This window comes from Chlorocebus sabaeus, chromosome 7 (genome assembly GCF_047675955.1).
Source record: "Chlorocebus sabaeus isolate Y175 chromosome 7, mChlSab1.0.hap1, whole genome shotgun sequence".
NCBI classification, from domain to species: Eukaryota; Metazoa; Chordata; class Mammalia; order Primates; family Cercopithecidae; genus Chlorocebus; species Chlorocebus sabaeus.
Window position 1 is genome coordinate 34617850 of NC_132910.1, and position 144179 is coordinate 34762028.

The 144179-nt window shown below is 41.3% G+C and overlaps 2 protein-coding genes, 1 long non-coding RNA gene and 2 pseudogenes across 5 annotated transcripts; 3 read left to right on the plus strand and 2 right to left on the minus strand.

The window, feature by feature from the left end:
• Nucleotides 1-15572: 15572 nt before the first annotated feature.
• LOC140711999 (uncharacterized) lies at nt 15573-21609 on the plus strand. The gene is made up of 2 exons (XR_012093376.1): nt 15573-15972; nt 20731-21609. It is a non-coding gene; the product is annotated as an uncharacterized lncRNA (long non-coding RNA).
• Nucleotides 21610-35199: 13590 nt separating this feature from the next.
• On the plus strand, nt 35200-39629 carry LOC103235898 (translationally-controlled tumor protein-like; annotated as a pseudogene).
• A 9763-nt stretch (nt 39630-49392) lies between these two features.
• Nucleotides 49393-50399, plus strand: LOC103235899 (aminomethyltransferase, mitochondrial pseudogene; annotated as a pseudogene).
• Nucleotides 50400-64956: 14557 nt separating this feature from the next.
• Nucleotides 64957-86139, minus strand: COQ2 (coenzyme Q2, polyprenyltransferase). Its single transcript, XM_007999104.3, is given in 8 exon segments — nt 64957-65497; nt 68705-68893; nt 70966-71099; nt 73205-73290; nt 74623-74744; nt 79965-80131; nt 85738-86010; nt 86013-86139. Coding segments are annotated over 8 exon segments (1263 nt in total). The 3' UTR covers nt 64957-65332.
• A 12036-nt stretch (nt 86140-98175) lies between these two features.
• Nucleotides 98176-139250, minus strand: HPSE (heparanase). 3 transcript variants are annotated; one of them, XM_007999105.3, is made up of 12 exons: nt 138940-139249; nt 125792-125937; nt 122902-123027; nt 116663-116836; nt 114934-115102; nt 114240-114287; nt 113610-113703; nt 113065-113171; nt 110097-110211; nt 105918-106036; nt 104744-104890; nt 98176-98357 (listed from the first exon to the last, which is right to left on the minus strand). In XM_007999105.3, exons 1-12 carry the CDS (start codon nt 139173-139175, stop codon nt 98198-98200), a joined length of 1641 nt encoding a protein of 546 aa, XP_007997296.3. In that variant the 5' UTR covers nt 139176-139249; the 3' UTR covers nt 98176-98197. The 3 variants fall into 3 exon arrangements, with proteins under 3 accessions (XP_007997296.3, XP_007997297.3, XP_072873563.1); XM_073017462.1 differs by having other exon boundaries at nt 98303-102234; nt 138940-139250; XM_007999106.3 differs by lacking the exon at nt 122902-123027 and having other exon boundaries at nt 138940-139250.
• Nucleotides 139251-144179: the final 4929 nt, after the last annotated feature.

Genomic DNA, 144179 nt, shown 5'->3' on the forward strand with positions numbered 1-144179 from the left:
AAGTTTTTAAAGTTTTTGGCTGAATGCAGGTACTGGGTATCTAAAAGGAAGGCACAATTAACATCTCCAAAAGTTCATACTTAGGACTGATCATAACTCCAAATACCCAAGAAATGCTGCCAGCATGAAAGCAAGCTGTTCAACAAATCACATTTCCTAAAACAAACAGGGACTTACTTTCCTTCCTCGGATTACTGGGATATTTCCGATTATGGGTAGCAAATTTTGCCATTATCCCTAAACCCCTTTATGAACACACAAAAGGAAATCTTGACCAACCACCCACTCCCACTCCAGACCTTTATCATGCTTTCTCTCACCTAAAATGTGCCTTATTACAGGCCCCTGCTGTAGGCCTTCCAAATCCCCTAAGGCCTTTTCATCTATATTTACACAGTTCTCATTATCAGGCCCTTGGACTGATAGCCCAACCCATGGGAGACTCCCTCCAACCAGTGGCATATTTTTCAAAACAACTAGACCCCATTTATAAAAGCTGGCCCTTTTGCTTAAAAATTTTGTCCACAGCCTCCTTAATTATCTCTGAGGCACAAAAACTCACATTCTATGAGCCTCTTCAGGTATTTTCTTCTCACAATCTACAAGATATGCTCAGCCATAAGGCGCTCACCTCCATCTCATCCTCTCACATGCAAGCCCTACATTCAACCCTCCTTCAACCCTCTGTCTCTCTTCATAGATGCTCCCCCTATAATCCCGCCCCTCTTTTACCTTCAACACCAATTTTGGACCCTGAGCAGCACTCATGCTCTGATCTAATTGAAAGTTCTCTCACCATGTTTCACCACCTTGCTTCCACTCACATAAAAGGAGCCCCAGAGTGGTTTATGAATGGCAGTGCATCAAAAATCTATCCCTCCAATTAGGATATGCCATCATTGAAGGATATCATGATGGTACCCACTTTCTCCCACCTAGAAGAGTCATAGAGGCTGCCTCCTTGCCTCTGGACACATCCCCCAACAAGCAGAATTAGTGCTAATAAGAGCACTAACCCTAGCAAAAAACACACAAGTTAAAATATACACTGATTCTAAATACGCCTATAACATCATCCACTGCAATGCCCAAACTTGGAGTGAGCAGGGCTCTCTCACAGCTAAGGGAACTCCGATCATTAACGAAAAACTCATTCATCATCTATTAAAGGCAACTCTACTTCTAGAAAATGTTGCAGTTATTATTGCAAGGGACATCAATCAGACAAAAGCCACATTTCTTTAGGGAACCATGAGGCTGACTACTGAGCAAAACACACCTCAACCAATGACCCAATTCCCCAATACGTATTTCCCCTCATACAATATATCCCCTCCTTTTATTCAGAACACCAAACACAACAACTAATCATGGCGGGGGCACAATTCAAACTCCATATCGGTTCATACAAAACAAATTAGTTCTACCTGACCCTGAAAAAACCACTCTTCTATGGGACATTCACAACCTCGTCCACACTAGCCATTTTCCCCCTCTACAACATTTCTTAAGTTCCCACATACACATAACGCCAGATGTAAAGGAAGAGTTAAAAGCCATTTCCCATCAACGCTCTGTTTGCCAAAAAGATTCACCTCACTCCAACACTAGACCCCCTTCTTTCCCAACACATCAAACCAGGGGACATCTTCCAGGACAGGATTGGCAAATTGATTTTACCCATATGCCCCCAGTAAAAAGGGTTCGATTTCTTTTACTTCTGGTTGATACCTTTTCGAGAGGGGATGAGGCTTTTCCCACAACCCACAGACGAGCTTCTACTGTCACCTCCAAATTAATAACAGAAATCATCCCCAGGTTCAGGGTGCCTCTTTCTTTTCAATCTGATAATGGTCCTGAATTCATTTCTCAAATTACTCAAACACTTGCACAAACCCTATAAATCACCTGGAAGCTACACATCCCCTATCAACCGCAATCTTCAGGAAAGGTTGAAAGAATGGATGGCATTCTAAAGAGCACCCTCACCAGGTACTCACTCCAAACACATAAAGACTTTTGCCTGTAGCCCTTCTAAAAATGTGGGCACCTCCACGTAAACCTTCAATGCTCAGCCCTCTTAAACTCGTATATGGGAGACCACTCACCCTTTTCTCTCCACCTCAGGGTCAAGCCCCACCTCTACCTACCCCTCTCGTTTCCCCTCTTCTACATACCATCTGCCATTTCATTTGGGAATGTGCTGACAAATATCTGCCACAACCTGTTGCTGACTCCTCTAATCCTTTCCTACAGCCAGAAGACTGGGTTCTGGTAAAAGATCCCAGTCCTACCCCCAACTACCCCCTCACACCTAAATGGAAGGGACCTTACCAGATCATCCTTACTACACCCACGGCAGCAAAACTCCAGAGACTCCCCAACCCTTTCATTATACTTCTCTCAAGAAAACAGACTTGCCTTCATCACATACCCAAACAAGCCAATCTAAAACACCTTCAGTCTTCTCTTGTGTCTTCACAGACCCACTTCTCTTTGCCTCACCCAAATCCCAGAGGAAAAGGAGGAGAAATCCACAAAGGCCGCTTATGTCCCTTTCCCAAACTTTCATCGCTTCCTAACCAACCTTGTTACAGACCTTCACTGGTACCCTTACAAAGCTCCCATTATACATCCTGATCAGCTCCTTACCCTTCTATGGGACCTATGGCTTCAAGGAACTTTCCAGGACTTTACTCCTACCCAAATAACTTTTTTCTCTTTTTGCTTGTTTCTTTCAATAGAAATTCCCTGATCACATCAACCTCACCAATACAACCACTCCTCACTGCTCTCAAACTAGAACGCTCTCTAAACCTTACACAATCCCTCTTGCTGCAGGCTAACTCTTCCTTTGCTCCGGAGTGCTGGATGTGCTTATCGCTGTCTTCCTCAGCTTACACAGCCCTTCCTACACCCCTTCATGACCTTTTAACAGGAAACATAACTCTAATTTATAAACTCCAAAAAGCAGCTTTGTTTTTTGAAAGAGCTGACTCCCTGGTTGGCGATTATCCCACTTCCAGTGCCAATCAGGCCAACAAATTATTTCAGACCTATTATAACTCCCTACAATGCCTTAAGCCCAAGGCCATCCCATTGAAGGGCCCATAACTAAACACACCCTCTTTTTTTTTTTCTTTTTTTTTGAGACCGAGTCTCACTCTGTCACTCAGGCTGGAGTGCAGTGGCACGATCTCAGCTCACTGCAACCTCCACCTGCCAGGTTCAAGCAAATCTCCTGCCTCAGCCTCTCAAGTAGCTGGGACTACAGGCACATATCACCACGCCCAGCTAATTTTTTTGTATTTTTACTAGAGATGAGGTTTCACGATGCTGGCCAGGCTGGTCTTGAACTCTTGACTTCATGATCCACTCCACTCGTCCTCCCAAAGTGCTGGGATTAGAGGTGTGAGCCACCGCGCCTGGCCCCACTCCTCTTTTACAACAAGCCTCACTTTGCTTTGCAGCCTCTGAGCGAAATTTCCCTATAGGGTCCTTAACTTCTAATCAATGCAACTGCACTTTCCTTGTTAAACACCCCTCTGACCATTCAGACTAACAGGGTTGACTACCAAGTATCATCTGAAGCAAACAGAGCATTTCTGCCAACGGCTGGTTTTTCAGCCTCTCCCTCAACAGATGCCTCTGGCCTAACTTGTGCTGTCCCTGATGCTCACCTTTTTCCGTGGCTCAATATCAATGGTGCAACATCCAATCACATTAAATGTGTAAAAAAATAACTCTTCCTATATCCCTACCATAGTGGGTGTCTCCCTGGCCTCCTCCTTGTCCACCTGGAGTAATGAACCATTGGAAAGAAACACCCCATCTTTAATTCACTTATTTTCTTTCCACATCTCCACTTGTATTTACGACAAAGGCTTGTTCTTTTTGTGTGGCACCCACATGTATCTTTGTCTGCCCATCAACTGGATCGGAACCTGTACCCTAGTTTATCTTTCTCCCTCCATTGGACTAGTTACTCCTAATCAATCTTTAACCGTTCCATCTGTCCAATATGTTAGAAAAAGGAGGGCCATTCAAGTCATTTCTTCGATGGCTGCCTTAGGTATAACCTCTGGGCTTGGATTGGGAGTAGGCAGATTGGTCACCTTCTTAACGTACTTTAAACCTCTTTCGACAGAACTACAGGGTTCATTAGAAGATAGAGCCTGAAGTCTTATAAGAGTCCAAGACCAACTACACTCCTTGGCTGGAGTAGTCCTCCAAAATACATGGGGATTAGATCTTATAATGGCTGAAAAAGGAGCCTCTGTCTCTCATTGAGTGAGGAACACTGCTGCTATCTCAACCAATCAGGCCTAGTAAGAGACACTGCTGAAAAACTTAAGGAAAGGGCTAAAAAGCTAAGGGAATACCAAAAAAAACAAATAGATTTTTGTTTTAGGAACAAAATCCTAACATGGGTCATCCCATTCCTAGGGCCTTTCCTAATGATACATGTAGGACTAATGTTCTTACCCTGCTTAATTAACCCTTTTCAAAGATTTTTATCTGATAGGATCATGGCCATCTCACAGACAATTACCCAAAAACATCTACAGACAGTCTTACTCCTGTAATCAATCCCAGACCAAAGAACTCTCTGTCTGCCGCCCCTCAGCAGGAAGTAGCCAAAAAGAAAATACCGCCCCTTGTTCTTTTTATAACTACAGGGACTGGATTGACAGAGCAGTAGCGTCGCCATCTTGGACAAACGCCACCATTTTAAGTTCCTCTTGATTTAAAAAAACCACCTAAATCCAGCCCCAAAACATAGCCTAATGGCTAATGTCAGCATAACCAAGAACATTCCAACCCTAAGATAAACCCCCCTCTGACCACAAACATGCCAACTCCAAGATAGCCTCCCCACCAACCAGACATTCCAATCCTGCAATAAACTTTCCTTCACAAAGAAACATTCTGAGCCTGCGATAAGCTCCCCTCTTCCTAAACCCTTAAATACCCTTAGTCTTTAAAAGAGAATGCTCTTGACTGAAATTGGCCAGAAGGCCCTCTCAGGTTTATTCTCCAAAGTAAACCTGTCTTTGACTGTTGAGCCACTTTTCTTGTTTCTTTCCTCTTTCTTTAACTCTTACATATAGTATGATTCCTTTTATGTAAAATTGTAGATAGATATATGAATATATAGTGAGATGCATCAAGGAAATGCCATCAAAATGTTAATATGGTTTATCTCAGGTGGGGAGAATCCAGGTGATCTAAAGTTTTGGGGTGTGGTTGGGGAATCCTATTTTAGGATTGTAGGCAGCTGTTTTCAGTCCACATTTACTCAGGAGAACTGATGGGGTGGGCCTACAAGAATCTATTCTCATGAGGACTCAAAAAGCCCCCTAGGGAATAACTCCTTCCAAGAGAAAAAGAATTAGGGGTCCTATGTTGGGGTCAAGAACAGTGGCTCAGTATGAGAGGGGAGGGAAAATTATGAGTTCATGGTATCTATCTTGCAAATAAATAACCAGTTCAGCCTTAATCAATGTTTGCATTCTAGGGAGAGGACCTCTAAGACGTGGCCAAGTGAAGCCAGAAGTGCAGTTACAAAGTTGCTCATTCAGTCTTTCATTCAGCAAGTATTTACTAAGAGCCTACTAAGTGTCCAGCACTGTTCTAAAAGCTGAGGATACAGTGGTGAATCAAAACAGACAAAACTCGGCGCGGTGGCTCAAGCCTGTAATCCCAGCACTTTGGGAGGCCGAGACGGGCGGATCACGAGGTCAGGAGATCGAGACCATCCTGGCGAACACGGTGAAACCCCGTCTCTACTAAAAATACAAAAAATTAGCCGGGCGAGGTGGCGGGCGCCTGTAGTCCCAGCTACTCGGGAGGCTGAGGCAGGAGAATGGCGTAAACCCGGGAGGCGGAGCTTGCAGTGAGCTGAGATCCGGCCACTGCACTCCAGCCTGGGAGACAGAGCGAGACTCCGTCTCAAAAAAAAAAAACAGACAAAACTCTCTGCCTTCATGGAGCTTATGTTCTGGTTCTTTCTTTCCCCTTCAAGCACAGAAAGCATGTCTTCTTATTATTCCAGTCTTCTTCTTATTCTTATACATCCAGTGCTCCAGAGCAAAGGAAGAATTAGCTTGCAGCAAGAATTGCAGCAGGAATTCCAGAAGAATTCCTGACACACGTCAGGCGCTTAATAAGCGTTTATGTAATGACACAGCATTTTCAACTTTGGATTATGATATCTGGGTGTTTGTGGATGCGTAATCTTCCCTATTGGCTGTAAATTCCTTGAGGGGAAGATGGTATCACAGACAGAGTAAGAGCAACAGATGGTTGCTGCCCAACAGTTGTGAATGACACACTGATGCAGGGAGTAGAAACAGAAATGGAGATGAAATTGGACAGATAGATGGACACGTCTTTGTGAAGGGATCCTCAGTGGATTTGGCGACTCACCCAGGAGCCATGGTGAAATGAGAAAGAGAAGAGAATGAATTCCAGGCTTTGGCCCCAACTGGCTGGCAGAATAATACCGTTAGAACAAATGTAAGAAATTTCAAAAGCAAAACTGGCTTTTGTAGAAGACTAATAGTTTTAGATATTTTATTTAGGTGACATTATTGGAATGTCCAGGTGGAAATATTTAGCAGCTAATATGAAATGTACATCTGAACAGAGAGGGGGAATCTAAGAGTTTTCTGTCGAGGTGAGAGTTGAGGTCATGACGGTGAGTGAAAGAGTCACCAAGAAAGAGATGTGGTACTCCCAGGATTCATGGTCAGTCCAGTGGTGCTACTTACTGAACTCTTGACTCTGGGTATGCTATTTAAGGGCTCTAACCTTGTGTCTTCAATTTTATGAAAGGCTAATAATACCCATCTTTCCTTATTCAGAATATTAGCATGACAAGATATAGGTGGAAGTGATTTGCAAATCAGTAAGCACAATGCAAATTAAGGCTTTTGGTAAAGGATGGAGCCTGCCTAGGGAGTGAACATTGGGATTATGACCTTGCCTTTTCACCTCGTCAATACACACCCATTCATGCTTGAGATCTCAGCCCTAGCAGCCTTCCTTGACCACTCATGGCCCAGTGTCCCCAGCATGGGCAGTCATTGCAAGTTCACTCTTGTTACTGTGATGATTTGATCCACACCTGTCTCTCATTTCTCAGTTGCACCCCCGGGAGCAGGCTTCACATCTATTTTGCTCCCCGCTGAGCATGCCTCACTCCATCAATATTCATTGAATGAATAGAAGAGAAAGAAGCAAGGGATCAAAGGCAGCAAGAAGTATGGAGTCAGAGGAGGAAGAAAACCAGAAAACCACAGCTAAAGACAAAGCTGTAGAGAACTTTTTGAAAAGGAGGCATGATCAGCAGTATTGAACGCTTCAAGAAACAAAAGCAAGTGAGGAATTTGAAAAGCTCTGGATTAACTGTATTTAGAATGTTGCTGCCTAAAACAATGGCTGAAATATGACAAGAGACAAAGCTGTTGGATGAGGCTAGTCTGATTTCTAAAGAAGGTATATGTAGATATTGAAAACCCATTCTACTACCATTAGGCATTGAACCCTAGGTAACCTTGCTTTGTGAAGCAAGAAGACAAAAGGCTTATTACTTCAGCAGAGTAATTTGAATGGAGCTAGAGAACTCTGTGAGCCGAAACCAGGTGTGTATTCACCCCAACAGGTCTGTAGTCATTGCTAGAGAAGCTTCATCATTGCTAGGCCTTTGTTCAAAACCCAAGCGCTGCAATAAATTTCAGTTCAATTACTTTGATTTGTCTCTGGTGAAAAAGCAGAGTTAATTGGGGTTCATGTATTTTGTACAAATATTTAATAACTTCCACACACTATTTTATAGTGTAGACAGTCATTTTGTAAGCTCAGTTTTCATCTTTGCAATGTGAAATATTTGGAAGATATTTTATTCCTATTTGGTCCTACAGACCTGTTCTTATGTTTGCAAGAATTCTGGAGTGAAGGACACCCCAAGTTTTCCATACACAGCCACAAAATAAAATACAGCATCTTTATTTCATGGTGGCTTCCTCAGTGTATTGTAGAGTCTCTGATAGTTACATTTTTAAAATTATGGTAGAAAACACAAAAAATTTACCTTAATCATTTTTAGTGTATAGCTCACTAATATTAAGTAAACTTATACTGTTGTGCTACCAATCTCCAGAACCTTTTCGTCTTGCAAAACTGAAATGCTGTACCCAGAAAACCACAACTCCCCCTTTCCTCCTCCCCCAGGCCGACAACCATCCTGATGGTTACTTTTATTTGTTTATTTATTTATTTATTTACTTACTTGCTTATTTATTTTTTGAGATGGAGTTTCACTCTTGTTGCCCAGGCTGGAGTGCAGTTGCATGATCTTGGCTCATCGCAACCTCTGCCTCCCAGGTTCAAGAGATTCTCCTGCCTCAGCCTCCCGAGTAACTGGGATTACAGGCATGCACCACCACACCCGGATAATTTTGTATTTTTATGGGGTTTCTCCATGTTGGTCAGGCTGGTCTTGAACTACCAGCCTCTGGTGATCTGCCAGCCTCAGCCTCCCAAAGTGTTGGGATTATAGGCGTGAGCCACCGTGCCCGGTCCTACTTTTCTTTTTTTTGGACTGGTCCCTATGTAGCAGGACGAGCCACAGACAAAACCTCTCAGACACTGAGTTGTAGAAGGAAGGGCTTTATTCAGCTGGGAGCGTCGCCAAGCTACTGCCTTAAAATCCGAGCTCCCCGAGTGCACAATTTCTGTCCCTTTTAAGGGCTCACAACACTAAAGATTTCACATGAAACATGACAGGGGTTGCATGCACCGGTGTTCAGAGAGAAACAAAACAGGGCTGGGAGTTTCACTATATTCTTTTATACAATGCCTGGAATCTATGAATAATATCGGTTTCTACGTTATGAGTTGATTTGTAACTACAGGTCCAGGCCAGGCAGGCCCAGGTTTTACTTGCCTGTCTTTGGTTTTACTTCCTTGTTTTTTTCTTAAAACAGGTACTGAGTATTAAACAATATAAAACAGTATGAGAGGGTCTGTCTCTGTCCTCACCTGCCCGGCTGGTGGGTGACCTTACCACATCCCTGGGAAGTCAGAATCCAGAGTCACTTGGTACCCATAGAATTAGGGCAGTCTTTTGGCTAATCCACAGAATCAGTAGCTTCCATAAAACCTTAAACAAAGAGAAAGCAGTATTCAGGGCTGGATTCATAAACATCATAAGACTGTTTGAATCCAGGTAATGCAATTTAATTCCCAGGTATTAGCCAAATGCCTTGTGCTTGAAGGAGTGGGCAGATTAACAGCTGGAGGAAATGTAGAAATGATATAGGTCAGGTGGTCATCCATTTAGTTAATATGTTTCGACTGTGCCTAGGCTGGATTGGCCTCTCGAAAATAAAGTAGGATCTCTGGTACAAGGCACTTGTAGTCTAGAAAATATAAAGCAGACAATAAATACGTGTTTATTTGCGGCCACTTCCACAATTTCCTACATGCTTATGGGTATCCTTTTTTCCCTCAAATTTATTTTAAATGGCAAAGATATAGATGACCATATCCTCAATTTTAAAATCTCATCTTATTTGCCACTATACAGTTATTTTGTAACATTAGTGCTTAACATGTTTGCCATTTAAATGAATCTGTCTTATGACCACTGAATGTCTACTAAGCACTTAGAAGCCAGTCTTATTTACTCCTTAGAAATGCCTCAGAGGAGAATATCATTATCATTTTTGTTTTGCAGATGAAGACATAGAAGCTCAGAGAGGCTGAAGGACTTCCAGAGTCACAAAGCTAGAAGGGGGCAGAGTTTGGATTAAAGGTGGGTGTTCTGGTTAAATATGGAGATCCTCTTTATGTCCCCATACATTTGGCACAGCTAGAAAGTTGTCAGTCACTCATCAATGCGCATGTGTATTGCACACTTACTGAGCAAGGCATTTGAATGCTGCAGTAAGTGCGAAAATACAGTCCCTTACTGAGCTGACACTATAGTGAGGGAAGGCAGATAATCACAATCGAACACACAACTACAGACATGCTAAGTACTGCAAAGGGGTGCTTTGGGAGAATGAAACGCAAGAACCCCACCTAGGCTGAGTTGTGGGTGTGGGTGGGGGTGGTGGAGGGCGTGACAGACAAGAATTTTCCTTCTGAAAACAGTTTCAGGACCCTGTTGACTGCAGCCATTCAAGTTGGTTTTGTTCTGTGGGAGGATGTGGTTCCTGCCCAGGTGGATTAAACTGAATTGTGGGCACACACACCAGCTGAAACCGGCTTTAGTATGTGCACAGTGTGAAACACACCCTCTATGAGGTTTCTGCTTAAATATAGCCAATTTGGTGCAAAAATGAGAATTAACACCTGGGCAAGGAGGCAACACCTGACATATCACTTACTATGTTATGCTACTTTAAGCAAAGGAAAGGACAAGTATGGTCCTGTTTGTGAGGGGAAAAAAAATGCCATTCGACTTGATGTAAATCTTGAGAAAATGATGTCTACTCTGCTCTCTTCCCCTAAATTGACACAATCATCAAAAAAATTGACAGGAAAGCATTAACAAGACACAATTGCAAAAGTTAACAGTAACACAGGCAAGAACTCATTCCTCTATTAAAACCAGGGAGCAGGTTTCTTCAGATATTTGCATGGGGTACCTGGTTGTTAATTAGCTAGTATTAATTTCACTGAACTATATGAACGTTAGCCATCTTCACTAGATGTTCTCAGGCCCAGAACGAACAACATGCTCCGTGGACCACTGGACCAGACACTTAGTTATGAAGACATGGCAAAGACTTTTTCTCTGCTGCTCTTTCTGCAGACTCCAGTCTGAGATACCGGGAACCATGGTTTCCAGACTTTTGAGAACTGTCTCAATTTCAGATATTCCGTTTATGGTCAAACTACAGCTTCTTGGAGACAAGGGACTGCTGTGTCTCATATGTCACTGTGTCTGTCTCCAACAGAATGTTTGCATATTGGACATAATGGATGAAATGCATGTCTGCCAATACAGAAATAATCACCACAGTTATGAGAGACATTTAATAAAGCCAGAGATGTTGGAGTGTCAGTGCAGACTTGCCGTTAATTAATTAACTGATATAATGAATAAACAGTTATTGAACGCCTACCCTGTGTCAGGCACTGTTGTAGATACTGGGGTTACAGAAGCGAATGAAACAGGCAAAAATTCTGCCCTGGTAGAGCTTAAGTGAGGGAAACAGATAAATAGGCATATTAGATGGTAATAGAAAATATGGAGAAAAATACAATAGGGAAGTATTGGAGTGGGGTTGTTTGCAATTTTTTTTTTTTTTCTTTTTGAGATGGAGTCTCCCTCTGTCGCCCAGGCTGGTGTGCAGTGACCAGATCTCAGCTCACTGCAAGCTCCGCCTCCCAGGTTTACGCCATTCTCCTGCCTCAGCCTCCCGAGTAGCTGGGACTACAGGCGCCCGCCAACTTGCCTGGCTAGTTTTTTGTATTTTTTAGTAGAGACGGGGTTTCACCGTGTTAGTCAGGATGATCTCGATCTCCTGACCTTGTGATCTGCCCGTCTCAGCCTCCCAAAGTGCTGGGATTACAGGCTTGAGCCACCGCGCCCGGTCATTTGCAATTTTTGATAGGGTAGTCAGGGAAAGTGACATTTGAGCAGGAATGTGGAGATGTCACCAGCATAGTACTGGTAGTACTAGCCCAAACAATTAGGTAAGAAAAAAAAGTGAGTCAGGCAGAGACCTGGGGAAGAGCCCCCCAGGCAAGGTACTGCATGTGCAAAGGTCCTGAAGTGGGAGCATGCCTGGCACTTTTAAGGAAGAGCAAAGAGGTCAGGATGGCTTAAGTAGAGAAAACACGAGTGAGAGAAACAGGAGATAACTGGGGGCAGAACACGTAGGGCAAGCTTGTCCAACCTGCGGGTACCTACAGGCCTCATGCAGTCCAGGATGGCTTTGAATGCGGCCAACACAAATACGTAAACTTTCTTAAAACTATGAGAATTTTTTTTTCTTTTAGCTCATCAGCTATCATTAGAGTTAGTGTATTTTATGTGTGGCCCAAGACTATTATTCTTCCAATGTGGCCCAGGGAAGCCAAAAGATGGGACACCCCTGATGTTGGGTTTCATAGGCCATTGTAAAGACTTCAGCTTTTATCTGAGTCAGAGTGGAAGGCATTGGAGAGTTTGATCAGAGGATAATAATGATGATAATATAGTCATGCATCGTTTAACAACAGGAATACACTCTGAAAAATGCATTGGTAAGCAATTTCATCCTTGTGTGAACATCATAGAGTGCACTTACACAAACCTAGATGGTATAGCCTACAACACACCTAGGCTATATGATATAGCCTATTTCTCCTAGGTACAAACCTATAGAGCATGTTACTATACTGAATACTCTAGGCAACTATAACACAATGGTATTTGTGTGTTTAAACATAGGAAAAATACAATACAAATACAGTATAAAATATTAAAAATGGTACACCTGTATGGGGTACTTATCGTAAATGGAACTTGCAGGATTGGACATTGCTTTGGGTGAGCGGATCTTAACTCATACCCCAGAATCCCTTCTTGTCTGTACTCCCATAGTGTTTACACCCCGTAGCACTTTTTTCTATCTGTTATAATTACAGATTTGGCATTTATATCCTCTCTTAGCAGTGGTTTCCTTGAATGCAGGTGCCATATCTTGCTTTTCTTTGTAGTTCTCTGAGCTCCTAGCACAGGGAAAGGCACGTAGTAGGCATTTGTTGAATGAATGAGGGAAGTAGCTACAGTGGGAAGAACCTGGGTATTATGTCTGGAGACACTCACTTTGGGGTCCAATCTCCACCGCTTCTAATTGTCCACTTATTTGACACTGGTTGTGCCAGTTGCTTAAACTTTATGAGCCTCACTTCTCTCATCTACAAAATGGGGATAGTAATACTTAGTGAGGCTTCAACGAGATAATGCATGTCAGCACTTGGTACACTGTTCACTCTCTTTCTCCTTGTCTTCAATGAGGGAAGACAGTGATTTCTGAGGAAGCGTCAGATAGAGGAAGTGATAAGCAGACCAGAGGGATACTTGACCACTCAGCACTAGAAAGCTCTGAAACCTGTGAGGTTTTTGGTGGGCCTCTCTCCACACTGTCTCTTCACCCATAGCTGGCTTTTTCTGAGAACAGGTACAGGAGTAGGTACAGGAGCAGGTACAGACTCAGCTGTGTCTCATTCAGTAAATTAGAAATGGAAGGAAATTATCTTGATATGATAAAGGCTATAGCTAATAATCATACTCAGTGGTGAAAAACTGAAGCCTTTCTTTCAAGATCAGAAACAAGACATTCTACATTTCTACTCAGCATACTACTGGTAGTACTAGCCCAAACAATTAGGTAAGAAAAAGAAATAAAAAGCACTCAAATTAGAAAGGAAGAAAAAAATTATGTATCTTTGCAAATAATATAACCTTATATGTAGAAAATCTGAAATATTCCAGAAAAATAAAAAACTGTTAGAACTAATAAATTTAGCGAAAGTTGGAGGATACAAATTCAGCGCACAAAAATCAACTGCATTTTTAAAGACTGACAATGATTAATATGAAAAAAATTAATATAACAATCCCATTTATAATAGCATCAAATAAATAAAATACTTACCTAAGAAAGTGAAAGGCATACAGTAAACTGTAAAACCTTGCTAAATGAAATTAAAGAAGACACAAATAAACAGAAAGACATCTCATGTTCATGGATTGGAAGCATTAAAATATCCATACTACACAAAGCAATATACAGATCCAATGCAATGCTAATCAAAGATTCCAATGTCATTCTTTACAGAAATAGAAAAAAGTACTAAAATCCATATAGAATCTCAAAAATAGCTGAAACATCTTGAGAAAGGAAAACAAGGCTGGAAGCCTCACACTTCCTGATTTTAAAGCATTACAGAGGTAGAGTAATTAAAACAGAATGTCACTGACATAAAGACAGACATATAGACCAATGGGACAGAATAAGGAGTCCAGAAATAAACTCTCATGTATATCATCAAATGATCTTCGACAAGAGTGTCAAGACAGCACAACGGGGAAAGGATAGTTTCTCAACAAATGGAATTGGGAAAACTGGATATCCACCTCCAAAAGAATGAAATTGGACTCTTGAATGTACAAAAATTAACTGAAAATGTATTAAAGACTTACATGTAAGACCTGAAGCTATAAAACTCTTAGAAGAAAATACAGGAGGAAATCTTCATGACACTGGATTTGGCAATGATGTCTAGCGTATGACACAAAAGCACAGGCAACAAAAGCAAAAATAGACAAATGGGACTGCAAAAACTTCTAAACAGGAAGGGAAACAATCAACAGAGTGGAAAGGCAGCCTGCAGAATGGGAGCAAATATCTGTAAACCATAGATCTGATAAGGAGTTAATATCCAGTATATGTAACGAACTTCTCCAGCTCAACCACATAAAAACAAATAATTCAATTAAAAAATAGGCAGGCTGGGTACAGTGGCTCATGCCTGTAATCCCAGCACTTTGGGAGGCAGAGGCAGACGGATCATCTGAGGTCGGGAGTTCAAGACCAGCCTGACTAACATAGAGAAACCCCGTCTCTCCTAACAATACAAAATTAGCTGGGCGTGGTGGTGCATGCCTGTAATCAGCTACTCAGGAGACTGAGGCAGGAGAATCACTTGACCTCAGGAGGCGGGGGTTGCAGTAAGCTGAGATTGTGCCATTGCACTCCAGCCTGGGCAACAAGAGCGAAACTCGGTCTCAAAAAAAAAAAAGTAAAAAAAAAAAAATTCATTGCAGCTTTTGCCATTTTTTTTTTTTTTTTTTTTTTTTAAATATCGAAACCACAATTACTTTTGCAGCGATCTAATGACGTAGTCAAACTCCTAGAAACAGAAAGCGGAATGGTGGTTAACAGGGGCTGGGGAGGGGGAATAGGAAGTTGTTTAATAAGCATTTCAGTAGGGGAAGATGAAAAAGTTCTGGAGATAGGTGGTGGTGATGACAGCACAACATGTGAGTGTACTTACTGCCACTGAATGGTACACTTAAAAATGGTTAAGATGGGTCCTGGGCAGGTGGGCCCACTCCAAGGCCTGGGTGCAGTGGGAGGATCCTGACGTGGTGTCACTAGAGGCCCTCCCTGCCCCTTTCTCCCCCTGAAAGGCTTGTGCCCCCTCTCTGTACCTCGCTGGAAGCCCAGCCACTGGTGCAGCATGTGGCCCTGGCATGCCAGGCTCACGTGCATGTTAGTGAGCCACAAGATGTAGGGATGGAGAAGAAAAGATGCAGGGATGGAGAAGAAAGCCTTCGCCTACCAATAGCTGCCTGCTAGGCACCAGGGGCTGGGCTGATTGCTCCAGAATGAGTCCACATCAGGAATAGCAGTTACAATTGAGGCCACCACGTGATTAAGTTTATAGTTGTCTCTCGTTCTCCAGATCTGCCTGTCTTCTGCAAAGGCCAAATAGGTCAAGTGAGGACACCTTGAAGTGGTGGGCCCCTGCCAGCCGGGAAGAGGACCCTCACCTGACCATGCTGCTGCTCTGATTGCAGACTTCCAGCCTCCAGAACCGTGAGAAAATGAATATTTGTTGCTTAAATCACACACAAAATGGGCTGAGATGGTGAATTTCACGTATATTTTCCCACAGATACACACATACACACAAAATATCCTTGAACACCACCCCCAGGGATCCTGATTAATCTGGGGCTTGGGAAAATGCATTTCAAACATGCAACTGAATTGATTTTGATAGGGGTAAACAAGAAGTGAGAGAAACAGGAACATGAACTGTTACCCACAATGTGAGAAATCTCTGAGGAAGCTGAACCACCCTGTGGGGTTCTGTTGCTGGGAGTGACTTCCTAGTGTCCTGCTGAGCTACTCATTTTTCACTGTGTTGGTTATTGAAGTTGAACTACTTGAATGAAAGGTACGATACTGGGCTCTGAGTGGGGAGAGCAAAATCTATTAATCTCAGGGGAGATGATCAAATACAAGGAAGTGCAGAACAGAAGATCTCAAAGGGACCTTGGTAACTTCTAGCAGGTCAACTCTCCACTTCCTCCTCTGTGCTGTGGGAAAATGAAGCCTAGTTTACATGTTGTTGTGGTAGAGACAAAATGAGATAAAAGGTGTGAAAGTGTTTTTGACTTTTTAATCAATCACTCAGTTTACTCGTAGGGTGAGTGCTTAAATATGGACTCCATAAAGGGTCAGGGCAAAAGTTCTCAACCCCGAGTACATATTAACATCACCTGAGGAGCTTTGAAAGATACCCAGATTGACCTCCTCCCCTCCAAGATTCTCAGTCCACTGGTCTGGGGAGGACGCTGAGTTTGGGCATCTTTTAAAAAGCTCTCAGGTTTTTCTACGGGCAGCCAGGCTTGAGCACTACTCCTCTGTTAGTGGTGAATTCTAAGTGGTAAAACGGGAAAGGCTTAATCAAGAAGGCCTTGTTTGAGCTAGACCTTATGTAAGATTTGAGGAATAATATTTTGGGACTAGGTAATATATATACACACTACAAAATTTAGAAGTCTAAAAGGATTTATCATGAAAAGTGTATCTTCTCTGTCCTTCTCTCTGGAGGGGAGGCAGCAACTCTGACCAGCTCTCTTTATTTTTATTTTTTTGAGACAGGGCCTCACTCTGTCACCCAGACTAGAGTGCAGTAGTGCGATCATAGCTCACTGTAGCCTTGACCTCCTAGGCTCAAGTGATCCTCCTGCCTCAGTCTCCCAAGTCGCTGGGACTATGGGCGCACACCGCCACACTTGGATAATTAAAAAAACATTTTTTTGTAGAGATGGGGTCTTCTTATGTTACCTAGGTTGGTCTTAAACTCCTGGGTACAATTGATCCTCCAGTCTCAGCCTCCCAAAGTTCTGGGATGATAGGCCTGAGCTACTGCGGGTGGCCTTGACCAGCTCTCATTTATAATACCAGAGATACTCTTTACAGTTGCTATTAAGGATCTTGTCAGATTGGTCAGGGGAAAGGAGAGGAAAAGAGCAGGTGTCATTTTCTGTTCCACAACCTTTCACTAGGCACAGAACATCATTTGGATAGGTATAGCTTGATTGAGGAAATTCATTTAAGAAAAAAACGGAAAGTTGATTTTCAGAATAGGGCTTTCTTTCCCTCCTCTTCCTCCTCCATCTTTTCAGTTTCTTTCTTTCTTCCTGTCACAGTAAATTCTGAGCAGCTTGATTTTTTAAAATTAAACTTTTTACTTTGAGGTAATTGTAGATTCACATGCAGTTGGTAAGAAACAGTACCAAGAGATCCCATGTACAATTTGCTTAATTTTAATTCATTTTCATTCCAGTACTAATCAAGAGATTTCAGATGAAACTCTCCAGTACTGTTTTGAAAAACTACAACCCAGAATTGAGAGTGAGGTTGCAGGGGAGGGCGGGGCTGTGGAGGAACAACGTGTTTTCGGTCTTCCCTCATTGTTTCTGGGAAATCACAACTAACATGCAATGTGTCTGTGGCACAGTCTCAGCTGGGGACTAATTAAGTCTCTCTGGCAACAGATGCTGTCCCCTCATTTATATTAATAATGTCCTCCTTTGTGTGCTGGACATGCCAGGGCAAAGGGGGCCAGCTGGGGGAGAGACTCTCTACCAAAGTGGAACCAGCAGTTTCTACCTGTGTCCTGACTCCAAGTCAGAATATGAGAAAACACTGCACTCGCCCATTCCAGATCCCGCCTTTCTGGTCTCCAGACTCAGGGGAACTAACAAATGGAGGCAGCAAGCGATTCCTGACTCTCAGGTGTCCACGCTGACTCTGAATGGTCACTGGATTCCTGGATAGCACAAGCCCTCTGTCAAATGTGATTCATGTGTTACCGATCACATGATAACAGAGTAACCACAGTCCTTGTCTGCCTCTTCCTTCTTGTACTGCATTGGCAGGAAGGAACACCTGGTCAGAAGCAGGTGACTGGAAGAAAGGGGTTTTAATCTTTTCCAGTCCACCTCATCTTCCACGATAGTCACCTGCATACTGTGTAACAGGTGGCCAATGCATTGAAAATGCAAACCATCAGGCCTGAGATTTTGTGGGTGAGAAGGTTGCTGGATTATGCATTTCCCTGCTACGGACGTTTTGGCACAGTATTTGGTTCTTATGCTTATGTCATTTGTGTTAATATCTTAACAAACGTGATGAAACCTAACATGTTTGTATCTGCTCCCTTACCAAAAGCACCACATAGGCTGGGTGTGGTAGCTCACACCTGTAATCCCAGCACTTTGGGAAACCGAAGCAGGCAGATAACTTGAGGTCAGGAGTTGGAGACCAGCCTGGCCAACATGATGAAACCCTGTCTCTACTAAAAATACAAAATTTAGCTGGGCGTGGTGGTGTGTGCCTGTAATCCCAGCTACTCAGGAGACTAAGGCAGGAAAATCACTTGGACCCAGGAGGCAGAGGTTGCAGTGAGCCAAGATCACGCCACTGCACTCCAGCCTGGGCGACAGAGCAACACTCTGTCTCAAACAAAAACAAACAAACAAACAAACAAAAAACAAGAAAAAAACACACAACAAAAAATACCGAGTATTATTATATCCAGATGTATTATATTAACACATGTCAACCTATTAAAATAAAATAAATTTGGGATATATATATATATGGTCTTAGTGAGAAGGCATGTCTGAAATATAGGCAAATTAAAGTTAGATTTTGTATTTTAAGACATATTGGCATGAAGGCTTTGTTCCTTGGCTTGAATAAGAAGATTAGAAAGTGGACGAACTTTATCAAGTGTAATAACCACATTCTCTGGTATCTGTATTTGATATTTGACATCTGGGGCCTTGTGACCCTAGAGAGACTGCCATTCCCAGGGCTAGTCAAAACCTAGAGATAATAAATGACTCACCCACCTGGGAGCATGCGTTTCATATGCAAACCAGCTGGTCTTTTTTTTTTTTTTTTTTTTTTGAGGCAGGGTCTCACTCCGTTGCCTAGGCTGGAGTGCAGTAGAGTGATTTAAGTTCACTGCATGCCTGGCTAATTTCTGTATTTTTAGTAGAGACGGGGCGTTGCCATGTTGCCCAGGCTGGTCTTGAACTCCTGGAGCTCAACTGATCTGGCCACCCCAGCCTCCCAAAGTGCTGGATTACAGGTGTGCGCCACTGTGCCTGGCTTCAATCACCTCCTTTATTACTTTCTTACACTCTAGGCCACTGTCTGCCTGGCCTAATCACCCCAGGGCTTGGTACCTGGCCCCTGACAACTAGAGACAGTCCCTCCACCTTAGAGCCCACTGAAATTATTCAAGCCAGTCAATGCAAGGCCTACTTACCCTGCTGCTCACTCTGTTCCTTCTCAAGGAGACCACAAAAGGCTCTTGCCCATGTATTCCCCTCTCTCTGCCTCCTGACTGACCCCAGTGTTCTACATGTCACATCCCTCAGCCCCCATGGCATGGTGCATCCCCTTCTCTTGGGGTCTGTGAATATAACCAACTGTCGTATCAATGGCAGTCATCTCATGATCTGTTGGTCTTGCCATACCTAAATAATATGAAAACCTACATTTTAAAACAACAACGCAATATGCATGTCATCGTAGGCATTGTCTATTTTATTTTTTGTTTTGATAATTACAAGTGTTAAAAATCTTGTTTTACAAAGGTATTTTGTTGCAAATGAAATGACAGCTTTCATATCTCATTTTTCAAGGCTTCTCTCAAGGAACACCAGAATTATCTAAGACTTTTAAAGTTCAACTCTAATTTTCTTTTTTTTTGTTTTTAGTCTTGCTCTATCACCCAGACTGGTGTGCCGTGGTATGATCTCGGCTCACTGCAACCTCCGCCTCCCGGGTTCAAGAAATTCTCCTATCTCAGCCCTCCTGAATGCCTGGGATCACATGCCTGGCTAATTTTTGTATTTTTAATAGAGATGGGGTTTCACCATGTTGGCCTGGCTAGTCTCAAACCAATACAACTTACGTTAAAAAGGATATGACTGTGAATTCATGGTTCAGTTTTGATGCCATTATGACAGAAATAGTTGTTGAAAGAGTTTTAAGTGTCTCCATATGTACTTAGCTTTCTCTTCTTAAATAAATGGAGAGAACTTTGTAGACATGGAATTACAGAGAAACAATGTATATTTCTGAATGAGCAATATAGAACACGGGAGAAATAGGCTGATAATTGCTCAATAGCATTGACTACAAGAAGACTGTGTACCTATCAGGGGTCAAAAAACTTCAATAATTTTGAAGCAGTAGTGAGTGAAATGATATTTCAAGGCATGTCTAACAGTCGAATTGGCTCTGAAAATATCTGTGATTTCTACTAGTGGAAAGTCATGGGTTTTGTTAAAACTACTGGGGTTTCTTGCCTACACTCATAGTTAAGCAAAATGCTAAATTTTATTTTAAGGTTAGTGAAAACAAAGATGTATTAGTCCCCCATCCAAGGTTCTGGATCCAGTTTGGAAAACTGTTCTAGAGCTTAATTCTCAGCCACTGCCATACTCCCTTTTCCATGGTCAGGAACAAAGGTGGCCGTGAACTCTGAGCTTAGTTCTCATTGTTAGAAGTACCTAAGTATGGTAACCCCAAAGGTAATAGACCACAAGTCTATTCCCAACAAAGGACTACAATTAAGAGAAATATAGGTATGTTCCCAAAATTGTGGCTTTTCTAATGGTTTCAGTGCATGCCAGAGAGTGATCATGCCAGGATGGACCTGAGCTGTTGCCAGCAAGAGGGGGATGCCTGGCAGTGGTGTCAGGACACGCATGGCCCAGAGACCCACTAAGACCAGTAGAAACCTTGAGCACTGAAGAGATGATTTCTCCCTTCTTCTCCAGGTATGTAATTACAAATTAAAACTACAACAACTCATAAAATAAGTATAAGGTGGTCAGACAAAGTTCTTACTTTGCCTAGGCTGACAAATTTTATGCTTTGAGGGAATGTTTAATTATCTCACAAAAAATAATTTTTGGATCCTTCTGCTTTATTACTGGTGTTAAAAATTAAAATGGAGACCAGGCTTGAAGAATTCCTGAGCAAACAAAGCCAGTTAAGCCATGGAGGCAATGCTGACCATGCTTGATTTGAAAGGTAAGTGAAACTTAGCTTGGGGTTATTTGTTTGGTAAATGTCTACATTAAAGTAAAATGAAACTTAAGTTCAGCCAATCAGAAGCCACCATCTAATTTATAGGTAACTGACTAGGAAATTTCCAGTAGGAAAGATCAAAGAAGACAACTGTGTAACTGTAACCAATCAAATATTTCCTTCGCTTTATGCTACAGTTTGAATGTGTTTCCCCAAGAACATTTGTAGGAAACTTAATCCCCAATGCAACGATGTCAAGAGGTGGAATCTTTGGGAGGTGATTAGACTAGGAGGGCTCCACCCTCATGAATGGATTAATGCTTGAGGTTGCAAGCTGGCTTGCTTGCCCTTCCACCCTCTGCCATGGGGTGATGCAGCAAGAAGGCCCTCACCAGATGCTGGCACCTTGATACTGGATTTTCTAGTTTCCAGAACTGTGAGAAATAAATTTCTTTACTTTATAAATTAATTACTCAGTCTGTGGTATTCTGTGAAGTAACACAAAATTAAGACACTTTACCTTCATGTGCACCCTATAAAAGACTTCCTCTTGCATCCCTTTGCCAGAGCCCAAACCAGCTTTGATTTGGTGTTTCCTGATTCACAAATCACTGTTTGCTCAAATAAACTCTTCAAAAGTTTATTGTGCCTTAGTTTACCTTTAACACTGGTCAAATGCATACTTTGTCTGACTGTTGGATAATTCAGCACTGGTTAAAGTATTGTAAGTAAGGGAAATACATTTTCACCTTGGAGCCCAATTAAGCTCCCTTCCCAAAGGGACAGATGACCCCAACGATGGCAGCTTGTTGTAACATGTGTTCCTGGATCAGCCATCTGTTGGGCTGCAAGGACAGGGAAGGTCGACAAAGGAAAAGCATACTTTACAGCAAGGTGTGACTCCTGGATAACAGAGACAACAGGCTGCCTGCATTGCCTAGTGAGTATTGAAGGGAGAAAACTTTGTAAAAAATCAACTAATAAATGATACTTAAGTCAAACATTGAACAAATTTCATTACAAAAGACCAAGAACAATCTGTAAATAATAATAAGGACTAGGAACCAAGAAAGCTAGTGCATTTGACATGAGCCCAGAATAGCTTCACAAACATGTCCCTGAAAAGTGGCAAAGAGGGTTTCAGCACAATTGAAGTAGTTTATATGGGAGCAGGGGCGATTCCTTTAGATACTCTAGAAGTAAGGTTCCCACCAGTGCCTCAGGGAGAAAATACAGATACATACTCTAAAGCCAGCACTTCTCACACTTTCCTATGGCCATCTCCTTAAGGACAGAAAAGTAGAAAAGGACTTCTGGGAGGCTAGGGAAATAGTCCGAAGCAGCCTATTTTAAACTCCCTAAGCTCAAATTTTCTTTGAATTTGCATGCTTCATTTAAAAAATACGTGTGGATTTTACATTTCACTCCATTAATATATCTGCAATTGTCTCAGCATGAAAGTGTTTTTACATTGTGTTAACATCACTACATAAAATCATTCCTGTAAGTTCTGATCTGTCCTGTGCACTTTGCCTAACTCAGCCTTTTAAAGCATATCTCTGGGGATATATTTACCCACATTTGAGAAAAAACACCTTGAATTATGTATAATAAAATGAAGATATTAACATTTACAAAGTCTCAATAAATTCTTTTGCTATTTTTGTAAAGAAAACTAAAGAACTTTTCTAGGATCTATCTATATATCATCTATCTTTCTCTTTCCCGATGGTGACAAAGAATCACTCCACAGATTGTTCACTAATTACAAACAGAAAAGAACTGTTACCATAGGGAGACCTGGCACTCACCATGCTAACCAAGTGCTCAAACAGCATCCTTGACACATAAGGGAGTATTCCAATCTTACGGGGAAAAAAGCGGGGGAACTAAAGAGATATAATAACCAAACGCAAATGTATGATGGGATACTACTCTGGAAAAACACACCTATAAAAGACATTTATGGGATTTGTGAAATTTGAATATAAACTGTAAATTAGAGGATATTATCAAATTACTATTAATTTTTAGTTATAAAAATGGTATTGTTCATGTACAAGACTGTATTTCTAGGATATTAATATATTAATATTTAAAGGTGAAGTGTCTTTTCTTTTTTCTTTTTTTTTTTTGAGATGAGTCTTACTCTGTCACACGGGCTGGAGTTGAGTGGCATGATCTTGACTCACTGCAACTTCTGCCTCCTGGGTTCAAGTGATTCTCCTGCCTCAGCCTCTCAAGTAGCTGGGACTACAGGCGTGCGCCACTACGCCCAGCTAATTTTTGTATTTTTAGTAGAGACAAAGTTTTACCATGTTGGTTGGCCAGGATGGTCTTGATCTCTTGACCTTGTGATCTGCCCACCTCGGCCTCCCAAAGTGCTGGGATTGTAGGCATGAGCCACTGCGCCCGGCAAGTGTCATGATTTCTACAAAGTACTTTCAAAAGGCTCAGCCAAACATAAACAGACAGACGCATAGACACACACACACACACACACACATACGTGCACACACACACACACACACACAGAGACAGAGAGAGAGAGAAAGAAACAGAGAGAGAGAGAAAGAGAGAGACAGAGAGAGAAAGAGAAAGCAAATATGGTCAAATGTTAACAACCACTGAACCTGAGCAAAGGATATATGGGTCTTTATTGTATTTTCTTTCAGCTTTTATTAGAATAAAAAATTTGAAAGAAATAAATTTAATATCTAAAAGAGTTTTGTGATTCTACCAGGAAAGAAGGATATGGAAAAACTGGAAAATTCCGTCTAGCTCATGGTCTCCAGAGCTAGATAAAAGACATTATATTAAAGATTTGCAGAAATATGGACGCCGACCAAGCAGACTGGGTGGGGATGTGGTCCTCTGTAATGAGGCAAAAGTGAGAAGTAGAGGTGTAGACTATGTGGACTCTAAGGGCTACAGGACCACCCCATGAGAGTCACTCGAAGGAGGGCTCGGTATGTTCCATCAAGGTCACCAGCAACATTCAGTCATCCAGAAGGCATTGCCTGGAAAGGCATCTCTCAAATTGTTGGGTTGGCACAACTGTCTCCCTGGTGAATGTTATGGGCTGAATTGTGTCTCCCCCTCCAAATTTATATGCTGGAGCCCAAACTCCGAGTATCTCAGAATGGGACTTTATTTGGAGATAGGGTCTTTATTTATTTTTTATTTATTTTTATTTATTTTGAGACAGAGTCTCACTCTGTTGACCAGGCTGGAGTGTGGTAGTGCAATCTTGGGTCACTGCAACCTCAGCCTCCCGAGTTCAAGTGATCCTCCCACCTCAGCCTCCCAAGTAGCTGGGACTACAGGTACATGCCACCATGCCTGGCTATTTTTGTGTTTTTAGTAGTAGATAGAGGGTTTTACTATGTTGGCCAGGCTGGTCTCGAACTTCTAACCTCAGGTGATCTGCCCACCTCAGCCTCCCAAAACGCTGAAATTTCAGGTGTGAGCCATCATACCTGGCCTGGAGGTAGGGCCTTTAAAGAGGTGACTGATTTAAAATTAGGCCATTAGGGTAGGCCCTAATCCAACCTGACTGGTGTCCTTATAAGAAGAAGAAATTTGGGGTGGGGGTGGTGGCTCGTGTCTGTAATCCCAACACTTTGGAGGCCGAGGTAGGAGGATTGCTTGAGGGCAGGAGTTTGAGACCTGCCTGGGCAACATAGCGAGACCCCATCTCTATAAAAAATACAAAAATTATCTGGACATGGTTGTGTACGCCTGAGGAACCTGAGCGGGAGGAATTGCTTGAGCCCTGGAAGTTGAGGCTGCAGTGAGCTATGATCGCACCACCGCACTGCAGCCTGGGCAGCAGAGCAAGGCCCCAACTCAAAAAAAAAGAAAAAAGAGGAAATTTGGACACAAAAATAGGCACTAGGGATGTACACACAAAGAAGAAAGACCACTTGGGAACACAGTGAGAAGGCTGGTCTCTGCAAGCCAAAAAGAGAGGCCTCAGAAGAAACCAAACCAGCTGACTCCTTGGACTTTCCAGCCTTCAGAACTATGAGAAAATAAATTTCTGTTGTTTAAGCCACTGAGTTTGTGGTATTTTGTTATAGCAGTTCTTGCAAACTAACATGGTGGGTAATCATATTTCAACCTTGCGAAGATTTAGATTTAGGAGTAGAAATGTTTAAGAGGATATTACCTGTGGTATTAATATTTTTGTATTAATGCAGAACCTATACATTACTTAAGAGAATTTGGTCTGTTGAAACTAGAGATCAGTCTTGTGTTTCCTAAACACCAAAGGGAGTAAGTGACTTACATTCTAAGTCAGATTCTTACTAAGATCTCTTAAGTACTTAAAAATCACCATATTTATATGCTTGATCTACTAGATTTGTATGCATTATTTAGGTTCCCAGGAAAGTTTTGACATTAAATTGAATAATTATTGATATTAAGAAAATAAATTATGTTAAATTTATAAATGCACCTTAAGAGGTTTTAAGGAGTTTATCTGATAGCATTTGTTAATGGAACCAAACAATATTTAGGCCCTTCAAGTGGTTTGAAAATTTGCTATATTTGTGAAAGAACAACAAGAATTCTAAGTTGAACTTAAATTTTAAGGTAAACGAATTTTTTTTTTTTTGAGATGGAGTCTTGCTCTGTCACCCAGGCTGCAGTGCAGTGGGGTGATCTTGGCTCACTGCAACTTCTGCCTCCCAGGTTCAAGCAGTTCTTCTGCCTCAGCCTCCTGAGTAGCTGGGATTACAGGTGCATGCCATCACACCCAGCTAATTTTTGTATTCTTAGTAGAGATGGGGTTTCACTGTGTTGGCCAGGCTGGTCTCGAACCCCTGACCTTGTGATCCGCCTGCCTCGGCCTCCCAAAGTGCTGGGATTATAGGCGTGAGCCACCACGCCTGGAGGTAAACGAAGTTTTTAAGTTGTAAATTTAGTAAATTAAATATTAATTTTTAAAGCTAAGTAACCTCTGAATAACCTTTTTCTATGCCTAAAGCCAACCTCAAGGGCATCAAAAGACTCATCTACGTTTATATTTGAACTCTGTAACTTCTGAATAATGTGCAAAGCATGCCCTCTGGGATTCGAGGGACCAGGTGTAATGGGGTTAAGTTGAACTCAAAGGTTGAACATGTAGCCTTCTTGTTTTCTGTAACTACTCTCTTTTGTCCAGAAAGCCCCGTTTCCTCTGATGGGGAGATAGGGTGATGAAGTGAAAGTAGATCACCAAACAGAAACTTTCCAAGTAAAGGTAGCCAGAGTCTACTTCGGGGTTAACCTAATCTCTTTTGGGAACATGCTCAGCATTTTAGGCATTTTCTTCTCTCCCCTTCTGTTAGCCAAGATGGCCTCTGGGAGAGGGAAAGTTTACACACTCACCTGGCATTGGTGGGGTTGTGACTGGTTCACAGTGGGCTTTTGTTTGGCCCAGTGGGCTCTTGTTGGGCTCTGGTTGCAGTGTTTTGTCTCACTGAAACCAGGGCGTTGGTCTCTGATGTCATTGCCTCCTCTTGACCTCCAGTGGCATTGTTGCATTGACTCGGAGCTCTGCAGACTGACTAGGCCTTTTGAACTTTTCAGTTTTATCCAAAGCACACAGGAGGCCCCTACAAAAGAACACTTCCCAGGAAACCTTTGTCTCAGGAAATCTTTCCAAGCTCTGCCTCTGAACTACTCTCTCTGTTCTGTCCTGTACTCCAGACTTTCCCCTTGGGATTAACTTCTTGTCTCCTTGGACTAGGTCCTTTGTATCAGACAGAAAGCTGCCCTTGTGTGGGTGGGGGCTTAAGTCTCTCTTTGGTTCCACCCTCTGATCCTGGGGCAGCCCTTCTCATTCTCAAGCAGAGTCCTGGATCCCGAGACCCTAGCCTAGACCTGTACCCCATCCCCATAATTTGAGTAGGTGAAGCAAATATGATCAAATCTGGCGAGGCATGGTGGCTTATGCCTGTAATCCCAGCACTTTGGGAGGCTGAGGTGGGAGAAGTGCTTGAGCCCAGGAGTCTGAGACCAGCCTAGGCAACATAGTGAGACCCCGTCTCTACAAACAAACAAACAACCCAATCTGTGAATGCCAAGATTGCTTAAGAATTCACAAACAGTATTTGAAAAAGATGTCGTAAGAATTGTTAGGAACATAAAAGTTATAGGATACTAATTCCTTAAAAATAAAAATGCAAAATTTCTTCCTAATTAACTTTTTTCTAACACTTAGTTTTGAGATAATTGGAAGAAAGGTTTACATATAGATTAGCGTCACTATTAGCCAAATAGTGCCTTTATAAAAATTACAGAGAGACCTTTTTCTCTGGTGGTGGGGGGTGGCATACAATCCTAAGCAGGACTCACAGCTTGGCAAGGCAAGAGGAGCACAGACTGGATTTCAGTCCCTACTCACCCCTCAGGTGGTTGCTTTTTGGTAATAAACATCCTGCCCAATCATACGAAGTGACCTGATAGAGATGATATTTATTAACTACGTGACCTTGGGCAAACATCTGTGTCCTTAGAACTTTAGATGCCTCATATAACAAGTGAGAGGGGCTGACTTCTTAGGTCCTTTTTCTCTACAAATACTATGCTCCATGGCATCAGTAATTTTTTTTTTTTTTTTTTTTTTTTTTTTTTTTTTTTTAACTAAATGAGAGTCTTCACAGAAAGTGGAGGAAGTAAGCACCAAATGCTGGCCACAAGAAGGAACTAGTCTGAGAAGTAGAAGTGACAGAAACCCATGGGCAAAAGTGATCAGGTTATTCTAGAGTTCATGACAGGGAGAGTTGGCCATCATTAGAAATATATCTGAGACTTTGGTAAGACACATCTAAAAATTTTTCCTAAATAATAAGGTTCCCTGGATAGAGACTCCCAAAGGGAAGATGTCAAGTGTTTGGGAGAAGTGTTGCAAAATGAAATCTGTGTCTTTCAAACAGGATGATGTGGAACAGGAAAAAAAGGGGGAGAGTTATTTAAAGAGAGACACACTTGGCCAGGCGTACTGGTTCAGGGCACTTTGGGAGGCCGAGACGGGTGGATCACTTGAGGCCAGGAGTTCAAGACCAGCCTGGCCAATATGGTGAAATCCCATCTCTACAAAAAAAAGAAAAAAAAAAAAAAAAAAGCTGGATGTTAATACTCTGAGATGACAGACTTTTGGAACTGCGGATATAAAGCCCACAGACCTTAACATTAGTGTGTTCAGCCTCATGACATTTCATTAGTTTATGGCTTCTGCTCCAGAAACTCCCACCATTTCCCCATTGACAAGGGAGAGGAAGAGGGCAGTAAGAGATCATTTAAAAATAGTTGTGAAACTACCAAGGTCTGTGGCTGAGGGTTGGTTTTCTTTTCTTTTTCTTTTTCTTTTTTTTTTTTGAGACGGAGTCTCTCTCTGTTGCCCAGGCTGGAGTGCAGTGGCACCATCTTGGCTCACTGCAAGCTCCGCCTCCCGGGTTCATGCCATTCTCCTGCCTCAGCCTCCCGAATAGCTGGGGCTACAGGCGCCCGCCACCACTCCTGGCTAATTTTTTGTATTTTTAGTAGAGTTGGGATTTCACCATGTTAGCCAAGATGGTCTCGATCTCCTGACCTCGTGATCTGCCCACCTCGGGCTCCCAAAGTGCTGAGATTACAGGCCTGAGCCACAGCGCCCGGCTGAGGGTTGGTTTTCTAACCAACCTTTGTCTAGTCTAGTCTAACCTTTGACTGCAGTCATCATATAAAGAACATGGTTGCCTCAGATCCAGAAGATATCAGGAAGGGCTGATTTGTTCCACACTATTTGACCAAACTGATTGCAACAAGATGTGGACATGTTTTGCTATGAGTTTGTCCTAAAACATTGGAAAGAAATCCCACATCCTGTCACCCTCCCTGAGGGCAAGGACACTCAGAGTTGAGAAATCTAAGGTTTAACCTGTGCTGGGGATGATGACTGATACGACAAAGGATATAGGACCTCACCTAATGGATTTCAAAGATTGCTGAATGTTGATGTCCTGGTAGTAGAACAGGGGACCCCTCGTGGGTCCTGTCTTTGATCTCGGGAACACAAATCTTACATCATATTTATGACTGTGAAGGCAAAAGAAATCTTCAATGATGAGGTCTGGAAATTCTGAATATTCTCTGCAAAGTATTAGAATTTCACAAGAGAGGACTTTGCTCAGAAGAGAAAAATGAACAGGCACCAAGTGGTAATTCACAGAATTGTCATTCCCATGCTCTTAACTCTCAAGTCTGTTTTGAGATCAGGAAACACGGAATCTTTATTCTCACTGTGTCCCCTGATTTGAAGACTGTGATTAATTAAGGTGTCATTCATGACATGGTGAGCCATCTTGAGATATTTGAATATCCTGCCATCCTGGGAACCCAGACCTACCTCTGGACTAATTATTGGGAGGGGACTGCGGGAAAGAATAATGACTGGAAAATAGAAATCTTTAAGATGTTCTTGAGTAGAACAAACTTCTCCAATAAAGATGTCCATGTGTTTGTATTTGGCATGGATAATACACATATTCTGTAACTCTAATTCTTTAGTATTAGCTCTTTGTGAAAACCTTCTTAGAAACAAGGTGTAGATTTCACTAGATTGTGTTTGGGGGCTATAATTTTATGATCCTATGAAAGATTGTCCCCTACTTTGTTTGCCACTTCTGCCAATAAGACCTCTGTCCTGTCCTTATGTCCTGTCTGCTCTCTCGTTCCTCCAAATAAAGCTGGGATTTCTGTACCATTAACTATCTGCCCAGCATACAAACCTTTAAGTAAGAAAGAAAGCTTCCTCTTAACCTTCATCCAAAAAAAAAAACAACAAACAAACACACAAACAAAAGAAAATCTGAACTAAGAATAGAGAGTTTTCGTACTTCTTAAGTACAATGACTAATAAAATATAAACATACTTGCTGTCTTCAGGGAGTTTATAATTAAAATCATAACATATATTGACATTGTTTATCAGGCTAAAGACTATACTAATTGGCAGGAATAGAATACTCTTTCCTTTTTTTCAAAATTATAAGTACTCAAAAATTTAAGGGGCAATCTCTATGTTCTACTTACTACTTCTAATGAAGACCTGACAATTCTACATTAATTCAATAGTAATTTTAAGCATTAGATATGTTGATTTGTAATTATCAAGAGAGACTGAGATCAAGCATTTATGTTGGTGTCTACATTACTAGAAATGATGCAAAAATAGGGCTTTAATAAAATGAAGAAACTATTTTTTTTGTTTATATGCACCTAACACAAACTGAGATCAATATGTGCAACCTACGTCTCTGCCAGATTTATCTTCCTTCCAGCCCTACCTTGGAGAGGGGTAATCATCTAAAATTAAACTATTTGCAGACAATTTTTCTTGGAAATGTAATACTAATGGAGGCAATTATTTTTCTTTAGGCTATAGAAAAACAAATTATTATTATTATTTTTATTTAAAAAAATAATAGAATGGCAGGGTCTTGCTGTGTCGCCCAGGGCTTGAATTCCTGGGTTCAAGTGATCCTCCCACTTTGGTCTCTCAAAGTGCTGAGATTACAGGCATTACTGGCCTAGAAAAATTCTGAAGAAGTACGATAATACAAACTCCTTGCCAGCAACCAAATTTTAGAAAATATAGTTTTTAATCTCAGGTAACTTGGGATGGCAGAAACAAACTGTCTTACTGTCTATTCTTGAAATATACACTAAGAAACCTATATTCATAAGAAGAAGTCTTTTAAGAGGGATAACATTTCATAGAAACTTTATTATTGACTTACATTTAACATATGAGCTGTAGTATTTTTCTAGAATTTTATATTTGTCTTTATTTTCCTGAGTTTTTTGGTTTTGGTTTTGTTTTGTTTTAGTTTTTGGTTTGTTTGTTTTTTGTTTTCTTGTTTTTTTTTTTTTTTTTTTTTTTTGAGATAGGGTCTCACTCTGTCACCCAGGTTGGAGTGCAGTGGCTCACTGTACCCTCGATCTCCCGGGCACAAGCAATACTCAGCCTCTTGAGTAGCTGGGACTACAGGCACATGCCACCAATCCTGGCTAATTTTTGTATTTTTAGTAAAGATAGGATTTTGCCATGTTGCTCAGGCTGGTCTTAAATTTCTGAGCTCAAATAGTCCTCCTGCCTTGGCCTCCCAAAATGCTGGGATTGCAGGCGTAAGCCGCCATGTCCAGCCTATTTTTTATTTTCTTGAGTATTAAAGGCATTCCATGACTATTGAAGTCAACTAGTTTAAGTTTAATGAAGACCTGATTAAGGTTAAATATTCACCAACATAAAAACAATTATTATTACCAAAATAACACCAATCTTTAAAAATCATTCCAGGCCGGGCGCGGTGGCTCACGCCTGTAATCCCAGCACTTTGGGAGGCCGAGACGGGCGGATCACGAGGTCAGGAGATCAAGACCATCCTGGCTAACCCGGTAAAACCCCGTCTCTACTAAAAAATACAAAAAACTAGCCAGGCGAGGTGGCGGGCACCTGTAGTCCCAGCTACTGGGGAGGCTGAGGCAGGAGAATGGCGTGAACTCAGGAGGCGGAGCTTGCAGTGAGCCGAGATCCGGCCACTGCACTCCAGCCTGGGCGACAGAGCGAGACTCCGTCTCAAAAAAAAAAAAAAAAAAATCATTCCAAAAAATTAAAGTATCCACATAGCATCCCTGCAGGGACTATATTCAGCATGAGAGATGAAGTAGGGAATTTGTCACAGAACATTCAGCAGACAAACTTAAAGAGGGAATTTTAAACTAGCTTTCAGAACCTAGGCTCAGAGGCAGTACTCAGGTGAGGTCCTGCTGCAGATGACAATTGCAAAAGAAAATGAACATTGATTTTCTCCAAGTTAGACTCATTTATTTAGCTGTTACTCATAAAGTAGAAGCCAGGTAAGCAGTAGTGTTGACTCATACATAATTTGCAAAGAGTTGATAAATTTGGACAACAGTAGTGGGACTGCTTTATAGATTCAAAAGGTTCTTAACATCTTCTCTGTTTTGAGTTCATCATCTTCTCTAAGATGAATTATCTTCAGATCAAATGATATAAGCCAATCTGCAATGGAACAAGCTGGAGGAGATTTAGATTCACTAAGAAGTTCTCTAGAGAAAAGTGTTAGTTTGTTTAAAATAAATACTTTAAGCTGAAGGGAATTGATCACGACTAGACCAGTCCTACAAGAAATGTTTGAGAGTCCTTCATCTAGAAGTGAAAATGTCAGGCCTCTGAGCCCAAGCTAAGCCATCATATCCCCTGTGACCTGCACATATACATCCAGATGGCCTGAAGCAACTGAAAATCCACAAAAGAAGTGAAAATGCCCGGTTCCTACCTTAACTGATGACATTCCACCATTGTGATTTGTGCCTGCCCCACCTTAACTGAGCGATTAACCTTGTGAAATTCTTTCTCCTGGCTCAGAACCTCCCCTACTGAGCATCTTGTGACCCCCACCCCTGCTCATAAGAGAAAAATCCCCATTGACTATAATTTTCCACTACTCACCCAAATCCTATAAAACAGTCCTACCCCTATTTCCCTTTGCTGACTCTCTTTTTGGACTTAGCCCGCCTGCACCCAGGTGAAATAAACAGCTTTGTTGCTCACACAAAACCTGTTTGGTGGTCTCTTCACATGGATGCACACGACAGAAAGGATGATGTCTACTATCAAGAAAACACACAAGAGTGTAAAACTCACTGGCATAGCAGATACACAAATGAGAACGAGAAAGGAATCAACTGTTACCACTACAGAAAACCACCAAACCTCAATGATAAATAATGAAAGAGGCAAAAGATCAATGAGACAAAAAGTTGGTTTTTTGCAAAGAAAAACAAAATTGATAAACTGCTAGCTAGATTAACAAAGAAAAGAAGAGATAAGATCCAAATAAACATAATAAGAAATGAAAAAGGAGACATGACAACAGATACCACAGAAACGCAAAAGGTCATCAGAGAGAATTATGAACAACTATGTGCTCAAAAACTAGGAAACCTAGAGGGAATTGATTAAATACCAGGAAACATACTACCTCCTAAGATTGAACCAGGAAGAAACAGAAAACCTGAACATGAAGGGGTGGCCTGCCCCTCCACACCTGTGGGCATTTCTCGTTAGGTGGAACGAGAGACTTGAGAAAAGAAATGAGACACAGAGACAAAGTATAGAGAAAGAAAAAGTGGGCCCAGGGGACCGGTGCTCAGCATACAGAGGATGGCGCTGGCAATGGCCTCTGAGTTCCCTTAATATTTATTGATCATTATCTTTACCATCTTAGAAAAACGAAAGTGGCAGGATAATAGGATCATCGTAGGGAGAAAGTCAGCAGTAAGACATATGAATAAAGATCTCTGTGACATGAATAAATTTAAGGAAAAGTGCTGTGCCTTGATATGCATATGCAAACATCTCCATAAACTTTTTTAGTGCATAAAGAGCAGCATTGCCGCTGGCACGTCCCACCTTCCGCCCTAGGGCGGTTTTCTCCTTTCTCAGCAAGCAGAATATACAATAGGGTTTTACACTAGATGTTCCATTGCCCAGGGACAGGCAGGAGACAGATGCTTTTCTCTATCTCAACTGCCAAGAGGCCTTCTTTCCTCTTATACTAGTCCTCCTCAGCACAGACCCTTCACGGGTGTCAGGCTGGGGGATGATCAGGTCTTTCCCTTCCCACGAGGCCATATTTCAGACTATCACATGGGGAGAAACCTTGGATAATACCTAGCTTTCCTAGGCAGAGGTCCCTGTGACCTTTGACAGTGTATGTGTCCCTGGGTACTTGAGATTAAGAGAATGGTGATGACTTTTCACAAGCATACTGCCTTCAGGCACTTGTTTAACAAAGCACACCCTGCACAGCCCAAAATCCATTAAACCTTGAGTCACCACAGCACATGTCTCTTGCAAGGACAAGGTTGGGGATAGGGTCACGGATTAACAGCATCTCAAATACAGAACAAAATGGAGTCTCTTATGTCTACTTCTTTCTATATAGACACAGTAACAGTCTGATATGTTTCTTTTCCCCACAGAACAGACCAATAATGAGATTACATCAGTAATAAAAAGTCTCCCCACAAAGAAAGGCCCAGAACTGGATCACTTTACTGCTGAATTCTATCAAGCTTATAAAGAACACCAGTTCTTCTCAAATCACTCCAAAAAATTAAAGAGGATGGAAATCTTTCTAATTCTTTCTGTAAGGCCAGCATTATCTGATACTAAAACCAGACAAGGACACACACAAAAAAGATATCTATGAGGGAAAAATATCTCTCAGGAACATAGATGTAAAAATCCTCATCAAAATACTAGCAAACTAAATCTAACAACACATCAAAAATATAATACACTATGATCAAGTAGGATTTATCCCAGGAATGCAAAAAAATGGTTCAACATATGCAAATCAATAAATGTGATACATTAACCAAAGGAAGGACAAAAACCATATGATTATCTCAATAAACACAGAAAAAGCATTTGATAAGATTTAACATTCTTCATGATAAAAACTCTCAACAAGTTAGGCATAAAAGAAACATACCTCAAAATAACAAAGGCCATATATGACAAACCCACAGCTCACATCATACCACCTGGGGAAAAGCTGAAAGCCTTTCCTCCAAGAACTGGAATAAGACAATGATGCTCACCTTTACTATTCTTACTCAACATTGTGCTGGAAGTCCTAGCCCGATCGATTAGGAAAGAGGAAGAAATAAAGGCATAATCCAAGTAGGAAAAGAAGTGAAAGTGTCCCTCTTTACAGATGACATGATCTTATACCTAGAAAAACCTAAAGACTCTACCAAAAAACTCTTACAAATGATAGATAAATCTAGTACAGTTGAAGGATACAAAACCAATACACAAAAATCAGTAGTGTTTCCATACAACAAAGATGAACTAACTAAAAAGAAATCAAGAAAGCAATCCCGCATTTCCACCCACTTCCCCACCCAGTGCCACTCTGGCTACCCTGCACTCACTCTGAGCTCCAGGCTCCTGCTAAGTTAGTGCCCCCATGGTCTCCCTTTAGCCGCTGTCATGATTATCTACCCTGGCGTCATCAGTCACAATAGTTCTCCAACATGTATAAGATTTGGGATATTGCAGACAGGCTTGCCTGGAGGTGGAGGGAAAGATGGTAAGTAGGACAGAAGGTAACACTCATGACTTGTTCACTGGTGGAAATGCCTCTGCTGAAGGCCCCCTAGAGCAAAGGTACCTAAAGCACAATAATCACTGGTGTTAATATTGTCAGGAACCTCACAGGAAACCAGCTTCACAAAAGAAGCCTACAAGAAGCACATCAAAGATTACATGAAATCAATCAAAGGCAAATTTGGAGAATAGAGACCAGAAAGAGTAAAACGTTCTGTGACAGAGGCTACAGAACCAATCAAGCACACCCTTGCTAATTTCAAAAACTCCAGTTCTTTATTGGTGAAAACATGAATCCAGATGGCATGGTTGCCCTACTGAACATGAGAATGGTATGACTTCATATATGATTTTCTTTAAGGATGATTTAGAGATGGAAAAAATGGTAACAAAATTGGCAATTTCTTTGGATCTATCGCCTGTCATCATAACTGGCTGCTGCTTGTCATCCATACAACACCAGTACTTAAGATGGATGGGACTGATGTAATCTTGAGCTCTTCATTTATTTTGACTATGATTTATTTGGAGTGAAGGCAGTTTTTAAGAAAACTATGTCAGGTTGTCTAAAAATAAAATGTATTTAAACTAAAAAAAAAAAAAAAAGCAATTCCATTTATAATAGCTAAAGAAAGAAAGAAATAACACACCTAGGAATAAATTTAACTAAGCAGGTGAAAGACTTCTATAAGGAAAACTGTAAAACACTGATGAAATTGAAGAGAACACAAAAACAGAACAACATACCATGCTCATGGATCAGTAGAGTTAATATTGCTAAAATGACCATACTACCAAAGCAATCTACAGATTCAATGCAATTCCTATTGAAATACCACTGACATTCTTTTCAGAAATAGAAAAAAAAAATCCCTAAAATTGGTATGGCACCACAAAAGACTCTGAATAGCCAAAGCAATACTGAACAAAAGCCAAGCTGGAGGCATCACACTACCTGACTTCAAAACACACTACAAAGCTATGGCAGCCAAAACAACATGCTATTGGTATACACATAGACATATAGAGCAATGGATCAGAATAGAGAACCAGAAATACATTCCATGTACTTACAGCAAACTGATTTTGACAAAGGCACCAAGGACATACACTGGGAAAAGAACACCCTCTTCGATAAATGATACTGAGAAAACTGGATAGTCATATGCATAAGAATGAAACTAGACTCCTATCTTTCACTACTTATAAAAATCAACTCAAAATGCAATAAAGACTTAAGCATAAGATCTGAAACACAAAACTACTAGAACAAAACGTAGGTAGAATGCTTTGGGACATTGGCCTAGGGAAAGATTTTATGGCTAAGACTTTAAAAACACAGGGTACAAAAACAAAAAATAGACAAATGAGACTATATTAAACTAAAAAGCTTCTGCACTGCAAATGAAACAATCAACAGAGTGAAAAGACAGAGTGAAGAGACAATCTGTAGAATGGGAGAAAATATTTGTGAACTATTCATATGACAAGGGACTAATATCCAGAATATATAAGGAACTCAAACAACTCAATAGCAAAAACAAAATAAAACAAAAATACCCTCAATTAATCCCGTTAAAAAGTAGGCATAGGATCTGAATGGACATTTCTCAAAAGGAGACATCCAAACTGGGCACAGTGGCTCACACCTATAATCCCAGCACTTTGGGACACCAACGCAGGAGGACTGCTTGGGCCCAGGAGTTCAAGACCAGCCTGGGCAACATAGTGAGACCCTGTCTCTATCAAAAAAAAAAAAAAAAAAAAAAAAAGGCATGGTGGCATGTGCCTGTGGTCCCAGCTATTTGGGAGGATGAGGTGGGAAGATAACTTGAGGTGGTACATGCCTATAGTCCCAGCTACTTAGGAGGCTAACCCTGGGAGATCAAGCTTGCAGTGAGCTGTGATCATGCCACCTCACTCCAGCCTGGGTGACAGAGTGAGACCCTGTCTCAAAAAAAAGAAGACATACAAATTGTCAACAGGTATTTGAAAAAAAAATGTTGAACATCACTAATCATCAGGGAAACGCAAATCAAAGCCATGAGATAACATCTCACCCCAATTAGAATGGCTATTATAAAAAAGAAAAAAAATTGCTGGTGAGGATGTAGAGAAAAGGAAACTCCTACACTGTTGGTGAGAAGACAATTTGTTACAGCCATTATGTAAAACAGTATGGCGGTTTCTCAAAAAACTAAAACTGGAACTACTATTCGATGCAGCAATCCGAATACTGGGTATCCAAAGGAAAGGAAATGAGTATATACAAGGGATATCTGTACCCTTGTTTTTTTGCATCATTACTCACAATAGCCAAGATATGGAATCAACCTCACTATCCATCAATGGATAAATGGATAAGGAAAATGTGGTGTGTGTATATATATATATACACACATACACACACACACATATATACACAATGAAATACTATTTGGTCATAAAAAAAAAAAAGAAATCCCATCATCCACAGCAAAATGAATAGAACTGAAGGTCATTATGTTAAATAAAATATGCCAAACACAGAAAGACAAATATCACATGTTCTCATTCATATGTGGGAATAAAAATGGTGATCTCATGAAGGTAGAGAGTAGAATGACAGTTACTGAAGGCTGGGGAGGGTAGTGGGTAGGGAGATGAAGAGAAGTTGGTTAATGGGTACAAACATACAGCTAGACAGAAGGAATAAGTTCTAGTATTTGACAGCAGAGTAAAGTTACTATAGTTAACAATAATTTATCGTATATTTCAAAATATCCAGAAGAGAATATTTGAAATATTCCCAACACAAAGAAATGATAAATGTTTGAAGTGATGGATATCCTAATACTCTGATTTGATCATTATACATTGTATGCATGTATCAAAATATCACTCATTTGTATAATTATTATGTATCAATGACAACATTCCTGAAATCCTAAAAAAAAAAAAGTCCTTTAAAGAACCAGTGACGACGGTAAAGGATAAGACCAAGGTCCGGCTCAAGCAACAGAAGATAGTTACAGAATTATTGTGCACATTCTGGAGAAGAAGCCATGTTGTCCCTAAGAGGGAAAAGAGATGGAAAAGGAGGGAAGAGAAAAAGTTGGATAAGAAGAAGAGACGCAAGCAAGAGGATAGAATGCAGGGCCAGTATGGTGGCTATGGTCTGAATGTGTGCCCCAAAATCATACGTTGAAACTTAGTCACCAATATATAATATCAAGGGGTGTGTTCTTCAGGAAGTGATTAAGTCACGAGGGCTCCTTGCATGTGAATGGGATTTATGCCTTATAAAAAAGGCTTCACACGGTGTTTGCCCTTTTTGCCCTTCTGCCTTCCACCATGTGAAGACACAGTCTTCAAGGCTCCATCTTGGAAGCTGAGACTGAACCCTCATTAGACACAGAACCTGCTGGTGCTTTGATCTTGGACTTCTCAGTTTCCAGAGCTGTCAGTATCGAATGCATGTTGTTATAAATTACCCAGTCTCAGGTGTTTTGTTAGCAGCAGGAACAGACTAGGACACAAGCCTCTACTGTTTATGAGTTTTGGCCTGTTCATACTGACTCAAGAGAGCCAATTGGGTCAATTCCACGTTCAATGACATCACGTGGATAGTGTGAAATCACCAATGGGTATTTATATCGTGTAAACTGGCGCATGCTATAAATCAGGGCTCACCAATGCCATCTTTCCTCTGGGAGCCTGTTTCCCTCAACACCTCTAGGTCTGGGGCAAGAAGCCAACATAACATTGGTCTGAATGTTTATTTATTTATTTTGAGACAGAGTCTTGCTTTGTCACCCAGGTTGGAATGCAGTGGCACGATCTTGTCTCACTACGACCTCTGCCTCCTGGGTTCAAGTGATTCTCCTGCCTCAGCCTCCCGAGTAGCTGAGATTATAGGTGCCCACCACCATGCCCAGCTAATTTTTTTTTTTTTTTTTGTATTTTTAGTAGAGACAGGGTTTCACCATGTTGGTCAGGCTGGTCTCCTGACTTTAAGTGACTTGTCTGCCTCGGCCTCCCAAAGTGCTGGGATTACAAGTGTGAGCCACCGTGCCTGGCCAGGTCTAAATATTTGTAACAAGCTGTTAAATAAAATATGTTCTACCCTCACATCTTGACAAATATACTTTTATAATGATCTGGAAGGGCAGGTTCCTATTTAGAATTCTCAGACTCCTTGGGGTCTCCAGATTATGGAGCTAGCTGGCTCCCTGGCTGCCCATCCCTGGTCTGAGGGCAGTTCCTCTGTTATTTCTACCTATGCCCCATCCTACACCATAAAGGGCTTTGTGGACACATGTGTGGACACCTGATGCTGCACAGCTAAGCTCTAACCACACCCACTTCATAAAATGTGTGTCCCCTGGACATCCTTAGCCTCTAGGGTTGTGTACTCCAGCTGTGCAGTCTGCCCTCAGGAGGACTTAATCAGGAAAGAGGCTGTACTGGCCGTGTAAATAGGCTCCAAGTGGTTTGGGCAGATCATTCTGTGGTCTAAGGCACCCAGACGTAGATGAATAGTATTCCATTGTATAGACCACTTTGGGTAATATGGACATTTTCACAACTTTAATCCTTCTAGTCCATGAGCATGAGCTATTTTTCCATTTATTTGTGTCTTCTTCTATTTTTCTAATGATTTTTTAATAGTTTTCAGTGTATTGATTTTTGTGTGTTGATTTTGAATCCTACAACTTTACTATATTTGTTTATCTTAACAGTTTTTTGGGGGAGTCTCTGGGGTTTTCTATATATAAGGACACATTATCTGCAAACACATGTAACTTAACTTCTCCCTTTCCTATTTGGGGGATGTCTTTTATTTCTTTCTCTTGCCTAATTGCTGTAGCTAGGATTTCCAATACTATATGTTGAATATAGGTGGCAAGAATGGACATCTTTGTGTTGTTCTGATCTTAGAAGAAAGGCTTTCCATTTTCACTGTAGCGTAAAATATTAGCTGTGAACGAAGTCCGCATTTTAAAACACCTGTTAGATTCTCACTGGGAGATGCTGAAGACCTCTACATGTAAGAGGTAGGGTAGGGCTTTGTGTTGCTCTTCCCTCCAAACTCACTGAATGTTGGCATGTTACCCTGGTATCCAGCGCTAGGTGGAATTCTGCTACCTCCGTCATCATTAGCAAGCAGGCATCCTCTTCTTACAAGCTCAGCTCAGTCCCTTAGGCACTGTATCAGTTGAGATAAGGAAAAGCTGCTGTAATAATAATACAGTGGTTTAAAGCAAGAGACCGAGGTGAATGTTCCAAGGTGGCAGGTGGTCTGTTTCATGAGCCACTCAGGGGCTCAGGTTCCTTCCAGCATGATTCTGCACTACTGGCTGGGCCTTTTGTTGTCTGCATAGCAAAGTTCTAGCCAACCAAATGGCAGGAAGGGAACAAGAACTCAGAAGAGGCATGTTTATGTTCTTAAGGTGTAGGCCCAGAAATCTAGGTATACATTCTTCTATTCACATGCCATCAGGTGAAACTTAGCCACATGACTACAGCTATCTCTTAGGTGATCTGGGTGGGTCGGGTAGCCAAGTCCATAGGAAGAAGAGGAGAATGGACCATCTGGTAGAAAACCGGTTGTCTCTACCATTGGCACACTGCCAAGTATCCTGCAGGAAAGAATTAATCAAGGCAGATGCAATAATATTCTAGAGGCAAGTTAAGCTCACTTACTATTCAGAATAGGTACCAGAATCTTCAGGTCCAAATCAGAGTCTAAGCCACGAAGATCACTCTGAAAGATATAGATAGGCTGCTGGGCTCATAAATTTTATGCTCTCCTATACATATAAGGACACAAATTCTTCTACACTATTGCTAATTAATCCACATATTTTATTTATTTATTTATTTATTTATTTTTATATGGAGTCTCGCTCTGTCACCCAGGCTGGAGTGCAGTGGTACGATCTCGGCTCACTGCAACCTCTGCCTCCCGGGTTCACTCCATTCTCCTGTCTCAGTCTCTGGAGTAGCTGGGACTACAGGTGCCCGCCACCACGCCCGGCTAATTTTTGGTATTTTTAGTAGAGATGGGGTTTCACCATGTTAGCCAGGATGGTCTCAATCTCCTGACCTCGTGATTCGCTCACCTTGGCCTCCCAAAGTGCTGGGACTACAAGCGTGAGCCACTGTGCCCGGCCTCACACATTTTATTTTTTTAATTTAAGTTTATTTTATTTTTTTAGACATGGGGTCTTGCTATGTTGCCCAGGCAGGATTCAAACTTCTGGGCTTGGCTGGGCATGGTGGTTCATTCCTATAATCCCAGTCTTCTGGGAAGCCAAGGCAGGAGGATTGCTTGAGGCCAGGAGTTTGAGACCAGCCTGGGCAACATAGCAAGACACCATCTCTACAAAAAAAAAACAAAAATAAACAGACAAAAACCTCCTACACTCAAAGAATCCTCCCACTTCAGCCTTCTGAGTAGTATCACACACACACATGCCACTGTGCCTGGCTAATCCACATATTTTAAACACCACACATTTTGCCAACTGAAAACTATTTCTATCATTTAAAAAGTATATTAACAACTAGTACATTGAGATAGCAATAGTCAAACCACTTGTAATAGGTCCTCTGGAATGTGGAGACCTGAGAAAAACATTTCAAGGCCAGGCATGGTGGCTCACGCCTGTAATCCCAGCACTTTGGGAGGCCGAGATGGGCGGATCACGAGGTCAGGAGATCAAGACCATCCTGGCTAACACGGTGAAACCCCGTCTCTACTAAAAAAATACAAAAAACTAGCCAGGCATGGTGGCGGGTGCCTGTAGTCCCAGCTATTTGGGAGGCTGAGGCAGGAGAATGGTGTGAACCTGGGAGGCGGAGCTTGCAGTGAGCCGAGATCACACCACTGCACTCCAGCCTGGGTGACAGAGTGAGACTCCGTCTCAAAAAAAAAAAAAAAAAAAAAAATTTCAAATCTGTCCTGGAGAGTATATTCCTGATTAGGGCACTTCAAATGCTAAATTCCTATTTCTAGATTAAAAGTAACAAACACGCATATATCACATTGTCCAGGCCCTTTATGCATATTGAAAACATACCACACACACACACTCACATACACATGCACACACACAAACACGTGTGTGCACGCGCACACACACACATGCACACAGGAAATACAGAAAACTATGCACCAAAATAGAGATGATTATTACTAGGTAGGGTCTATTTTGTGCAGGTATCAACATGTAAATATTCCCAGAGGAATTTCATAATTCACGATTTCGTGAAGATGACAAAAGAAGTAAAGAATGACTGCATCTATTCTGAACTTTACACAATTCTGAAGTCCTGATGTCAGTCGCTACTTCTTCCTTTCTAAGGCACTGATGGTAACAATTCACTTCTGTGGTCAGGGGACTATTTCCAGGATGGCCTGGATCCTATTTTTGCCATCCCATACTGCTCTCACACCACACTGTTTGAGAGGTCTACTCCTGCATCTGGGCCCTTGTTATAAATGAAAGTAGTTCTTCTTTGCTTTGGTGCTGGATCAAAAGATAGCCCTCAACTACTGAGTCTTTAGCAATTCCTTTGCATCTGATTGCAGATGCAATTGAAAATTGCAATATAACTGCAGTTGCCTTGCCTGTGAAAAGGCAATATAACTGATAGTTGAAAGCAAAGATTCTTTCAGTTCCCTCATCTGAATAATGAGTTGGCAGATGTAGAGTGCTTAGGACAGCACCTGGCATGTAGTAAGTAGCACTCTGTGGGTGCCGGTGGTTATCATTTCCCTATTATCTTTTTCTCCTGACAGACCTTAGATAGTGGGACTTTGAATCTTCTTCACTTTATTTTATTGTTTTAATTAATTAATTAATTAATTATTTTTAAAAGACAGAGTCTCACTCTGTTGTCCAGGTTGGAGTATAATGAAGCAATCATAGCTCACTGTAACCTCAAACACCTGAGCTCAAGTGATCTTCCTGCCTCAGTCTCCCAAGTAGCTAGGACTACAGGCAGGCATCACCTCACCCAGCTAATTTTTAAATTTTTGTAGAGATGAGGTCTTGCCATGTTGTCCAGGTTGGTCTTGAACCCCTGGCCTCAAGGGATCATCCTGCCTTGGCCTCCCAAAGCTCTGGCATTACAGGTGTGAGCCACAGTGCCTGGCCTCCACTTTATTTTAGGAAGGAAACCACAGGTAAATACTCTTACATTTTATCACTCTTGACACTGCCCTTCCATGAGTTAACTGCAGGAACAGGGTCAGATGGCTGCTGGGGTTGTTTTGAAACTTGACATGATTAAGCCTGTGATGCCAGGATAAAAAAAAAAAATTACTTTTCTCTTGGCCTTTATCTGTTGTCTGTCTTTTAGACATTTAACTATCAGTCTTCCTACATGGAGGAATAAATGGGGTTAAAAACAAAAAAAAGAGTTTTTCCCGTTCCAAGATGGCCAAATAGGAATAGCTCTGGTCTGAAGCTCACAGTGTGATTGACACGGAAGACGGGTGATTTCTGCATTTCCAACTGAGCCTCCACTGGTGCTACTCAGGTACACAGGGTCTGGAGTGGACCCCCAGCAAACTCCAACAGACCTGCAGCTGAGGGACCTGACTGTTAGAAGGAAAACTAGCAAACAGAAAGGAATAGCATCAACATGGACAAAAAGGACATCCACACCAAAACCCCATCTGTAGGTCACCAACATCAAAGACCAAAGGTAGATAAAACCACAAAGATGGAAGAAACCAGAGCAGAAAAGCTGAAAATTCTAAAAACCAGAGCACTTCTTCTCCTCCAAAGGATTGCAGCTCCTCACCAATAATGGAACAAAGCAGGACAGAGAATGATTTTGACTAGTTGACAGAAGTAGGCTTCAGAAGGTCAGTAATAACAAACCTCTCCGAGCTAAAGGAGGATGTTTGAACTCATCACAAGGAAGCTAAAAACCTTGAAAAAAGATTAGACGAATGACTAACTAGAATAAACAGTGTAGAGAAGACCTTAAATGACCTGATGGAGCTGAAAACCATGGCACGAGAACTATGTGACACATGCACAAGCTTCAGTAACCAATTCAATCAAGTGGAAGAAAGGGTATCAGTGATTGAAGTTCAAATTAATGAAATAAAGTGACAGAAGTTTAGAGAAAAAAGAGCAAAAAGAAATGAGCAAAGCCTCCAAGAAATATGGGACTATATGAAAAGACCAAAGTAAAGTTTGATTGGTGTACCTAAAAGTGACAGGGAGAATGGAACCAAGCTGGAAAACACTCTTCAGGATACTATTCAGGAGAACTTCCCCAACCTAGCAAGGCAGGCCAACATTCAAATTCAGGAAATACAGAGAACGCCACAAAGATACTCCTCAAGAAGAGCAACCCCAAGACACATAATTGTCAGATTCACCAAAGTTGAAATGAAGGAAAAAATGTTAAGGGCAGCCAGAGAGAAAGGTTGGGTTACCCACAAAGGGAAGCCCATCAGACTAACAGCGGATCTCTTGGTAGAAACTCTACAAGCCAGAAGAGAGTGGGGGCCAATATTCAACATTCTTAAAGAAAAGGATTTTCAACCAAGAATTTCATATCCTGCCAAACTAAGTTTCATAAGTGAAGGAGAAATAAAATCCTTTACAGACAAGCAAACACTGAGAGATTTTGTCACCACCAGGCCTGCCTTACAAGAGCTCCTGAAAGAAGCACTAAACATGGAAAGGAACAACCGGTACCAGCCACTGCAAAAACATGCCAAATTGTAAAGACCATCAATGCTAGGAAGAAACCGCATCAACAAACAGGTAAAATAACCAGCTAACATCAAAATGACAGGATCAAATTCACACATAACAACATTAACCTTAAATGTAAATGGGCTACAGGCCCCAATTAAAAGACACAGACTGGCAAATTGGATGAAGAGTCAAGACCCATCAGTGTGCTGTATTCAGGAGATCCATCTTATGTGCAGAGACACACATAGGCTCAAAATAAAGGGATGGAGGAAGATCTACCAAGCAAATGGAAAGAAAAAAAAAAAAAAAAAAGCAGGGGTTGCAATCCTAGTCTCTGATAAAACAGACTTTAAACCAACAAAGATCAAATGAGACAAAGAAGGCCATTACATAATGGTAAAGGGATCAATTCAAGAAGAAGAGCTAACTTTCCTAAATATATATGCACCCAATACAGGAGTACCCAGATTCATAAAGCAAGTCCTTAGAGACCTCCAAAGAGACTTAGACTCCCACACAATAATAATGGGAGACTTTAACACCCAACTGTCAATATTAGACAGATCCATGAGACAAAACGTTAACAAGCATATCCAGGACTTGAACTCAGCTCTGTACCAAGCAGACCTAATAGACATATACAGAACTCTCCATCCCAAATCAACAGAATATACATTCTTCTCAGCACCACATTGCATGCATTCCAAAATTGATCACATAGTTGGAAGTAAAGCACTCCTCAGCAAAAGAACAGAAATCACAACAAAGTTTCTCTCAGACCACAGTGCAATCAAATTAGAACTCACGATTAAGAAACTCACTCGAAACTACTCAACTACATGGAAACTGTACAACCTGCTCCTTAATGACTACATAACGAAATGAAGGCAGAAATGAAGATGTTCTTTGAAACCAATGAGAACAAAGACACAACATACCAGAATCTCTGGGACACATTTAAAGCAGTGTGTAGAGGGAAATTTATAGCCCTAAAATGCCCACAAGAGAAAGCAGGAAAGATCTAAAATCAACATGCTAACATCACAATTAAAAGAACTAGAGAAGCAAGAGCAAACAAATTCAAAAGCTAGCAGAAGGCAAGAAATAACTAAGATCAGAGCAGAGCTGAATGAGACAGAGACACAAAAACCCTTCAAAAAATCAATGAATCCAGGACCTGTTTTTTAGAAAAGATTAACAAAATTAATAGACCGCTAGCAAGAGTAATAAAGATGAAAAGAGAGAAGAATCAAATAGATGCAATAAAAAATGATAAAGGGGATATCACCACCGATCCCACAGAGATACAAACTACCATCAGAGAATACTATAAACACCTCTATGCAAATAAACTAGAAAATCTAGAAGAAATGGATAAATTCCTGGATGCATACACCCTCCCAAGACTAAACCAGGAAGAAGTTCAATCTCTGAATAGACCAATAACAGGCTCTGAAATTGAGGCAATAATTAATAGCTTACCAATGAAAAAAAGTCCAGGACCAGAAGGATTCACAGCCAAATTCTACCAGAGGTACAAAGAGGGGCTGGTATCATTCCTTCTGAAACTATTCTATTCCAATCAATAGAAAAAGAGGGAATCCTCCTTAATTCATTTTATGAGGCCAGCATCATCCTGATACCAAAGTCTGGCAGAGACACAACAAAAAAGAGAATTTTAGACCAATATTCCTGATGAACATCAGTGAGAAAATCCTCAATAAAAGACTGGCAAACTGAATCCAGCAGGACATCAAAAAGCTTATCCACCACAATCAAGTTGGCTTCATTCCTGGGATGCAAGGTTGGTTCAACATATGCAGATCAATAAATGTAATCCATCACATAAACAGAACCAATGACAAAAACCACATGATTATCTCAATAGATACAGAAAAGCCTTCCACAAAATTCAACAGCCCTTCATGCCAAAAACTCTCAATAAACTAGGTATTGATGGAAGGTATCTCAAAATAATAAGAGCTATTTATGACAAACCCACAGCCAATATCATACTGAATAGGCAAAAACTGGAAGCATTCCCTTTGAAAACTAGCAGAAGACAGGGATGCCCTCTCTCACCACTCCTATTCAACAGTGTTGGAAGTTCTGGCCAGGGCAATAGGCAGGAGAAAGAAATAAAAGGTATTAGGAAAAGAGGAAGTCAAATTGTCCCTGTTTGCAGATGACATGATTGTATATTTAGAATACCCCATTGTCTCAGCCCAAAATCTCCTTAAGCTGATAAGCAACTTCAGCAAAGTCTCAGGATACAAAATCAATGTGCAAAAATCACAAGCATTCCTATACACCAATAACAGACAAACAGAGAGCCAAATAATGAGTGAACTCCCATTCACAATTGCTACGAAGAGAATAATATTCCTAGGAATCCAACTTAAAGGGATGTGAAGCACCTCTTCAAGGAGAATTACAAGCCACTGCTCAATGAAATAAAGGAGGACACAAACAAATGGAAAAACATAACATTCCATGCTCATGGACAGGAAGAATCAATACTGTGAAAATGGCCATACTGCTCAAGGCAATTTATAGATTCAATGCCATCTCCATCAAGCTACCAAGGACTTTCTTCACAGAATTGGAAAAAAAAACTACTTTAAAGTTCATATGGAACCAAAAAAGAGCCTGCATTGCCGAGACAATCCTAAGCAAAAAGAACAAAGCTGGAGGCATCATGCTACCTGACTTCAAACTATACTACAAGGCTGTGGTAACCAAAACAGCGTGGTACTGGTAGCAAAACAGAGATATAGACCAATGGAACAGAACAGAGGCCTCAGAAATAACACCACAAATCTACAACCATCTGATCTTTGAAAAACCTGACAAAAACAAGAAATGGGGAAAGGGTTCCCTGTTTAACAAATGGTGCTGGGAAAACTGGCTAGCCATATGTAGAAAGCTGAAACTGGATCCCTTCCTTACAACTTATACAAAAATTTATTCAAGATGGATTAAAGACTTAAATGTTAGACCTAAAACCATAAAAACCCTAGAAGAAAACCTAGGCAATACCATTCAGGACATGGACATGGGCAAGGACTTCATGACTAAAACACCAAAAACAATGGCAACAAAAGCCAAAACAGACAAATGGGATCTAATTCAACTAAAGAGTTTCTGCACAGCAAAAGAAACTACCATCAGAGTGAACAGGCAACCTACACAATGGGAGAAAATTTTTGCAATCTATCCATCTGACAAAGGGCTAATATCCAGAATCTACAAAGAACTTACACAAATTTACAAGAAAATAAAACAAACAATTCCATCAAAAAGTGGGCAAAGGATAGAACAGACACTTCTCAAATGAAGACATTTATGCAGCCAACAGACACATGAAAAAATGCTCATCATCACTGGCCATCAGAGAAATGCAAATCAAAACCACAATGAGATACCATCTTATACCAGTTAGAATGGCAATCATTAAAAAGTCAGAAACAACAGATGCTGGAAAGGACGTGGAGAAATGGAAACACTTTTACACTGTTGGTGAGACTGTAAACTAGTTCAACCATTGTGGAAGAGAGTGTGGTGATTCCTCAAGGATCTAGAACTAAAAATACCATTTGACCCAGCGATCCCATTACTGGGTATATACCCAAAGGATTATAAATCATGCTAATATAAAGACACATGCACAAGTATGTTTATTGCGGCACTATTCACAATAGCAAAGACTTGGAACCAACCTAAATGTCCATCAACAATAGACTGGATTAAGAAAACATGGCACATATATACCATGGAATACTATGCAGCCATAAAAAAGGATGAGTTCGTGTCCTTTGCAGGGACATGGATAAAGCTGGAAACCATAATTCTGAGCAAACTATCACAAGGACAGAAAACCAAACACCACATGTTCTCACTCATAGGTGGGAACTGAACAATGAGAACACTTGGACACAGGGTGGGGAATATCACACACCAGGGCCTGTCATGGGTTGGGGGCCTAGGGGAGGGATAGCATTAAGAGAAATACCTAGTGTAAATGACCAGTTAATGGGTGCAGTAAATCAACATGGCACATGTATACCTATGTAACAAACCTGCACGTTGTGCACATGTACCCTAGAACTTCAAGTATAATTTAAAAAAAAAAAAAAAAAGAGCAATAATTTTTTTTAAAGAAAAAAGCGCTCCATGGGCAGTGCTCAAAAGAAAGTCTAAAAGAGAGTTCCTCACCTCCTGTGCATTAAGTTTATCTATATACTTACCTGTTCCCTTTAATAACTGTAGTTTTTGCTGGTGTTTAAATATGCTAAGAACTACATCTCCCAGCGTGTGTGGCAGAGTGGTGGCCTCTGTGCACCGTCTGCACCTGTCAGAGGTGACAATGCAGTGGGCTGTGAGCACAGTGGCCCATCGGGGTTTTCTCCTGCAGGCATTCCCTCCTGTCTTGTGTCATCTGCTTAGTTGTGCACAGACCAAGATACATGGTGGCGTCCCGGTGAAGCAGACACAGACTCTAGTGGTTGGAGACATTGCTGAGCTAAGGCCAAACCAGAGGACACTGTTGCTGTTTACCGATGACTTGATTGTGACCAGCACTTCTGAGGGGCATCTATATGTGATGTCCAACACTGGCTGCTGGGAAAAAGACTTGGCCTTTATGCAGGTCAAGGTCAGAGAACTTCAGAGGCAGGGCAGAGATGTGGGCCTGCAGGTGGTGGATACTGCCCTGCTAGCCCTGCAAGGGCCCCCTGTGGCTCAGGTGCTATAGGCCGGCGCGACAGCTGAGCTGGGGAAACTGCCTTCATAACTAGTGCTGTGATGGAGGTGTTTGACATGTCTGGCCGCCAACTTATCCACTGTGGCTGCACAGGAGAGAATGGCATGGACATCTTGGTGCCAGCAGTGGGGGCAGTTCACTCGACATCAGCTCTTCTGGAAAACCCAGAGGCGAAGCTGGCAGTGCTGGCAGCTTGTGCCTGGAGGCGGGCCTCTGGCTGTACGGGAGTGACACTGATGAACACACTACCCCTGTGGAGGGCAGCCTCAGTTGGACATTGGGGAAGTGCCACCGAGCTGCTCTCGACTTCCCTGGAGCCAAGGTCACTGGTCCCCAGCTGAAGGAGAAGTGCAGTGGAGGCGTGTGGGGTTGATGTGTGAGGGGGCCCTGATGCAGGCACACAGTCCCACCTGAGCATTGAGGGTCCATGACTGGTGCTGTGACCAGTGGCTGTCCCTTGCCCAACCTGAAGAAGAATGTGGCAATGGGTTACATGCCCTGCCAGTGGTCAGCCAGGGACAATGCTGTTGGCAGAGGTGTGGCAGAAGCAGCAGATGGGCGCGGTCAGCAAGATGCCCTTTGCACCCACGAACCGCTCTACCCTCAGGTGAGGATGGCTCAGGGCAGGGCCATCCCCTCCAGAAGTCTTGCCCTAGAGGGCATCCTACAAGGGCTTTCGCAGGAAGCTGAGGCAGAACTCACTGGGGGTGGGCAGCTAAGGGAGAGGTTGGTTCTAGTTGTCTGGTTAGGGGGAGCCATACTACCTACTCTCCCTACCCAACCCATGCCACTCCAGCTCCAGGACCCCATTTCTGAGTGACAGACCAGCCCATTCAATGTCTTCTTTCGGTCCATGATCCCACTGACCCACTCTAGCCTGATGGAGGGAAATGAGAAGCTCTGGTTCTGCCATCTCTCCCATTCTGCCAGGTGCCGGCTGTGGAACAACAGCTTGCCTTTGTGGGGAGGACAAAACCTACCCAACCTGCCTCACCTTGGTTATTTGCTTTGCAAGGAGTCATTGCCATGGGCAGTGTGGGCTCAGGCCACCCCCTCCAGTTTGCTTTCCATAAATGCAAATTGTCCCTACTGTGAATGAGGAATGACTCTTGACTCGCAGGCATGCGCCACCACATGAACCGCCACACCCAGCCATAAAGTTATTTTTAACTCAGGTTTATTTACAAAGAAATGGAATCCCAGAGAATCCAGAGAGGCAGAGTCAAAGTGACTGCGTTTAACCACCAAAGACAAGAAGCGTGGGCATATTTACAATACAGGTCAGCAGGAACATATTGCTAACCAGTTGCCTTAGCTCACAAAGGCCTGTGGTGGTAATTGATCACAGTGTTCCTAGGAACAAAATGGATGGGTAGTCAAAAATGTAGCTTGCATCATTATAGTGGAAAGTCACAGCCTTTTACCCAGTTTTTAGACTTAATAACTTTACAGATGCAGAGGGCCTTGATTGAAGAATATCTCTGGTGGTCCACCCTAACCAGAGCCATGCAGGCCGGAGAATTCTGGAACATGTAGTTCAGTCTAGCCAAGTCTAGCCAAGTTGACAATTATAAAGCCACCACTCCTAAGGAAGACGCAGAGCACGGATTTGACCATAGGTGGTCAGGAGTCGCAGGCTCCACTCTTAACTGTTACTCTATTTTACCTCCTTGGGGTACCCAGGTTGGTCTTGAATTCCTGGGCTCAAGTGATCCACTGCCTCTGCTTCTCAAAGTGCTGGGATTATAGGCATGAACCGCTTTGAGAAGCAGAGGCGCCATAAAGTTATTTTTAACTCAGGTTTATTTACAAAGAAAATGTATCACAGACCTTATGTAGTTCTGGGCCACCAGGCTGCCTCAATGAACTTTCCATCTATTGAGCTTATGGTAAATGTTCCACCATCTTCTAATTGGAATCTACACTAATGGCCAAATAATACGTAGACTCGAAAGTACATATGCTTTACAAAAAAAATTACACTTACATTAACATACCTGATTCTATCCTGAAGTGGAGCCAAAAGTCTCTGTAGTTTGTTTAATAGATTCAAAATAGTAGAGAGAAAATTTCAGCAAATCACCGTACTGTTTTGCTGTCCTCCCTCCCAAACAATGCAGCAGCTGAGTGGTGGCTAGACTGCCAGATTCTGGGGGTGCTGGTCTGTCCGGGATTTTCATAGTTTACTGCAGAAACTCCCATGCCCTGGCAAACCAGGAGGTTTGGTCACCCTAGCTGGGGGATAAGCAGGCCTTACATGCCCACCTAGGAAGGTCTGCGTTTATCAGTACGGTAGCATCATGAACAAACAGGTACCAGGTACAGCTTCCCAGAAGCCTCTTTTCTCAAAGAAGAAAAGACAAGATAATAACCCCCCTAAAATGGCAGATTTGCCACTGGATCCAGTTGCCTTGTGCTTTCCTCATCACTCACACTGTGGTGGGTGTGAGCTGGAGTTCCAGGCCCTCCAGACCAGGGTTGAGGGTTTTTTCACCTCAACCTGCAAAAGAGACACCCACAGAGCTTTTCCAGTCTGCAGGTGCCTTAGTGCAGGAAGTTGTCTCCTGGTTCTTTTCCTGGAACATGCTGGAAGGTTGGTGTGCGGGTTGCATATGGTAAATCCAGTGCCACATGCCTATCTCCCTAAGCCTTTGGAGTCTCTCTTCCATATTGTGCCAGGAAAGTTCTCTAGTAAGTGCGCTCATGTGAATGAATTTAGCCTGGTCTAGTGTTCTATTCCATTATTCTCGTTCGAACATCTTTAGGATGCACTTCCACACATGTTCCCCAGGTCTCTGAAGATACACATTAGAAAAGTGTGGCAATTCTTTTGGCGTATAAACTATTTCTTCCTGGGTCATGGTGGGTCCCTGTCCTACTGGAACGTGCTGAGATTTGGCAATAATCATGAGTCTAGTGGCAACACGGGGTGGTTGTGGTAGATTTAGAGCACAATGAGTAACTCCTTTTAAGGCATTTGTCTCCAGATGAGCTTATCACAGATATTTAAGCAGAGGAAGGCTAGTCTTCTACCGAGAGCAAGGTAGTTCCACAGGAGAGGGAAGCTCAAAACTATACATTCAACTATTGTTGTAAGTCAGCAACCCACACTCTTAAATTGTATGTTTAATTTTTTAGCAGTACCAGCCCTCTGGCTGTGAGCAATAAAAGATTCTTTTAGGGCTATCCTCAAAGCTCTGTGGTCCTCTAACGATGACTTAAGCTGAGAGTTAAAGGATTTGGGCTTGTCATTTTTCTTTCTGTTAATATTCAAGTATGCTCAGAAAAGTCCATCTCATAGCACATCCCTTACAGTCATCATGTACTGCCGCAACAGTTAGTTGCAACTGCCATTTGGGCTCCTAAGACTCTTGCTTCAGTTACAACTTCATTACAATTAGCCACAAGTGCTAGCTTGATGTGTGATGTCCTTGCACGCCATGGGTCACTAGCTTCCCATTTCCCATTGCTAAGGAGCTCAGTGCTGTGCTGAACTCCAAGGACAGGGTCAACCCTCAGATCCCGTCTCCGCAGGTCTATCTCCTAGGACTACTCCCAGCACCATTTTGTGGTAGTTGGATTCTGTACTAGTCCAGAATCGGAGTATAATTTGAACAGGGAAAGTTTAATAAATATAATTATTAACTAGAGGAGGGAAATAACTAAAAGGGGTAAGCAGAATGCTAAAGAATACGCTAGAGCTGAGAAAAGTACTTGAGGAAGAAGCAAACTTGGAAGGGATTCCTCTCGTCAAGCTGGAATTCAAGCTCTGCTGGAGAAGGAGTGGCTGCAGTCCACTGGAGGGTGGACAAGTTTGCTGGGTTGACCCAGGCCAGAGCCAGTCTAAGTCACTGGACAGGCAGGTAATATTCTTCTAGGGAGTAGGGGAACGGAAGCTGGCCAGAAAACCACAGTTAGGACTAGCAAGTGGGAAACATGTCTCCGGAATGTACGTGGGAAGGTTGGCAAACCACTCCAAGGTGTAGGAGGGCTGAGGCTGGCAGATGGACCTGTGCAGGGATTGAGGGCATCAAGAACCCCTTTACTGACTGCTTGTCATGAGGCCTGGTGTTAGGAGGGCTGCAGCCAGGTGGTCACAGAGCTGGAGCTGCTGGCTTGCCAAGGGACTGTGCCCTCTCTGTGCACACTGGTGTGTTAGTTTGCTAGGTCTCCCACAACAGAGGACCACAGACTGGGGGGCTTCAATAACAGAATGTATTTCCTCACAATCTGCAGCTAGAAGTCTAAGATCAAGGTGTTGGCGGGGCTGGTTTCTTCTGGGGGCATCTTTCCTTGGCTTGTCTTCCCCCAGTGCCTTCACATGTTTCCTTTTGTGTAAGTCTGTGTCCTCATCTCCTCTTCTTGTAAGGACACGAGGCATATCAAATTAGGGCCCACACTAGTGACCTCATTTAACCTTAATCACCTCTTTAAAGACTCTATCTCCAAACACAGTAGCATTCTGAGGTACTGCAGGTTAGGATGTCAACATGAATTTTGGGGGGCCACAATTTAGCCTGTAATAGTTGGGGAGGAGCATTACTGGATGTCCCTGCCATATGTTGCATACAGCCAGGAGGAGAAGCAAGAAGCCAATGGAAGCACACCTGACCAGGAAGAAGCCCATTCCTCCTGCAGTGTCCCTCTAGCGCCCTCTACTGAAAAAGTCTGACACCCCGCTCACTGCAAAGGAGAAACGTCTACAGGATTCAACTCCACTATCGCAGAGTAGATAATGAAGGACGGATTGAAAGCTAAGAGGTAATAAATTAATAACTAGCACACTGGTTCCTCAGCTTTCCCAGCATTTCTGTGAGTTTTCTAATGTCCTCTAGAGAAAATGTGTGCCTAAACTGAGCGGTTTACAACTGAGAACACTGGCAAATTTGTAGTTTCCCACTTTTTTTTTTGACAGTAGTTGTGCATTACGGTACCTTCAAGCTGTCATTTTGGGAGGAATAAACAAATTTTCCCTGGAATTTTACTATTAAGATAAGTATACATTAAAATTATCTCCATTTAGTGTGGCATGGTAATGGGCTGTGGAAACAAGACCAGAAATCCAGCTTTTCTGTTGTTCCTTGTATCTGTCTGATTCATTCCTGTTTCAAGGCTGATACATTTGCTTTTCCTCCTTCCTGGAACTCTCTTCCGTCAGGTATTCACGTAACTTCCTCCATCACGTCAATTAAACCTCTGTTTAACTGTCACTTGGAAATCCTTCCTTACTACTCTATCAAAAATAGCCTCATTTCCCCAAAACTCTTTCACCAGGCTTTAGTTTTCTTTATAACAACTTACCACCATGTTATATTACTTAAAGTAGCCTATGTACTTATTTACCTACAGAGTTACTCACTTATTATTAAAATGCAAGTTCTAGGAGGGTAGGGATATGTCTTGTTCATTGAGGTATCCTCAGAACCTAGAATAGTGTATGGCATATAATAGGTACTTGATAAATATTGATTAAGTGAAGGACTGTAGGTTTCAGAAAAGAATTGGTTTTTCCAGAACACAACTCCATATGCAGGCATATCTACAGCAATGAAAATTTAGCCCCTAACTTAATTAGGATGGCAACAATATAATTGTGTTTTGATTATTCTCACCCTAACTTGGTAAAAATGACTTTTGTTCACTTTTTAAAAATTGTGGTATGGTTAGCATACAGTAAAATTCACCTTTTGTGTGTAGGTACAATCGTAAGAGTTTTGGCAAATGCCTGTAACTATGTAAAACCATTGCAATCAAGATATAGAACAGTTCCATCATCCTTCAGAATCTCCTCTTTCCCTTTGGTAGTCAGATACTCCTCTGACCTCCAGTCCCTAGCAGCCACTGATCTATTTTCTGTCCTTATAGTTTTTTTTTTTCAGATTATCACACAAATGAAATCATGTAGTATATAGTTTTCTGGGTCTGCCTTCCTTCACCTAGCATAATGCATTTGAGATTCATGCATTTTGCTACATATATCAGCTGTCTGTTCCTCTTTATTGCTGTATAGTATTTCATTATACATACGAAACAAACTATGTACCGTAGTTTGTTTATTCTTTCACCAGTTGAAGGACATTAAAGTTTTATTTTTTTTTCCAATTTGGGATTATAATGAATCAAGCTATTAATAACATCCATAGACAGGTTTTTGTGTAAACATAAGTTTTCTTTTCTCGTACGTAAATACCTAGGAGTGATTTTGCTGAGTCATATACTCAGTGCATAGTCAACAATAAGAAATTGCCAAGCCAGGCGGGGCGCGGTGGCTCACAGCTGTAATCCCAGCACTTTGGGAGGCCGAGGTGGGTGAATCACTTGAGAAGTTCGAGGTGGGTGGTCCCAGCTACTTGGGAGCCTGAGGCAGGAGAATTGCTTGAACCCGGGAGGCAGAGGTTGCAGTGAGCCAAGATCACGCCACGCACTCCAGCCTGGGTGACAGAGCAAGACTCTGTCTTAAAAAAAAAAAAAAAGAAAGAAAGGAAGAAATTGCTGAACTGTTTTCCAAAGTGACAATACCATTTTGCATTTCTACTAGCAATGTATAAGAATTCCAGTTACTCTACATCTTCACCACCATTCGCTGTAATGTGGGATGGCTATGGACTATAGAAACAAGACTAGAAATCTGGCCTTCTTGTTACCTGAATCTGCTTCATTCATCCCTATGTCAAGGCTTATACACTTGCTGTTCCATCTTTTTGGAACACATTCACATATGTGAGTGTAACTTGCATTCACATTTTATTTTAAAGGAGAACCTATCTATGTACACATAAAGACCAGCTAAAAACAGAATGAAGAAAATCAGAAACATAAATACATGAATGAGGAAAAATTATAAAATTGTATGCCTTTCCCTACATTCTTCACCATGTGTCAGAGATCTTAACAATTTTCAATTAGTAATTAATTAATCTGTACTAAAAACTTTTTTATTTGTAACATGTTTTTAAACGGATTTGTTTAAAATATTCAGTGTGTATTTTGGCCAGGCACCGTGGTTTATGCCTGTAATCCCAGCACTTTGGGAGGCCGAGGCAGGCAGGTCACCTGAGGTCAGGAGTTCGAAACCAGCCTGGCCAACATGGTGAAACCCTGTCTCTACTAAAAATACAAAAATTAGCCAGGCATGGTGGTGGGCACCTGTAATACCAGCTACTTGGAAGGCTGAGACACAAGAATCACTTGAATCCTGGAAGCAGAGGTTGCAGTGAGCCAATATCATGCCACTGCAATCCAGCTTGGGACACAGAGTAAGACTCTGTCTCAAAAATAAAATAAAATAAAATATTCAGTGTGTATTTTTAGCAGTATTTAAAAAATACTGACCAGAGCCATAAACTTTCTCCAGGTTCTAAAGTGTGTCTTCAACACTTTCCTCTCTTCAAGGAAATGACGTAAACTGAGAGCAATTTATATTTATGAGGCATTCCTGCAATGGGACATGACCTCTGATCCCAATAATTCTTTCACAGATGCTGTGTTGACATTTCTATTGCTTAAGTATAAAGCAAGTAAAAGCCATGATTATTTCAGTTTGTCACTATGCCAATGCTGCCTAAGAAAAAAATTACTAACTTGAATTTTCAAGATTGTTCAAGAGTTTTAAACTAGGTAAACAAATATAAATCTAGTTAACATTTGCATGCACTACTTTCCATTTCTTTACACTGAATTTATACTTTATTAATGGGGAGGCTATCCCTAGATATATATATTTTTTAATATTTATGTATTTTTTGAGACAGAGTCTTGCTCTGTCCCCTAGGCTGAAGTGCAGTGGCATGATCTCAGCTAACTGCAATCTCTGCCTCCCGGGTTCAAGCGATTCTCCTGCCTCAGCCTCCTGAGTAGCTGGGATTACAGGCATCTGCCATCACACCAGGCTAAGTTTTGTATTTTTAGTAGAAACAGGGTTTCACCATGTTGGCCAGGCTGGTCTTGAACTCCTGACCTCAGGTGATCCACCCTCCTCAGCCTCCCAAAGTACTGGGATTACAGGCCTGAGCCACTGTGCCTGGTCTTGTTTTTCTTATTTTTTGAGACACGTCTGAGTCACTGTTGCTGGTGGGATATCCGTTTTAAAATTCATCTATAATTTTTACAAATTCTCCACTGTTTGTCTCCACCTTTCCCCCACACCCTAAATTGACACCATTTAAGAAACTCAGGCTTAGAAACTGAATGTTAAAATTGTTCTCCTGAAATCGAACCTGAAAAATCAGCTTCCTCTTAAAATAGTTCCTCATAGGTGGTTTCCGGAAAGATAAATCCTCTGGAGAAGAAAAAGAGTGCCAAAAATGGCTGAAGGCAATGAATCACATACTATGCTATCAAAAGCTTTCTATACGTGATTCATTCCACAAATATTTATTGAGAACTTACTATGTACTGGGCAGTATTCCAGACACTGGAAATAAAGTATGATGATTCAAACAGAAAATAGCTGTGCCCTCATGAAGTTAGGTTCCTGTTAGTGAGGACACACACCAAAGAAAATAAGTAAAACAAGTTACAATCATGTGCTGCACAACAATGTTATGGTCAATGATGGGATACATATAGGATAATGGTCCCATAAGATTATATTGTATTTTCACAGTGCCTTTTCTGTGTTTCTCTTTTTTTTTTTTTAAGACAAGGTCTCACTCTGTTGCCCAAACTGGCGTGCAGTGTTGCGATCACTGCAGCCTCTACCTCCTGTGTTCAAGTATTCCTCCCACCTCAGCCTCCCAAGTAGCTGGGACTACAGCCATGTGCCATCACATCCAGTTAATTTTTGTATTGTTTGTAGAGATGGGATTTAGTCATGTTGCCTGGGCTGGTCTTGAACTTCTGGGTTCAAGTGATCCTCCTGCCGTGGCCTCCCAAAGCGGTGGGATTACAGGTGTGAGCCACCACACTCAGCCCTTTTCTGTGTTTAAATATGTTTAGATATACAAATACTTACCATTATGTTACAATTACCTACAGCATGAAGTAGGTATGCTACACAGGTTTGTAGCCTAGGGGCAATAGACTATATACCACGTAGCCTAGGTGTGTAGTAGGCTAGACCATCTAGGTTTGTGTACATGAACTCCGTAACGTTTGCACAGGGATGAAATTGCCTAATGATGCATTTCTCAGAAAGTATCTGCATCTGTAAGTGACACATGACTGCATATCATACGTTTTAATACAGAGAAAAATAAAGCAGTGAGAGAGAAAAAGAAGTTTGTGTAATCGTATGTGTTAAGTTTTAGAAAACGAAGACAACGGTTTCACTGAGTTGGTGACCTTTAGGCAAATACTGAAGGAGGTGAGGAAGTAGCCATGGCAACGTCTGAGAAAGCATTCCAGGAAGACCAACTAGGCCAGAAGGCTGCAGCAGCACTGGCGAGGGAGGGAGTGGAGGAAGAGCCAGGAGGCAGCAGGAGCCAGCTCACTGAGGGTCCTTCAGCCATGCTGAGGGCTTTGGCTTTACACTGGGAGAAACGGGGACGTGTGAAATGGGGAGGTTCTGAGTAGAGGCATGACATATGTTGGCTTTGGTTGTAGCAGGATCAACCTGGCTGCTATGGTGTGGACACATGAAAGGGGGCAAGGGAGAAGGAGGGCGACCGGTTAGGATGCTATTGCATTAATCCAGTGGGAAGAAAATGGGGACTTGGCCAGGGTGGCAGCTGAGGAGGTGGTAGGAAAAGATTAGATTCTGCATGTGTTTTGAAGGTAGAACCAACAGTCTTTTCTAATGTCTTGAATATGGAATGTGGGAAAAAGGCGTTATGGTTGATTCCAAGGTTTTGGTCGGAGCAAAAGGAAAAATAGATACCATTAATGAGATGGCGAGGAGGGTGGGAGGAGGAGGTTTGAGGCTGAGATCAGGAGTTCACAATATATTGAATTGGAGGTGCCTATTTGGCATTCATATTGAAATATCAAGTAGGCAGTTCAATATTCATTTCTGCCAAGTGCAAGTTCAAAAAGGAAGTTAAGGCTAGAGGTGCACATTTGCGAGTAATCAGTGTACAGATAACATTTAAAGTCAGGAGTTTAGATGAGATCATTTGCTCATGCAATTCTTAAAACACTAGCATGAGGTGTTTATTTTAATCCTCATTTTAGATATAAAGAAACAGGCTGGAGAGGTTTAAATAGTTCACTCTAAGTCATTCAGTTAGTAACGGTAGGGACTTCAATGTTCATTCTTATCTCTAAGAGATAGTTTTCAAACTGGGCTCTATGACAATCCTAAAAGAAAGGAAGGCACAGTTTAAGGGGACTGTCTCCGATTTCCATCTGTATGTATTTGTTGGGGTTTTATGTACGATTTTATTTGGGAAAAACAAGTATTTCTGCTGAGTGAGGTGACTCACATCTGTAACCCCAGCACCTTGGGATACTGAGGCAGGAGGACTGCTTGAGCCTAGGAGTTCAAGACCAGCCTGGGCAACAAAGCAAGACCCTGTCTCTACCAAAAGAAAGAAAGAAAGAGAGAGAGGCCAGGCGCAGTGGCTCATGCCTGTAATCCCAGCACTTTGGGAGGCCAAGGTGGGCAGATCACTTGAGGTCGGGAGTTGGGGACCAGCCTGGCCAACGTGATGAAACCCCGTCTCTACTAAAAATACAAAAATTAGCCAGGCATGGTGGCGCATGCCTGTAATCCCAGCTACTGATTCTGAGCTTATTGAAGATAGAAACTGTCTAATTCATCTCTGTGTTTGCAGCAACTAGCCTGTGTCTGCACATAGATGTTCAACAAATGTTTGATGACTGTCTGAATAATACATATAAATTGGAACAACTATAAAAATATTAAATATGCTGCCTTCTCCATGGAAGAGATAGTTCAGTATAAAGCATGAAATCCAAAATCCCATCACAGTTAATAAAATGATGATCTTGCAAAATGAGAGCACAAGTCTAAGTATGTCAGATATCAGATCTTGGGGATGTAACCAATGAACGAGACAGCGTACATCAACAACAATAACCAGATGGGCAAAGACATGAAGGCAACTCACAAAGAAGAAATAAAAATGCTCTATAAGCGCTTTGAAAAAGATCAACTACTTTAATAATCACAGAGTTGTGAGTGAAACCACATATTATTCTTGCCTACGTGTCAAGGTTTTAAAAATAGTATCTCTTCATATTGGCCAAGGTCTGAGAAAGAGGCTCTCATGCACTGCTATTAGCAATGTGTACCTTTCTGTAGGGTAATCTGAGAAAATGAATCCAAAACCTTTAAAATGTGCATACCACCATCCTCCACCCTCCATACCTACCCTCCAGTCCCTGGAAATGTACAGGCACATACACGAAGACATTCTGCTTCTAGGATTTTTCCTAACGAAATATTCACAGATATGCCCAATGATACAAATCTATTCATGGCCCTAGTGCTTGTAAGAAGGAAAAAATGCAAATATTGAAATGCTATGTGTTCAATGACAGGATTAATTAATTGCAGTGGATACATATGATAAAAACCTATGCAGCCGAAAAACACCAATATATTGAAAGAAGCATTAATGACATGGGAAAATATTAAGTGAAAAAAGTAGATTTTAAAAAAGAAGTCTAGTATAACCTCCGCCTCCCTGGTTCAAGAAATTCTTATGCTTCACTCACCCTCCTGAGTAGCTGGGATTGAATTACAGGCGTGTGCTACCAAGCCCAGCTAATATTTTTTGTATTTTTAGTAGAGACGGGGTTTCACCATGTTGGCCAGGCTGGTCTCAAACTCCTGACCTCAAGTGATCCACCTGCCTTAGCCTCCCAAAGTGCTGGGATTACAAGCATGAGCCACCATTCCTGGCCTGATTCATTTTTAAAGTTAAAAATTAGTTACTGTATGCCTGCAGCTATATTAAATGTGTTGCATAGTCTCTAAATTATACATTAACCCTAAGAAATAGGCGTCACCATTGATACAGGGCAAATGAGCCCCAAAGTGGAGCTTACTCCATGAGGGTTCTTGGCTTTGCCAGGGGAAGAAGGGCAAAGGGCAAGCCAGAGGTAGAAGAAAACACCTTTATTGAAAAGGCAGTGTTAGCTTCAGTGTTGTTAGAGCTGTGACTGCTCCTGCAGAGCGAGGCCACCCGGTGGGCAGAGAGTAGCATTACTTATATTCTTTTTTTTTTTTTTTTTTTTTTTTTTTGAGACGGAGTCTCGCTCTGTCGCCCAGGCTGGAGTGCAGTGGCCGGATCTCTGCTCACTGCAAGCTCCGCCTCCCGGGTTCACGCCATTCTCCTGCCTCAGCCTCCCGAGTAGCTGGGACTACAGGCGTCCGCCACCTCGCCCGGCTAGTTTTTTGTATTTTTTTAGTAGAGACGGGGTTTCACCGGGTTAGCCAGGATGGTCTCGATCTCCTGACCTCGTGATCCGCCCGTCTCGGCCTCCCAAAGTGCTGGGATTACAGGCTTGAGCCACCGCGCCCGGCCTTATATTCTTATATAGTTTTGATGATACGTACATGAAAATGTTTTGTAACGTTACCTTACATAGTCAACGTTTTATATGTTGTTGAACAGCATTAATCATTTCTAATGGTTGCACCTAACACCAGGTCTGACAAATAACTCTAATGTTAGTTCACCTGATGGACAAAAATTACAAATGTTTACTGAGTGCTTACAGTGTGGTATATTGGGGGTATTTCAATGATTAAGACAAACAAGGTCCCACTTATCATGAAATCTCCATTCTCGCAAGGGAAGATAGATAATCTTTAAATCCATGAGAAAGGTATTATGATTATACCTATTTGAGTATTTGAGTCACAGAAAGGTCAGGAAACTTTCCCAAGATCACCCAACTGGTAGGCAGGTGTTAAAGCAGATTCCAACCCTGGCAAGCTGTCATCATGATAACTTTCTTACTTCCTGCTCCACTGGCACCCACCAGCCTAGAGAGAGAACCAGCCCAGAGGGTGGAGGGTGTACTTTTAGTTGGAGGAAACAGTAGGGTGAGGCCAGATTATAAAAATCTGGTAGAGGCGTTAAACAATTTAGCAAAGAAATCCGGGAAGAGGGAGAGGCAGCCCTTGTGATGTGGTATATTGGGGATATTTCAATGAGTAAGACATACAAGGTCCCTCTTATCATGAAATCTCCATTCTCACAGGGGAAGACAGAACATTTTGAAATCCATGAGAAAGGTATTATGATTATCCCTGAGTGAGTCACAGAGAGGTCAGGGAACTTGCCCAAGGTCACCCAACTGATAGGTATTAAAGCAGATTCCAACCCTGGCAAGCTATGGCCATGACTGGCGTTCATAACTCCTGCTCCACTGGCACCCACCAACTGCTCTGGGAATTCAGAGGGCAGGTCAGTTAGAGCTGGAATAGTTGTATTCATTTTGTTTTTAGACCCTGTGGCTCCCATCCTATCTCCACCCCCATCATGAATTTGTGGTAGAAAATTGACCACAGTTTAAAAAGTTCTTTCACATGATTTCTATTGAAAAACTCACAGTGACTTTGACGCAGAAGAGTAGGGCAAGGGCCCTCCCTGCTGAACAAATTCCTAAGGCAATGCCGGTCATTTCAACTATCACAAACTCCTGCAATGCTCCTTTCAACTCTCCCAGGGACTGACACTCCTGATCTAGATGGATGACTGCTGTGTGTCTTTCCAACTCGAGTTGCAACTCTGTGATTCTAGAGACTAATAATGTACTTGATCGTTTTTTCTTTTTTAAAATCTGTTCCTTACCCATTTATATTTTTTTTTCAGTGTTTCTAATGGGAGAAGGAAGGAAAATGAAAAATAATTAAAATAATTCAATTACGTTTAAGCAGCTTTTTGAGAATAAGCTTTTTGAGCGTGTATGAACTAATGTTATGTTCTCTTGTCCCATGGATCACAAAAAAGTTGCAGGATTTTTAGTGATTTAAAACTTTGCTCTTTTTAACTTTCATAAACTAAGGAGAATGTTGTAAAATTGAACTACATTGTACTCGCCCATCTTTAACTGGAAAGGGTTAAGATGTTTGAAGCATTTTAAAACATAGGGTCATATCTGTAAGAAAACAGAAACCAACACACTTAAACTCTGTCTATTCTGTTAAAATCAAAGCCAATCATATTTCCTCAAAAGTAGGGTACTATGTTCCTAATTCTTCTTCCCTTCAACTCACTGCTGCTATAGCAAAGTTACAGCTGCAACAACTGACCCAAGTCATTTTCAGTGACTCAGTATTTGCTGAGTAAACAGTTAATTTTTCCTATGCTTGTCAGTGCCTGGCATACGTAAGTGCTGTTAGCTGCATCTTCATCATCGTCGTCGTCATCATCATCCTCGTCGTCACCACGCAATTTTATATTTACTGCTGCCCACACCCACATATACAAATGACTGTCTGCCCTATAGCCTGCTGTCTATGAGAGCAATTTAAATCAAGTAAGATATATTTTAGGTTGCTAATGCTAAGAGCTGAAGAGAAAAAAAAAGGTGACAGGAAGTATGGGTGGTATATGTGAGATTTTTGAAGGTGGCTAAGAAAAGCTTCTTAGAGAAGGTGACATTTAAGAAAGGTTCTGCAGTGAAGGAGTAAGACATGATCTGGGGAGAACTTTCCAGACAAAGTGAAGAGTAAATGCCAAGGCCCTGGGGTAGGAGTCTGCCCAGCCTGATTAAGGAACAGTGAGGCCAGTGGGGCTGCAGGTGTGAGTGTGAGAAGTCAGACAGGAGGCCAGATCACGGAGGGCCTGGCAGGTGGTAGGACTTTTGTTTTGTACTGAGTGACCTAGGGAGATCCTGGAGGGTTCTAGGGAGAGGAATGACATGACCTTACTTAGGTTTTAAGAGAATTACTCTGGCTTCTGTGTTGAGAACATTCTGAAGGTGAGGGTAGGTAAGGGAAAAAACAGTAAACATTTAAGTATCACTATACTATAAACTATAATGGGATAAGATAAAAAAGATATAGACAGAAAATCAAGGTAGTCTCTGGTGACTGCCTACTTCTTTGTTCTGGTCACTGTGACTGCACATAAGAGACCAAATCTCCCAAATAAAAGTCAGGGTTGGTAAACAGTGGTACGTGTGGCTATAACAGCTAAATGCTTCTATTTGCTTATTTAAATTATCCTAAAACATAAAAAAACAGAATTGGTTTCCTAAATTACAGTTTTTGGCAGTGACTAAAGGTCACAATAAAGAACAATAAGCCCCAACTTTCCACAGCAGCTTTTATTTTTCCCTTAAAAAAGAGTCCATTTTCTTATAGAGACATTCATTTACGAAAGACCCACATCAGGCTTTTTCTAAAGTGCCAAAACTTGTACAATCCCCGTAACTTCAGGTGAGAATTATAATGGGCAGAAGAATGTATCAAGTAAAATACTCAAGGCCATCTCAAATCCTGAAGAGCCCCTGGTTTCTGTGACACGGGGCAATTTTGCCAGCAAAGAATTGAATTAAAATCCAGGTAAATATGTTCTAAATCTTCAGGTTCTTAATTCTTTACCATATTGTATCAGATTTTATATTCAAATCTAATTATATTTTGAAAAAAATGTTTTAATAATTCCTAGAAAAATTTCATTCATTAATTTTCTATTTTATTCTCCATACTCTTCTTTGTTTTGTCTGTCTTCTTTTCTTTCCACAAATTCCCGAGGACAATCCCTAAAAAAAGTATTAGTCCCAGTGTTCGGTTGGAGATAAATTTATTCCAACAATCCTCAGGTCTGTGGATGTCTAGAGTGTAAAGCTGCAAGACAGGAATACAAAGTTGTATTAATACCTAGTCTGGACTTTGGGTCATCACAAATAAACATGTTAACACAGAGGAGGAAACAACAAATACAAAAAATACAAATACAAAAGATAAAAAATTAGCTGGGCATGGTGGCACATGCCTGTAGTCCCAGCTACTCAAGAGGCTGAGGTGGGAGGATTGCTTGAGGCCAAGAGGTCAAGGCTGCAATAAGCCGTGATCACCCTACTGCACCCTCCTAGCCTGGGTGAGAGAGTGAGACTCTATCTCAAAAACAAGAAAAAGAAAAAGAAAAATTTACCATATTTTTCAGTTGGAATCATCCAAGCTGTTTCCTAAGAACTTTCAGTTGAGGGCTGCATGAATGCTTGTGAGGCAACCCATACTAATTTTAGTTCTAACTATTTAGAAAGTTCTTCCATATACTAACTGATCTAAAATCCATCTCCCTGCAACTCCTACCCTCCAGTTGTGGTTTTAGTGTCTGCAGCAAAGTTTCTCAATGGAGAACAAGTACCATTTGGGCAGGACAACTCTCTATGATGCAGGGTAATCTGGTGCAGCACAAGATATTGACTGTATCTGGCCATCATCCATATAGTCACCCCTCCTAGTTTATTATGATAACCAAAAATGCCCTCCCACATTTCTAAATCTCTCCTGTTCAGGGACCGACATTTAGAGAAGGGGAGCTAGAGACCTAAATCTGTTGCTAGTAACCTAGAACAAGCATACTCCTTTTTCCCCATGCTAGCCCTGCAAATAACACTAAGGAAGTCTCATGTATGTTCCTATCTTCCTTAGGCATGGGGGACTATTTTTTATTATGTGGTCTGCAGACTTACAATCATGATTTCCTTTATCTTTAAATACTAGAAGATAGCTATGACCATCTCTAAACACTGTATCGAAAACTGGACAGAGAGGCCAGGCATGGTGGCTTATGCCTGTAATCCCAGCACTTTAGGAGGCTGAGGTGGGTGGATCACTTAAGGCCAAGAGTTCGAGACCAGTCTGGCCAACATGGTGAAACCCCGTCTCTACTAAAAAAATACAAAAATGAGCTGGGCATGATGGCGTGTGCCTGTGGTCCCAGCTATTAAGGAGGCTGAGGAACAAGAATTGCTTAAAACCAGGAGGTGGTGGAGGCTGTACTGAGTCAAGATCGTACCACTTCACTCCAGCCTGGGTGACAGAGGGAAGACTCTGTTTCAAAACAAAAAACAACAACGACAACAAAAAACTGGACAGAGGACCATAAATGCAATTTAAAATATAAAGTGGGCTCCAAGTATTTCTTTTTTCTTCCTTTGAGTTTCCTTCTGTCACCCAGGCTGGAGTGCAGTGGCACCATCTTGGCTCACTGTTACCTCTGCCTCCCGGATTCAAGTGATTCTCCTGCCTCAGCCTATCGAGTGGCTGGAATTACAGGTGCACAACACCATGCCCAGCTAAGTTTTGTATTAATAGTAGAGACAAGGTTTATCCATGTTGGCCAGGCTGATTTTGAACTGCTGACCTCAAGTGATCTGCCCACCTCGGCCTCCCAAAGTGTTGGGATTATAGGGGTGAGTCACTGTGCCTGGCCGAGTATTTCTTATAATATTTGTGATTGTCTTAATAATTTTTGCCTTCCTGTACTATTTAATATTCAGGTGTTTAAATATTAACCTATACCCATTATCCAGACCAGACAATCAAATGACAATGTCAGTCCTCATGGAACTGAGCTACGACCAAAAAGGGATGCTGAGAAATTCTGAAGGGAAAAATGGCGACATCCTGGAAAGTCACCAATTCACATTTTAGTTTTCACAGTGAGGAAAACAGTGGAGGGGACACAGCATATGGTTTACTTTATAGACATCAGATTCTGATTTCCTTCATACCATGTTATGTAAGTCTTGCCTACGCTGCTAGTAACTGGCAATAATCTGTATAAAATCAGTCATCTAAATATAGCTTCATGAATACCTTTTTTGTTTTTTTTTTTGAGATGGAGTCTTGCTCTGTTGCCCAGGCTAGAGTACAGTGGCATGATCTTGGCTCACTGGAACCTCTGCCTCCTGGGTTCAAGCCATTCTCCTGCCTCAGCCTCCTGAGTAGCTGGGGTTACAGGTGCCCGCCACCATGCCCAGCTAACTTTTGTATTTTTAATAGAGATGGGGTTTTGCCATGTTCATGTTGGCCAGGCTGGTCAAACTCCTGACCTCAGGTGATCTACCATGAATACCTTTTTGATTCTGTTTAATGAAAATAACAATAACATTGATATAAAAATATAGTCAATTTATTAGCAAGTGATTTAATCAAAATTAGATTCAGTTCATTCATTTTACAAGTCAACAATGTAGATTCTCAACATAAGTTTGTGACAGGTAGGGGATGTGGTGTGGGTGAATATCCTGAAACGACAGCTTCCTGCTCTCTACTGGCAGAACTTTGACAAGTTCTGCATTTCCTGTCTTATCTGGCCTTGGTCTTTATGCCAGCAGAAACCAAATTTATGAATAATTAGTCTACTAACCATCACTAGAAACCCAGTTTTTTTTTTTAAAGCTTTATTTGTCAGTTTGCTTTTACAGTAATTCAACTCAAACCACAAGCTTCAGATATTACCGAAATTTTTCCAACCATGAATTCAGAAGTAATTCCAGGAAAATCAGAGGGGAAAATTTGGATTTAGGTCTGTATTATTTTTTTAAAATAATATAGCTTGGCTGGGGTTGGTAGCTTACACTGGTAATCCCAGCACTTTTGGGAGATCAGGGCAGGAAGACTGCTTGAAGCCAGGAGTTTAAGACCAGCCTAGGCAAAATCTTAAGACCCCATTTCTACAAAAAATAAAAAAAATTAGCCAGGTATGGTGGTGCATGACTGTAGTCCCAGCTACCCAGGATGCTGAGGTGGGAGGATCACTTCAGCCCAGGAGTTAGAGGTTGCAGTGAGCTGTGATTGCACCATTGTGCTCCAGCCTGGACAACCCTGTTTCAAAAAAAAGTTTAGAAATAAAATAAAATACTATAGCTAGCTTTCTTATAAGTTGAGGCCAGAGGACAGGGGGGCTCTGTTAAAGGTAGTATAAGCCAAGTAGTTGTTTAAGAAGTTCCTTGCCAGGTAAACACAGAGGGCATACTGTTTAAATAATTTTTATAATTTATACTAAGGAAATATGAGGGACAAATAAGAAAAAGGTCAAACCTGGTGGGTCAGATGGGCTCCTACAGCACCCAGGGCAGCGTAGTAGGGAGCAGTCTGACCACTGTTCACACCCACCACGCTCAGCGCCCCCAGCATTGCAACACTGAAGCCGCTGAGCCACAGCTTGGTGTTTTCTCCGAACCGCAGAGCCGTGGACTTAAGACCAATCAAAACATCATCTCTTTTGTCCTAATATCAGAAAGAAAAAGAAACTGTTTTTTGAGATTTAGTTCACACACCATAAAATTCACATTTTGAAGTATCAGATTTAGTGTTTTTTAGTATATTCACAAGGTTGTGCAACCAAATACCACTAACTACTTTCAGAAGAAATTGTCTTTTAAAGAACATGCAGATATTCCATAAGCGGTGAAAGATGACAGTAACTCAGAAACAGGCTGATCAGTAATGAATGTGCAGGTCAATCAAAGTTAAATACCACTGCTAAAATCACCATCCAGCTTCATTTCTATATATCATTGTATTTGTTATAATCCTATAATGACTCTTAACTGTATTTTTACAGTGTTAGGATTACAATTCAGCTCTAATTCCTCCCATAGCTCCTCTCTACCTCAGAGTTCTCAAATCTCAATAATCTCCCGTACATTTTAGTTTCAATCTTGCAAAAGTCACAGATGTAGAAAAATGCTCAGGTACCACATAACCACATCCACTCATTTTCCAATTCTAGCCCAATCTATCCCTTGCCTTTTCTATCAAATCCTGTTTAGGTAGAGCTAGGTCTTGATGATATAACCACATGTAGCTGCCTGGTTTCTCCCAGTAAGTTTACTTGTAAGTATCTCCATATACTGTTGTAAATAATGATGGTCACGTGAGATCAGTGGCTGCATGCTGAACTCTCTGCACTGACCTACAGGTAGACAGCAACCTGACAGGCTTCCCTTTGGGGCCCAAATCCAAATAACAATGACTGTGGATGTTTCTGTTTTTCCTTTCATACTACAATCGCCTTCAGGGTGCAAACTGTCTGTAATTATGTGAACCACAAAAGTGCCAGTGAGTATGTGGTGTTTTCCTGAAGTTGTTAATCTAATTGGAGTACTGGTATCCTAAGCACTGGTTCCAGACCTTACTGCAAAAAGTACAGGCATCTCTTCTAACCGTAAGTCAAGTTTCACTTTGGAAGTAAGGCTGATTACAGATCTGCCTTTTCATGATACTACACATGTAGCAGGGAATAGGGGGTTTAGTGGAAGAAAACAGGATGAAATCCAGACATATTCTTCAAGTAAACGGTTGAGAATACATAATCATGTTTCAGAAAAGTACTGAGAAAAACTTTTTTGAAAAGTTCATAAATGTATTCTCAGAACATGTACTATCAAATCATCACACTGTATACCTTGGATATGCATAATTTTATTTATCAATTACTCATCATATAAAGCTGGGGGAAAGTTTATAAATGTAAAAGAAAAAAATGAGTTTTTAGAATTGAATTTATCAAAAAGGCAAAATCAAAAGCTATAAAAACGCATATAATCCTTTACGTCAATAATACCACTTCTAAAAATTTAACTGAAAAACTCCTATTCAAGAAGTATTAATGATTAGAACAATATTACTTATAATTGTGAAAACTCAAACAACTTTAGTCAAAATGGAGAAACTGTTACATTTGTTTCAATTATGGCACATCAAATTTATGGCATGTTAAACTGGGGCATAGACTATCTCATAGTCCACAGTCTTAAAGCGACAATGACAAAGAATTGGTAAAAATATAGGAAAATGTTCACTAACTACACCAAGTATAAAGGTTGCATAATTCAACGATTAGAGGGACAGGAGAATGCAGTGGCTAAAAGCAGTGTCTGAACACTGGGCTTGAATCATAGTTCTGCCAGCCACTAACTGTCGGACATGACAAATACTTCTTCAATGTTTCCTCTTCTGTTAAATGAGGTTAATGTTTAAGTACTTTCCTCGAAGGCTGCTGGGGGATTAAGTTTGTAAAGTACTTAAAACAGTGCCTGGCATATAGTAAATACTACTTAATTGCTTGTAAATAAAATAAATGAGTTGAATTTTGGTAAACACACATAAACATAAAAAAATATTTTGTTGGAGCCATGGAACTGTGAATGACCTTCTTTTTAGAAAAAAAATTCTTCCTCCTTAATTTGGTTCTTAAAAAACAACAACAAATTTAAGAAAAAAGGTTTTCTCCTTAATTTGGTTCTTTAAAAACAGCAACAACTAAACCAAAGTTAAGAAAAAGATAATTTCTTTACCTGATGGGCATAAATAGTATCATATATTAGTGTCCACATAACTCCAGAAAAATAAAGAGGCAGGCAAACAGATGGATCACAGGAACCCTTGATAGCAGACCATCCAAGTAACGCTCCCCAATTAAATGTCAAGCCTACAATTAGCAAAACACAAAAAGGGGGAAAGTCTATACGTACTTTAGAATCCTAAAGGGAAGGAGTGGCATCGGAGCACGTTCAGTGCTCCTGGGTATCAGACTCAGTGTGTGCTGCTTTCTGTGGGTTCCTTCCTTAAACCCTTTCAACCCTCGGTGGTAATTATTAGCTCCATTTTACAAAAAAGAAAACAGGCTCAGAGAGGTTAATAACTAAAGTAACAGAGCTAATAAAAAGAATAATATCCCCTAATTAAGTAAATAGGAGGTTTAAAGAGAAGATTTATCCCACCTAGTATGGTGCGTGACACTACCAATAACAGTAGATGCTGGGATCTGAACTTAGATCTATCTGACTCAAAAACCCATGTTCTTTCTGTTACCACTCTGCCTCCCCTACCAGCTACAGAAACAAGAATATACATAGGAACACTGATTTATTCCACAAGGGCATCGTCTCTGAGGACTGTAAACAAACACCTACATGTTGACAGCTCTCAAATCTCCACTTGCAAGCCTGATCACTCTGCTAAGCTCCAGACTGCATACTGAACCGTCTGCTGGATTCTCTGCCTGCAAGTTGCTCATGTACCTTAAACTCAATGTGCCTCAGATACCTTTTCTCAGAAATCCCTTTTCTCCTCCTATATTACCTATTTCCACTCATGTCCCCTCCTTAACTGATTAAGTGCCTCTCCTTTGTGGTCCCGTAGCGCTCCTGCCTGCCACGTTGTACTGCAATGACCTGTTGATCTGTCATCTCCATCTCCAACTCCTTAAAGACGGTCAGTGTGTTTTAGTCACTTTTATTTTCCCAGTATCTGCTGCAATTCCTGGCACAAAGTAAATGTAGGGGGTTCAATAAATGTTTGGAGTAAATATGCCAGCTTCTTAATATTATCTTACAGATAGGAAATGCTTATATTGAGAATATAATTTCAAATTTAATAAAGAGAACATTCAATGAGAGGATCTTAGAAAAAGATAAATATTCTACCACAACTTCCCCGCAAATCAGGCTCACATCAGTTTCCTGAGTTGCTTTTAGTTCTTTCATTTACTGAAAAAAATGATTCAAAGAACTAGAGTCATTCTAGGAATATTCTAGGAATAGAAAAGTCTGGGAATAGGTATTTTTGCAACAGATTCTGATACCGGCTTACTTAACTATCTTCTTTTTTTCTTCACTAACAAGTATGTATTCAGTACCTACTCTGTGCCAAGTGCTATGCTAAATGCTGGGCCACAATTTATTGACTGGAGACCACAGGAGGCTCTCAACATATTCTTGGTTGAATTAATGCTGTTGAAATGAGTAAGTGCCGGATTAGAATCCTACGGTAGCCCAGAAGAGACTGTCTAACTTCTTCCTGAGAAGCTTCACAGAACAGGAGCTGTCTAAGCTATCACATACACTTTAACCCTTGTTTTCCTGCCACAGAGTGCTTCCTACCCCATTCCCCAAATCCTTCAGGGCATCTAGATTAAACATTTTTTCATGATATACCGAGATTTTTAAAACAGCATTTCAGAAAGCAATGATGGCCAGGCGCGATGGTACACACCTGTAAACCCAGCACTTTGGGAAGCCAAGGCAGGCAGATCGCTTGAGCTCAGGGGTTTGAAACCAGCCTGGACAACATGGCGAAACCCTGTCTCAACAAAAAAAATACAAAAACGAGCCAGGCAGGGTTGTGAATGCCTGTAATCCTAGCTATTCAGGAGGCTGAGGTGGGAGGATCACTTGAGCTTGGGAGGTCAAGGTTGCAGTAAGCTGAGATCGTGCCACTGCACTCCAGCCTGGGCAACAGATCAAGATCCTGTCTCAGAGAAGAAGAGGGGAGAGGAGAGGGTAGGGGAGGGGAGGAGAGGGGGAGAGAGGAGAGGAAAAAATAATGATGATGATGATAACCCTAATAAACATGCAATATTTCTTAGCTAATAAAAATAGCCAACTGCTCTTCTTTAAAATGTGAAAATCTACTATTGGTTAGGAAAATTACATGACTGATTTGTCATTTCATCTTTACCTCTCTATCTACCTATCTCTCCATAAAAATGTAGTTTGCAGGTATCAAAGGAAATACTTAGAATTTTAAGCTCACCCAAGGCTAGTTGAGGCCAGTATGTAATTCTTTTCATTAGTGGGTAGGTGATGACAAGAAGTAAGGATCCTGCTCCCAGAGCTATACTGAAAAGAGGAAAAACCATTAAAGTGATTATTACCACTACCTCTTAGAAACCATGAAATACTTTAAGACAACGACGTAAGTAATACTAATTGGAAAATATATTTTATCTTAAATTATATTTTATGTAAGTTATCTTCCTAGACTTTGACTTTCCCTATTATAAAGGATGAGTAGAAAACTACTTTAAATGTTATAAAACAACCAAACAAAATAATAGCTAACACATACAATACTTTCATGTATTAGGGACTATTCTAAGTGAATCACATTTGTTAATTCATTAGAATCTTCACAATGACTCCAAAAGGCAGGTATTATAATATGAATGTTTATTCTCTTCCTTTTTGGCAGATGGGAAAACTGAAGCACAAAGAAACTAAGTAGTTTGCTAATTGTTATATAGCTAGCCATAGCAGAGCCCAGATTCAAACCTAAGGTAGTCTGGCTCCAGAGTCCAACCTATCCACCACCAAATGTTAACTACCAAATGTTACTGCCTCTCTGAACTGTTTGCAAACATTAAGGCATCTAATAAACTGAGATGTCCTAACTAATAATTAGAGTCAAGATATCCCTCCTTATATGCACGATGTGGTGTTACTTTTCTAGAAAAAAGGAAATACCTTTTTTTAATGAAATGTGAAAATGTGATAAAATAAGATGTTCTTAGGACCTCAAAGTTTATCTAACACTACCCCTTCCAGAAATAACCTTCCAAAGGTATTTTCATGTAATTGATGCTATCAGCACAAGGCATGCAAAATTAAGTCTAGTCTCTATAAAGTAACTCTTTTTGTCTTCCTTCTCTGGCATTGGAGTACTTTGTAAATAGCAATCTGATACACAAAAGTTTCGTTTTGTCTCATTTAAGAGATATAGGAATGAGTCCTCCCACTTCTTTCTTCAGTCATTGACTAGTAACACCACCATCCTCTTTTTACAAAATGAGTATAATCACCTCTGCTTTAAGTCTACTTCAGAGATACTGTCAGCATAAATAAAATTATACACATATGTGTGGCTGTATACACACACATCCACGCACGCACTTAGAAAATCTATGGAATTGCTTTGTGTCACTTAGGGAAAGTAGTACAAATACTGAAGGTGGTTCAAAACAAATTAAATGTTCATTTCTTAACTCCTTTGGCTGAAAGCATTCTTGAAGCAGATTTAAAAATGTGTGGTGAGTTACTTACACTTGCTAACTTACAGTTGCTTGATAAGTAGCAAATGAACAACTTTGTGATAAAGATATTTTATTTTATTCCTACTTTCTCCATTTCAAAGGAGAGATTTTATACACGATGTGGGAAACATGTTTAATATACCTGTAGTAATTCAGACACAGAAGAACACCCAGTGCCAAGGTTAGCTGTCCCCCAAGAAAAACAAAGGACTGAAAAGTTGAAATGTCTCCGGCGGCTATTGGACGATTGGCTGTTCTTGTAACCTTAAAACATAAAAACAGATACCTGAACTTCATGTAATGACTCAATCATTTATTTAAACATTTAGTGAAGAGACTGGCCCATGGTGGGCACAAATATAAATGAAGAGAGAAATCAACATTTTAAGTACTGGCAGGAATCAAAACTTCATATTTAAAACAGCTTTGAAAAGAACTAAAAATTCCCACCACTAATTCTCTTTTCTCCCATGCCCATCTCTAAACAAATAAAACAAAGGAAATTCCTAGCTGGGTGCAGTGTGGCTCAAGCCTGTAATCCCAGCACTTTGGGAGGCTGAGGTGGAAGGATTGTTTGAGGCCATGAGTTCAAGACCAGCCTCAGCAACATAGGGAGGTGCTGTCTCTACAAAATAAAATAAAATAAATAAAATTAGCCAGGTATGGTGATGTGTGCCTGTAGCCCCAGCTATTGGGGAGGCTGAGGCAGGAGGATTGCTTGAGCCTAGGAGGTTGAAACTGCAGTGAGTCATGATCGCACCAAGCTCTCCAGCATGGGTGACACAGCAAGACCCTGTGTCAAATAAATAAATAAATAAATAAATAAATAAAAGACAAAGCAACTTCCTTATCAGCTATTTAGCTATAACATGTTCAATTTCCACAGAGAAAGCCTAAAATATTTACGAACTGGCACAATCTCAGCTCACTGCAACCTCTGCCTCCAAGGTTCAAGTGATTCTCAGCCTCCCAAGTAGCTGGGATTACAGGCATCCACCACCACGCCCGGCTAATTTTTTGTATTTTTAGTAAAGACAACGTTTCACCATATTGGCCAAGCTGGTTTTGAACTCCTGACCTCAAGTGATCCGCCTGCCTCAGCCTCCCAAAGTGGTAGGATTATAAGCATGAGCCATGGCGTCCAGCCCTTTTAATCTTCACAACGGGGTCCTTAACAGATAAAAATTTGTTGATGAAGTGCAAATTCAATTTTTCCTCTTATGGTTGATGGTTGTGCTTTTTGTATTTCTCACAGCTTTCAAGATTTTAAAATTTTCTTTAATTTCCAGAAGTTTGATTATAATGTATTGAGGTGAGGATTCTGTGTGTTTATCGTGTCTGGAGGTTGCTCACCTTCTTAAATATGTAGGCTTAAGTCTTTTGCTAAATTTGGGGCTTTTACAGCCAATATTTCTTCAATCATTTTTCAGCCCCAATCCCTTTCTCCTGCTTTTCCAAGACTCACGAAACAAATAGTAGATCATTTGTTATAGTCCAAAGGTCTTCAATTTTTCAGTCTATTTTCTGTTTTCCAGATGGTGTCATTTCTATTATTCTATCTCCAGTTCACTGATTCCTTCCTCTGTCCCCTCCATTCTGCTGTCGGGCCCATCCACTGAATTATTATTACAATTATTATCTTTCAGTTATAAAATTTCCATTTGGTTCTCCTTTATATTTTCTATTTCTTTGCTGAGAGGTGGTATTTTTCACTTGTTTCAAGCATGTTTGTAATTGCTCACTGAAGCATATTTATGACGGCTGCTTTAAAAATCTTTCTAAGAAATCCTAACATCTCTGCCATCTCAGTGTTGTTCATCTGCTGATTGTCTTTTTTTCACTCAAGTTGAGATTTTCCTAGGTCTTGGTATGACAAATGATTCTTAACTGAAATCAGGACATTTAAGTATTATGTCATGAGACTATGAATCTTATTTAAACCTTTCATTTCAGTTGACTTTTTTTGACACTGCTCTGGCAAAAGAAGGGGGTGGGAGATGCTGCCTAATTGCTACCAGCTGGGGTTACAAGTTCAAGTTCCCAACCTGGTTTCCACTGGTCCCTGCCCAGTAGGCTTTTTATTTTTATTTTTATTTTTTTCCTGTCTGTGCCCAATGACATTTCCAGATTTCTGGCTTCTTCAGTTCCAAGTCTGGGATATATGAAGAAAAACAAAATCTAGGAAATTCTTTGGGTCCTGAGGTCCCTGGCCAGTCTGCCACCTTTTCTCCACAGTCCTCTTATGTTTTTTTTATGTACAATGTCCAGGGGTTTTAGTCATACTTAGTGGAAAGAATAGGGAAAATACATCTATTCCATCTAGTCCATCTTCCTGGAAGCAGAAGTCAAAATCTATGTAATTAGTTTTAACTCTAGTCAAGAGTGTGGGATGTAAACGTTTAGGGGAGAGTCTGTCTACTAAATAAGATAAAGCAATTTAGAATTTTGCAGTCTGCCTTCAAATACTTAATCTCAAATGTTCACTTATCTAAACAGACCCATGCTTCATAAACTGTTAGTAATTTATGGCACTATTTTTCATTTTCTGGAAGGCTTATACTAAGCTAGAAATTTTTTTAAGTGATGAACTACTATTAACATGTTCAAGAGTTATCTTGAAGTGATATATGCCAGAAGCCTCATTCATAGAGTGTACAGAATAAAAACTGACCGGGATGTGTGGACCTCCAAATCAAGAAAGTGTGTATCTCATATGTTTGTTGGTTTCTTGTATATCTTCTTTTGAAAAATGTCTGTTCATGTGCGTTGCCTACTTTTTAAAGGGGTTTTTTTTTCCTTGTTGTTTGAGCTCCTTATAGATTCTAGACATTAGCCCTTTGTTGGACACATTGTTTATAAATATTTTCTCCCATTCTGTAGGTGGTCTGTTTACTCTGCTGATTATTTCTTTTGCTATGCAGAAGCTTTTTAGTTTAATTAAGTCTCATTTGTCTATTTTTGTTTCTGTTGTGTTTCCTTTTGGGGACTTAGTCAGATATCACTAATCATCAGAGAAATACAAATTAAAACCACAATGAGATACCATCTTCTATGCCAGTCAGAATGGCTATTATTAGAAAGTCAAAAAACAGACGTTGGTGAGGATGTGGAGAAAGGGGAACACTTATAAATGGTTGGTGGGGCTGTAAATTAGTACAATCTCTATGGAAAAAAGCATGAAGATTTCTCAAGAACTAAAAACAGAACAACTAATTCAATAATCCCACTAGTGGGTATCGACCCAAAGGAAAAGAAATCATTTTGCCAAAAAGACACCTGCACTCGTACATTTATGACAGCATTATTCACAATAGCAAAGTCGTGGAATCAACCAAAGTGGATGACTTTGGTTGTTATCAATGGATGACTAGATTAAAAAATGTGGTATATATACACCGTGGAATACAAGGCCATAAAAAAGAATAAAATCACATCATTTGAAAAAGCAACATGGATGGAACTGGAGGCTATTATTCTTAGTGAAATGACTCAGAAACAGAAAGTCAAAACCACATGTTCTCACTTATAAGTGGGAGTTAAACAACGGGTACACAGAGACATACAGAGTGGAATAACAGACACTGGAGACGCCAAAAGGTGGGAGGGTGGGAGGGAAGTGGAGGATGAAATACTACCCATTAGATCATACTACATATGGGTACACTAAAAGCCCAGACTTCACCACTACACACTATATCCATGTAACCCAACTGTAACTGTACCCCTAAATCCATCAAAACAAAAACATTTTTAAAGAAAAAGAAAAAAGGACAGTGTGCATCTCTTGGCAAATTAAGGCATCCCAATTGTGCCAGAGAAATGCTTTACCATACAGCTCCTGCCATTCTTCTACTACACCCCATATCCTCCAGCCACACGCAGACCATGTAGTTGCTGTTATCAAACAAATACTCATCTCACAGCCATGCCTCTGGACCTGCTGTTCCCTCTGTCTAGAGAAACCTTCACCCTCTAGCCCACTCTTTTTTGCCATCCTATTCTTTCAGAGTTCAAAGGTCACCCCTGCCTGGAAAGTTATCTCTAATCCTCTCCCTTAGGTTGAGGTAAGTGGTCTTCAGCAAGTTCCCTGATGAACACTATTCTCAAAAGACTTCTGCTGTATTATAATTACTAAACCCTGAATGTCAGGAATGTTGTATTTCATCGATGCAGTCCTAGAACCTGCCACTGGGTCTTCCACATAGCAAGTACCCAATAAATGTTTTTGAATTAAAAAATATATTAATGGCCAGGCGCAGCGGCTCATACCTGTAATCTCAGCACTTTGGGAGGCCGAGGCAGATGGATCACCTGAGATCAGGAGTTTGAGACCAGCTTGACCAACATGGAGAAACACCGTCTCCACTAAAATACAAAATTAGCCGGGCATGGTGGCGCATGCCTGAAATCCCAGCAGTCAGGAGGCTGAGGCAGGAGAATCACTTGAACCTGGGAGGCAGAGGTTGCGGTGAGCCGAGATCGCACCACTGCACTCCAGGCCTGGGCAACAAGATTGAAATTCCGTCACACACACACACACACACACACACACACTCACACACGTAATGCTATTCTATTAACTAAAAATTATTATAGGTATGCCTTGATTAAGGAAAATTCAGACTACATAAAAGGCAAACTAGGAGTGATTATTAACTTTATATAAGTTTATATAAGATTATTCACTTTTTATAATTCAATGTGAGTTTCTTTTAAAATCAAATTTCAATTGATTATTTACTCAAGCATTTAATGATCTTGTACTAATTATGGCATAGTTACTAAGATAAAAAGGCAAATAAGATGGCCCCTTTCCTTGAGAAAATAACGAAGAACAAGGAAATAATTATACACATGCATTAGAATAGGTACAAAAAAAAATCCAGAGAAAAATAATGCATCAAACTCTTAACAGAAGTTTTCTCTAGGGGGTAAGAGGAGGAGATAAGGACGACTTGCACTTTTCCTTGGTTGCAATTCTATATTGTCTACATTTTTCGGAACAAGCATGTATTATTTTTCTAAGGAGAAAAAATGGGTAAAGTTATGTTTTTAAAAGAAACAATTATAGGAAATGCTAACAAGGGCTGCCTTGATTCACTTGATTTATGTAAGAATAGTTAGGGCTCTAAAATACATCTCAAAGGAAGGGGTGACAGATCTTTGGACACTTGAAGGTTCAGGATGGATTTTTCACTTTCACTCCTAACCTCTAACTCCCTCACCCTCAGTCTTCCAAATTCTCAATTCACTTTATAATAAAGTACACACCTTGCCCCTTGGGCCACTCTTGTGTTAAGAAATGAAGTATTGTACTCTGCACTTTGCAATACCAGCTATTCAACAGATCCTGGCACTTTCTATGCTGGATCTCGGTAGTCACTGAATGATCTTGTTGCTTTATATGGCATTCAAAAGCGATACCACTATGTTATTCTGCAGAATTGAGAAGAGCCTCTCTATTCCTTTTCAGGATGAAATTACCTTTTTATCATAGTCCTGGTCCCACATGTCATTAATAGTACAGCCTGCTCCACGCATCAGAATAGCTCCAGTGCCAAAGAGGGAGAGCATGTACCAATCTGGAAAACAACCTGGTTCAGCCGCCAAACCAATGCTCCAGGTACATGGTAAATACAGCAGCCAGGTTCCTACGCAAAAATAAAAAGACAAAAAAGGTATACATTTAAGTCAGTTAACTGTCTTCATTTGTTTAAACACCACATACCAAAGAAATAAAGACACTATAAGTAAAAAAAAAAAAAAAAAAAAAAAAATGACAAAACTGAGAGAATAAATTTGCAACTCAAATCACAAAGGACTCCTTATTATGCAGAGTGCTGAGAAGAGAGAGATCAACAGTTCAATTAAAAACTAGACAAACCACCTAATAAAAATTCACATAAAAAATACAAATGGCTCTTCTACGTATGAAAAGATACTCAACTTTGAGAACCACATGAAAACTACATTGAGATAACAATTTTCACCTATCACTGGCAAAACCCAATGTCTGACAACGCACTCTAGGGAGTTGAACACTCTTATGTATTTCTAATGAGGTTACAAAATGGCCCTACCTTTGTGAAGGACAACTTAAAAATTGTTTATTGTGTGTTTATACATGTATATAAATATATATATGTACCTATATATAAAACATTCATACACGAACGTTAATATGCTCACAGACCATGTCAGGAAGAACACACCAGAAACAGATAATAATGGTTGCTTCTGGGGAGGGGAACTGTGTGGACAGGAGACGGGGTAAGAGACTTGCCTTTCACTCTACACCCTAGCACCTTCTGAATATTGTATCATATACACACATTACCTACTCAAAAAAGCAAAAATTTCCTTTACTATTGTTAGTACAATACACTAAGATGGTCTAGTTTATTTATTCATTTTTTTTTTTTGAGACAGCATCTCACTCTGTCACCCAAGCCAGAGTGCAATGGCATAATCGTAGCTCACTGTGGCTTCAAACTCCTGGGCTCAAGTGATCCTCCTGCCTCTGCCTCCCGAATAGCTAGAACTACAGGTGCAAGCCACCACGCCCAGGTAATTATGTTGCTCAGGCTAGTCCCAAACTCTTGGCCTCAAGTAATCTTCCCCCCTTAGCCTCCCAAAGTGCTGGGATTATAAGTGTTAGATTTTTTGTTATTTTGAACTGAGTACTTTGCAGCTACATGTACAAATGGGGTTAGTTCTTAGTACTTAACCAACAAACTAGATGAAATTAAGACAAAAACAAATAGATTATATAAAAGACTTCAAATATGAACTTTAATATTCTACTTCTAAAAGAAAGTCTTTCAACTGATGTTTGGATATGCTGCCTATTAGATACATTCTGAGCTTTCCTTCCCTATGGAGGGATACAAGAGAAAAGGGATTTGGGACTAAAGAAAGTTCAGATCCCGAAGAAAAAATGGTCAAATGACTAAAGTCCCTGTAATCATGTTTAAGCTTCACTAGGTTTAAGCTTTATTCATTTACACATATTGATGAAGCATATACTCTGTGCCAGAACTGTGCTAAGAACTGGGAATACAATGGTGGCTAAGACAGAGGTGGCTTCTGCCTTCATGCAGCTCATAAATCAAAAGGAAGAAATGCAGTTAAATAAGCAATAACAATAAAAGATCAATCCAACAACAGGACAAGAACAGGGTCCTTCAAAGGCATAAAACAAAGCTGTCCAAGTTAGTTAGCTAGTTTTGGGAGGCGGTAGAGAGGAATCAGAGTGTCTTTTCCAAAGGGGATTTACATTTCCACAACAGAAAAAAAAGTTAAGGAGAAGCCTCAAGCTAACACCTTGAGAAATGGCCAGTCCAGACCTGAATTCAGGTTGTCCTGGACAGACTCATACTTGGTACACTCCACAGTAACAATGGTTAACATTTACGGAGTGTTCATGAAGTGTCAGGCAGTGTTCTAAATGCTTTATACGTCTAAACTTATTTAATCTTCAATGACATCTTTATATTAAACTTATTTATTTATATATTTATATTAGAGACAGGGTCTGGCTCTGTTGCTGAGGCTGGAGTGCAGTAACAAGATCATAGTTCACTACAGCTTCTGACTCCTAGGCTTAAGCAACACTTCCGCCTCAGCCTCCCAAGTAACAACCTTACATAGTAGGTATTGTTAATAACCCTATCTTACAGATGAGGAAACAGATACACAGAGTGGTTTAAGTAAAACATAGTAGATGTAACTACTTTCTTTACCCTGGAGCTCTGAGTATAGTTCACAAGGGACAGAGGAATAGCTGATCCTATCCTCCCAGGCTAGAGAAGAAAGAATACCACTTCACAGCTATTATTTCCTGGTATAATTAGAACTAAAGGTTCCCCTAAAAAGAAAAAAATTCTAGACAGAAAGATGTGTAACCACCTATAGTGTTTTCTATCAGGAACAAAACTCGCTTGGCCAGAAATCTGTATTAAAAGTACCATATGGCCGGGCGCGGTGGCTCAAGCCTGTAATCCCAGCACTGTGGGAGGCCGAGACGGGAGGATCACGAGGTCAGGAGATTGAGACCATCCTGGCTAACACGGTGAAACTCCGTCTCTACTAAAAATACAAAAAACTAGCCGGGCGAGGTGGCGGGCGCCTGTAGTCCCAGCTACTCCGGAGGCTGAGGCAGGAGAATGGCGTAAACCCGGGAGGCGGAGCTTGCAGTGAGCTGAGATCTGGCCACTGCACTCCAGCCTGGGCGACAGAGCGAGACTCCGTCTCAAAAAAAAAAAAAAAAAAAAAAAGTATCATATTCACTTACTGATAGGAATCTGCAGAGCTCCCCTACAGATGACAAGGGTTCCTACAGTGAAGGGGAAAGTAAGACTTCTCAGTTCTATGTCTGCCACTTGTAAGTTGAGTGACACTAGACAGTCAAGTATCTTAAGGCTTAAGTCTTTGTTTCATCTGTAAATGAGGGAAGAGAACAGCTACCTCAGAGAGTCGTTATGAGATGACAATATTAATGATGATGTTATGATAACAATAATAACAGATACATGGCCCTTATTGTACCAGGCGGTTTCACAAAACACTTTTGACTCTCACAACAAGCCTATGAGATAGGCACTATTTTTATTACAACCATTTTACAAATACAGAAACTGATGCGGAGAAGGAGTAATTGAGCCCAAGACCACACAGGTAAAAAGTGGCCAAGGTGGTATTCCAACCCTGATGGTCTGGCTGCAGTCTGTGTCCTAAGTCTAATGCTGTCACTCTGTACACCCTAAATCTCTCCATACACTTCAGTTTCACCTGTTCTTTTGTCCCTACTGATTTTTAGCAACATTTTTTTTTGTCTTCCATATGACACTTTCATTCCCCATACTTTTCTGTGAAGAAAGATGCAGAGGTAGCAAAGACAAGAGACAAGTAGATTGCAAAAAGAAATGTTTCTTGTAGAAAAAGGAAAAACTCTAAGGGAGATGAAATAAAATGAGCAAGTTCTGAGGGGTGATGAGCAAATCAAAGACAGATGATCTTTAAGACATCATCACCCATAAATGTAGTAAAACAAAAAATTACACTTCCAATTTGGTGGAAAGAGTGCCACCTGCTGAAACTTTCCGGAATAAGGTAGTTTGGCCCATTTGAAAGAAACTATTGCCTTCTCAAAAACAACGAAACCTGCTATTGATCAGTGAAGGTAACAAGCTATAACTTCAACAAAGTAAAACAATGAACATACAATTACCCCACAAAATAAGAATTTAAATAAAGAATTATCAAACCTGGAATTCTACTCCTGTCAATTATTGTTCCTGGCATATGTTAGGGGTTCAAATGAATTCTAACATTGTACTATGTAGTTTTCTGTAATGATCACCTTATTTAGAACCAAACCATGCAGGCTAGTATCTTCCTAACATATACAATCTGTAAGTATAATATTCTCCAATCCCCACTTCTAAGATAATAATGGCTATTTCTTCAGTACATATTATGACAGGCACTGTTCTAAGTACTTAACATATATTAATGAATTTTCATGACCTCACAAAGTCCACATTATCATTAATAGTATCTTCATTTTACAGATGATAAATAGATGCCCAGAGAGGTGAAGTAATCTAACCAAGGTCCCTAGATAAGCAGGGTGGAGGTTCACATCCAAGAGGTCTGGCTCCAGAGTTTTGTTCATAACCCCTTTGCTGCCTCCTGTTACATGGCGGAAGGTCCAGCCACTAAGAGAGAAGCCAGAGGTTTAACTGGGGAAATGGGAATAATGGCAGATGTTCATCTATAAGCCTACACTGCCACTCCATGCCACAGACTCCAAGAACAGAATTATAGTCAGGCTTCAGATTGGAACTGGGCTTGGAAATGTATGCCTCTCAACATGAATCTCCCCAAAATGCACAGGGGTCATACACAGCCTCCCAATGATGGCAGGGCTGTACCTATCATTCAATGGGCTTTTATGCTTTAATAGCTGACTGTTATAACTTAGTGCTCTGATCCCAAATAGGTCGTGCATAAATCTAGAATACCAAAAGCAAGGCCTAATTTGGGTCTTGTATGGGCAAAAGTGGAGTGAATGTACCTAGGCCTTTGAATACATCCCCATACACTGCAATGGCAAATGTCATCATCTAGATTGGCTGGAGTTCATCCTCCACTTCTCCCTCCACGTTATCCAGCTTCTTCAGACCCGTTCTTGTCTAGTCTCGTTTCCCATTTTCCACACTCACTTGGTGTTCCAGGTCAGGCTCATAATCGTAGTGTTCTAACACTCCATCCTTCGTTCTTTGCAAAAATACTTCTCGCACTAAGATCTCCTCTCTCCTTTGCAAAATCAACTTGTCCTTTGGAGTATAATTTCTTCTTGAAACTTTCCAGCAAGGGACCCACAGTAATTTCTCTTTTTTCCTGTAGCACTTGCTATCTGTACCACTCATATTTGATCCATATTTTCCTAGCTCACCAAATAGTCTTTTTCAACTAGACCAGAGTTCCTTGAAAGCAAGGAGTTTCCACAGCTCTTTCTATCTCTATGGCCGGACAATGTAGTAGGAACTTATTAATTCACTTAACACTACTTGAGAAGCCAATCAACCAGTAAGTGCATAAGGTTAGTGGTGCTATTAAGAAAAATTGTGGATAAAGCGATAGAAAGTGAGGTTGGTAGGTGTTAATTAAAATAGGAAAGTCAGGGAAATCTTCCTGTCGGAAGCAATTGTGAGCTGACAGGCAGTCTGTAAGCGCTGTCTCTGCTGCGTTCAAATGAATTAAATCTTTGCCTTGTGGGTGACACAGGTAAAAGAGCTCCGACTCCGGATCAAAACACAGAGTTTTTCTGGTCTGGCTCTGACGAGGAGCCTTAGTTTTCCTCAGCGTCTTAACTGTCTTAATTATTGTCTTTGTGGGCCTTACAAGATTGCAGGGAGGATCAAACATTCTAATAAATGAATGAAGGCCACGAGAACGGAACCTTCCGCTTGAGTCACCGTTTAAACAAGTATTTGTGGAAAGAGAATTATCTTGCCCGCTTCAGGTGCTCAGGATGCAGACAGACGTGAAACTGTCGAGTCCTTTAGGAGACTGTCACGACTGCGTGTCCCGAGGCGACTCGCCCCTGGGCGTACGGCAGTCGGCAGCCAAGCCCAAGCTTTCATGCTCTCATTTCCATCACTCCCGGGCCGGCCGCCGCGGACAGCTCCGCGGAGCCGAGTCGGAGGCTGCTACTTGCAAATTCCCGGGCAGCCCGCCCACCCGCACTCACCAATGGGTTTGTCCAACCGCATGAGGCGCAAGTACGGCTGCAGGGGGCGGGGCGCGGAGTTCACCACCGCCGTCGCGGACAGGCTGAGCTGGCGCCCGCGCGGCCCGGGACAGGCGGAGGGCTGCAAGTCACCACCGTGGGGCGCGCCGATCGCACGCGGCAGGGCGAAGGAGCGGCCCCGCCAGCCCGGCAGCGACGCCAGTGCCACAGACCGCAGGCCCAGCGCGAACCCCGCGGCTCGCGAGCCCAGCATGGCGCTGGGAAGGCCGGGAGAGCTTGGATTGACGTCATTCCCCAGCGGGCATGCGCAGTGGCATCCGCAGGATGCAATCCAAGTCTGCCAGGCTGGGCGGCGGTGTGAACAGAACCTTTTCTCATCCTTGCTTGAGAAAAAGGGGTCATCGTGGTCGCTTACTGTAAGGGAGGAATACTTAATGTAAAAGGAATTCCTGTTGGCAAAAGGCAAAAAAATTACCACAAATTTAGTTGTAATTTTTTACAACTCGATCTCGATTGACTTTGTGATTCTGTTATCGGGCAACACTCAGAACAGGGGTCTCTGAGGAAACAAACGAAAAATAGAATCGGGCAACACCTTATTCCATAAAATAGAGTAAGTGTTCCAAAGAGTCGAGCGGAGGAAGTTGGCTTTATAGACAGAAAAAGAGCTGAAGAAAGCAGAAGCGGAGAACAAAAAGCGTATTGGTCACTTCAAATTACTTTCACTGCGAGGAGGGGACAGGGAAACAACAGTAGAGAAGTAACTGATTGGTTATCATCAGGTTACTCCAGGTTAAGGACTAAAACAGGAAACTTAATTGTCATGACGATTGCATTTTGAAACGGCTTGGTTGGAAAATTGGCTGTTGTCTCTTTCCTGACTTCTCAGAATGTCAGATACAACTTAGTTTTAGTTTGGTGACTTGGAACTTTAGCATGGGTGACTCTTGATTCTTAGTCTGATCTGTTGAGACCTAGTGCAGGAACTTAGTTCAAAACAATGGCCCCCTATAGTTTAACACTATTATCAGCTTTCTCCATAAAATGAAAAGGATGGTGTTTATACATATGGAACAGTTGTACCAGGAAAAAAAAAAAAAGCTTTGAAAAACGTACTGAATCCAAAAGAATTTGCATACACGTTTAGCCATTTTAAAACAAAAAGGGCACCAAGTGGCCACATACAAGACTGTTAATTAAAATCGCATTCAGGATTAAGGGATGCTCATTACACAAGTGAAAATTTTAAATTTGACAGCCCTTCAAAGGAGTTCGTGTAATCAGCAGACAACCAGCGTGTGTGATGCTAAGAACCTGGAGCTGAAAAGTCAGCACTCTTTTTTTTGAGACAGAGTCTTGCTCTGTCATCCAGGCTGGAGACCAGTGGAGGGATCATGGCTCACTGCAGCCTCCACCTCTTGGGCTTAATCAGTCCTCCCATCTCAGCATTCTAAATAGCTGGAACCTGCAGACAGGAGCCACCATGGCTGGCTAATTTTTAAATTTTTCGTAGAGAGGAGGTCTCACTGTATTGCCCAGGCTGGTCTGGAACACCTGGGCTAAAGCGATCCTCCTGCCTCAGATGATCAGCACTCTTTTTCATAAGCAACTCTGTATACCGCTGTGTGCCAGGCACTTTACATGTGTCATCTCATTTAACCTCTCACTGAGTAACCCTAGGCAAGTCACTCGTCTGGATTTTAATGTTCTAGGAAGTTGACTTAGTCTTTAGGCTCCTTTCCATAAAGCCTGTACAATGATTCTGTGACTTCTTGCACATCTCAAGTACAGCAAGTTGGATGCCTGGCCACTTTGGTGTAATAAGGCAGGGGGTACCTAGCCTTTCTCCTGCCTGCAAAGAATAAAGGCCAACAGGAAATTTAGTAACACTCCTAGTTGTTTAGATGGGAGATGATTTAGATCTGACTCAAACCTGAAAAGGGTGTAATATTAGTCATGTATTGCATCCGTGACTTTCCAATTTAGGTCCAAACTCTTTGTTTAAAGAAATATATTAAGAATGTCAAGATGGCAACAGCAGGACATTAAACCAAGTACAAGGTCCTTCTTAGCGTAGGCCCTGGGTGACTGCACAGGTACCCATGATGCTGACCCTTCCCAGAAGTGATATAATCCTAAGATATTTGGTCCAGTTAAAGTGCACAGGAAACTGAGACGTCACTCTGCTAATTTGTAGAACAAGAGAACAGTCACATAGAGTAGAGCCCTAACTTTCAAGAATCTCCTCTGGACTAATGTCAAGGCACAGTATGCCCTTGGGAAAGCCATTTAACTGCTGCAAACTCTTCAGAAAAGGCAGAGACTAGGCTTTCTCTAAAAGGGCCTGTAAGGCTCCAATTCCTCATTTTGGATTGGGCAGGAACTCATTTTGTTTTAAACCTATTACACACAGGAACTGAAATGGTAAATTTTACATGTTAATTTGGCTAGGCAATAGTGCCAAAATATTTGGTCAAAAATTATTCTGGCCAGGTACTGTGGCTCACACCTGTGATCCCAGCACTTTGAGAGGCCCAGGTGAGAGAATTGCTTGAGCCCAGGAACTCAGGACCAGCCCAGGCAACATAGTGAGACCTCATCTCTACTGAAAATTCAAAAATTAGCTGGGAATAGTGGCATATGCCTGTGGTTCCAGCTACTTGGGAGACTGAAGTGGGAGGATTGCTTGAGCCCAGGAGGTTGAGGCTTCAGTGAGCCATGATCATGCCACTGCACTCAGCCTGGGTGACAGAGTGAGACCCTGTCTCAAAAAAACAAACAACAAACATCTTTCATCTTTTTTATAGTGGCCGGAAGAATGAATTACAATGACTGACAAGGCTTTGGAAACAAGACAACCTCTCCCCACATCACAAGGACTGAGAAAGGTAATCAAGTAGATTTTGTAGTATGTTCAGAGGTGGTAAGTGGTATGGAGAAAAGAAGAGTAAGGAGGAAGAGTAGGGACAGGTTATATGTATACTTAAATACGGTAATTGGGGTGGTAGGGCAGTCCTGATGTCACTTTCTCAAAGACTTGAATGAGGTAAGGGAGTAACTATGAGAGATCTGAGGGAAGAATATCACTAGATACTCTTAGAGGGATGACTAGTGCAAAGGCCCTAAGATGGAAGCAAGCTTGAAACATTTTCTTAATAAGAGCAAGGAGGTCAGTGTGGATAGAGTCGAGTAAGCAAAAGGGAGGGAGATCAGGGATGAGGGCAGAGAGGACTAGGGACCAGGTTGTATGGGGCCTTACATACCAAGGTAAGGACTTTAGCTTTTCTCTAAGTGAAATAAGGGGGAGCCATTGGAGGATTGTGAACAGAACAGTGACATGACCTGACTTCTATTTTATTTTTTTTTATTTTTCTCTCATAGTTCTTGTCTCATACTGACTTATATTTTAAATTACTCTCACTACTGGGTTGAGAGTAAACTGTAGGCAAGTAGTGATAGAAGTAGGGATATTCGTTAAGAGGCTGATGAAGCTCAGGTTGGTGGCTCACACCTGTCATCCCAACACTTTGGGAAGCTGAGGCAGGGGGATCACTTGAGCCCAGGAGTTCAAGACCAACCTAGGCAACATAGTGAGACCTCATATCTACAAAAAATCTTTAAAAAAATTAACTGGGCGTGATAGTGCACTCCTTTAGTCTCAACTGCTTAGGAGGCTGAGGTAGGAGGATCACTTGAGCCCGAGAGGTCAAGGTTGCAGTGAACTGTGATCATACCACTACACGCCAGCTTAGGTGACAGATCAAGACCCTGTCTCAAAAAAACTAGACAAGTAAACCATTATTCTGGTTGTTTCTATGAGGGTGTGATATGGTTGGGTTGTTGTTATGGGAAGTCAGGGACCCCGAACAGAGGGACCAGCAGGAGCCGTGGCAGAGGAACATAAATTTTGAGGATTTCATCTTAATATGGACATTTATCAGTTCTCAAATAATACTTTTATAATTTCTTATGCCTGTCTTTAATCTCTTAATCCTGTTATCTTCGTAAGCTGAGGATGTATGTCACCTCAGGACCACTGTGATAATTGTGTTAACTGTACAAATTGATTGTAAAACGTGTATTTGAACAACATGAAATCAGTGCACCTTGAAAAACAACAGAATAATAGCGATTTTTATGGAACAAGGGAAGACAACCATAAGGTCTGACTGCCTGCGGGGTCAGGCAAAAAGAGCCATATTTTTCTTCTTGCAGAGAGCCTATAAATGGACATGCAAGTAGGAAACATATCGCTAAATGCTTTTCCTAGCAAAGAATATTAATAATAATACCCTGGGAAAAGAATGCATTCCTGGGGGGAGGTCTATAAATGGCCGCTCTGGGAATGTCTGTCTTGTACAGTTGAGATAAGGACTGAGACAAGCCCTGGTCTCCTGCAGAACCCTCAGGCTTACTAGGGTTGGGAAAACTCAGCCCTGGTAAATTTGTGGTCAGACTGGTTCTCTCCTCTCGAACCCTGTTTTCTGTTGTTTAAGATGTTTACCAAGACAATACATGCACCACTGAACATAGACCCTTATCAGTGGTTCTGCTTTTGCCCTTGCCCTGTGATCTTTGTTGGACCCTTATCAGTGGTTCTGCTTTTGCCCTTTTCCCTGTTCCCCTCAGAAGCATGTGATCTTTGTTAGACCCTTATCAGTGGTTCTGATTTTTGCTCTTTGAAACATGTGGTCTTTGTGCCTACTCTCTGTTCTTATACCCCCTCCCCTTTTGAAACCCTTATTAAAAACTTGCTGGTCTGAGACTCAGGCGGGCATCATGGTCCTACCGATATGTGATGTTACCCCTGGCAGCCCAGCTGTAAAATTTCTCTCTTTGTACTGTCTCTCTTTGTTTTTTAGCCGGCCGACACTTACGAAAAACAGAAAGAACCTACGTTGAAATATTGGGGCCAGGTTCCCCCAGTAGATTGTGTCCTCACCCAAATTTCATCTTGACTTGTAGCTCCCATAATTCCCACTTGTCATGGGAGGGATCCAGTGAGAGGTAATTGAATCATGGGGGCAGGTCTTTCCCATGCTGTTCTTAAGATAGTGAATAAATCTCACAAGATCTGATGGTTTTATAAAGGGGAGTCCCCCTACACAAGCTCTCTTGCCTGCTGCCATATAAGATGTGCCTTTGCTCCTCCTTCAACTTCCCCCATGATTGTGAGGCCTTCCCAGCTATGTGGAACTGTGAGTCACTTAAATCTCTTTCCTTTATAAATTATTCAGTCTCAGGTATGTCTTTATTAGCAGCACCAGAACAGACTAATACAGTAAATTAGTGCTGATAGAGTGGGGTGCTGATGTAAAGATACCCGAAAATGTGAAAGTGACTTTGGAACTGGGTAACAGGCAGTTTGGAGGGCTCAGAAGGCAGAAAGGTGGGAAAATTTGGAACTTCTTAGAGATTTGTTGAATGGCTTTGACCAAAATGCTGATAGTGATATGGACAGTAAAGTCCAGGCTGAGGTGGTCTCGGAGATGAGGAACTTGGGAACTGGAGCAAAGAGGACTCTTGCTATATTTTAGCAAAAAGACTGGTGACATTTTGCCCCTGCCCTAGAGATTTGTGAAACTTTCAACTTGAGAGAGATGATTTAGGGCATCTGGCAGAAGAAATTTCTAAGCAACAAGGCATTCCAGAGGTGAATTGGGTACTGTTAAAAGCATTTAGTTTTGCCGGGCGCGGTGGCTCACGCCTGTAATCCCAGCACTTTGGGAGGCCGAGGTGGGCGGATCACAAGGTCAGGAGATCGAGACCACGGTGAAACCCCGTCTCTACTAAAAATATAAAAAAAAAATTAGCCGGGCACGGTTGCAGGTGCCTATAGTCCCAGCTACTCGGGAGGCTGAGGCAGGAGAATGGCGGGAACCCGGGAGGCGGAGCTTGCAGTGAGCCGAGATCTCACCACTGCACTCCAGCCAGGGGGACAGAGCGAGACTCTGTCTCAAAAAAAAAAAAAAAAAAAAAAAAGCATTTAGTTTTATGTATTCGCAAAGATAGGGTTTGGAATTGGAACTTATGTTCAGAAGGGAAGCACATTAAAGTTCAGAAAATTTGCAGCCTGATGATGCAATAGAAAAGAAAACCCCATTTTCTGAGGAGAAATTCAAGGGGGCTGCAGAAATTTGCATAAGTAATGAGGAGCCAAATGTGAATCACCAAGACAATGGGGAAAATGTCTCAGGTCATGTCAGAGGTCTTTACAGCAGCCCCTCCCATCACAAGCCAGGAGGCCTAGGAAGAAAAAATGGTTTTGTGGGCTGGGCCCAGGGCCTTGTTGCTTTGTGCGGTCTTGGGACTTGGTGTCTTACATCCCAGCTGTGGCAAAAAGAGCCCAACATATAGCTTAACCTGTTGCATCAGAAGGAGCAAGCCCCAAGCCTTGGTGGCTTACATGTAGTGTTGTGTCTGAGGGTGCACAGAAGTCAAGACTTGATGTTTGTGTAGCTCTGCCTAGATTTCAGAGGATGTGTGGAAATACCTGGATGTCCAGGCAGAGGTCTGCTACAGGGGCAGAGCCCTCATAAGCAAACTTTTGCTGGGGCAGTGCAGAAGGGAAACGTGGGGTGTGAACACCCACAGAGAGTCCCCACTGGGCCACTGCCTAGTGGAGCTGAGAGAAAACAACCACCATCCTCCAGACCCCAGAATGTTAGATCCACTGACAGCTTGTACTGCACACCTGGAAAAGCTGCAGTCACTTAATGGCAGCTCATGAATGCAGCCAGGAGGGGGGTTGCACCCTGCAAAGCCACAGGCTGGAGCTGCCTGAGACCATGGGAACCCACCTTTTACATCAGTGTGACCTGGATGTGAGACATGGAGTCAAAGATCATTTTGGAGCTTTAAGATTTGACTGCCCTGCTGGATTTCAGACTTGCACAGGACCTGTAGCCCCTTCGTTTTGGCCAATTTCTTTCATTTGGAACAGGTGTGTTTATTCAATGCCTGTACCTCCATTATATCTAGGAAGTAACTAATTTGCTTTTGATTTTACAGGCTTATAGGGGGGAAGGGACTTACCTTGTCTCAGATGAGACTTTGGACTGTGGACTTTTGAGTTAATGCTGAAATGAGTTAATACTTTGGGGGACTATGGGAAGGTATGATTGATTTTGAAATGTGAGGACATGAGATTTGGGACCGGCCAGGGGTGGAATGATATAGTTTGGCTGTGTCGCCACCCAAATCTCATCTTGAACTGTAGCTCCCATAATTCCCATGTGTTGTGGGAGGGACCCAGTGGGAGGTAATTGAATAATGGGGGTGGGTCTTTCCTGTGTTGTTCTCATGATAGTGAATATGTCTCATGAGAACTGACAGTTTTATAAAGGGGTGTTCCCCAGCACAAGCTCTCTTGCCTGCCACCATGTAAGATGTGCCTTTGCTCCTCCTTCAACTTCCAGCATGATTGTGAGGCCTCCCAAACCATGTGGAATTGTGAGTTAATTACACCTCCTTTCTTTATAAATTACCCAGTTTGCAGTATGTCCTTATTAGCAGCATGAGAACAGACTAATACAGGATGTTTTAGGATGAAATTAACATTTAAATAGGTGGATTTCAAGTAAATCAGATTGCCCTCCATAATGTGGGTGGATTTCATCCAATCTGTTGAATGCCTGAATAGAACAAAAGACTGACCTACCTCAGGCAAGAAGGAATTCTCCTAGCAAATGCCTTTGGACTTGGACTTCAACTGCAACATTGGTTCTTTCCTGGGTGTCCAGCCTGCCAGCTAGCCCACCCTGCAGATTTTGGATTCTGCAGCCTCCATAATTGCTTGAACTAATTCCTTAAAATAAATTGGCCAGGCACGGTGACTCACGTCTGTAATCCCAGCAGTCTGGGAGGCGGAGGTGAGTGGATCACGAGGTCAGGAGATCGAGACTAACCTGGCTAACATGGTGAAACCCTGTCTCTACTAAAAATACAAAAAATTAGCCGGGCATGGGGGTGGGTGCCTGTAGCTCCAGCTACTCAGGAGGCTGAGGCAGGAGAATGGCGTGAACCTGGGAGGCGAGCTTGCAGTGAGCCAAGATCTCACCACTGCACTCCAGCCTGGGTGACAGAATGAGACTCTCAAAAAAAAAAAAAAAAAATCTCTCTTTATATCTATATCTATATATCTATAGCTATAGCTATATATTTATCCTATTGGTACTGTTTCTCTTCTCTAGAGAACCCTAATGCAGAAATGTTGCACCAAGTGGATAGAGAATAAATTCATTCATCCCACAAATATTTGTTTAAATGGTGCATCAACCAGAATATTCCACTTTACATATACCCTTCATTTTAAGAGATTTACATGTTTGAAGCACTTCTACATTCATATTTTTCATCTCTACTGTATTTCATCTGATTTTTGTGGTGGGCCCTAGAGAAGGTGTTTTAGGTTTAAAAAATATTTTATTGGACAGGTGTGGTGGCTTATGCCTGTAATCCCAATACTATGGGAGGCTGAGTCAGGCAGATTGCTTGAGCCTCGGAGTTCAAGACCAGCCTGGGCAACATGGCAAAACATTGTCTTTACAAAAAATACAAAAATACATGGTGGCACATACTTATAGTCCCAGCTACTAGGGAGGCTGAGGTGGGTTGAGCCCAGGAGGCCTAGGCTGCAGTGAGCCATGAGCATGCCATGCCACTGCACTCCAGACTGGGTGACAGAGTGAGACCCTGTCTCAAAAAAAGAGAAAAAAGAAAAGAAAAAAAAATTATCGTTTGACTCCCAAATGAGATGTAAAAGTGACTTTCAAGTTTAACAGATACAATCATTAACTATAATTGCTTCAGGCCTTAAAACAATTTTATGTGGAACTGGTGTTCTTTGTAGAAATTTAATTGACAATAATGTGACTATAAAATGATAGCTGATGAGAAATAAGAGAATAGTAAAAGACAAATTTTGGGAGGCATCCCCTACGCTTCTCAGTAGTGCTGGTGGAACTGAACGCTCATTGCCTACGGCAACAAACTCAACAGCAAAAATTAATACTGGCTCTTTGTTCTCCTCCATCTCATGCTCCCTGATCTCTCATTCCTTATTCCCAAATAACCCACCTGACCCCAAGTCCTTGTCTCAGACTGTGCATCGGAAAACCCTCACTTCTGATACCTAATAGTATAACAAGGGGTGAAACCCAACACACTAGTGGTTCTATATCCTGTTTCCAGGTATAAACAAAGCAGTGAAGGAAAACAAGGCTTCCAAATGTAGGAATCTGTAGGCTTTAGCTTTACTAAAAGAATAGTCATACAATATCAAGGTTATAAAAATTACTTTATTTCAAATGTGAAAATATAAAAACCACTTACATATAAACTTTAAGAGTATTGAAAGATCTAAAATTTAATTTTCAGCTTTAGCTCCTTACAAATGTACTTAAATTGAATGGAATTAACCCAAGTGTCCATCAACTGATGAGTGGATAAAGAAAATGTGGTATATATATATACCATGGACTATTACTTAGCCATAAAGAAGAATAAAATAATGTATTTTGCAGCAATTTGGATGGAACTGGGGGCCGTTATCCTAAGGAAAGTAACTCAGGAATGGAAACCAAATACCGCATGTTCTCACTTGTAAGTGGAAGCTCAGCTTTAGGTACACAAGGACATGCACAGTGGTATAATGGACATTGGAGACTCAGAAGGGAGGAGGATGGAGGGGGGTAATGGATGAAAAATTACCTATTGAGTACAATGTACATCACTCAGGTGACAGGTACACTAAAAGCCAAGTCTTCACCACTATACAATTCACCCCTGTAACCAAAAAGTGTGTACCCCTAAAGCTATTAAAATAAAAAATTTAAAAGATACTATATTCGTAACAGGCATAAATATAGAGAATATTAATCCTTAAGCGGGGAAAATATTACATTTTGTCACTGCTAAAAAGTGCAGAACTGCAGTGTTCAGTTTGTAGACTGATCAACACCCTCTCATTCCAAAGGATTACTCAGAGACAATTATAGGAACCTCATTGTTGTTGACAGTGACTGGTGAAATGGCCATATTACCCATTTCTAAACAATAAGACATGAGGAGACATGAGGAGAGGTTTGCTGTGAGAACCTCTGAAAAAGAGTTATTCAAGTCTATGAATGAGACTAAAAAAAGACTCATTTTCTTCCTCTGGTTGCTATGAGGTCTGAAGGGGCCCTTGGAACAAGTACAGCCATCATGCTACCGGAGTCTGAGAATGAAGCCAACACTAAAGATGGCAGAGCAGAGAGCTGGGAAGAACCCAGATCCCTGGTGACATACTGAAGTGCTGGAGCCTGGCCTGTTTGAACGTCTAGTTATGTGGGAATGTACATTTCCTTATTGTTTAAGCTATTTGCATCAGGGGTTTCTGTTACTTGCAGTCAAAAGCTTCCCAACTGAAACAAGGATTAAAGGTAGAGAAAAAGTAAATATTAACAGATGGTTATAAGGTATTGGGTGTTTTCTAAAACTTATCCTCTTGATGAATCAATTTCATTTATAGTAATTTTAAGTTTACAGAATGTCTTCCCCTCTGAATTGTCATTAATCATTTTTTATACTATCACATCTAACAATCGTCCTCTCACATGTTATTGCTGACAAAGACAAACCGAAAGAAGAAAATCAGCAAAATCTAGCTCTCTTTTAAGGTGCAAATAGATAGTTTCTCTTTTACAACCAGTTTCACAGTAATGGCAGTACACTTTTTCTGATGGGAGCCTGTAGAGATGGCACATGAAGGAAAGAATTCTAGAATATTCTAATGCATTTTGAAAGATAAATATACAGCTAAGCACCTTCTTAAAACTCATAATATATCCTTCACTTCCTTGCTTCCTGGCCGTATTAGGAGCATTCACATACATTTTTAATAACTTTTGTTTTTTTGAGATGGAGTCTTGCTCTGTCACCCAGGCTGGAGTGCAGTGGCACAATCTTGGCTCACTGCAACCTCTGCCTCCTGGGTTCAAGCGATTCTACTGCCCCAGCCTCCCAAGTAGCTGGGACTACAGGTGTGCACCACCACACCTGGCTAATTTTTGTATTTTTTAGTAGAGATAGGGTTTCACCATGTTGGCCAGGCTGGTCTCAAATTCCTGACATCAGGTGATTCGTCTGCCTCCACCTTCGAAAGTGCTGGGATTACAGGTGTGAGCCACTGCGCCTAGCCATTTTTAATAACTTTATTTTTTTGTTTTGTTTTGTTTTGTTTTTTGTTTTTTGTTTTTTTTGAGGTGGAGTTTCGCTCTGTCGCCCAGGCTGGAGTGCAGTGGCCGGATCTCAGCTCACTGCAAGCTCCGCCTCCCGGGTTCACGCCATTCTCCTGCCTCGAGACTCCCGAGTAGCTGGAACTACAGGCGCCCGCCACCTCGCCCGGCTAGATTTTTGTATTTTTTAGTAGAGACGGGGTTTCACCGGGTTAGTCAGGATGGTCTTGATCTCCTGACCTCGTGATCCGCCCGTCTCGGCCTCCCAAAGTGCTGGGATTACAGGCTTAAATAAAGACTGGGTGCGGTGGCTAATCGCTGTCCCCACAGGTATTAAAGTCTTTCACTGACTAGCAACACTGCACAGAGGTAACATCAAATGATCTCCTGCTGTACCATGTTGTACTCCCAAAGAAATCCTAGCACCTGGAAGGCCAAGGTGGGAGGATCAATTGAGTCCAGAAGTTCAGGACCAGCTTGGGTAACATAGCGAGACCCCATCTCTACAAAAAAATTTTTAAAAATAGCTAAGTGTGATGGCATGTGTCTGTGGTCCTAGCTACTTGCAAGACTAAGCAGGCGGATGACTTGTGCCCAGGAGTTAAAAGGCTGCAGTGAACTAAGATTGCACCACTGCACTCCAGCCTGGGCAACAGAGTGAGGGCCTGTCTCAAAAATAAAACACTGCTGGGTGTGGTGGCTCACACCTGCAATCCCAGCACTTTGAGAGGCTGAGGTGGGTGGATCACTTGAGAACAGGAGTTGGAGACCAGCTTGGCCAATATGGCAAAACTCCATCTCTACAAAAAATACAGACAGTAACTGGGTGTGATGGCACATGCTTATTATCCCAGCTACTCAGGAGGCTGAAGCAGGAGAATTGCTTGAAGTTGCAGTGAGCCAAGATTGCACCACAGCACTCTAGCCTGGGTGACAAAGAGAGACTCTGTCTCAAAATAAATAAATAAATAAATAAAAAATAAAACAAAACTTTACATAAAAGTAAAACATGCAAAATGCTAAGCAGTATTTGGAACAAGGTATTATTAGCTATTATTATTAGCAGTGTTCTACCTAGAGAGATCAAAATACTGTGCTACATCTAGCACTGAGAGTGTCCCAGTGTCTCTCAAGCACCCACTAGTTGCTTTGTAAGGTATCTGCTTCCTTTCCTATAACTTGAGTTGCTTTACTCTTAGTACACTTGAAAAATTCAGTGTCAGGACTAGTATATTTTATTTTCAGATGCAAGCAGCAACTTTGGCATTTCTTATCACAAAAAAACTATATGAGAAAGCTGGCAAGCCCAGTGAACTTCCTGGCCGGAGAGGTTTTTCCATTAAAGGTGGTAAGGTTTGATCATCCACCATCTTTAGAGTTTGACCATTGAGTTGGACAGCTCTGCAAAGGGGAAAGATACACCGAGTTAACCAAGTGGTGCAAGCCCCACCTATGCCCCTACAAAAGTCATGAAATCTTTATTAGACCAAATAAACTTGTGTGTGTGTGTGTGTGTGGCAGCCTATATTATATAACTTGTATTTCAACACTGTATCAGTTAGGCATTTGACTAGATAATCTTTAAGCTACAATGGCAGAGTTGAGTAGTTATGATAGAGATCATATGGACCCCAAAGCCAGAAATACTTACTGTCTGGCCCATTACAGAAAATGGAACACACACAATCTATACTAGGCAATATGATGGCGGTATTAAAAGGATAAACATGACACACCTTCTGGAATGGTGGCTATTTTATTTAATGGCCAATAATTGAAACTATTTCCATATAAAGCAAATAGATATGTAGAATAGAATGCAGTTTCTATGAATTTAGCATAAATGGTAGCCAAAGAAATTTCTCACTTTCTACGCCCATAAACTGTAACTACGCCCATAAACTGTCTAACTCCCCTCTCCCTGCCAGAGGTAATGCATTCATTTTCTTACTATTATTAAGAAATTTTGGTAGAATGCTGTGGTGAACCAAAAACAATTTGGCTAAACTACAGAACATTTTATATTTCCTATGTATTTCACTATTGGAATTCAAATTAAAGACTTGAATGTTTTTAAAAATTAAGGAAAAATGTTATTTCTTATACACACTTATTATTATTTAAATCAAATTAATGCATATTCACAGAAGCAAAAAAATATGGACAAGAGCTTATGAAGAAAAGTTTTAGTCAGCTGTAGATCTATTGATATTTTCATAATTCTAAATAAGATGCTTATATCCCTTTTCCTCAAATACGTTTTATATTGTGAACCAAGTTAGCACTCTTTAAATATTGAAAACTTGTAAGATTAGGCTGAGCACGGTGGCTCACACCTGTAATCCCAGCACTTTGGGAGGCTGAGGCAGGTAGATCGCTTGAGGCCAGGAGTTCAAGATCAGCCTGGCCAACATGGCAAAACTCCATCTCTACCCAAAAATACAAAAATTAGCTGGGCATGGTGGTGTGTGGTGTGCGCATGGCTGAGACATGAGAATTGTTTGAACCCGGGAGGCGGAAGTTGCAGTGAGCTGAGATTGCACCACTGCGCTCCAGCCTGGGCGGTAGAGTGAGATTCTGTCTCAAAAACAAAACACAAAAAACAAAAAACAAAAAACAAAAAAACAACGGAGAACGTATAAGATTAGTTACTGTCAGAGTTATATTTATATCATTTATGTAATACATGTAATGTATGTAGAACACTTACAACAGGGTCCTTTATATAGTAAACACTATAAAAGTATTATCTATCATCACTATTATTACTCAGATAAATATACAAAAAGTAACCTAAGTCACCATAACCATTTTAAACATTTTGATGTATATCCATTCTTTCATCTATTTTTTATGTACATGTATACAGTCATATACCACATAAGGATGTTTTGGTCCACCACAGACTGCATATATGAGCGTGGTCCCATCAAATTATAAAATTATAATTCCTATTGCCTAGCAATATCATAGCCATTATAATATTGTAGCACAACACATTAGTTTTCTATGTTTAGATATGTTTAGATACACAACTACTTAACCCAATGGTAACTTGTATATTCACTACAGTAGCATGCTTTACAGGTTTGTAGCCTAGGAGCCACAGGCTAGTCATATAGCCTGGATGCATAGTAGGCTAGACCATCTAGGTTTGTGTAAGTTCACTCTATGATGTTCACACAAGGATGAAATCACCTATCGACACATTTCTCAGAAGGTATCCCCATCATTAAGCAATACATCACTGTACACATCTTTTTTTTTTTTTTTTACTTAAGTATGGGTATACTGTATTTTCTTAAAACTTGATTCTTCCCCCTGCCCCAGCACATCCTTTTTCTCACACCATTAAACATTCATCCACTACTTAATTTTAATGTCTGCACAGGATTCCATGGTGTGAGTATATTATTTACTTAATTCTCTAATGTTAGATATTTTTCCATGTAGCATTATTACATATATTTTTTCACTTAAAAAAATCTCTCACACCCTGTCCTCATTAAGCATCAGTGAGCAGAAAAACTGGTTTCCATTTTGACCTAATGAGATGCTCAGTCCTGGGTTCTGTAACTTAAGACATATCAGTAGCATGTGCATGATGGTGGCAGAGGCTAGCATGCCTGCATTGCAGTTGTCCTCAGTCTATATGAGTTGGTTTTGTTTAAAAGCCTGTATCACCTCAATTTTTAGATGGGGAGAAGGAGGAAATGTCATGACCATCATCAGGAAACCACAAACAAAAATAGGTCTTGAAAATATCTCCAACTGACAGTGTTAAGAGTCTGTTCTGCATGAAATTAAGAACCTTGCAAGAGTACACACAAAAGTTTTAGATATGCTTTTGGAGAGGATATTTTGCTACAAAGTTTAAAGGTAAATTTGGTCATTGTGAATTAATCCTGCTGTAGATAAGACAAGGTAGATGGGCAAGATATTATACCATTAGGCTATATTGTTTAATCAGCTGTACATTTATCTAAAAGATGCTACACATATATCAAGGGTAAGTTTAATGTATGCTGATTATTTTCACATCAAGCTGGGCAATGAGGATGGGGTTTAATTTGGGTATAGTGTCTTATTTTATATTCTGAAGTCAATAACATGATGACAAAGAAATAGAAGATGTTTGTCAAATTTCAGATGAAATGAAGCTGGAAGGAATTAGCAAGCAACAGATTCGGCAGAAGTGGGGATACTGGGCAAAATTTATGAGATAAATATAAAATACTGCCTTTATGTTAAAAATATGTTCATTCAGCCCAGATGAGGTGGGTCATGCCTGTAATCCCAGCACTTTGGGAGGCTAAGGCAGCAGGATTGCATGAGTCCAGGAGTTCAAGACCAGCTTGGGCAATATAGTGAGACCTCGTCTCTATTTAAAAAAAAAAAAAAGTTCATTTAAATATTTATTAAATACTTACTATGCAGGACTCTAAAAATTTTTAGGGCTGGGTGCAGTTATTCATGCCTGTAATCCCAGCACTTTGGGAGGCCGAGAAAGATCACTTAAGCTTAGGAGTTTGAGACCAGCCTGGGCAACATAATGAGACCCTGTCTCTACAAAAAATTAAAAAATTAGCCAGGTGTGGTAGCATAAGCCTGTGGTCTCAGATACTCAGAAGGCTGAGGAGGAAGGATCACTTGAGCCCAGGTAGCGGTGGCTGCAGTGAGCTGTGACAGCACCACTACACTCCAGCCTGGGAGACAGAATGATACCCCTGCCTCAAAAATAATAATAATGATAGTAATAATTTTTAAAGGTGACTGCTGTTTAACTCTCCGAGGTTGTTAATACGAGCAAACATACAGACTGTGCACTCATAAACTTATGGTGTACTTTTTTGCAAAATTTTAAAGACAAGAAGAGTGTAAGTAATATATACTCATCAAAGAGAATTTAGGGGAATTGTCTATAATTTCTATAACATTGTCTATAATTTCACCAGTTTTCCAATTATAAAACATGAAATGTGTGATCAGAATGTAATAGGGACAGGGCACGGTGGCTCACGCAGGTAATCCCCGCACTTTGGGAGGCCGAGGTAGGTGGATCACTTGAGTTCAGGAGTTCGAGACCAGCCTGGCCAACATAGTGAAACCCCATCTCTATGAAAAATACAAAAGTTAGCCAGGTGTGGTGGTGGGTGCCTGTAATCCCAGCTACTCGGCAGGCTGAGGCAGGAGAATCTCTTGAACTAGGAGGCAGATGTTGCAGTGAGCCATGATCTCTCCACTGCACTCCAGCCTGGGCAACAGAGCGAGACTCCACCTCAAAAAAAAAAAAAAAAAGTAATAGGGTCTACTAAATACAGCAAAAAGAAGAGTCATTGGAGAAATTGGTCATAGTTAGCCTAAAGTGAAGACAATCCAATTTTCCTTCAAACATTTGGGAATTATTCCAGAGAAAATGAGGTATTCAGGATTGCTCCAAATTAGGGGTGGCAAACTCAAATGACACAAAGGCCAAGAAAGTGATAGGTGCAAGAACAGTAGGACAGGTGTAAGATAATAGGGTCAGGTAGAGACTGCAGAGAGCTGCAAAGCTGAATGACCTGTCTAAAGTATACAATCCCCATTTAATTCCAGCTAGTTGGGAAAGCAAGCCCAGAGTTGCCGTAGTATCCATTTTTAAAGAAAAGCTGGAGATTCAGATATTTTAATAGCTGTCAATTTTTTGATGCTGACAATTAACTAAAAACAAAACACAAAGTGCATGCCAACCTCCCCTACCAGAAAAAGGGGAGGGGGGAATCCTCCAAACTAACTTGTCTACAAGAATGAGGTATAGTTTCCAACCTCTCCTCTAGAGAACAGAACTAAGAGCAGCAAGTGAAGGCACCGAGAGGCTCACTTTATCCTTGCCAGAGAGAATAGTCACCCTGAAGGGCTTTCCATGGGTAGTTGGACTAAAATGATCTCTTATGATGCTTCCAACTCTACAACTGTTATTCAATTACTTCAGAAAATTATTTTTTATCAGCAGCAAACACAAATATGCTAAAAAAAAAAAATAACCATTTCAAAAAGGGTCAGAACCTAAATTGAAAAAAGTATCTGTTACCCAAAAATGCATTATTTACAACAAGGGGAAGAAAATATTTAAACAGTAGGAAAATGGTTAACTAAACCATGGTAGTATTTTATAAAACATACAGCCCATTAAAAATGTCTACAAAGGGACCAGGAAACTTTGTATCCAGCACTTTGGGAGGCCAAGGCAGGTGGATCACCTGAGGTCAGGAGTTCAAGACCAGCCTGGCCCACATGGTGAAACCCCATCTCTACTAAAAATACAAAAATTAGCCGGTGTGGTGATGCGCGTCCTTAATCCCAGGTACTAAGGATCCTGGCTGAGGTGAGAGAATTGCTTGAACCTGGGAGGCGGAGGTTGCAGTGAGCCTAGATCACACCATTGCATTCTAGCCTGGGTGACAGTGAGACTCTGTCTCAAAAAAAAAAAAAAAAAAAAGAAAAAGAAAAAGAAAAAAAGAAAAAAATGTCTATAGAGGCCATGTTGGAAAGGCTCTTGGGAAGACTTCCAGATCTCTCCCCCAACCCTGCCTTTTCCTATTACATGTTATATGATTATAGTTATAGTAAAATAAAGCATAGAAGGGAAAAAAATAAAAGAGCAGTACCCAGTGTTAATAATGTTTGTCTGTGGGGGATAGGACTTTGAAGAAAGCATGCTTACTGTACTACCTCAAATTCTGAGGCTAATAGTCCTGGAACACATCACTTATGTGGCATTTGCAAAGATGGGAGGAGATGGTGAGAATTTTGTAAACTCTTAATATTTATTTACTTATTTATTTATTTATTTTTGAGACAGGGTCTCACTCTGTCACCCAGCCTGGGTGACAGAGGCACCATCACAGTTCACTGCAGCCATGACCCCCTGGGCTCAAGCAATCCTCCCACCTCAGCTTCCCAAGGAGCTGGGACTACAGGCACGCGCCACCATGCCTGGCTAATTTTGGTATCTTTTTGTAGAGAGAGTTTCACCATATTGCCCAGGCTGGTCTCGAACTCCTGGGCTGAAGCGATCTGCCTGCCTCAGCTTCCCAAAGTCTTGGGATTACAAGGCGTGAGCCACTGCTCCAAGCCTGTAAACTCTTTTTATGTTCCAATATGAGAGTAGTCATGAGAAAGGAACTCCTTCCAACATACATTGAACAGAAACCTCAAAATATTTATATGTCTAAATCTTCAAGACTCATCGTCATTTTTGGCACTCCATTGAATACAGGCTTTTATAAGATGTAGTCAATAATTGGTTTTTGAAACCAAAATGTATGAGAATCTACTTAAGAAGTACACTGTAGCTATTCTTTTTCTTACTCTAACCAATACAAATTAATGCTATAAAAGAATCACACTGATCTCACATGGTATGATATTTTATACCAACCCACATACCTTTAACAGCAATTATATACAGGTATATTTTGCTTTAGTGAATGTGTTATCAAGAATTATGTCTTTTTAGGGTAAATAATTTAAATGCATTGAGTGGATCTTGATATGTCAAGTTATTTTGAAATGCAAACTTATTCTCTAAGATAACTGCTAGTTTGTGTTCACATCCTTTTGCTTTAGACTCTTAGGGTGAGTTACACTCATATTAGTAAGTATTCATATATAAATTTCCTGAATATGAAGAATTATTAGAACTTGAAATAGTTGACTTTGTCTTTTGCTCCCTGTCCAAACTCTCTGTTCTGATAAACACCAATACATTTATTGAAAGTTTGGAATGAACAAGGAAAATTACTTACTTGGAAAGTAATCCATGAGGTCCCAAAGGTCTTAGAAGGTATTTATCCACTTGCTTCTCAAAATAAGGATAGGGTAACCGCAAGTACTTGGTGACATTATGGAGGTTTATGGCATACAGAGTTAAATCTCCTTCTTTATACATTGGACTAAAAGCAAAGAGGTTAACTCAATAAAAATATTTATCTAATTTAAGCAATTAAAAACTCAATTACAAATGTGATCCTAAGTATTAGTATCCATAATGACAATCCATAATGCATCCTAAGTTTTAGGATCCATAATGACAGTGGGCGCTCTTAATATCCTTCTTTTATGATCATATTAGACCACTAGTGTGGTCCTATTTTGAAAACATGATTAAAAACATTGCCCTTCATGCTACCAATGTCTGGGCTAGAGCACGCTGAGATCCTCACAGCTCTGCCAGCTGGGTTGCTAGGAAGCCAGCCAGACTATCCATTTACAGACATAGGAAGGTAAAAGGCAAATTTTATGGGTTCATGTGAATTCACATTATAAACAATAAAACAGGGGCTTTTCCTAGCCTTACAAAAAGACTGAAACAAATAAGAACACTAAATCTACTGACGTTTCTTACGAATTTATCCATTCAAACCATTCCCCTTGCTACTTCCCACTGGGGTCCTCACTATCCACAGAGTTCCCAGTCACCAATAATCAGAAATGGTAGATGGTCTTTTTTGGCTAGAATTAGTATTTCAGTATCGTCTTACCAGGAATGATAGATTGAAACCTATCTAGAGAATATTCCTGAGATTTAGGAACATTTTTTGCTACCTAAAGCAAGAGTATGAGGCTACAAAAATCTCTATGTCTTCTCAACTCCAGAAACCGCGGTCACAACTTTTGAAAATAATATTGTTGTTATTATTGTTCTCCTCTTCAAGAATCACTTGAACCTGGGAGGCAGAAGTTGCAGTGAGCTGACATTGCACTACTGCACTCCAGCCTGGGTGACAAAAAACAACAACAATAAAAGTATCATTTTTCTTTTAAAAATAAAATAAAATAAAATCGTTGTCTAAAACTTTACTAAACGGCAACCGCCTACACTTCTGCAATGTATAGATACATGCAACAGGGTGTTTGAGTGAAGTTACGTGCTTACCCACTAAAACTTGATGATTGGTGAAGGGTGTGTCTCATACTTACTTGTCAATGTTTGTGCAATGAAGGTATACTCGAAGGTTCCTTCTCTTTGGGCCTTTCACGCTTGCCATTAACACCTTGGTGCCCACCAATTTCTTGAACAGAAGGGATAGCCAATAATCCTTGTTGTGGTGGTTGGAGACAAAAATAGATCTTTACTTACTTCCTTATTTAAGAAAACCAGTGGCAAGCAAATAGTTATCCTACAAATAGTATCACTGTTATCCTGGGAGCATTTAAATAGGATTCATCTTTTTTTTCCTCACATGTGACCACCGTGAATCTGACAGCAGTATCTTGCTTGCTGCTGTTTAGCACTGGAGGACACAATTCAAAAGGCCATATCCTCTAGGGCATATCTGTCAAGAATGATCAGAGTTTAAGTATCCTTGGTTATCGTTCATCTGAGAATTCAAAGCAAAGCTCAAAGCCAAACTTTAGACACACACACACACACACACACACACGTACACACTCACAAAGACAAATTTTTAAAGTAAAACTTTTGTCTAAGAGACAAATAATTTCATTTAGGCCAGACACAGTGGCCAAAGTGTAATCCCAGAATTTTGGGAGGCTGAAGTGGGTAGATTGCTTGAACCCAGGAGTTTAAGATCAGTCTGGGAAACATGATGAAACCCCTTCTCTACAAAAAATACAAAAAATTAGCCAGGTATGGTGGTGTGCACCTGTAGTTCCAGGTACTCAGGAGGCTGAGGTGGGAAGATCACCTGAGCCCAGGGGGTCGAGGCTGCAGTTAGCCATAATTGCGCCACTGCACTCCAGCCTGGGAAACTAAATGAGACACTGTCTCAAAATAAAAGAAAAAAAATTTCATTTAAAACCTTATTCCCCCCACCCCAATGAAGTAATGGATTAGACAATGGTCATCACTAGCTATCAAGATCAAAACCAGACACAACCAGACATTATGTGCTTCCAGAAGCACATAATAAAGCATTCTTGCAACAAACAAACAAACAAAAAAACAAAAAAATAACCTGAATAAACTCAAGCTTCTAGGTGTAACTACTAGTTTACAGGAAACATAGGGGACAGAGGAACATGCTAAGTGATATCACACGAATAAATTTAGCAAACTCCAGAATGTAGGAAATACTATAGAACAAATTAGCTATTTTTTCACATTAATAAATTACAAGAGATGAAAGAAAGGGAGGAAGAACTTAAAGATGAAAAAACTTAAGAGACAAATCAACCAAATGCAATATATGAACCTTGTTTGGATTCTGATTTGAATAAACTATCAACAATATTTTAGACAATAAGGAAAATGTAAGACACTGACAAAATATTTGGTGATACTAAGGAATTATTGTTAATATTTAAAGTATGATAAAAGTAGTGTGTTTTTCCAAAATGATACATACTAAATATATATATATATATATATATATATATGTCTCACTCCATCACCCAGGCTGGAGTGCAGTGGTGTGAACGCAGCTCACTGCAGCCTCAACCTCCTGGGCTCAAGCAATCCTCCTGCCTCAGCCTCTCATGTAGCTGGGACCACAGGCATGTGCCACCATGCCCAGATAACTTTTTGATTTTTCATAGAGACGAGGGGGTCTCACTTTGTTGCCAAAGCTGGTCTTGAACTCCTGGGCTCAAGTGATCCTCCTGCCTCAGCTTCCCAAAATGTTGGGATTACAGGTGTAAACCACCACACCTAGCACATACTGAAATATATATAGATAAATTAATATATCTGAAATTTGCTTCAAAGTAATCTAATAGGTAGGAGGTAAAAAGTGGGAAGGATTATGGATCAAACAAGATCAAAGTATGCAGGAGGAAAATATAATTTTCCTTCTACTGTTAGTTCTTAGTTGGGATGGATCTCTGTAACAAGACAGAAAACAGGAGAAAAACAAACATAAGTGTATTAACATGTGTATTTTATATATACATGTATATATAAATAGAGAAATATATGTATATATATTATATATATGTGTGTGTGTGTGTGTATATATACAGAACATATATTTTCTGTATGTATATATATACAGAACAAGTAATTTTCAAAAAGGTGGCTTAGAACTCCAGCTTATATAGCATCTTTAAGAAAGAACAATACATTTTTGGACAAGAGACATGACAAAGGAAAAGGATTTTGAGTCTCTAGGGGTGGCAAGTTGTGGGAAGGAAAATAAATGAGTATGTAATATAGTTTCTTCTAGTGCCATCTTTAGACTGATAAGGGTCTGAAGTTATCTTCAGTGATTAACTCTTGTTTTTCCTGGTAGAAAGGGAAGGAGGGGGACTTTTAAATTTTATGTCCTGCTTTTAGGCAAATGGAAGAGGACACAGAACTTTTCTTCTATGTGTTTCTTCCCAGTTGCCTTCAGCTCAAAATAATCCTTATGCCAAAGTGGCATATTTTGGGGTGGCATATTCTAGTCTCCTAAAATGGGTTCATATACTTTCCTCTGTATTTTGTATATGATTAAAATTTTCTATAGTAAAAGTTTTTCTTAAAAAACCACGGATCGGTGGCAGGCACAATGGTTCATGCCTGTAATCCCAACACTGGGAGGCTGAGGTGGGAGGATCACTTGAGCCCAGGAGTTCAAGACCAGCCTGCGCAATACAGTGAGACCTTGTCTCAATTTTAAAAATAATAAATAAATAAATACATAAATCATCATTCAACATGTACCCCAACTTTCCTTCTTGAAAGTAAAGGGCAAGTAGACTTAACAAGACAAATGGCTTTCGTTTCTCTGCTTAAATTCCACTTTTTCAGTGGAGACAAGAGTGGAATCAATGTTTTCAAAGGAGACATACGCATGGGTCAATGATTGGTAGGGTAGAAAGTGTGCGGGCCTCAGAGGCAAGATTTGAATGGGAGTTTTAAGAGTAACGTAGGACTACAGTGTGGCTTCCTGTAAATCAGGTAACCTCTTCTTAATTTGAACTTCCTTATCTAAAAAATGGATCCAAGATACCTGCCTTGCCACCTCACAGGACTGTCATGCAAATAAAACAAATTCACAGACATGTAGAGTGAATTTAAGCCTAATCCCCTTGGATCTACAAGTGTCAAGGGTACCATTTACTCTTGCACCTTTTTCTAGCTGATTGAGAACCTTGAAGGAGAAGCATATTTAGTGCATATACAAAGAGTTTGTAAGGCAAAGGTTTATGTCTGGGCCCTGGGAAAATTTGGAGGAGATAAAAAGGTGAGGAGTAGATTTTGAATGTTTGTCTAGTGAAATTACTATGCTTAGTTTAACTCTATAGATGACAGAATATACTTGGGGAAAGATAAATTCCATTTTTGCAAGGTCACTTTTCTAAGAATTTTCTTAAAAAGGATGAGTAATATGTTCCACAAGCTTGGGCCACTATAGATAAAAAGCAATTTTGTTAGGAAGTCTATCCACAAACCACAAAAGCCTAGCTTATATTTTCACATAGGCTCTCTGCAAAATTTCTTAGCTTTCCTACCACATTCAAATAATTCTTTTAGGAATTATTCTTAGAAAATAGATATCTGCAAATGACATTTTAGACTATAAAAATCAAGGTCATGCTTCTAAGGGCTACATCTGTATTATCCCTGACATATATTTAGACATATAGATCTTCCATGAGGCTTTTTGGGAAGAAACATTTCCTGATTTAGCACCAGATGCGGTTGGAGGAAGGATTAGACATGAGACTTTATTCATAAATATCTTGAAGATTATTAACAAAATAGTAAATTCTTAGCATGAGATTTTTAAGCAAATACATGGTACTGGCTCATTTTAAGGTTAAATAAATCATAATTTCATAACAAAAAATGTTTTGAAGCTTTGCATTACTGTAGGCAATTATAACTTTGATTTACTTTGTAAAATATTTAAAAATCCAACTTGTTTTATCTTATATAATGAGTCATAAAATTTCAAATTATCCCCTTTTAAACAAAATCCACACTATACCGCAAATGGCTTACATTTAAAAAGTTATTCCTAGCTCTTGATTTCTTCTCTTCAAACACACACACAAAAATATTAGATTGGTTGATATCTAAGGCTCCTTCTAATTCATCATCTCATGATTTGGCTAGTTACTGAGAGGATTGACTATTCATAGGAGGTTAACACCAGGGGTCCTGAGTTGACTTTAATCTGCCCTACTAGAATTAGGAAAATAATGGTCACTTACAGGTAAAGGATCGAAGTTTTCATCCACTAAATGGTAGTTTCCGGCTCCAAAGAATACTTGCCTCATCACCACTTCTATTCCCATTCGGGCTGACAGGCCCAATTTATCCAGCCACCTGGGACAGAGCGAGACCAAGCTTTCTTCAGGTTTGGAAACAAAATTGCTCAATTCTAATTAGCACACCTTCTTGATTTTATTTATTTATTTATTTATTTATTTATTTATTTATTTAGAGACAGGGTCTCACTGTTGCCCAGGCTGGAGTGCAGTGGCGTGATCATAGCTCTCTGCAACCTCAAACTCCTGGGCTCCAGTGATCCTCCTGTCTCAGCCTCCCAAGTAGCTGAGACTGAAACCGCCTTTGCAGAAATTATAACTGAGGAAATTCTGACAGTGAAAGAGATCAGACCTAATTGACTCCATCTTGCTTCTGACCTTTCAGCTGTCCTTGTTCATTCCTGGGTGTAGGCTGAACTAACTTTGGGAAGAAATTCACTTCATGATTTGACTCTGAAACAAAATTGAGAATAGCCCTTTTCTGAAAAGACCCCCTTCTTGCCTGGGGACCAGTCTACCTTTGCAGGACTAACAAATTAGCTACAACATTAGAGATTACGGTTTAGGGGTAATGCAGCCTCTGGCTCCAAGAGTGTGAACCTCCCCAAATTGTTCCTGGGGATAACATCGCTGTTGTAAAAACCTAAGATCAGCACTTGAAATATCTCACAGACCCTGAACTGGATGGATTAGTTCAGACCACCGAGACCGGTAATCTGGCCCAACCAGTTCTGCCATCCCATCCAGGAACAGAAGACAGCAAGAAAACCTCACTTCCACTCCCTATGATTCTATCGTCAACCTGACCAATCAGCACTCTCCACTTCCTAAGCCCCTACCCGCCAAATTATCCTTAAAAACTCTGATCCTCAAATGTTCGGGGAGACTGATTTGAGTAATAGTAAAACTCTGGTCTCCTGCACAGCTGGCTCTGCATAAATTACTCTTTCTCCATGGCAATTCCTGTCTTGATAATCGGCTCTATTTAGACAGCAGGCAAGGTGAATCTGTTGGGCGGTTACAGGACCACAGGTGTGTGCCATCATGTCTGGTTCTGATTTATTCATCTTTGAGGGAGGAATTATCAGGAAGCCACAAAAGTGTCATCAATTAGAAATAAGTCATTTAAATGAAATGGCGACTGCATGCAGCAGCAGCAGCAGCAGCAGAATCCCTCCCTTTACATCTTTCCATACGATAAGAAATCCGAGAAGACTGTTACCATGCTAGAGGTATCCCTTTCAGGGTGAGACAACTTCCACAAAGCAAAGTAGACAAATTCCCACCCCTATAGACAATTCCTGGTCCTATGAGGTCCCTGCACAAACAATGTGTGAGGGCTAAAGAAAAAGTTGCTGTCAGCAAGGGTAAAATGTAAAATAAGCAGAATTGCACCTAAGCTATTATGGGCACCTCTTTCCACTTCTCCTTCTCTATCCCCCTCTCCCCGACACCCCAGATCTTTAGTTAATGGCAAAACAAACATCCCCATTCTTTATTCCTCATGCTTCCATGGGCATAAAGGATTTGCAGTTTATTCTAGGCTTATAAGAATGAGGATGAGAGAAAAAAGAATGAAGATGGAAGAGAAAACAGAAACAAATCTCGCTTTCTTTTTTTGTGTTTTTTGGGACAGAGTCTCGCTCTGTCTCCCAGGCTGGAGTGCAGTGGCACAATCTCGGCTTACCGGGTTCACACCATTCTCCTGCCTCAGCCTTCTGAGTAGCTGGGACTACAGGTGCACGCCACCACGCCTGGCTAATTTTTTGTATTTTTAGTAGAGACGGGGTTTCACCATGTTAGCCAGGATGGTCTCGAACTCCTGACCTTGTGATCCGCCCGCCTCGACCTCCCAAAGTGCTGGGATTACAGACATGAGCCACCTCGCCCAGCCGAGAAACAAATCTCAATGTGAGGATATAGCACTACAGATTAAAAGCACTAACAGAGTTACTAAATGTAACTAAACCAGTATTTTAAAGCAATCAAGTTTGTCGTGTTGGATAATGAGATGATTTAATAAATCTTTAAATTCAATGATAGCCCCTCTGGTGGGACCTCATATTTTAGGCTCTAAACTTCTTGGGAATCTATGAATTATAGCTACATACACTAAGTATCCTCCTGAGAGACAAAGCTGTAATATGCTCTAACTTGCATTTTTTTTTTAAGAGACAGGGTGTGGCCAGGCGTGGTGGCTCATGTCTGTAATCCCAGCACTTTGGAAGGCTGAGGTGGGCAGATCACTTGAGATCAGGGGTTTCAGACCAGCCTGGGCAACATGGCAAAATCCTGTTTCTACTAAAAATATAAAAATTAGCCCAGTGCGGTGATAATTCTGTAGTCCCAGCTACTCAGGATGCTGAGGCAGGAGAATTGCTTGAACCCGAGAGGCAGAGGTTGCAGTGAGGTGAGATCGTGACACTGCCCTCTAATCTGGGTGACAGAGGGAAAAAAAAAAAAAAAAAGACAGGGTCTCACTCTGTTGCCCAGGCTAGAATGCAGTGGCACCATCATAACTCACTGCAGCCTCAAACTCCTGGGCTCAAGCAGTCCTCCCACCTTGGCCTCCCAAAGTGTTGGGATTACAGGAAAATACCATATCCGGCTATATGCATTATTTTACAATGTACTTCTTTAGAGGAAGGACTACTTGACATATTTATGGGCCATAATTAAAGGACAAAATTTCTAAAACAATTTATCCTTATAGTGATTAATTTAGGACACTTGTCAAAGATGTCCATCAAGCTTTAGTAAATCATTTTCTTGCAAAATCTGGCATGAATTTTGGGGTTCAGTCACTGAAACTGTCTTTGATCTGCTTTTTGGCTGGGGAGCTATTTCAGCGGAATAGAAGGATGGAGAAGAGCTGCACTCGGACCCCTAAGGCCAGTGCTGCTTCACTCACATAAAGCCAGCTGCAAAGGTGTCGGATAGCAAGGGCGCTCCCCCTCCATATGCAGAGCTTGTTTCTCCTAACCAGACCTTCTTGCCAGGCCTGGTGCTCTCAACCACCTATAGAACAGAAAAGTATTCATGGTAATTGCAAAAAAGCTGACCTGTGGCTTCAACTGTGGTGTTGGGGCATTCAAAACTTTGTATTCCTAGACCTACCCATCCTATATGGTTATAAAATATGTCCACAGTCATTTAATGGGAAATTTTCTTTTATTGAAATAGTAGGCTGTGGAAGGAATATGAAGTGAACCAACCCATTCTTATCATCTATGAGAGTTAATTCTACTAAAGGCTATTGGAAATATTTCAAGTTTCTAATCACACACATGGGGTAAGACCCAATGCTAAGGGGGAAACTAACAGTGGATAAGTCATAATACTTGTTCTCTAAAATTAGAAAAACATGTAAATATACATACCTATAGAATTTAGAACTAGCTAGCCTATAAAATAAGGATTCTGGTTTTACATTAAAAATGTTAAAAAGACTATTACCTGGAAAACTTTTTGCACAGATGAAATAAAAATGTCCAATACATCAGGATTTAGAAAATCTTCTTCGGTAGCAGTTCGTCCATTCAAATAGTAGCTAAATTATACAGAAAATATTCAGAAAAAAATAACAAACTTTATTTTCTGCTTTTATGCTAATTGCTGACCTTATTCTTCTTCTTACCTCTCCCACTCACCTGTTATTAAAAAAAGTAGAAGTTCTACTAGGGAAAGACCAAGATGGAAGGGGGTTATGAGGAGGAATCCATTCTATGCAAGTAACTAGAAATCAGTTACTCTGTCTTGAAAAAACACAGTGGCAAGTACATGTACTCCTGGATTACTGGTTCTTTGGCAAGCAATTGATGTTAGCTACTTATATGTTCCATGGGTTAATTGGCACTGTTCTTCTGTATAAAGTGATCTTTATAGAAATTACTACATTATTTAAAATAACTTTAAATTTTTGTTTTATTAATATTAAAATTGGAGCACAGTACTACTTGAGACACTATTTGTTTCTTATCTGAACTGCAGTCAATTGGCAGTTAAATGGAACTAAGTTTTTGAATACTAGATAATAAATAAAGCTAGCCTTACTTTCCTAGTATTAAGAATAGGAGACATACGTACTGATGCCATGTAACTGAATCAATCACTTCTCCACCAGCCTTCAGGAAGCTAGAAAAAAAATTTTAGTATCACTCAGTCATCTTATGATAATACATATATATGCACAATATACGCATGAGAGTTTTATTCCCTAGAAATGGGCTGGTTACTGCTTTAGGATGAGGTAAACACAAACTTTCTAATTTTGATAGCAAATTTTATCATAGGTGCCATTTGCCTCAGATCCCTTGATATTCTGAACCTGTCAAAATTTCCTCTTTTGGTAAATCATGTATGCAGGCAGCAAATTGTTTAATAACATGTGGACTATTGAGGATTGTCTATCAGATTTTTTTTTTTTTTTTTAAGAAAAGTGGTGGCTGGGTGTGGTGGCTCATGCCTGTAATCCTGGCACTCTGGGAGGCTGAGGTGGGAGGATAGCTTGAGCACAGGAATTCAAGAGACCAGCCTGGGCAACATAGGGAGACCCCATCTCTACAAACAAATTTTTTCAAAGTAGCCAGGTGTGGTGGTGTGCACCTGTAATCCCAGCTATTTGTGGGGCTGAGATGGGAGGATTGCTTGAGCCTGGGAGGTCAAGGTTGTAGTGAGCCATGGTTGTACCACTGCACTCCAGTCTGGGTGACAGAGCAAGACTCTGTCTCAAAAGAAAAAAGAAGAAAAGTAAAGTGATTCTGCATCCTCTAGTTCCTACCTCTTCAGCATCTCAGCAGTCTTTCTTCGAGGCTGACCAACATCAGGACCATAGAGTTTTGCATTTTTGAAGGTTGACTTTCTTAGAAGTTTATGCAATTGAATAAAATCTTCTCCTAACTGCGACCCATTGATGAAAATATCAGCCTTCTTAAGGAAACTGTTAGGTTCTGAAAGATAGCAATTCTCAAAATATATATATCGAGAAATGTATTAAAAAGCAAACATACAGCAGTATATAAAAGCAACAAAACATTTTCCAAATTACAAAAACTTGTAATTCAAAGTCAAGAAAAGTAAAACCAGGTCTGGCGTTACGGTTCATGCCCATAATCCCAGCATTTTGGGAGGCTGAGATGGGAGGATCCCCTGAGGTCAGGAGTTTTGAGACCAGTCTGGGTAACACAGTAAAAAATCCTGTTCCATGGAAGGAAAAAAAATTAGCTGGATGGTGGTGGTGCACCCTGTAGATCCAACTTGGGAGGCTGAGGGAGAGGATCACTTGAGCCCAGAAGGTCGAGGCCGTAGTGAGCCGTGATCACACAACTGTACTCCAGCCTGAGTGACAGAGCAAGGCTCTGTCTCAAAAAATAAAATAAATAAGTAAAGTAAAACTCATAGTTATACATAAGATACTCCAGAAAAACAAAACAAAAATTTTAACTGTATAATGGAGATATGAGGGGCTATTAAACAACTTGAAGTTAATAATGAGGGTGATAAACCAACGGATATGGATATCTGGGAACTAGCCTGTATTCCATGTCTAATAACTTCATTTACTTTGGAAAAAAAAAAGGTTTGAGACACGGCACAGTGGCTAATGCCTATAATTCCAGCACATTAGGAGTCTGAGGCAGGAGGATTACTTGAGGCCAGGAGATTGAGACCAGCCTGGGCAACACAACCAGACAAAAGAAAAAAAAAAAATTGACTAGGCATAGTGTAGTCCTAGCTAATCAGGGACTGAGGTGTGAGAGACTGCATGAGCCCAGGAGTTGGAGATTACAGTGAGCTATGAACACACCACTGCACTCCAGTCTGGGTAACAGAGCCAGATCTTGTCTGGGAAAAAAAAAAAAAAAAAAGTTTGAGCAGGAAGACATGTGCTCACCCTATTACTACATTTCGTCTCCCATTTAATCCTCATTTCCATTGGTTGATATGTGGAAAAAACACTATGTTTTGCATAAATGTGGCGAATCACGAAGACTTATAGTTAAAATTTACAAGTTCTTTACAAAAAAAGAGTGAAGACAATCAGGAGCTTGACCCACGTAGGATTCTATACTGGCAGGTTGTAGACCACTGGGTCCAGAAATGAAGGTTGCAATGGGGTTACTGAGATTAACTGACACGTTTGAGAAACTGAGGAAAGAAGGGATGGATAAAACAAACTGCTGACTTCCCAGTTTTGCTGAGTCCAGTCTGCCAAGCAAAATAGGGTTAAGTGATTCTGAAAATCTCAAGGGAATTTAGGAGCTGGGAAGGTTGCTGACTCCAACTGGTTCTCACCTCAAATGTAACATAAACTGGGATTGGCAATAATAGGTTCTGGAATAGATACAGTAGGAGTTTTCTGCCATATGCACTTCCAAAAGTTGCATTGTTGAGCACTTGCAAGAATGTGCCCAGGCAGAAGTCTATTTGCTAATATTAAAAAGAGTGTCATAAGAAATAATGCTAGTGGGGAATCTCCTTATTAATGAATTGTTGCCTGGGGTACTTACCATTGCCTAGTTCCCAAGACATGTTATACCTCTTGGAAGAGCAGTAGTCCAGGAGCAACTGAGCATTAGAACTGTTCCACTGCAAATCTGCTGTTCTTAATAATGCATTTAGGCCAAAGATCAAGTCCAGTCCTGAGCAATTTGCAAAAGTATACAGCATATCTACAGAGCTTCCTAAAAGAAAAATGTCACAATGTAATGGTTAGATTGGCACCATGATGAGGAAGGCCTCCAGATGTGCTTTTCGTAATGAATACCTATTTCTGTTGTTAAACTGAAGAAATTCTAATTCTAACAAATGATTATGTTTATGAGACAACAAAATTGGACAAATTAAAAAAAATCAATCTCACTTCATTTGCTCCAGCTGTTGAATGAAGTCCCATGGAAGAGACCAGAAGCTCTGGTCTGACACTTAGGTTTTGTTCAAGTGATATCAGGAGAATTGGGGAAGCCATAATTTATAGCTCAGTGCTCCACATGCATGGCCAGACTGTCATTAGTTAGCATAAACCCCACTCTTTGTAATCTAAATATCTCTAGTCACAAGTTTTAAAATATTTTAATAATTTTCATTATATTTAAAACAATTTTAAATCCCTGTATATGATTTATTAATTTAAAGTGAATCAAATTTTACATTAAAAAATTGGCCTAGAGTTATAGGACTGTGGTTTCCAAACTCTGTGCAAGGCAAGTTGGGGAGCACCAGTGAATGCATGGGTACAGTGGCAGGATTTAGCAACTAAAAGTGCAGGGCACCTAAACTTGAACTTCAGATAAGCAATACATAATTTTTAGTGTATGTCGTATGTAACCGTTAAGAAATACTTAACACAGGGGCCAGGTGCAGTGGCTCATGCCTGTCATCCTAGCACTTTGGGAGGCCGAGGCGAGTGGATCATTGAGCCCAGGAGTTCAAGACCAGCCTGGGCAACATGGCAAAACCACATCTCTACAAAAAGTACAAAAATTAGCTGAGCATGATGGTAAGCACCTGTAGTCCCAGCTAGCTACTTGGGAGGCTGAGGTGGGAGGATCACCTGAGCCCAGGGAGGTCAAGGCTGCAGTGAGCCATGATCATGCCATTGCACTCCAGCCTGGGCAACAGAATGAGACCTTGTCTCAAAATTTAAAAAAAAAAAAAAAAGGAAGAAAGAAAAGAAAAATAATTAAAATGAAAAGAATTATTTATCTGAAATTCAACTCTAACCAGGCAATACTATTCACAGAGGCACTGTAGGCTCTTTTAAGTTTGCAAGGGAAAAACATCAACATCTATTGGACAACATAAGACCTATTACTATTAGGTTGTGTAGACCTTACAATTTAATAATCAAAACACAGGTATTTTTTGTGGCCTAGGTGTGCTGTAAAAAAATTTTCTGTGATATTAAGGTACCATAAGTTTGGGAACTTCTGTACTCTGCTTTTTAAACCATTAGCTGTTCTATTATCACATTTTGAGAGTGGCAATAATATAATTTTAAGTGTTGTCTTTAAATTGATTATCATATGCATAATACGTCCTTCCAATTTTCATGTATATCTATAGTCGTTTGTTAAAGAGTAATTCATTCCTGAACTTTTGTAGTTTTAAAAAAAAAAAGATCTCTCTCTATCTGGCAAACTTACACCCTTTCTCCTTAAAAGTGGCTTTGTTTTTGTTTTGTTTTTAAGTCTTTGGCCTGAATAACATAGTATAATATTAAATATTAGCTATTTAGACTGGGCACGATGGCTCACGCCTGTAATCCCAGCACTTTGGGAGGCTGAGGCAGGTGGATCACCTGAGGTCAAGAGTTCGAGACCAGCCTGCCCAATATGGTGAAATCCCATCTCTACTAAAAATACAAAAATTATCTGGGTGTGGTGGCATGCACCTGTAGTCCCAGCTACTTGGGAGGCTGAGACAGAATTGCTCGAACTCAGGAGGCAGAGGTTGCAGTGAGCTGAGATCACGCCACTGCACTGTAGCCTGGGTGACGAAGCAAGACTCCGTCTCAAAAAAAAAAAAAAAAAAAATTAACTATTTAATATTAGCTATAAAGACCACTAGGCAGAAACAACTCTTGCAAGCTGCTTTAGGTGTTTTGATATTTGCTGTGTCACCCACTTCCATAAGCTGCTGCCTACCATCAAGGAATGACAGACATTTGGGTTTGAAAAGCTCCCTAGAGTCCTGTGACCCAGAATTCTACTGGATCTTAGAGCCACAGTTTCGGGCAGTATGGAGGCTTTGGGATCACCAGCCTGTGCTTAACCTCCACCCTCATTTTTCTAGGGGGAAACTGAGATCCAAACAAGGTAAGTCTTTGCCCAATATCACACAGCCATTTGGTGGCAGTACCATTACTAGAGCCTGCTACAAGGGGTGAGTGACCTGCTTTAGTTACATATTATAGGCTTTTATATTTCAAAAACATGTTGTAGAAAGTGCCCTGGATCAGGAATCATAAGACTTGAGCTCCAGGCATAGCTCTCCCACTTACAGACTATAATATAATCGCGGGTAGTATCTTTACCCGACAGGAACCTCAGCTATGGATCTACAGTCCTAGGACAAGCACCATCACATGCCTACCTGTAAAACCAAGGTTGAAATGAGACATGTGAAAACTGGTTGTAAATCACAAAAAACCCTTACAGTTAAATAGCACTTTGTACTAGCCCTGTACAAAGATTATAGCATTTTCAAAAAACCTGGAATGCTTGCAGTCATACTTTACCCTTCCTCCATTTCTTCATTCTTCCAAATGTGCTTGGAATTTACATAGCTTGAAATTCTATTATACAACCCCTATAACATAATAAACTGTAACATCTCCTGGAATAGAGGCTATTGATGACTGAGTTCAAATCCGTTCTTTTTTTCTTTCCTTTTCTTTTCTTTTTTCTTTTTCTTTTTTTTTTTTTCGAGACAGAGTCTCGTTCTGTCACCCAGGCTGGAGTGCAATGGTGCGATCTCGGCTCACTGCAACCTCTGCCTCCCGATTCTCCTTGCCTCCACCTCTGGAGTAGCTGGGACTACAGGTGGATGCCACCAAGCCTGGCTGGTTTTTGTATTTTTAGTAGAGACGAGGTTTCACTGTGTTGGCCAGGCTGGTCTTGAACTCCTGACTTCAAGTGATCCACCTGCCTCGGCCTCCCAAAGTGCTGGGATTACAGGCATGAGTCACCATGTCTGGCCACATCTACTCTGAAGAAAAAAAAAAAAAAGTCACCTAGCCTACTCCTTCCCCAAAATAGGAAGAACAATTGAAAAACTTACAATTCATTATCTTATTCCCAATACTTTTCCAAACTCTCATCTCTTACTGTATAAAGAGTGGAGAGATCCTTGGAATGAAGACAAGCAAGATGACACATTGAAAAAAATGGCAGACTCTTTCCCTTGGACTGTACCATGTAAGTCTATGTCAGCATCCAGTGTAGGCCTGGGTGTAGGCAACAGAAGAATGGGGTGATGAGGGGAACAGGTGGAGAAGAAGAACTACAAAGAGTTAGCTCACTCAGGATGATTACTTTCATAAGGGAGTCATCCTCTCTGCAGTCACACCCAGCATTACATCTGTAGCATTGCTTCCTTTTCCTGCTCAAACAGGTTTACAATGTGAGTCTATATTCTCATGACAAATGGTTTTGTCATCTTCTGCTTAAGTGGAGCACACCATTCAAGAGGACCAGTGTTAGAAAACGTACCTATATATTCTGGGACACTTGTTTTTTTGTTTTGTTTTTTGCTTTTTTTGTTTTGTATTGTTTTTGTTTGTTTTTTGTTTTTGTTTTTTTGAGACAGAGTCTCACTCTGTCGCCCAGGCTGGAGGGCAGTGGCACAATCTCAGCTCACTGCAACCTCTGCCTCCCGGATTCAAGTGATTCTCCTGCCTCAGCCTCCTGAGTAGCTGGGATTATGGGCACCCAACACTATGCCTGGCTAATTTTTGTATATTTAGTAGAGCCGAGGTTTCACCATGTTGGCCAGGCTGCTCTCGAACTCCTGACCTCAGGTGATCCACCCGCCTCAGCTTCCCAAAGTGTTGGGATTACAGGCATGAGCCACTGCACCCAGTCTGGGACACTTGTTTTAAGGGTGCAGGCCACTAGCTAAGCAATGAGCATGTCCTTATCTCTGCAGCCTTTTGCTACCTCTTCCTTTGTGGTATGTCCCCATTGTCACTCAGCCATTACCAACCTCAGCCACAGGTTCACAACAATGTGTGGAATCTCCTATTGGCTTCTAAAATATTTGTCACTACAATGAGTAGGTGCCCAAACTAAACACAGATTTCTGTTTCCATGACGTGCCCATGAAAACTGAAAATTTCAAGCCAGAAATCAAATGTTTACAAATACAAATAAAATTCTGTATTTGTTGTATATTTTAGCATTGCCAACAGGGTAGTCAGACTTACATTAACTAACCCAGTTGCATAGTTAGCAAAGGCAGGCATTTCCCCCAGTGTAGGAACTATGAAAGCCAAGTCCTGTAGTTGGAAACCTACCATTTTGGTAACAGAAAGATCGTGTGAAGTAGCAAAACTGTCTTAGAAACTTAAGATAAATTGGTATAATGTTTAATATGACCCCCCAAGACTTACCTATATCTTCTGGGACATGTGTTTTAAGAGCAAATCCACTAATTACCTAATACAACCGGGTCTTCTCCTAGTGGAGCTATAATGATTTATTACAAATGTGACCTTTCTTCTGTGGTTCTGTGGTACATGTCATTCCTTTAATGGGATCTGAAATGGCCCTGCCTCATGCCAAACTCCATTCAATAATTAATTATACTTATTAAAGTGTCACAGTAGATCCCCCTCTTAAAAATGCAAAAAAAAAAAAAAAAGTTTTTTTAGAGGACATTAGCTATTAGCATATGAGCTATTTTCTGATTTCTTATGGATCACCTTTTTTTCTGTACCATATACATAAAAATGTATATAAATTTGAAATCCATCTGATACACTGAACTTCAGGTAGTACATAGCAAAATCTTACAAGGATAATTTATTATCTTTGTAAGTATATAAATATACTAAAGTATAATTATTATTATACTTGAATAATGTTAACTAACCAAAACAAGTACAGTAACTTCAAGAAAATTTATTTTCAAAAGTCAAAAGAACAGTTTGAAGTATCTGAGCAGGTTATTTCTTTACCTAAGATATGGGGCAACATCATTCCTTAGTTGGGTATAAACATTAACCTTCAGATAAAAATATATTTCATAGTTAAAAAAGGATTGTGGCCAGGTGCGGTGGCTAATGCCTGTAATCCCAGCACTTTGGGCGGCCAAGGTGGGTGGATCACCTGAGGTCAAGAGTTCAAGACCAGCCTGGAGTCTGGCAACATGGTGAAACCCTGTCTCTACTAAAAAATAGAAAAAATTAGCCTGTCATGGTGGCAGGCACCTGTAATCTCAGCTACTCAATAATCAATAATATGATCGGGGGTAATATCTTTACCCTACAGGAACTGAATAATCAAATATTCTTCATAATGAATAGGAGGCTAAGGCAGGAGAATCTCTTGAACCCGGGAGTCAGAGGTTGCAGTAAGCCGAGATTGCACCATTGCACTCCAGGCTGGGCAACAAGAGCGAGATTCTGTCTCCAAAAAGAAAAAAAAAAAAAAAAAGGATTGCTTGTTTCACTTGCTTTAAAGCCCCATGTGACAATGTCATCCTAATTTGAAGACTGGAAGACTGTTTTAGTGACTGAAAATACACTAATGGGTAGCTGAGCTAGCTCTGTGTTTGCAGAAGCCACAGAGGAAACAAAAAGAGAATGCTGCTTGGTGGCCAAGGCTGTCTGGAGTGACTCAGGGCCCTCCTGCCTAATGCTCTAAACCAATGCATAGTGGGGGTTATTTCTGGGAGGGGGACGGACAGCAAGGTATGAATGATGTTCACATTTTGCCCTTTATATGTCTGTATTTTAATTTTACATAAGGAATATATTCATGTTTTCCTTGACTCCCTAGTTTTTTAGAGCAGTGAAGGTCATTGTTAGATCATGAATGATTGATTTATCTTTCACTCTGTGGCTACTAGGCAATGTCAGATGAAGAAAACAAAATAAGTTTTGAGTTCAGGATTTCCCGTTTGGGAAATGCTTCAGTATTTTCAGCTTTATACAACTTCTGTAGGACTTGCTAGATCGGTGCCCAAGTCCAATCTATTCAAATATCTTTGGGGCTGGAACACCTCTAGGGTGCCTTTCATTTCTTACTTGAGTAGGTGCTGTTCTTGAACTTTTTCTGGTAGTGTTCTCGGAGTAGCACTTGCTCCTGGTAGGGCCATTCTGACCGTAACTTCTCCTCCACATGAGGAGGGATGGATCCAGATTTGCAAATATCTGCAAGTGGGAGAGATCATTTAGAGGATCTGTTTTCACAGTGAGCAGGCTGAAATCCCATGTGTTTATTTAGTTTGCTATTTATGTGACTAAAGCAGGATAATTAAGTTCTGGTTATGAGGTAGGAGAGCAGAGAAAAGATATATTCTGTAACACGTGTCAAATTTGCCGGCTCATGAATCGCCACAAAGAAAACAACCAAGGGCAGGTTTCCTAAGAAATATTGAACACACACTGAACATGGATATGTTAGACATAGCTCCAAGTTATTTAACAATTCAGAGGGCTCCTCAGAAGCTTAAAATTACTGGCCAGGTGCGATGGCTCACACCTGTAATCCCAGCACTTTGGGAGGCTGAGATGGGTGAATCACTTGAGGTCATGATTTCGAGACCAGCCGGCCAAATGGTGAAACCTCATCTCTACTAAAATACAGCTACTCGGGAGGCTGAGGCAGGGTAATCGCTTGAACCCAGGAGGCAGAGATTGCAGTGAGCCAAGATCGCATCACTGCACTCCAGCCTGGGTGACACTGGATGACAAAGTGAGACTCTGTCTAAAAAAATTTAAAAAGCTTGACATTACCAGAGAACTCTAATGAAGACAACACAGTGCAGTTCTCTTCAGGTTCACTTTCAAAATCCATAGCAATTTGTTTTACATGGACTGTATCTGCAGTGTGGTGATTTCCTCTTGCCATCATGGGAGGTAGGATGGGTGGGAACCGTTGACGTTTTTTCCCTTTGAATTTGGTACCATCAAAACTTCCGGGACCACAACATGTGCACTTGAAAAAAATCCACCCTGGCCAGGCACAGTGGCTCACGCCTGTAATTCCAGCACTTTGGGAGGCCAAGGTGGATGGATAGCTTGAGCTCAGGAGTTCGAGACTAGTCTGGAAAACATAGTAAAACCCTGTCTCTACTAAAAATACAAAAAATTAGCTGGGTGTGGTGGTGTGTGCCTGTGGTCCCAGCTACTCGGGAGACTGAGGTGGGAGGATGGCGTGAGCCTGGGAGGCAGAGACTGCAGTGAGCCAAGATCCCACCATTGCACTCCAGCCTGGGCGACAGAGCCAGACCCCGTCTCAAAAAAAGAAAGAAAAAAGAAAAATCCACCCCATCCTGTCAGGCAGATCATTTCTTTATCACAAGACAGCAGGGTCGCCGGGTGCTGGCTGCCAGGGCCGGCTGACTGACCGATGACTTCCTTTCTGGAAAGCTGCACACTGACTTGCTGGTGGCTGATGCCTCATCCATCCCTGGGCTCACAGAGGATGTTTCAGAGGAACTTGGATAACCCCAGTTTCCCCCACCAACCATCCTCCTAGACACAGGATGAAGACAACTGATGAGCAAAGAACAGTTTCCTGTCTAAACGTATGAGATCTTGTGGACACACATGACTGGTGGGAAAGGGTCAAGTCTAAACAGAAACTAGGTTAGGTATGGTGGCTATGCCTATAATCCCAACACTGTGGGAGGCCAAGGCAGGAGGATCACTTGAGTGCAGGAGTTTGAGATCAGCCTGGATCACATAGAAAGACTGTCTCTACAAAAAATTTAAAAATTAGTCGTGTGTGGTGGCATGCACCTGTGGTCCCAGCTACTCAGGAGGCTGAGGTGGGAAGATTGCTTGAGCCCAAGAGGTCAAGGCTGCAGTAAGCCATGATTGTGCCACTACACTCCAGCCCGGGGAACAGAGTGGGACTCTGTCGGAAAAAACCACCCCCAAAACAAAACACAAACTCATAAACATTCCAACCTGGTATTCAAGGAGAACTCATCTGTCTTTTTTCTATTTTCTCTAATTACTATTCTGTCAATTTAGCCCCAAATACTGATGAATTGCTCTAAATACTTCGTAACTGGAGAAAATAAACAGAAGGAAAAGATATAATATATGAAATACTCAAATATTCCTCATAATGAATATATACATTATATACATGTTATTATAATTCAATGGTGTATACAATATTTTCAGTATTTTTTTTTCTTTTTAAATTATTGAAAAATAGAGACAGGGTCTCTCTATGTTTCCCAGGCTGGTCTTGAACTCCTGGGCTCAAGTGATCCTCCTGCCTCAGCCTCCCAAAGTGTTTGGATTACAGGTGTGAGCCACTGCGCCCATCCTAGTAATTGTTAAGATATGATTTAACTACCATTTGATGTCTGATAGCACTTCTGAAAGACAGGACAAATTCTCATGGCTCCCTAGGGCAGGTTTCTCAGGTGAAGGCCACAGACTTTCAATATCAGAATCCCCTGACAAACTTGCTCAAATCAGAATCTAACGTTGGAGCCCAGAAGTCCAAATATTTAAACTCACCCAGGTGATCATAGATCTCTTTCACCCACATTCTATTTTTAGAATAAATATCCTTCAATCTATCATTGTATCTTCAGCTAGAAATACTCTCTTTAGTTTGATGCGATTCTACCCACTTGCTGTCTCCAAGCAGCTCTGTCCTTCAGCTACAATCACTGTTCTATTAATATTTACAGTACGATGAGCTCTCAGTTATATCCAGGACATCTTTTTTTTGTGTGTGAGGTCTCACACTGAACATGACAAACATCATGCTGAGGAAACCTGCCCACTGCCTCCTCCTTTTGTTCAGGTTCCTCCAAAGGTCAGATGAGGGGAGAGGAAGTTAATCTCTTATTAATTATTAGGTGTGAAAAATAACAGTTTTCTCAAAGCATTCTCATGACGGACTGACGTTAATTAAAATATAGAGTTAATCCTTAAAAATTTTCACCCTGGTTGACTTGAGATTGCCAGTAACTTCTCTCTTCAAAGGTTGATTCCTTCTTGGGATCGAAAATTAGGAAGTCTGTCTTGGTGCCACCAAACCTCAGGTACGCAGGGGACAAGCCTCTGGCCAAGGTACGAAGCTTTGGAGAACTGTTAGGAAGACAAGCAAGAAAGTATAACTATTTTTTCCAAGATTATCTAGTCAAACATTCTTACTTCCTTCTTTCCTGGTGGACCTATTTCTTAACATTTCTCTGTGGAAGACTTAGAGGAGGAAATCATATTGTTTCGTTTTCGAGACAGAATCTTGCTCTGTTGTCCAGGCTGGAGTGCAGTGGCGCGATCTCAGCTCACTGCAACCTCTGCTTGCTGGGTTCAAGCAATTCTTATGCTTCTGCCTCCTGGGGAGCTGAGATTACAGACAGTATTGTTTAATTTTTATGTTTTTTCTTATTGGGCATGATAGAAAGGGAATCATTGTTTAAAACAGGAAGCATCTCAATCTGAATCTAATTGAAAGACTGATGGTCTAGGCACCTGAGGGCAACTTTCAGCTGTAATTCTGGCAAGAGCTTTTGTGTGTGTGTGTGTGCGCGTGCGTGTGTGTGTTTGTGTGTGTGTGTGTGTAGGGATGGGGTCATGCTATGTTGCCCAGGCTGGTCTCGAACTCCTGGCTTCAAGTGATGCTTCTGTCACAGCCTCCCAAAATGCTGAGATTACTGGCATGAGCCACTGTACCCAGCCAGGAGGCTATGTTTTAACTTGACAAGTAGGATAGTGTTCAACACTTTAAAAAACTCAGCCTTTTATGATTGATGGGGGAAAAGAAATGACAGAATGGAAACTAAGGGAAAGACAGCTCTGTCTGTCTGAAAAACAGATTGTCCGAAACTATGGAACAGTAAAAAGATCAGTGGTTACCACGAAATAGGGGTGGAAATGCAGAGAGGGAGGGATGAATAAGTGGAGAACAGGGGATTTGTAGGGCATTGGAAATACTCTGTATGTTACTATAATGGTGGATACATGTCATTATACATTGCTGAAACCCATAGAATGTACACCAACAGTGAACCCTGCTGTGGACTATGGACTTTGGGTAATAATGATGTGTCAGTGTAGTTCATCAACTAGAACAAACACCTCTCTGGTGGCGATTTTGATAATGAGGGAGGCTATGCATGTGTGTGGCCAGGGGGTTTATGGGAAATCTCTGTCCTTCCATTCAATTTTGCTGTGAACCTAAAACTGCTCTAAAAAACAAAGTCTATTTAAAACACACACACAACTTGGTGCAAGACTTTTTAAAAAGTCTTCAAACACCTGTGTTTCCAGAGAAGTTTATAAATGACTTAGGATCTCTTCTCCTCTCCTTAACTCCCACCTCTCTTCACCATTCCCCACCAAGGAAAATCATTATTATGTATTTAAGTCAAATGACTTAAAATTATATAGGATTCTAATTTCCATCACTGACACCTCTAATTTGAACAATTCTAAATGCATATTCTGTCAAACCAAAAATGCTCCGAATAGGTGCCTATTATGTGCTTAGAATGGTACCAAATGCTAGAAAATGGAATTAGAATGATCTATAATCCCCTCCCTCAAAAAGATGAGGATGTTCATAAATATTTATATGAGCAAAACTGAGAGAACAGAAGACCTGGGTAAGAGAAACACCTGTCATACATTTCTGAAGTATCAAACATGCAAGGCTGGCCACACTGCTTCCTGGAATGTTCTGAAAACATATTAAACCAATGCTAGTAACTCTTGGAATGGCCTAATTAGTTTGTCTACATGTAGGTTTATTTCAAGTCAGGAAATTATTCTTGGAGCACTAATTGCCAATTCTTCTTCCTCCTTCTCCTTCTCCTTCTCCTTCTCCTTCTCCTTCTCCCTCTTCCTCTTCCTCTTCTTCTCCTCCTCCTCCTCCTCCTCCTCCTCCTCCTCCTCTTCTTCTTCTTCTTCTTCTTCTTCTTCTTCTTCTTCTTCTTCTTCTTCTTCTTCTTCTCTTCTTCTTCTTCTTCTTCTTCTTCCCTCCTCCTCCTCCTCCTCCTCCTCCTCCTCCTCCTCCTCCTCCTCCTCCTCCTCCTTCTTCTTCTTCTTCTTCTTCTTCTTCTTCTTCTTCTTCTTCTTCTTCTTCTTCTTCTTCTTCTTCTTCTTCTTCTTCTTCTCCTCCTCCTCCTTCTCCTTCTTCTCCTCCTCCTCCTCCTCCCCCTCCTCCTCCTCCTCCTCCTCCTCCTTCTCCTTCTCCTCCTTCCCCTTCCCCTTCCCCTTCCCCTTCCCCTTCTCCTTCTTCTTCTTCTTCTTTTTTGAGACAGAGTTTCATTCCCATTGCCCAGGCTGGAGTACAATGGCATGATCTCAGCCCGTTGCAACCTCCACCTCCAACCTCCTAGGGCTCTAGCAATTTGCTCACCTCACTCCCCCAAAGTGTTGGGATTATAGGCATAAGCCACCACGCCTGGCCAAATTGCCAGCACCTCTTAATATCTCAGGAATTAAAGATCTGATCTAAAATTTAAAATTTTAAGATGTGCTTATGCTTAATTAAATATGCTATGTAAGAATTTCAAAGTATTTCTTTATGCTTAGGAAATAAACCAAAAGATAGAAATTGAACAAAATGTAAGTCTCTTGTGTTAAAACTTCAGTGATTCCTCCTTACCATATTTTTGTTTGTAACTTGTGAGTCCCTAAAAATACAGTGGGCTCTGGCACTAGGAACCTCAGAATAAAGTGAGATTTTAAAATGTTGTCAACCCGAATTCACCCTGACTGAAACACCTGACAGCCCCAAAGAGCTCTAGGAAGGATGGCATCTGCCATAGGATCCTCAAAACCGCGGCTAAATAAATGGAAATGCTGATCTAAGGTAAGGAAGAAGTAGCTATTTTCAGTTTGGTATGAACCCAAATAAAAATAAATTGTAGGGAGGGGAAAACAGAGGATGCACTACTGTTTAATGACTACAGAGTTTCAGTCTGGGAAGACGAAAAAGTTCTGAGATAGATAGTGGTGATATTGGCACAACAATGTGAGTGTGGTGAATGCACCACACTGCACACCTTAAAATGGTTAAAATGGCAAGTTTTTATGTTTTGTGTATTTTGCCACAATAAAATAAATAGTACTTGTAGTGTAATTTTAACAATAAAAGAATATATATTTATATATGAAAGAAGTATGCCTGGATGATAGCAATGGTCATTATGTGGTAAGCTAGATAGTAGACTTTTTCATTGCTTTCCTGTATTTTACAAGTGTTCCATAACAAGCACATGATATTTTAAATTATACAAGTTGGTGTGTGTGTGTGTGTGTTTTTTTTTTTTTTTTTTTTTAGACAGGGTCTCATTCTGTTGCCCCAGGCTGGAGTGCAGTGGCATGATCTTGGCTCACTGCCACCTCTGCCTCCTGGGTTCAAGTGATTCTCTTGCCTCAGCCTCCCTAGTAGCTGGGACTACAGGCACCCGCCACCATGCCCAGCTAATTTTTGTATTTTTAGTAGAGATGAGGTTTCACCATGTTGGCCAGGCTGGTCTTGAACTCCTGACCTCAGATGATTCGCCCGCCTTGGCCTCCCAAAGTGCTGGGATTACAGGCATGGGCCACCACATCTGGCCTTTGTGTCTGTTTTAATAGGTGGAAAAAAACAAGATTTTAAGAAGGTAAAGCCATCTGTTAATTTATTCAACAAATATTTGTTGCAGGCCGACTCCGCCAGGCATTATGCTAGTTGCTGGAGATGAATGGTGAACCAGGCGGAAATAGCGGCTGTTCTCATACAATTTGAAGTTTAGTGATCGATACGAACAAGTAAATAGGCAATTCTTAAAAAATGCTATGGAAACATTTAGAGGGGCTCCTAATCTAGACTTTGGGCTGAGGGTAGGGGGTTGGTTAGCGAAGGTTTTTCAGGGGAAATGGTTTCACTGCTAGACATTCAAAAAGAATAAACCTTATCTAGATTAAAGAGAGTGGGGTAGGATTGAAGAAAGCAATCCAGGTGAAGGGAAAAGTCTGTGCAAAGACCAGAGATAGAAGAGAAGCTGGCACCACTGACGAGCAGAAGGGTGTGGCTGGTGCCTAGAGATGGGGGGCAGAGAGGCTGGGAGAGAACAGAATGCAGAGGCGAATAGGGCCACATCATGGAGGGCGCCGTAAGCCGCAAGTCCAGGAGTGCCGACTTCCTACGAGGGCAACGGGGAGCCATGGAAGGATCTGAAGCAGTTGGAGTGACCTCACCAGACCTATTTTAGAAAGGAATCACAGGCTGCAGTACAAATAACTGAAGAGAAGGAACAAGACTCTGGTCATGTTAATGTAGAAAAAACTGATGGACTGAGGTAAGGTGACAGCTCAGAGATGGGGAGAGATGGATCAATTCAAGACACACTTAGAAGTGGAAATAATAGATTTGGGTTTTTTAAATAATTTTTTAAAAATGAGACAAGTTTCACCTTGTTGGCCAGGCTAGTCTTGAACTCCTGGCCTCAAATGATCCACCTGCTTCGGCCTCCCAAAGTGCTGGGATTACAGGCATGAGCTACTGTACCCGCCTAGATTTGATTATTAATTGGATGTTGAGGAGGAGTCAAGGATTACTTCTGGGAAGCACCTTGGAAGATGGTAATATCATTTGCTGGATGAGGAATAGGTGATAGATTGAAGATGGGGAGGAACAGGGAGGAGAAGGGGCGCTAAGTTTTGTAGAATTTGAGATACCAATGGAACACCAAAAAACATATTTCCATCCATCAGGCGCTTGGCCCTGTGTGCCTGGAACTCAGGAGACACATATAGGCTGGGAATATAGACAGGCAAGTCCTGTAGAAATACCAGGGACTGGCAACCCCTAGCTCACAGGTCGCAAGGCATGGCCCTAAAACCAAGATGAGGAACTTCCTCAGAGAGAACCACTCCAGGCTGGACCCGTTCCACTGCCTTCCACCAGGCACTGATTCTGTTCCTTGGCATTTTGATTGGGTTTGATGATAGAGGAACCTCATTTAGATTCCTCTAGCTGTATTTGTAAGCAGTCGCGGCTGGGCAAGAGATGGGGAAGTGGGAGGAAACGAGCACCTGGAAAAGGAGCTGTGGCATCACATGACGGGCATCTGTGTGTGACCTGGGTCACGGCCTGGTCCTTAGAGGTACAAACTGTACCACCTTGGTTCACTCTCCATCACACTGCCCTGCCTTCATTTTCTTCATAGCATTCGTTGCTCTCTGAAATCAGCTTCCTTGTTCATTTCCTTGGCTTACTCTCTACTGCAGCCCCATCTCTGCTGCAAGCTCCCTGAGAGCAGGGACCTGACTGACTTATCAGAATCCACCCAATACCTAGATAAGTACTTGGCACACCACTGGTGTTGAAGAAATACTTCAGTGAATGAATGAGCAAGGCCCGCCTGATGTAAGTGTAAGTCGGGGCCAGACGAAGACTGTTTCCTGAACAAAATGAAAACTCAATGCTATCTGGGTTTACCACTTGGACACTGCCAAGTAAAAGAAATCATGTTTCAAAGTTTTGGTATTAAGGACCTTTCTGTTTATCTATTTTGCAATGAAATATTTTCTTGTTTTGAGAAAATAATATTGATGCCCTCTGACAAAAACTAGATTTAATATGGCTGTAAAATATGCCACAAAACTAAAATTGATCAAAGGTACAGTATCTCAATCATATACAAGAAAAATAAAGGAAAAATGATCCCACCACCAGAGTGACGTGGAAATAACAGAGGAACGCATGAAAGAAGCTGCAGCTGTTCTATTTGTAGAGCAGTTTGTTAAGGAAAAAAAAAGGGGGGGGCCTGCAGGTGTTTTTATTTTACCTTTTGTACAAAAATAAGTTACTTCTCTCTGACACGAAAGCAGCAGTGTGCTCGAGTCGGCTGTACCACGTTGTCGGCCTGTGAAAGCCAAATGTTAAATCTGGAGAAATTTTGTGAGCCTGTTGTTAAACTGTTGGCAGTTTGGAACCGGCCGTGGAGGGAGTATTTACACTACAGAAATCAGCAAAACCCATTAACCAGTCTCCCCCTTCTCCCAGAGAGCCAGTTGTTAAATAGTTTCCAGCATACCCCTGCATGACCAGTAATTTAAGTAATTTCCGGAAGTGGGTGAGACCACCCGGGGAATACGTGAAGTGAAAAAAAGGCCTAGGTCAGAAGTCTGAGGAACACTAATGTTTAAGACAAGCTAGAGAAAGAGATGGAGAGGAATTGTTAGAGAACACTCCCCCCCTAGAAAGGCGACAGACCTAAAGAGGTAAGAAAGTGCTTTCATTGTCAACCTTGCCAAATGCCTCCAAGAGACTGTACTAGTTTGTTAGGGCCGCAGTGGCAGAGTTACTGTAAACTAATTGGTTCGAACAACAGAAATGTATTGTCTTACAGTTCTGAAAAGCCAAAAAGTTGAAATGAAGGCAGTGGCAGGGCCATACTCCCTCTGAAGGCACAAGAAAGGATTTCTTCCAGGTCTTTCTCCTAAGTTCCCATAGCTTTTTGACTCCAACTCTGTAACTCCTGTCATCACATGGTATTCTCCCTATGTGTGTGTATGTCTCCAAATTTCTTGTTATAAGGACATCAGTCATATTAGAAGAGGAGTCCACCACATTCCAGTATGACCTCATCCTAACTAATAACATCTGCAATGACCCTATTCCCAAATAAAGTCACATTCTGAGGTACTGGGGGTTAGGACTTCTAATATGGATTTTGGGTGACCTCATTCAACCCATAACAAAGACCAAATAAGATAAAGTATTTATTAGGTTTCCCAACACAGGAAGGCCATTGATGATGTCGGAGAGATTGATTTTAGTGACACAACGATGGTGGCATCATGCGGGCGGAACAGCAAGAACTGGCTGCCCAGGGGAGGGCAGAAACGGGGTGGTTTCTGCGGAGACAGTGCGCGAGGAGGTGATTGAGATGGGAAAGGCTTGGGGATGCTTCTATGCTGCGAGGAAGATGCCAGTAAAAAGGGAGGGGTTGAAGATACAGGAGAGGGAAGAGGTGACTGACAGAGCAAAGTCCTTGGGGGTTGGGGAGGGGACGGGATTCAGAGCAGAACTGGAAGAAGCGGACTGAGATCAGAGAAAGGAGGAAAGCTGGACTTAGGCATGACATGTCTTCAGATTTGATGACAGGAGGAAAAGGAAAAGGAAGTAATTGCTCATTTTCTTTGGGAAGCAGAAGTATAGTGATGTGCTAAGAATGATAAGGTGAAGGTAGAGTCAGAGATTTTTAAAAAGTAGAGAATGCAAAAGGCAGAGAAATGGAGAGTTAAGGGTAACACTAAGGGCCAGCGAAGTCTGGAAGCTAAAAAAATGTTTGGTGCAACGTCAGTCTATGTGGCTGGGAAACTGTCCACTCCCCCAGAGCTCACTAGCCCAGCTATACAGGTTGGCCACTGAGACTGGAAATGAGGTATTAAAATGGCTTATTAATATGCATTAAAATTAATAAGTAATATATTTCAATTTCCACATTTTTGGTCCACCCTGTAGATTCCAAAGAGAGAAAATATGGTTGGACTAAATCAGGTTTAGGATTTTAGGATTTTAGCTGGAAGAACAATGGAACAGGGATTTGGGGTTATTATCACAAAAGTGGTTCACGTGATAAATTAAGAAGCTCAAATCAGATATGGAAGAAGTAGAGACAGGAGGAAGCTGTTCAGTGGAGGTATTTAAAAATTGTTATGATGGGTGCTACGGAGTAGAGGAGCTGTGGTCTGGCTCTCAGAAAAAAAGGTGCCCTGCTTTTTAGTATTTGCCAGTTTCCATGGTAAATATTCTCACCAGTGCAAATCACTGTCTGATTTGCAGATATCCACAGGATGTCACTGAATACAGAGTTGAGAGGAAATGCATACATTTCATGAGTTGGACAAGCTGGTTCTGTTACAACTTGAGTGTAACACTATCTGTTATAACATATAAAAAAATGTGAGAGTGAAGAAACTGAGACAGTTTATCCAGGTGACTTGAAGTCATCTAGAATGATGGCGAGACTTGGAAGTGGAGAGGAAACTGTGAGATCAGTGCCAGTCTTCAGTTAATAAGGGGGAGTAAGTAAGAGGGGCACAGAGTGCCATGAGCAGGAGCACTGGATGAGAGCCGGATGTGGAGATGAGGAACCACACACTGCGTCATGGCATCATCCGTAATGCTAATCAGCCTAGTCCGTACTGAGTGTGTAGGGAACTGACCTGCCTTCTTTCACTTAATTTCAAAATAACCCAGTGAAGAAGTGGCATTATTATCGTCATTTTACAAACAAGGAATCTGAACAAAAGGAGGTAATTTGCCCAAGGTAACAAGTCAAAAGAGATTTGAACTACAGCAGTGTGGAGTTCAAACTAGTGGGCTGTCATCCAGAAGCTGGACTGGAGAACGGGAAAAGAATTGGACTATGGGAGAATGTGCAGCCACTACTCAAACAGGCTACAGGGAAGACAGTGTCTTCAGAGAGGAGCCAAGTTGTAGCTTGGACAAGGAGGTAGAGAAGATATTCTGTGAGGAGGACAGAGCAGGGTTACCCCACAAAGGGCTCCAGGGCACAGTGGATAGGGTTAGTGGGGAAGGGATGATAAGAGCTCAATCAGAGGGACAGCACTTCCCAGGAGTTAGGAGACATGAGGTGTGTGATTGTCCCCAGCCCTTTGTTTCCCTTTGGCCGTGGATATTTCTGCCATCAGTAGGCACATGGGGGATCTGCGCCTCTTTCCAACACTGGTTATCAAAACATGTGTTTACAATGATAAGTAATTTTCCAAATGGGAAAAGCAACTCTGTCTACGAAGATGCAAGAATCTAATACTGAAAGTTTTTATCAGTAAATATTTATTGAATTGGCAAAAAGAGATAAACTTTGCTGAAGGAAAATAAGCAAATTGCAATGAAAAGCAAACATGGTTGGTTGCATTATCACTGAGACTGCTGTTCGTACCACTTTTGCTCTGCAGTAGTTAGGATTTCTACCACTAACTCAGCACTATACTTTTTTTTTTTTTTTTACCGTGCATTAGTGAACTATGCTTGCATATGTATCTTAACTGAAATGCAGATCTGTACTGTCCACTACCACATGTGTCCACTACCATGTGACTACTGAGTGCTTGAAATGTAGTTAATCTGAGGTCGGGCGCAGTGGCTCATGCCTGTAATCCCAACACTTTGGGAGGCCAAGGTGGGCAGATCACCTGAGGTCAGGAGTTCGAGACTAGCCTGACCAACATGGTGAACCCTTGTCTCTACTAAAAATACACAATTAATCAGGAGTGGTGGCACACACCTCTAGTCCCAGCTACTTGGGAGACTGAGGCAGGAGAATAACTTGAACCTGGGAGGCAGAGGTTGCCGTGAGCCGAGGTAACGCCATTGTACTCCAGCTTGGGTGACAAGAGCAAAACTGTCTTGGAAAAAAAAAAAAGAAATATAGTCTGAGAAGTGCTATAAGTAATACATGCCAGATTATAGAGAACTGGTTTGAGGAAAGGAATAATAAATATCTCATTAATATTTTTATATTGATTATATGCTGAGAAAACATTTTGGATATATTGAACTAAATAAAATTATTAAATTAATTTCACTTGTTTCGTTTTACCTTTTTAATATGGCTACTAGAAAATTTAAAATTACGTATGACCTTGCATATGAGGCCCACATTATATTATATTTCCATTGGACAGTGTTGATTCAGGACCAGGCTCTCTCTGGAGTTCTGCACACAGTTGGGCTCAGGAAGTATTTTGATTGGTTTCTTGATTAAGTCCCTCTGGGAAGACAACAAATCGAAAGTTCTATTTTTTTAAATTTTAGATTGCTCTGTCATTGGTATTTAGGTTTTGTGTGCAGTTGGGCTGTACACCATGTATTTGCCTTCATGGAGACTAGAACCACACCATATGACTAAGTTTGCTTAGGCTTCTTTGAAGTACCTTAGATGAAGGTTTGGGCCCTGAAACTGTTACTCTCATGTGAATGCTGCTTTTCATTATATCAATATCTCAATTCCTTTCCAAACAATCTTTTTCTACCATATCCTACTCTCTTTCCTTTAAAAAATATAATCTGCTTTCCCTTTTTATGGGCACTATTATCTCATGTGATCAGAGTCTAGTTTCAAACAGCGGCCAAGTTCGTTAATCTCCCTGAGCCTCAATTTCTTCATTTTTAAAATGGGGATGATAAAAGTAGTCACCTCATAGTGTTGTAGCCAAGACCAAATGGATTACTACCTAGAAGGTGCTTAGAACAGGGCCAGGCAAATGACAAGAACTGAGGAAGTGTCAGCTGTTTGTGTCCTCCTCTCTTTCCTTATTCCTTCAGCTTTCGTCTGCTCAGCTTTTGCCATCCCGCCCACACATCTTCACTTTTGAGGAACTGTAATAAATTAAACAACAGGCGTCTTACTCTCCTCTACAAAGCTTAGTGTTGTCTTCTGAGACGGCTGGGCTGATTGGGCCCTGTGCCCCTCCTGGGGAGATGGACCCTCACACTCCGATTTAGAAGCTAGGTCTTAGATGAGGAGAGGGGGTTCCTGCCTCTTTTAGACAGCAGCCAGCCTTGGAGAGAAGCACGTATGGACATGAATAAACTGTTTTGTAAACCAGAAAGAAAGTTTTATGTATCACACATTATGCTCTCTTGGTATTTCATTATACTCCAGTCTTTAACAAAAAGGTGCAGAGGAGTGGGGGAAGGGTGCTCTGGGAAATGAAGAGATGTATTTAAGAAGAATAAAGGTATCATCCTCACTAAGTTGCAGATTGGAAGTTCTACGTGTTAGAGGGGTGTCAGTCGATTGCGGGGAGCTTGACTGCTGGGTGATCAGGCCCAGACCCTGGAAGTCATACTGTATGTTTTTGCTTTTGGACCTGTTACTCCAGAGGTGAACCCAAGTCTGTCCTTTCTTGGGGAGAGGTTGGGGAATATGCTGGCTACAGCAGTAGAAGAGGCCTTGGGTCCTCATATTTCAGTAAATGGACATCTACTTCACACCCATTTTCAGTAACCCCCCCCCGCCGCCCCCCCCGGCCACCGCCACCCCACACTCCAGCAAGCTAAGACCAGGGTCCTGAGATCTGGAGCCCTGTGGTTCAGTATTTCTCTGGAGTAATCTTCCTATCCCCCAACTAGTTGCTGCCTAGTATCAGCTTCCTATCCTTAAAAGGAAGGGCAAAAAGTGAGGATTCTTCCCCACCAGAAAATTCTAGTGCCACAAGGGAAAGGAGAGGTTAACTATGATTCAAAGAAAACAGAAAACTGGTGAATGGCTACCAAATGCTCACCATGTCCTAGGAAGAAACAATTCGTTTGAATGTCAAACACTTACTATGGGCCAAACACTGTGAAGCTCTTACCATATCATCAAATCTTCGGGCAATAATCCTTGAGGCAAGCTTGAGAAATTCCATTTTACAGTGGAAGAAATCAAGGTTGGCGTGGCCAAGAGACATGGAAAAACCAAGCCACTCATCTTTGCCAGAGCTGAGAGTCAAGCCAGGACGGTCTGTCCATCTCTTAACCAGTACACTACCCATTAAATTAGCACTGGCAACTATCGTGTGGGCTCAGGGAGGACAGCACCTAGGTATTTAACACAGAGGTGAGATAGTGGTGATCTTTCCCTCCATCTGGGCTGGTCAAGATGTGGCCAACTCTGGAGGCTCCCAGGGCCTAAATAAGAGACCAGAAGACCTGGGATTGTCGCTGTAGCTCCCCATCTTGGAGTCATGGATCTTAGTCTCCCAGTCATATGAAATTATAAAATATGAAGAAAAAGGCAAAAATATAGAAGATATCAGGATTATGCAGAAATGAGGAGGGTTGTAGTCCAAGGAATGTTTGGAGGGAAAATGGACTATGATGACCTTTGACCACATCCTCAAGGAATGGATGATTTTTGTGAGACACAGTCTCACTCTCAGCTCACTGCAGCTTTGACCAGCTGGGCTCAAGCGATTCTCCTGTGTCAGCCTCTTGAGTAGCTAGGACTTTAGGCACACACCACCACATCTGGCTGATTTTTAAATTTTTTGTAGAGACGGGGCTTCGCCACGTTGCCTAGGCTTGTCTTGATCTCCTGGACTCAAGCAATCCTCTTGTCTCAGCCTCCCAAAGTGCTGGCATTACAGGCACCGCACCCAGCTAAGGATTGGATTCTAAATTGAGTTCTAAACTTACCCATTTTCCCTAACAGCTATAGGGCAGAAGCCTTGAACCTGCATCAGGTTCCTTCTTTCTCAGGCAAGAACAAAACTTGGAGTTGATAAGGCAGCACCACATTTTGCAGCCCCATTTTGGAGAGACATCTTTTTGTTAGGACTTTGTAAGTCACTGCAGTAGTCTCCTAGGTCTCATTTATTGAATATTTAGATTTTTATTCTTGTTCTAGATGCCCTTTGCAGCTGCAAAAAAAAAAAAAAAAAAAAAAAAAAGAAAAAGAAAAAGAAAAGAAAAAGAAATCTCCTAACAGAGTTTAAAAGACAGAAGCCTCTGCACACTCTTACTTGTCCTACACTGCACAGCAATTCAAGCATTCACAGGCCTCCAGGTGCACCTGCCCGGTTTCCCTCTTCCTGGTGAGGGAAGTACTGGGGCAAGTGGGCAGTTTCTTTTTTCAAATTTCCACTTATACCTGACCTTAGGTGGTGCTTACTCAATACTTACAGAATGAATGAAACAAAAAGGCTCATTTAGAGTGGGCGCGAAAAATGTGTACACACGGACTTAGTGGAATAGTAGACACTGGAAACTCCAAAAGGTGGGGAGGGTGGGAGAGGGATGAGGGATGAGAAAGTGCCTATTAGATACAATGTACACCATTCAGGTGACAGTTACACTAAGAGCCCAGATGTCACCACAATGCAATATACCCATGGAACAGAACTGCACTTGTAACCCCTAAATCTATTTTTTAAATGATACCCCCCAAAAAGAGGTTTGGGGTCAGAGAGTAAGCGAGGGAGAGGGAGAATGAGAGGCGGGAAGTGGGGTGGGGAGAGGCAGGCGGGGAGGTTCCGGTGTGAAGTTGTTTCCGCGCAAAAGGAGAGTGGCTGGCGGGGCAGACATAGGTGTCAGGAGGACAGGAGAAGGTACAGGACCAGGAGGCTGGCGCTTACCCCAGGAAGATGAGGAACCGCGGGTCCGTGGCCAGGTTGGCGTCGATGGTGACCGACAGGAACGAGGGGCTCACCAGGTGCAGCGGCTGCTGGGTGAAGAAGTCCAGGTCCACGACGTCCTGTGCTTGCGCAGGTCCGGCCAGGGCGCCCGGGGAGAGGGGACCCAGCGGCCACAAGAGCAGCAGCAGCAGCGGCGGCGGCGGCGGCAGCAGCGCAGGCTTCGAGCGCAGCAGCATCTTAGGCTCACCTGGCAGCTCCCCCCGCCAGCGGCCGCGCAGCGGAGAGTCGAGAGCTCCAGCACTTCCTCCCGCGGGCCCTTTTCTCCTTTCCTCCGCCCCGTTACGCCTACTCACCCCTCCCACTGCGCCCTCCATCCCTCCCACTCCTCTTCTGCATCCCTCCCACTGTTCCCAATCCAACCCCGCCCCGCCTGCCGGGCTGTCTCCTACTTCCTTGCTCGTTTTCCCCTCGGTGGCGGTCACGTTCACTTACGAAATCACCCACACCCACTTGAAGGTTGAAGAGATGGCCGGGATCCAAGCGCCCAGGAGGCCTGGGGAGGAGCGCCCGGGGAGCAGCGCTGGGCATTCCCGAGCAGGCTTCCTGACGCACGTGTTCTGCGCGCTCTCGTGGGAACCCAGCGTTTCCCACTTTCAGGTCCCATTCTGGTGGCGCCGGGTCTCCCTCTGACCCTCGAGTAAAACCTCCAATGGAGTATTCATCCCTTCCTCTCCCATCTAGCTTATAAACGCTTGTCACTTGAGCCAGTCAAAATCTGATTGTCCTCTGGCCAGGCAGTTTCTTAGGTATTTTACTTTTGCTTGAAAAAATCTGGCCTCAGCATACGCTGAACTGCTGCTAGAAAGAGATCAACCACCCAAAATTCCTTATCAACTTCTCATGAAGACAATATTTAGCAATCTTAAACTGTTAATTGCTCCAATGTCTGGAACTCAGGACCTGAAGCCCCCAAACAAAATGTGGAATACGGACTGCCCCTGAATTTGGAAACTTTGACAAATTTCTCCTCTGCACGTTTATCTTTCGCTGTTGGTCAGACTTTTCTTCAGCTTTCTCTTGACGCTTACAATGATGTATAATCACAGCAAGCATTGCACACTTAGTGCCTACTGTATGCCTGATACAGGTGCTTTACTTGTGTTCTCTCCCCTTCTCACAACCCTGCCAAGGTACATACTGTCCTTGTTTTACACCTGCGGACCCAAGCTCTGAGACAATAACTGGGTGAAGTGTCAGAATCGGGATGTGAATGCAGTTACAAAACCCAAAACCTAGAGCAGATGGCAGTGTGTCTCAGCTGAAATGTACCTTCCCTCAAGGAAGCTTTCTCTCAATCCCCAGGTGGCTGAAGTCCCTATGGCACACTGTCATAGCATCCTCAATTTGTTACACTCAATTTGTTAGACACTCTCATAGCATCCTCAATTTGTTAGTATTGTGATGTTGCTCAACATAGGCTTCATCTACTAGATTATACGCGCCACGAAAACAGAGATTAAGTTTGTCTTATACACTGTGCTAGCCACAGCTCAGGCATGTGACCATGCTTGGTGCTTAGTAAGAGTCTAATAAATATTGGTTGAGTAAGCAAATAACACCAAAACCCTTAGATTTTTCCACTGGAGATTGTACCACCAATAAAGCAACAAATAAAAATTGATTATTTTGAAAATTTGCATAGATCAGGCCAGGCATGGTATGTGATGCCAGTGATGCCGTCATGCCTGTGATGCCAGCATTTTGGGAGGCCAAGTTGGGAGGATTGCTTGAGCCCAGGAATTCAAGACCAGCCTGGGCAACATGATGAAACCCCATCTCTACAAAAAATACAAAAAATTAGCCGGGCATGGTGGGCCGTGCCTGTATTCCCAGCTACTTGGGAGGCTGAGGTGGGAGGTTTATTTGAGCCTGGGAGGTGGAGGTTGCAGTGATCGTTAATCACACCACTGCACTCCAGCCTGGGTGACAAAGTGAGTCACTCTCTTCAAATAATAATAATTATCATTATTTGCATAGATCCAACTATTCTTAAGCAACTTAAAAGCTAAGCTCATAGTGAAGTTTGCAACTGGAATCAGGTTTATATCCTACAATTACTGTATATATAAGAAGAAAAATTCACGCATAAACACCACACTACCAGAAGAGTGTAATAATATGGTAGCAGAGATGGAGTTGGAAAAACAGGAGAAGAAGTTTCTTTTCCACATTTGTCACGACACTAATCTTACACCCCACCCCATGCCCCTGCCTCCTGTTGTGAGTCAACAGTCATACCAATTTCTTTAGCATATTTGGGTGATTTGAAAAGTGGACCATTGCAAGTTTTCTAAATGGTGCATCCTTGTGGTCTACATGTGAGTTACTAATATGGAAACTGGGGGCCGGGTGTGACGGCTCACACCTGTAATCCCAGCACTTTGGGAGGCCAAGGTGGGCAGATCACTAGAGCCCAGAAGGTCAAGACCAGCCTGGGCAACATGGCGTAGCCAGGAGTGGTGCTTAGACCTATAATCCAAGCTACTTAGGAGACTGAGACATAAGAATCACATGGGAGGCAGAGATTGCAGTGAGCCAAGATCACGCTGCTGCACACTGGGAGACAGAGCAAGACCCTGTCAAAAAAAAAAAAAAAAAAAAAAAGGAAGGAAGAAAGGAAGAAAAGAAGAAAGGAAGGAAGAAAAGAAAGAAAGAAAGAAGAGAGAGAGAGAGAGAGAAAGAAAGAAAGAAAGAAAGAAAGAAAGAAAGAAAGAAAGAAAGAAAGAAAGAAAGAAAGAAAGAAAGAGAAAGAAAGAAAGAAAGAGAGAGAAAGAGAGAGAGAGAGAAAGAAAGAAAGAAAAAGAAAAGAAACTGGGAAAACAAAAACGCGGGGGCAGAGAAGCAATTTGCACACATGATGGTCTGATGGCTGAGATCAGGCTCCTCCCTGCCTCTAATTTAATTTGATTTACAATGTCTGATAAGGATGTCTGATATGGATACATAGGAAGGAGGAATATATAGGAATATTAATAGGAACTGTCATTTCAGAGATATTTTGTAATAAGACACCTTAATTTTTATAGCAAGTTACAGCTACATACATCCTAGCTAGAGCCCTTTTTCGTGCATCTTAGCCCTGCAGCTTGATGGGATGTACAATCTTGGGCCAGATTGTCAATCTCCAAGAGCCTCAATTTCTTCATCTGTATAGTAGGGTAATAATACATATTTCGTAAGATTTTTTTTGGTTGTTGTTTTTTGAGGCAGAGTCTCACTCTGTCACCCAGTTTGGAATACAGTGGTGTGATCTTGGCTCACTGAGACCTCCACCTCCCACACTCAAGCAATCCTCCCACCTCAGCCTCCCAAGTAGCTGGGACCACAGGTGTGCCCCACTATGCCCTGTTAATTTTTTGCGTTTTTGGTAGAGATGGGGTTTCTCCATGTTGCCCAGGCTGGTCTCAAACTCCTGAGCTCAGAGATCCACCCACTTTGGCCTTCCAAAGTGCTGGGATTACAGGTATGAGCCACCATGCCTGGCCCATAGTCTTTTTTTATAGAATTAATTGACAATAATGTAACAGAGTTAGCTCCATCTACAATGTGAGGTATGTGTTTAACAGATGAGAGATTATTTTTAACAAAATTATTACCCCCACTTAATCTTTGCAATAACCTTGTAAAGTAGGTTTACAGCTTTCTGATTCCAAGCCCAGAGTTTTTCCACTATCTCACCCAGATTTACGGACTCACAAATCATGTGATGACAATGATTTAGAGATAAAAAACTTTAAATGAACTAGAAAGTTTATGTCAACCCTTTATTAATTATAGGGCCAGGTGCAGTGGCTCATACCTGTAATCCCGGTGCTTTGGGAGGCTGAGGAGGGAGAATCACTTGGGCCCAGGAGTTTGAAACCAGCCAGGGCAACATAGCAAGACCCCATCTCTAAAAAAAAAAAAAGTGTTTTTGAATTAGCTGGATGTGGTGGCATGCACTTGTCATACCAGCTACTTCACAGGCTAAGGTGGGAAGTTTGCTTGAGCCCGGGAGATAGAGATTGGAGTGAGCCATGATCATGCCACTGCACTCCAGCCTGGGCAACAAAGTGAGACTCTATCTCAAAGAATATTAATAAATAAAAAATAAATGCATAAAAATACAAAAAATAATTATAATGTGATATCATTTCCATGTGGCCTGTGGATTGATTTTCAGTACTGGCAGTGGGTTTTTAGGGATTCACACAAGGTTTACCTGGTCAACAATTACAAACACCTGTAAAACAACAGACTGATTTCAGGATATTTTCAGAAAATGATAATCTTATCACTTGTCTGTTTAGAAAATTAAGACTTTTCTAATGTAGAACTCTCTGAATGGAGGCAAACTTTTAGGCATTTGTAGTTATCGCCAGGCAAATAAATAGTTACAAATGTGTTGTTTTGAGTTATTGGGTTATGACTTTCTAAAGTTAAGTTTTGCTTTTAATTATTTGCCAATCAAACTATATTGCAAAGCAGGAGAAATTAAGCGAAAATTTTTGCTGAATGGTGAAAAGAAGGAAGTTAACATCTATTGCATGCGTGGTGTTCTACAAGGTGCCTTCACATATTCGTTTATTCATCTATTCATTCAAATAGTTATTGAGTGCCTACCATGTACCAAGCACTGAGCTAGGCAACTGTAAGCAGCAAGGAGGGATGGTTCCTGTGCTCTGAAGTTTTACTGAGGAAGTAGAAGGTATTTTAAAAATCACAGGCTGGTGGTGGCTCACACCTGTAATCTCACTGCTGAGGCAGGTGGATCACTTGACTCCAAGAGTTGAAGACCAGCATTAGCAACGTAGTGAAACCCCATCTCTGCCCAAAATACAAAAAATTAGCTGACGTGGTGGCATGTGCCTATGGTCCCAGCTATTCAGGAGGCTAAGTCAGGAGTATTGCTTGAGCCCAAGAGGCAGAGGTTTCAGTGACCCCAAGATTGCGCCATTGCACTCCAGCCTAGGCAACAGAGACAGACTCTGTTTCAAAATAATAATAATAATTAATTTAAAAATAGCACGCAAAAGTGAAATTGCAAGTTCGGTAGGTGCTTCAAAGGTGATCATGGTGTTTTGCATGTGTATGAGGGAGAATTTCGATTTGGGGAATGGGGCCATTGAGGATGTGACACTTAAGATCTGAAAGGTGAGCAGACAACTAGGTAGAGGGAAATCATTCAAGGCTAATGGAAT

What these genes read in the sequence shown, in the direction of transcription:
- HPSE (XM_007999105.3), bottom strand. Translation starts at nt 139,175, where the DNA reads ATGCTGCTGCGCTCGAAGCCTGCGCTGCTGCCGCCGCCGCCGCCGCTG. An exon ending in CAAGAACAGCACCTACTCAA is followed by an intron (nt 116,837 to 122,901) that starts GTAAGAAATGAA and finishes TTTTTCTTTTAG; the next exon opens with GAAGCTCTGTAGATATGCTG. An exon ending in CCTCATGGATTACTTTCCAA is followed by an intron (nt 98,358 to 104,743) that starts GTAAGTAATTTT and finishes TCCCCTTTGCAG; the next exon opens with AGCTGTCCAACTCAATGGTC.